This window comes from Pristiophorus japonicus, chromosome 14 (assembly GCF_044704955.1).
Source record: "Pristiophorus japonicus isolate sPriJap1 chromosome 14, sPriJap1.hap1, whole genome shotgun sequence".
Classification (NCBI taxonomy): Eukaryota; Metazoa; Chordata; class Chondrichthyes; family Pristiophoridae; genus Pristiophorus; species Pristiophorus japonicus.
Window position 1 is genome coordinate 31,124,155 of NC_091990.1, and position 144,179 is coordinate 31,268,333.

Genomic DNA, 144,179 nt, shown 5'->3' on the forward strand with positions numbered 1-144,179 from the left:
CTGCCCACTGTAGCGCGCATGTGCAGAGGTCCCGGCACTGTTTTCGGTGCAGGGACCTGGCTCCGCCCCCTACAGCTCCTGCTGTGCTGCGCCAAGGGCCAGAGGACCTGCAGGGAGGTGGAGAATACGGAGGTTTTTTTTAGCCGCACTTTGTGGCGCGAAAAACGGGCGTCCAGGTCGGGACTGCGCCGTTCTAGGCGCGGCTCGAAACTTGGGCCCATAGCCTAGGTCAGTTTTGCTTTTCTCTTGAGATTAGCTGATCTACTATCATGAAACATCTGGCCTCATGGTCTAGGCGTGTGAGACTATCAAAGATAAGAATCTGATGGGCCTATGCATCTGAACCGTAAACTCAAGAATTTGAAAGGATTATCTTTATTTTTTTTTAGGATAGCAGAGAAGTACAGATTTAAAAGTTTCAAGTGGATCATATTGTTTAATAGTACCTGTAAAACACAAAAAAAGGTTTCAACTAACCATGGCTGAAAAAGAAGTGGGAATCTGCATTTAAACCCAGGTTGAGTGAGAGGTTGCCACTGAGTAGGGAAAGAGAGCAGAGATGAGAGAAATGATTTACTCTGGCAATTAAAATCTACGTAATTGTAAAAATAAAATAAGCTGCAGCCCATCCATTGTATGTAAAGTATGTGCGTGTGTGGGAACAATCTGGTCATGCTTGCAGAGAGGTGTTACTGACGATATCAAAATCTGACTGATACAGGAAGAAAAAATATTAGCAGTGTGCGGTTAAGTCTGTAGTAGATATGCCTCATTGAACACAGAGAAGTTCGTTGCCTCGTCTTCTCTGCACCTCAGAGAAAAGGAGGCTGAGTAATGGTCAGGGCTTGAGGCGAGGGGGTAAAGGTGAACAATTAAGAGGAAAAATGGCCAATAGCAGATTAGGAAAGTCAAAGATTCAAGGCAGTAAGATCATAAAGGAAATTTATGAAAAACAGAGCTCAAATGGTCTATGTACATTATGTTATTTGAGTCCAATATTATGTTTTGTTCTTTATTTTCCATTGAAGGATCATTGATTATTAATATTTCAAAATAATTTACTCCTTGCCCCCTTTCTTAAGTATTCCGCTCCTCTCTTAAAGATGTGAGTCATTCTGAGGTATGATTTAATGGATACCAGTAGTCCTCCAATACCTCATCCAAATAACTACTCTGCTTTAGCCTAGGACAGTGAGTCTTTGTGGGCTGTTTGACTATACAGGGCATCGCTGTTAAGCCTAACCCTGTTCACATCCTACATGCAAACACATGCATTCTCCAGCAGTGCCACTGGAAAGCAATCAGGAGCAAATGCCTTGACCGATCATATTGCTTCCTCCCACGCGCTTAGAATGCCGATAAGAACAACCGACGAGTGAGGCTGCTCGCCAGTCATGTGCATTCATAAAATAGGCCCTGTAGTGCAGCATCATCTTAGTACTACCTGACGGAGATCAGCGAACTCACTACAGGCCCAGTGTCAAACCAGGGACCCAGCACTACACCACACAGCGCAATAATCCCTTTATTAACAGAGGGCACAATTTTGACTTTGATTAGTGGAAGCAGCTCACTTCTGATGATGCTTTTTGATTCTTGCAGTTGCTTCATTTCCTTGGACAGTGAAATCCATGAGTTCATGTTACAGGCACACCAAGGTAGTCAGATAAGTGGCAGCAATCATGTAGCCATCGGAAAACTGCTACAGGAACTTTAGCAGTGAAATAGGATTTTTTTTTTCTATATATAAGAAGCAGAATCCTGGCAAGATCCAACTTAAGTACATTTTTATCCAAATCCAAGTTTATTCCAGACTCAGCTCTAGCCGTTCCTGTAAAATGGAATTCAAATTATAAACACCTCTGTCTCAGCCAAAACCCACCTCACATTATGGGATTCTCTCGAACGATTGCCCTCAAAAAATTTTGGGGTGGTCGGAGGGGGGAACAATGCAATCAACAGCAATTCAGACAACATCCGACATAGGGAACAATGTATTTTAATGCTCTTTTTTTGCAAAAACGATTTCAGAGGAAAATGATCTCTGTAGCATGTGGTTTGTGCTTTGAGGAGGAATGTTTTGAACAGCGTTCCATTCTAACCACAGTAAAAGAAAGATCGAGGTCTGGCTGTGCAAAGGGCAGCCACTCAGTTCTCTTCTCATGGAAACTAATTGTATCTGAAAAAGGCATTAGGCAATCCTTGATGTTTCATAAAACTCCGTTGGTCTTTCTAGAACACACACACATAGACATTGGGGCAAAGGCTTCAGGTCTGCGTGTGTTTGACATACTTTAGTAAGTGTTTCACTGACTGCCTGCTGGTTGAAATTAGAGATGTCGGAGATATGTGTCAGTGTGCCGTAGTTTGCAGATAGCAGTAAAATTGGAACCATAGTTCTGAGAGGCACAGGACTGAGCACCTCCAAAGAACTGTATTGCGTGGGATTTTTTAAAAAAACCATAGCTGTTTGATGTGTATTTTGTATATGCTAAACCTATATAAAACACTATTTCGACTCCAGCTGGAGTATTGTGTACAATTTTGGGCACCACACTTTCGGAAGGCCATGAAGGCTTTGCAGAGAGTTATTAGAATGGTCCCAGGGATGAGGAATATCAGTTACATGGATAGACTGGAGAAGCTGGGGTTGTTTTGGTTAGAGTAGAGAAGGCTAAGAGATTTGATAGAGGGGTTTAAAAGGGCTTAGATAGAGTAAATAAAGAAAAACTGTTTCCGATGGCTGAAGGGTCAATAACCAGAGGGCACAGATTGAAGGTGATTGGCAAAAGAACCAATCACAGCTTTCAAAAGGGAACAGGATAAATACTTGAAGGAGAAAGAATTGCAGGGACATGGGGAAACAATGGGAGAGCGGGACTAACTAAATTGCTCTTCAAAAGAGCTAGCGCAGACTCGATGGGCTGAATGGCCTCCTTTTGTGCTGTACTATTCTATGGGCCCAAACTTGGTCAATGCTAAGGCCCGCCCAGGTGCCGCCCAAAGGACCGCCGAGAGACCTGGCGGTACTTTGGCCGGGAGATTCCTCAAAAAGATCTGCAAAGACCGCCCAGCGGTAAGAAAACGACTTACGCCGTGAATCAGGGTGGCAGTGGGCGGGAGCTCCCAATCTCGGCGGCACATCCCTCAACATCCAAAAGGGTAATACTTTAAATTGTCACACTTTGCTCTACAGAAGTAAAATAATCTTCAACGAAATAGAGAAAGAAAATCATTTAATGCTGGGTTTCCCTGATCCAACGCCTAAAATTTACGAATAGCTACTATTGTCTTCTAATTGATTATAGAGCCCGGATTTCAGTTCTGCCTCACTTGATGAGAATAGTGCTTGCGGGGGGTTAAAATCGCAGCAGCATGCTACTCATCATCTTCTCGCCAACTTCACACCACGCACCATTTTAGCAGTCACATTTTGGGCAGCATATAAGGCTCTTCATGCTGTCGGGAGAGGACCTCATTGGGATGCAAATATCTTGATGACATGATTCAGACCTCAATGTTAATTTAATTCCGGGATGGGCGATTTGCGCACAGTGAAAATTGCGCCCGGAGAGGCTGCCGTGAGAAGGCTTCGGGGCCAGAGGAGGCCCAGGTAATTAAAAAGGTTTAATTTTATTGGACGGTTTCCTTGTAGGCCAGGCTAGAGCGGGAGTGCTCCTCTGGGTCCCACAAGGAATCCTTGGGCCTCCCCTGCTCCTGGCTTCCCTTCCCCTTCCTACGATTGGGATCGGCTCGGACACCCCAATCACTGATCTTATGTTGGGGACCGTTTCTTTGGGTCACTGCCAAGCAATTTCCCACTCCCGCCCGCCAGTCATTCCTGCTAGGTTATGGTAATGATGCCCGGGAGTTAAAAAGGCTCTGGCCTCTCATCAGCGAGTTGGGGCGAGCCTACCATTTGCCATGCCACTCCCACGCTGAACTCTCACCTTGAGTTAAGATCAGGGCTCAGGAGTTTGTAAGCAGTTTACAACAAGTGGATTTTCCTAGGGTGGAAAGTTCCCTACAGGATGTAATTGAGCAATGACTTCAACAAAATAGGGCTGGTTAAGCACAACTACATTTCAGCAACTAAACATCACAACTGTGTTGCAGATCCCTCAGCCAGCCATGGGCAATGCCATTGAAAATCAGCTAGTCACTCCATACAATATGTGCAGCATATATGATGTAATAGCAGACTCTCGTGCACATATGCACAAGCACTCATATCATATGGGTACACCTTCTGAAAATTGGATTCTTTGCAATAACATGATTGACAGTAGTCACACGCGTGTGGTCTGATCATCCGATCACACGGTGCTGTACCTAGTCAATTAGGTTCATACAGCCAGGATGGCTCTGGTGCTACCAGGCATGTGCATTCAGTGTACTGAAACAGATCCTATGACTGAGTAATTAGGGTAGAGTCATTTCCAGCCCTGTGATTACGATGGTTCAACATTTTAACAAAATAAAAGAGTTTGGAGAGAACTTAAAAAGTGAAATGTCATTATGGTTAGATAAGTAAACAAATCAAATAAGTCTTCAATGTAAGGATCACATCTGATTCACATTTCTGCCATCATCTTTTGATTTAAAAGCCCCTGTTAATTGTATCATTTGCACTCTCCCCGTCATAGTAACCTAACATGTCCATTACTGTAACATTTCTGACCGGGTAAAAGAGAAGTTGGGTAAGATGGCCATAAATAAATCTTTTGTTTTGTTTAGGGGACAACTCCCATGAGCTCTATTATATATGTGTGAAAGACGCATAGCTCACGGGCACTGTTCAACAATTATGAGTTGTTCTGTTCATTCTCTGTGCTTTTCTAAACATGCCCACCGTTTCCCTCCATTACCACAGCGCCTACGCTTCAAAAAGTACTTCATTGGCTGTAAAGTGCTTTGGGATGTCCTGAGGTCATGAAAGGCACTATATAAAATGCAAGTTCTTTCTACTTCTTTTTATAGCATCAGGTGGCACAATGGTAATGGAAAAATAGAGTCTGCACGTGGAAAATTATAACCTACACATATAAATTATTATTGTGTCACCATCAGGAGTGAATTGCAATTTAGGGAGAATTCTTACTTCATAATGTTAACTTTGAATAAGTTTCTAAAAATTAATCATTATTGCCATCAAAAAAAAGAATCGGACGGCAACTTTCAAACTTCAGTATCTTGCGAAATCAACAAAATTTAGTCCTGAGTGCTTTGTAATGGATGTTGCTTAGTCCTAGATCTCCTCTATTAACCCCAGTCTAAAGTGCATTACTTTCTATAGAGGCCAAGGGAAAGGCCTACATTTATGCAGTGCTGTCTCTGTAAGATGTCAATATCGGCTGAAATATATTCGAAAGACAAAAGAAAATAAAACAGACTCTAGGGTCACTGCCCTGCAGATTCTATCGTACCTTAAACGTGTTCCAAAATGTTGCTTCTTGTCTTTAAACTGAATTCAAAGAGCTGGTGGCTGGGTGATGTGCAGTCTGCCTGAGACCTGGGACAAAACATTGACTGTAACAGGGTGACCTTAATCAGCCACTGCATAGCAACTATGTAGGGCATGATGCATGCAATAGGTGCAAAATTTCAACTAGAAATATGACAAAATGTGTGAGGTTCTAAAAATGGGTCTTTGAAATTATCTGTGAGAAGGATATTACTTAATTTTTTTTGTTGCTTTAATTCTAAACACCCAAATTTTAGACATTTCACAACTAGAAAAGGTCAGCATATCTTCATCTAGCCAGACCGTAATGTCCTGTCACATGATTACAGACGAAAGATGAAACATAGTGACAATGCATGGATGGACGTAGTCCATTACATATCACTAAAATGAGCTTGAAATGTATTTTAAACAAAGGGGGAGCGGAGAGCCAGGTAATGGCTATTTGGAATGTACGAATAGTGTGAAACAATTGGTTTGTTTTAAAGAAACTGAATACTAAAATGTATTTACAAGCTCAAGAGTTTTCAAGAACAAAATAGCTCTAAAGAAAGAAATAGAGTAGTTTAGGTTTATGAAAGCATTCTTGTGGCTTATTTATATTGGGATGCTGTCTGGGCCTAGAAACTAATTATTGCAACTGTTTTTTTTTTTAATTGCTTAAGCCTCAAAAAGCACTTTTTGAAAATGTCTTCAAGTTCTGAATTTCTGTTTTTGAAATAGCTAATTACTTAAGAATACTTGCATATTTTTAAGGTCACTGGGTCAATTTCTACAGTGCATGGGTTCATTTAAATGCAATAATGAAATGAAACACATTGGTCCTTTTAGCCTGTCTTGCGGTATACCATATGTGCAGTGAAATGTTCAGATAATGAGGTGCACATGCGTAGGACAGCATACATATACTCTGGAGGATATCCCATCGGGCAATTATTAGTGTTCTTCCCTGAGTGTGAAAGCCCCAGAGCACTTGAGCACCACAGGCCGAAACATATTTTGGGATAGAGTTTTATGTTTACCGTCTCGGGCGTTAACCATCAATTAGGTGGAGCACAGAGAGGAAACTCAGGCTGGCAGGATTGCACACCAGTAATAGAACCCACCTGATTTTCTTTCATTTACTTTATTGGAATGAAAATCAGGCTGCTTACAACAGGCCCAGTTTTCCTCTCTGCCTCTCGGTCCAGGCAATCCTTATCGATCAGGTAGTGAAGTCAAAGATCTACTTAGAAATAGAAACATAGGAACAGGAGTAGACCAATTTGCCCCTCAAGTCTGTTCCATCATTCAATGAGATCATGGCTGATCTGTGACCTAACTCCATATACCCACTTTTGATCCATATCCCTTAATACCTTTGGTTAACAAAAATCTATCAATCTCAGATTTAAAATTAACAATTGATCTAGCATGAATTGCTGTTTACGGAAGAAAGTTCCAAACCTCTACCACTCCTGAAAGGTCTAGCTCTAATTTTTAGACTTCGCCCCCTAGTCCTGTATTCCTCAACCAGTGGAACTAGTTTCCCTCTATCTACTCTATCTGTTCCCCTTAAAATCTTGAAAGCTTCGATCAAATCACCCCTTACCCTTCTAAATTCTAGGGAATACAACCCTAATTTGTCTAATATCTCCTCATAATGTAACCCTTGGAGTCTGGGTATCATTCTGGTAAACCTATGCTCTACTCCCTCCAAGGCCAATATATTCTTCCTAAGGGGTGGTGCTCACAGTACTCCAGGTGTGGTCTAACCCAGCTTTGTGTAGCTGCAGTATAACTTCTACCCCTTTGTATTCTAGTCCTCTGGATATAAAGGCTAGCATTCCAGTACCCTTTCTGTACCTGTTCAGGACATTTTAATAGAAACATAGAAAATAGGTGCAGGGATAGGCCATTCGGCCCTTTGAGCCTGCACCACCATTCAGTATGATCATGGCTGATCATGCAACTTTAGTACCCCATTGCACCTGGACCTTCAGCCTCTTTGAACCTCCACTGTTTTTAGCCTTTCACCATTTAGAAAGTACCCTGTTCTATACTTTTTAGGTCCAAAGTCGATGACCTCACTTTTGCCTACATTGAAGTCCATTTGCCACAGTTTTGCCCATTCACTTAATCTATCAATATCCCTTTGTGATTTTATGCTTTCATCTGCACTGCCTACAATGCCGCCGATGTTTGTGTCATCGGCAAATTTGGATATATGGCTTTCCATCCCATCATCTAATTCGTTAATAAATACGGTGAATAGCTGAGGTCCCTGTGGGACACCACTAATCACATCCTGCCAATTAGAATACCTGGCCATTATCCCTACTCTCTGCCTCCTGCCACTCGGCCAATTTCCTAACCAGGTCAATAATTTCCCTTCAATTCCATGGGCTTCAGCTTTATTTAACAGTCTCTTATGGGGGAACTTTATCAAATGCCTTCTGGAAGTCCATATAAATAACATCCATAGTCATTCCATTGTCACTACTTTAGTCACCTCTTCAAAAATTCAATCAAGGTTGCCAGGCATGGCCTGCCTTTTACAAATCCATGCTGGCTCTCTCTGATCAGCTGAAAGTTTTCAAGGTGTTCAGTCACCCAATCCTTAATTATAGACTCTAGTAATTTCCCTACAACAGATGTTACGTTAACTGGTCTATAATTCCCAAGTTTCCCTCTCTCATCATGCTTAGATAGAAGAGTGAGATGCGCAATTTTCTAAACTAAAGGAATGGTTCCTGAATCGAGAGAACTTTGGAAGATTATAGTTAGGGCATCTGCAATGTGCTCATCTACTGCCTTAAAAACCCTGGGATGGAAATCATCTAGTCTTAGGATTTTGTCACTCTTCAGTGCCATTATTTCCTTCATAACTGTTATTTTGCTTATGTTAATTATGTTGAGTCCCTATCCCTGATTTAATATTAGTTTCTTTGGGATTTCCAGCATTGTATCCTCTTCCATTGTAAATACTGCCGCAAAGTAATGATTCAACATGTCCGCCATTTCCTTATTATCATTGACAATATCACTGATACCAGTTTTCAAGGTGCCAACATTGCTCCAGACCTTCCTCTTTTTCGTAATATAATTGTAAAAAATGTTTGTGTTCATTTTGATAGCCCTTCCAAGTTTCTTGTCATACTCCCCTTTTGTAGCTCTTATTATCTGTTTTGCCACTCTTTGTTGTTCTTTGTATCTTTCGCATTCGCCAGGATCTGTGCTATTTTTTGTATTTTTGTACGCTTTTTCTCTTAGTTTTATGTTGTCTCTTACCTCTTTAGTCATCCTTGGCTGTTTTTTTTGCAAGTAGAGTTCTTGTCCCTCAGGGGTATTCATCATCATCATAGGCGGTCCCTCATATCGAGGATGACTTGCTTCCACGCCAAAAAAGGGTGGAAGATGCCTGTGCGTGGATTTTTTTGACATGGGATGGTCGTTGCACACCAGCCACCACACAGGCTTGACAGAACTAGGTCTCGGTCCAGTGGCAAGGATTAACCAAGACGACTGGAGACCAGCTCTGCTGCACGGACCTAGTGCACACACATATCGCAGTGTTGGCTGGCCCGTGCTGTCCCTGGGCCCTCGCCTCTTCTGGGCCCCGATCTCACACCTCTCCTGGGCCCCGATCATGTCGCTCCATGATCTCTTGCTGCACCTTCGCCCCGACCTCGTCGCTCCTTCGCTCCAACCTTGCCAATCCTTCGTCCCAACCTCGCCGCTCCTGACGTACCTGCCCGCGTTCCAATCAGCGACCTGGATTTTGGTGATGTCCAATCCAGTCGCCCTCTTCACAGCCATTGCTCTCCTGCACCAGCCGCACTGCACCTTGAATTGCTCCATGCTGCTCCTCCTTTAAGACCCTGACCTGCTGCTGGGTCCTAGCAACTGTGTAACCATTGGCATAAATCGCAACTCCGCTGAAAATGCAAGATGCTGTCACTTCATTTTCTTGTTGAAGAGGAGCCTCTGATTTGAACTGCCTTTCCAGCTTGTCCACCTTTGCTGCCATGTACCCACCCCACTCTCATTAGCCATCCCCTTTGCTGACATGTTTCCTCCATCCTCCAGAGCTCATAGTAGGTTCTCTATCACGGCCTCGCACTCATCCTGACCTCGGTTACCGGCTGCCTCTGCCTCCCTGGTGTTGCTGCCGCCGCCGCTCGCTCTCAGTGACCAGCGGCCTCATTCTCTCACTCCGGCCCCTGGCTCTGCGCTCTCTCCATTTCCAGGCAGGGGTAGTAACTGATTCTGTATCACATTAAATTCTTTTTTGAACACTTCCTGTTGATCTTCTGTCATTTTACCCAGTAACAGATTTGTTCCGTTTACTTTGAACAGTCCCTCTCATCCCATTGAAGTTGGCCTTACCTAAATCTAGAGTCTTAGTAGCTGTGTCGCGTTTCTCCCTTTCAAACACTACGTTGAACGCAATCATATTATCTATCTAGAAGGATATGCTGAAAGGATTAGATGAAGAGGGGTGGGAGGATGCTCATGTGAAGTATAAACCAGTTGGGCCAAATAGCCTGTCTCTGTGTTGTAGACTCAATGGGCTAGAACCTCCATTATTTTGCCATGCATAACGCCCACTTAACGTCCAGTTTACCGCTGAAATGACGTATAACGCCTATATGTCATCCACTTTGGCACAAAATGGAAACTGACGGGCATTTTTTGAGAACATATCGCCAAGCATTACTTTCCCCAGGTGCTTAACGCCGGGAAAAAATAATACCGCCCGCCCACTTTTTGGGGGCGAAATCAACGCCCATAATATCGGCAAGCGTTAATTTCCACACTGAATTAACGCTGAGATTCAATAATACCGCCCGCCCACTTTTTTTTGTCATAAAGATCATATTTACCGAGACTAGCGGCCATGAGATCGCCCAGCGTCACTTTCACCACCTCGCACACATATCGCCCAAAATATCGCTCACCCAAAAAACTAATCACGGCGTTATGGACGCCATGTTCTACATCACATGTCGCATCCTTTAAAAGGCTGCTGTGCTTCAACCTTGGGGGAGTTTGGATATGCTCTGGAGGTCGTTGGAGTTGATACAAACATCTGTACAAACATCTTGACCATACTGTGACTGAGTGGAATATAATAGCTGTCTTCATCAGGGCATTCATTGTTTGTGACCAATCGGTGGAAAACAGAGAGCTATTGCAATGGGGCCTGTCCTTCCTCACCCTCTCTTGATGATCAATTACATGCTGCAGACTCCAGATGGCCGAAGGTATGCTCCACAGCATTACGTGCCCAATGTAAGATGTGCCAGACTGTTGAGGAGGACCAGACGTTACACACCCCCAAGCACAGGGAGAAGCAGTCTTACCTCAACTTGCCCGACACCACTTGCCTTCGGAGACTGCGCTGCCACAAAGAGTTTATCACTGAGGTATGCCAGCTCATAAGGGGAGATCTGCAGCCTGCCAGCACCATCAGTACTGCACAGTCCGTCGAGTTTAAAGTCACCGCGGCACTGTCGTTCTATGTGTCGGGTTCTTTTCAGGCTACATTTGTGGACTGTCTCAGCATACCACACATTGCTGCATTAGACAAGTCACTAAAGCCCTATACGCATGCAGGAGGGACTTTATCAGCTTCCCTATGACCAGGCAAGCACAGAGTGAGAGGGCTGTAGGTTTCTCCAGAAGTGCAAACTTCCCCAAGGTGCAGGGAGCAATAGACTGTACGCACATCACGATGCGGGCACCTTTTCAGGATGCTGAGGTTTTCAGGAACCGCAAGGGATTCCACTCCCTGAATGTCCAACTGGTTGTCGACCACCAGAAAATTATACTGGCAGTGAATGCTAAATTTCTGGGCAGCATCTATGATGCTCACATCCTGCGTGAGAGCACTGTATCCGACTTGTTTAACAGTCAGCCACAAGGTCAATGTTGGATGCTTGGTGACAGAGGATATGGCCTCGCCACCTGGCTGATGAACCCCCCTGCATGACACCAAGACTGCAGCCGAGGGGCGATACAATGAGAGCCACAGAGCCACTCGCAATATCGTGGAGAAAACCATTGGAGTGCTTAAGCAGCGCTTTAGATGCCTGGACCACTCAGGAGGAGAGTTCCAATATCACCCTGAGCAGATAGCTCAATTCGTGATGGTGTGCTCCATGCTGCACAACTTGGCTATCAGGAGGAGACAAGAATTGCCTGATGAATCTGACAGTCTAGATCGCCAGAGAGAGAAAGGGGAGGACGAGGAGGTGGACGCTGACATTGGCCCACACAATCAGGCTGATGCTGAAGCCATGCCCCCGCTACCCTGTAGACCGCATGCAAGGACCCATGGTGGCATGATAGCTGCAAGAGCCTTACGTCAGGAGCTCATCAATGAGTGCTTTTGCCTGAAAGAACTTTGGTGTTGTTTACAAGGCTGACATACTGCTGGGTGTGCAGGTCATACATCAATGGTGGGCATCATCTTGGTGACAGTTAAAGTTTAAGTTGATTGAAGTTAAGTGTCATTATACCATTTGATGTTAAGCAATCACCAGCATGTAACGGTGCAGCTATCTCAGCTAATGCGCAACAAGGTTTTATTAAATAAAAAACATTTAAACCGAACAGTTGTCTGAAATCATAAGTATTTCTGTAAAAACCAACCCTAACCGCATCCCCCCCTCCCCCCACTTCTCCTCCACACCTCTACCCCTTCTCCTTCTCCTCCTGACTCCAAGCCTCCTGGCCGAGGAGCTCCTCAGGCGATGATTCATTGGTGAGGGGGGAGGGGGGATGACGGCTGAACCGCTGCTTGGACGGATATGGGAGAGGACGGTCCTGAGGTGGGAACGTGCTTTAAGCCAGAAGCAAGATGTTGCTCCTGGCTCTCATGTGTGGTTGGCAATGGGGGTGCAGCACCTTGGGGTGCAGTACCGCACTCCGGGACCACAGGGAGCCCTCTGCCACCAGTGTTCCTGGCTACCAGCTCCAGGGCCTCCACCATCCCTTCCATGTTATCTCTTAATTATTGGACAAAAACTCGGTGCCAACTATGTTCTTGGTGCTTAGTAGGCTTTTTGCTGCTGGTGAATCTCCTTCGTGCCTCCCACAACAGCCAGACAAGCACACACCACAGCCACACACGCCTTCAGTCCCTCTGAGCTCCCTCTCTCTCCGTCTCCTCTTCTGCGCATGTCATGATGACCCTTGACCTCCTGAATCGCGGTACTCGAGCGTTGCCATGCTGTTGCTAAGGATGGCGACACTTTACCACAGAAGATCAGCGAGATTTAAAGCTACCGCCCATTTCATATCGCTCGCAGTAACGCCCATTTTCAAAAATAGAGACTAGGTGCTTTGAGAATGGGCGAGAAGCCGGCAATCTGAAAACCCTGTTTTAGCACCCACGCCGGAAATAACGCCCATTTTTGGACGATAAGCACAAAAGTGGAAAATCTAGTCCCTAGTGCTTTGAGAATGGGCGAGAAGCTGGCGATCTGAAAATCCATTTTTACCGCCCACACCGGAAATAACTCTCATTTTTGGCGATATCACAAAAGTGTAAAATCTAGCTCTATGTACCTATTTACCCCATTGTATAAAGATCTTTCTCACAGAGAATGTTTTTTGATATCTCACATTCATTCTAGTAATTCTGGTCTAAGTGAAACCTATACAGGAGTACAGAGCAGTGATTCTTTGCACGTATGTATTGTCCTGTTTTTATTTTCATTGTTGTCAATGATCATGTTGAGAGTAGTGAAAACCGCAGTTACACATTAAAAGAATAGGTGAAAATGTAACAAGAGGGTGAGAAAATTGGATCTCAAACCAGCATACCAAGCTTAAATAAAGGAGACTATGAAGGTAACCTTCCGGAAATACAAGGGGACCGAGGGTCTAGTGAGAAGGAGGAATTGAAGGATATCCTTATAAAGTGAGAAATTGTGTTCGGGAAATTGATGGGATTGAAGGCCAATAAATTCCCGGGGCCGGATAGTCTGCATCCCAGAGTACTTAAGGAAGTGGCCATAGAAATAGTGGATGCATTGGTGATCATTTTCCAACAGTCTATCGACTCTGGATCAGTTCCTATGGACTGGAGGGTAGCTAATGTAACACTACCGTTTAAAAAAGGAGGGAGAGAGAAAATGGGTAATTATAGACCGGTTAGCCTGACATCAGTAGTGGGGAAACCGCTGGAATCAATTATTAAAGATGAATTAGCAGCTCATTTGGAAAGCAGTGACAGGATCGGTCCAAGTCAGCATGAATTTATGAAAGGGAAATCATGTTTGACAAATATTCTGGAATTTTTTGAGGATGTAACTAGTAGAGTGGACAAGGGAGAACCAGTGGATATGGTGTTTTTGGACTTTCAAAAGGCTTTTGACAAGGTCCCACACAAGAGATTGGTTTGCAAAATCAAAGCATCTATGATTATAATCGCTCAACCATTGTGCCTTCTGTTTGCACACAAGAAATTAGTGTGCAAAATTAAAGCCCATGGTATTGGGGGTAATGTACTGACGTGGATAGAGAACTGGTTGGCAGACAGGAAGCAGAGAGTCGGGATAAACGGGTCTTTTTCAGAATGGCAGGCAGTGACTAATGGAGTACCGCAGGGCTTAGTGCTGGGACCCCAGCTCTTTTCAATATACATTAATGATTTAGATGAAGGAATTAAGTGTAATATCTCCAAGTTTGCAGATGACACTAAACTGGGTGGCAGTGTGAGCTGTGAGGAGGACGCTAAAAGGCTGCAAGGTGACTTGGACAGATTAGGTGACTGGGCAAATGCATGGCAGATGCAGTATAATGTGGATAAATGTGAGGTTATCCACTTTGGGGGCAAAAACACGAAGACAGAATATTATCTGAATGGCGGCAGATTAGGAAAGGGGGAGGTGCAACAACATCTGGGGTTCATGGTTCATCAGTCATTGAAAGTTGGCATGCAGGTATAGCAGGCGGTGAAGAAGGCAAATAGTATGTTGGCCTTCATAGCTAGGGGATTTGAGTATAGAAGCAGGGAGGTCTTACTGCAGTTGTACAGGGCCTTGGTGAAGCCTCACCTGGAATATTGTGTTCAGTTTTGGTCTCCTAATCTGAGGAAGGATGTTCTTGCTATTGAGGGAGTGCAGCAAAGGTTCACCAGACTGATTCCTGGAATGGCAACACTGACATATGAGGAGAGACTGGATCAACTGGGTCTTTATACACTGGAGTTTAGAAGGCTGAGAGGGGATCTCATAGAAACTTACAAGATTCTGACGGGACTGGACAGGTTAGATGCGGGAAGAATGTTCCAGATGATGGGGAAGTCCAGAACCAGGCAACGCAGTCTTAGGATAAGGGGTAGGCCATTTAGGACTGAGATGAGGAGAAACTTCTTCACTCAGAGAGTTGTTAACCTGTGGAATTCCCTACCGCAGAGAGTTGTTGATGCCAGTTCATTGGATATATTCAAGAGGGAGTTAGATATGGCCCTTACGGCAAATGGGATCAAGGAGTATGGAGAGAAAGCGGGAAAGGGGTACTGAGGGAATGATTAGCCATGATCTTATTGAATGGTGATGCAGGCTCAAAGGGCCGAATGGCCTACTCCTGCACCTATTTTCTATGTTTCTATGAAGGCAGAATTGGCTAAAGAGGACTGGGAAAAGAGATTAAAGTGTAAGACGGTTGATGAACAGTGGTGTACATTGAAGGAGATATTTCACAATTCTCAAGAAAAATATATTCAAGTGAGGAGGAAAGGGTGTAAAAGAAAAGATAGCCATCCGTGGCTAACTAAAGAAATAAAGGACGGTATTCAATTAAAAGCAAGTGCATACAAAGTGTCCAAAACTAGTGGGAGGGCAGAAGATTGGGAAGCTTTTAAAAGCCAGCAAAGAATGACTAAAAAAATGATTACAAAAGAAAAGATTGACTATGAAAGTAACTAGCACGAAATATAAAAACAGATAGTAAGAGTTTCTACAGGCACATAAAAAGGAAAAGAGTATCTAAAGTAAATGTTGGTCCATTAGAGGACAAGACCAGGGAATTATTAATGGGGAACATGGGGAGATGGCTGAAATTCTGAATAAAAATATTTTGTATCAGTCTTTATGGTAGAGGACACAAACAATATCCCAATAGTATATAGTCAAGGGGCTATAGCGGAGGGAGGAACTTAACACAATTACAATCACTAAGGAGGTGGTACTCAGTAAGATAATGAGACTAAAGGCAGATAAATCCCCTGGACCTGATGACTTGCATCCTAGGGTCTTAAGAGAAGTAGCGGCAGGGATAGTGGATGCATTTGTTGTAATTTATCAATATTCCCTGGATTCTGGGGCAGTCCCAGCAGATTGGAAAACTGCAAATGTAACGACCCTATTTAAAAAGGAGGCAGACAAAAAGCAAGAAACTATAGACCAGTTAGCCTAGCATCTGTCGTTGGGAAAATGTTGGAGTCCATTATTAAAGAGGCAGTAGCAGGACATTTGGAAAAGCAAAATTCGGTCAGGCAGAGTCAGCATGGATTTATGAAGGGGAAGTCATGTTTGACAAATTTGCTGGAATTCTTTGAGGAAGTAACGAACAGGGTGGATAAAGGGGAACCAGTGGATGTGGTGAATTTGAACTTCCAGAAGGCATTTGACAAGGTGCCACATAAAAAGTTACTGCACAAGATAAAAGTTCACGGGGTTGGGGGTAATATATCAGCATGGATAGAGGATTGGCTAACTAACAGAAAACAGAGAGACGGGATAAATGGTTCATTCTCTGGTTGGCAATCAGTAACTAGTGGGGTGCCACAGGGATCAATGCTGGTACCCCAACTATTTACAATCTATATCAACAACTTAGCTTCCATAGTTCTCTGAAAGAACCGAGTGTAATGTAGCCAAGTTTGCTGACGATACAAAGATGGGAGGAAAAGCAATGTGTGAGGAGGATACAAAAAATCTGCAAAAGGACAGAGACAGGCTAAGTGAGTATATTGGCAGATGGAGTATAATGTTGGAAAGTGTGAGATCATGCACTTCGGCAGAAAAAACTGAAAGAGCAAGTTATTATTTAAATGGAGAAAGATTGCAAAGTGCCGCAGTTCGGCGGGACCTGGGAGTACTTGTGCATGAAACACAAAAGGTTAGTATGCAGCTACAGCAAGTGATCAGGAAATCCAATGGAATCTTGGCCTTTATTGCAAAGGAGATGGAGTATAAAAGCAGGGAAGTCTTGTTACAGTTATACAGGGTATTGTGAGGCCACACCTGGAATACTGCGTGCAGTTTTGGTTTCCCTATTTACGAAAGAATATACTTGCTTTGGTGGCAGTTCAGAGAAGGTTCACTAGGTTGATTCCAGAGATGAGGGGGTTGACTTATGAAGAAAGGTTGAGTAGGTTGGGCCTCTACTCATTGGAATTCAGAAGAATAAGAGGTGATCTTATTGAAACGTATAAGATTAAGAGGGGGCTTGACAAGGTGGATGCAGAGAGGATGTTTCCACTGATAGGGGAGGCTAGAACTAGAGGGCATGATCTTAGAATAAGGGGCTGTCCATTTAAAACAGAGATGAAGAGAAATTTCTTCTCTCAGAGAGTTGTAAATCTGTGGAATTCGCTGCCTCAGAGAGCTGTGGATGCCAGGACATTGAATAAATTTAAGGCAGAGATAGACAGTTTCTTAACCAATAAGGGATTAATGGATTATGGGGACCTGAGTCCATGATCAGATCAGCCATGATCGTATTAAATGGCGGAGCAGGCTCGTGGGGTCATTTGGCCTACTCCTGCTCCTATTTCTTATGTTCTTATGTTCTTCCTTGTTAAATTAATAATTACACAGGTTTAATAACACTAATCAATAATTACTTTGATGATAATGCAAAAAACACTACCTGTACCTCATGCCCATAATCTTATCCTGCAATTCATAATTCTGTCAAGAAGTTTTCAGATGTTTGTTTTAATTACTATGTTAGCAATCATTTATGTATTTTGTTGTTTGGCAAACAGTTTTGGGTCTTTAATGTTCAGAGACTGGCACATATACTGGTACTTCAAATGCATTTCATTCACAAACACAGAACATTTCCTGCCATTAATTAATTTGTTTTTCCACAAGTACTGCCAATACTGCCAAGCCAAATCCTGTTATAAACTTCCCATTCCACCAAATAATTTTTTTTAAACTTTGTTTGCAGTGCTTCCTTTGGTACTCTTTTTTTTTGTATGAACCACGAAGGAAAAATGCAATACCAAGTATTTTTATTGTTCTGGAAAAGTAGCTCATTAAAGATATTCATAGCACCCACCCAAATGTTGCACCTGCATTGAACACAATGGAGCCAGACAGTGGGTAATAAATTGCTGGACGCAGCATAACCACTGCGCACATACACACACACACACAGAAATCTTTGACTGTTTTCCTGGGGATTTAGTCCAGATGTTTATGAGTGAAATTAGCACAGGGCACAGGGCGAGATGTGATACACGTACAACAAAATGATCTAGTCCAAAGGGTAGGCACACGGTCTGGTTATGTTTGCTGGGTGGAATTGGTGTTAGTTTGGTTCTGTCATTGGGAACTCTGAGATTGCCTTTTTTGGAGCCAAGAGGTGAAACGCTTGCTATGGTGAAAAGAACATGGCTGAAGAGGTCTGGAAATTATGGCTGGAGTGTGCCAGTGAGTGGGGTGAGCAGCATGAGCTTTCCGGCTGGTGCAACTTGTAACTTTTTTAGTTGGAGGCCCGGTTTGTCTACTGCACCTCATGTTTTATATATACTGCTCATACTGTGTTTTGTGTGCTTCAGTATTAAGCCAAAGTAAAGTAAACTCTAAGCCAAAGTAACACAGTATGCTTCATATTTTAGCTCAGATCACACACACTGATATTTGAAACCGGATTTGGACAACTGGCTCTTATTTTTAAAGTGGTAAAAGGCTCTGGAAATGTCCCTCTTTTCTGTGTACCAAATACTGTTGGGAGTCACACCACCAGAATGAATGCAAGAAATAAAACACCTGCGTGTTTAGGACACACCATTGGGTCCAAGGCAACATTCAGCAATGCTTGGCATTATATATTTGCTATTATTTTTGATGTTTTTTTAAAACAGGGTAACAAAAAGGTGTGTTTATCTCAGAAAATAAAAGGGTTATTTCAGGACGGGCTATTAAGATTTTATCTCTGAATTAATTGCCGATCTGGAAACTAGGATTCATCAGAAAAATACAGTTAGCCTAACATCTGTGGTTGGGAAAATGTTGGAGTCCATTATTAAAGGAGCAGTAGCAGGATATTTGGAAAAGCAAAATTCAGTCAGGCAGAGTCAGCATGGATTTATGAAGGGAAAATCATGTTTGACAAATTTGCTGGAGTTCTTTGAGGATGTAACAAACAGGGTGGATAAAGGGGAACCAGTGGATGTGGTGTATTTGGACTTCCAGAAGGCATTTGACACGGTGCCACATAAAAGGTTACTGCACAAGATAAAAGTTAATGGGGTTGGGGGTAATATATTAGCATGGATAGAGGATTGACTAACTAACAGAGAACAGAGAGTCAGGATAAATGGTTCATTCTCTGGTTGGCAACCAGTAACTTGTGGGGTGCCTCAGCGATCAGTGCTGGAACCCCAACTATTTACAATCCATATTAATGACTTGGAAGAAGGGACTGAGTGTAACGTAGCCAAGTTTGCTGATGATACAAAGATGGGAGGAAAAGCAATGTGTGAGGAGGACACACAAAATCTGCAAAAGGACATAGACAGGCTAAGTTGTCAGATGGAGTAAAATTTGGCAGATGGAGTATAATGTTGGAAAGTGTGAGGTCATGCACTTTGACAGAAAAAATGAAAGAGCAAGTTATTGTTTAAATGGAGAAAGATTGCAAAGTGCCGCAGTTCGGCAGGACCTGGGTGTACTTGTGCATGAAACACAAAAGGTTAGTGTGCAGGTTTAGCAAGTGATCAGGAAGGCCAATAGTATTTTGGCCTTTATTGCAAAGGAGATGGAGTATAAAAGCAGGGAAGTCTTGCTACAGCTATATAAGATATTGGTGAGGCCACACCTGGAATACTGCGTGCAGTTTTGGTTTTCCTATTTACGATAGGATATACTTGTTTTGGAGGCAGTTCAGAGAAGGTTCACGAGGTTGATTCTGGGGATGAGGGGGTTGACTTATGAGGAAAGGTTGAGTAGGTTGGGCCTCTACTCATTGGAATTCAGAAGAATAAGAGGTGATCTTATTGAAACGTATAAGATTAAGAGGGGGCTTGACAAGGTGGATGCAGAGAGGATGTTTCCACTGATAGGGGAGGCTAGAACTAGAAGGCATGATCTTAGAATAAGGGGCTGTCCATTTAAAACAGAGATGAAGAGAAATTTCTTCTCTCAGAGGGTTGTAAATCTGTGGAATTCGCTGCCTTAGAGAGCTGTGGTAGCTGGGACATTGAATAAATTTAAGACAGAAATAGACAGTTTCTTAAACGCTAAGGGGATAAGGGGTTATGGGGAGCGGGCGGGGAAGTGGAGCTGAGTCCATGATCAGATCAGCCATGATCTTATTGAATGGTGGAGCAGGCTCGGGGGACCGTATGGCCTACTCCTGTTCCTATTTCTTATGTTCTTATGTACCCCAAGACTGAGATCCTGCTCTCTGTGGTCACATCACCATTTCTGCCCAGCAGGGTCACAGGTCCCCTAGCTCGAAGAAGTCAGGATTTGCTAATAACATCCTATTAAACAATATGATAAAGTGAAGGCATTTGGTGTAATGTGGTTTATGTAAATAAACTAGACCTCAGACCTCACAACTGTTGATTCTAGTAGATCATTTTTGAAAATATACTGAGGGGAGTGAAGGACCCCTATGGTTCTACTGTGTAATCTGCACTGTTGATAGTCTTCCGTTAGCCACAGTAGATGATACTACATTGTGCTAGCTGATTGCGGGACTTGTATTTTTCCCTGAAGTAGATGTCAGATTTACATTTCAGTCTGTTGGCCATATTATAGACTGTTGTAAACTGGACTGAGGGACTCCTATTGTTTCCCTGCAGAATGTCCGTAACTTATCATTTCACCTTAACACTGTTGACCAATTATTTGCCAGGTTTAAAATCAAATCTTAATTTAATGTAACCTACTTCAGAATTATGCTCTTTGTAACAGGAAAGCATTGAAGTACGTATAATTTATCACATAGAAACGGGCCATTTGGTCCAACTGGTCAGTGCCTGTGTTTATGCTCCACTCAAGCCTCCTTCCACCCTACTTCATTTAACCCTATTCGTATATACATCTATTCATTTCTCCCTCACATATTAAATTGGTTTCCCCTTAAATGCATCTATGCTATTCACCTCAACAACTTCATGTGGTAGCAAGTTTCACATTCTAATCACACTCTGGATAACGAAGTTTCTTCTCAATTCTTTTTTTGATTTATTAGTGACTATCTTATATTTATGGCCCCCAGTTTTGGACTGCCCCACAAGTGGAAACATCTACTCTATCATACCCCTTCATAACTTTAAAGATCTCTATTAGGTCATCCCTCCAGCTTCTCTTTGCTAGAGAAAAAAGTCCAAGCATGTTCAGTCTTTCCTGATAGTTATAACCTCTCAATTCTGGTATCATCCTTGTAAATCACTTTTGCACCTTCTCCAGTGTTTCTATATCCTTTTTGTTAAATCAAGACCAAAGATCAAAATCAAAGAGCAAGTTATTATTTAAATGGAGAAAGATTGCAAAGTGCTGCAGTACAGCGGGACCTGGGGGTACTTGTGCATGAAACACAAAAGATTGGTATGCAGATACAGCAAGTCATCAGGAAGGCCAATGGAATCTTGGCCTTTATTGCAAAAGGGATGGAGTATAAAAGCAAGGAAGTCTTGCTACAGCTATATAGGTTATTGGTGAGGCCACGCCTGGAATACTGCGTGCAGTTTTGGTTTCCATATTTACGAAAGGATATACTTGCTTTGGAGGCAGTTCAGAAAAGGTTCACAAGGTTGATTCCGGGGATAAGAGGGTTGACTTATGAGGAAAGGTTGATTAGGTTGGGCCTCTACTCATTGGAATTCAGAAGAATGAGAGGTGATCTTATCGAAACATATAAGATTATGAGGGGGCTTGACAAGGTGGATGCAGAGAGGATGTTTCCACTGATAGGGGTGACTAGAACTAGAGGGCATGATCTTAGAATAAGGGGCCGCCCATTTAAAACAGAGATGAGGAGAAATTTCTTATCTCAGAGGGTTGTGGATCTGTGGAATTTGCTGCCTCAGAGAGCTGTGGAAGCTTAAAACAAAAATAGACAGTTTTTTAAACGATACAGGAATAAGGGGTTATGGAGAGTGGGCAGGGAAGTAGACTTGAGTCCACGTTCGGATCAGCCAGCCGGAACAGGCTCGAGGGGCTGTATGGCCTAATGCTACTCCTATTTCTTATGTTCTTATGTTCTTAAAGCTGTACACAGTACTTTAAGTGTGGTCTAACCAAGATTCCATACAAGTTTAACACATAACTCCTCTGCTTTTCAATTTTATTCCTCTAGAACTGAACCCCAATGCTTTGTTTGCATTGTTTTACAGCCTTATTAACTTGCGTTGCTAATTTTTAATGATTTGTGAACGTGCACCCCTGGATCCCTTTGCTCCCCAACCCCATTTAAACTCTTAATTTCCAAGCAGTATGTGGCCTCCTTATTCCTCCTGCCAAAATACGCTACCTCACACTTATCTGTATTAAAATTAATTTACCTTTTTACATGCCCATTCTGCAAGTTTCTGAACCTCATCCTGTATTGTGTTGTAGTCTTCCTCAGTGTTAACTATACAACTCCCCCCACCCCCCAATTTGGTGTTGTCCTCAAATTTTAAAATTATACTTCCAATTCCTGAGTCAAAATCATTTATATAAATTGTGAACAACAGTGGCCCCAGCACCGATCCCTGTGGAGCACCATTTCCCACCTATTGCCAGTCTATGTAGCTACCCTTCGCCCCTACTCTCTGTTTTGTTTTGTAGCCAGCTTGTATCCATTCTGGTACTTGCCCCCTGACTCCACTTGCACTGATCTTAGTCATAAGTCAGCTATGTGGCACCATATCAAATGCAGATTTCAAACCACTTTATATTTTGTTCCATGATACCCGCAGGAGCCATCTCAGTTGTTGCCCATTTAACGCTACTTCAATTTTTACTATTAACCAAGGCTGTCAGCAGTGTGATGATTTGAACATTTTCAATTGCTGCACTTTGGAGAGCGAGAACTCCCTTTGGATGCAATATAGATCAAACCTGAGAGCCTGGAAATGAAGTTCTAATGCAGAGTGTGAATTGATGGTTGAATGTTGCTTGTCCGACATCCAATATTGGATGAGCAGAAATATCCTCCAGTTAAATATTGGGAAGACCGAAGTCATTATCTTTGGTCCCCGTCATAAACTCTGTTCCCTAGCCACAGACTCCATTCCTCTCCCTGGCCACTTTCTGAGCCTCAATCACATTGTTTGCAACTTTGGCATCCTATTTGACCCTAAGCTGAGCTTCCGACCCCATATGCTCTCCATCACCTAAACCCCCTACTTCCACCTCCATAACATTGTACATCTCTGCCCCTGCCTCACCTGTTCTGCTGCTGAAACCCACATCCACATCTTTAACTCTAGACTCAAAATATTATAATGTTCTCCTGGCTGGCCACCCATCTTCCTCTCGCCATAGTCTTGAGCTAATCTAAAACTCTGCTGTCCATATCCTAACTCGCACCAAGTCCCGTCACCCATCACTCCTGTGCTCACTGACCTACACTGGCTCCCGGTCTGGCAACACCTCGATTTAAAAATTCTCATCTTTGTTTGCAAATCCCTCCATGACCTCATCCCTCTGTATCTTTGTAACCTCCTCCAGTCTTACAACCCTCTGAGATCTCAGCTTCTCCAATTCTGGCCTTTTGCGCTTCCGTGATTTTCATCGCTCCACCATTGGCGACTGTGCATTCAGCTGCCTAGGCTCAAAGCTCTTGGAACTCCCTTCTTAAATCTCTCCGCCTCGCTACCTCCCCTCCTCTAAGACACACCTTAAAACCTACCTTTTGACCAAGCTTTTCGTAATCTGCCTTAATATCTCCTCAGATATTAAAGAGGCACCTAGGGATATTTTACTACGTTAAAGGCGCTAAATAAATGCAAACTGTCGTCGTTGAAGTGTTGGCCAGCAACATGACAGGATGACTTTAAACTATTCGCTGATCATATAGTAATTATTAAAGATGTAAGGCAGCGCTTTTTGCAGACATTTTATACTGCAGTAGATTAACTTTTGTTAGCTGTATATGTGGAATCAATACAGAAAACATTATGGAACATGGTTATAGGCAAGTATAGAGCACTCCATGAGCGTTCCTATAACAAATCATTCCTAAAAAATGGCTCGATTCTGTTTCACCTTGGAGATATTTTATTAAACAGACTGTTTTGGGGTATCAGCACGTCTACTTTTTTTAAGAGACATAGTAATATCTGTATGGTGAAACAGTAACATTCTGCTTTTATTTTTGAGTAACTTATTCTGGTGAGAATTGTTGAATTTATATTCATAACATTTTCCTTTTGTAGCCTATGCACTTTATTTTATTCTTGGTTAATGCTTTTTTTTCTGTGAAAAGTCAACACGATCTAATCCAAGGCCTCCACCATTACTACCCTAAAGCCAGTCAACATGTGGAGGATGAGCATACATACCCTGAGCAGCTCCAATGTCCCAAAACTCTGAGTGAGGAATCACCTGCCTCAACAACACCATGGTTAATACTGGGAATTCAGCATATGGAGAGCTACAGACACAAACATGTCTTATATTCCACCACTTACTCCCATATTAAATTTAACTCCAAAATGCTTGTCCCACTGCTACCTGGATGTGGAGGCTGCATATTCTTTTGTCCTTTTATTTCTATTATCACTGTTATAAGTTCCAGGGAATCTTACATAATAGTTGATGCATGGCAACTCTTTAGTGTAAATAAACAATTTATAAAATCAAATTGCTACATTTAAAATTATTATGAGAAATGGTTTGATTTTTTCTGTACTATATTGAACACGATTCAATACCACACACTCGATAAGATATGACCATCAACCATCGCATAAAGATAAAGCCTTAAATGATAAGTGATGGAATGTGAGCCATTCTCATTCACTTGCTCTGACATACAGTTATTTCCAATCTTTCCACACTTGTGATCTAGCACATCGCATACATAAGATGGGGCCGCCGCAATGTTCATGAAGACTGAAATATTTCACACACACACACACAGGTAAAAAAAACTAAAATATACGAAATGTGTGAACCCCGCTGCATTTCAACTACATAAGCTCATTTAGGATTGCAATGCTCAAGAGTTATGGCGATTGTTTAAAAAAATGTTTTTACCCTAAGCATCGATAGTTACGTTTGTATCAAAGACAGGAATGTCAATTTCGGAGCGGTTGGAGTTGGGCGAGTTTATAAACTCACCTCTCAGGGCACTGTGCAGCTTTGCAGATTTCGCGCCTATCTGTACAACGAAGGCGCCAACTAGCGGCAACACTGTGTCATTAGAGGCCAACGATTCTGAAACCAAAGGGCAACATCCCATTTAGGAAAAAGTCTCCTGTACCGAGCCACGTCCTCCTGCAGACTAACTGACCCAACTGTATTATTCGGTTGAAAGTCATTTCAAATTGAATATGTCAAGGAGGGGGGGGGGGGGACATTTTGTTTATATAATTTAGGAATAATAAAAATACATTTATAATTTGAGACAATTTCAAAGAAGTGTTGCTTTACTTATTAAAATGTTAAAAGATTTCCGACTCTATGAATTAAAAAGAAACAAGTGTAAAATGCAAAAGATTGTTGTTGTGGGAGATGTATTTATTGTTGGTGTGAGCCCTAGTTTACCTGTCCTCAATCAGGGAGTTTCCATGAAACTGAGCGATGCTGGGTGAAAGCGACACCGTGATACACACTGCAGACCCTGGCGTTTATTTCACCCTACACCCGGGCACAGCGTTGCAAAAAATGGCAAAAGGAAGCAATATATCTCGCTTTCAGATTTAACTATTGACTGACCTGTGGCGATTTTATGCAGAACAGCGTGATTTTGTAAAGTCCTAATTGAGCGTCGAGCCTGAAACACAGATTTGTTAAATAGTAACGGGGGCGGATTTGTTATTCCTGACAACGTGATATGTTTGGATGGTTTGGGAAGAGGAAATAAAAGGGAGCTGCTGAAATATGTCGACCTTTCAGAAATCGACAAAGTCGAGTTGTACGGAATAACTCCCCATTCGATCATCTCTGTGACGATTTTAAAGGCATTTATTCTTAAACTCAATCACATTTCTGGACAAGAAAGATTTCGTGGACAAGCTGCATTAGCTGATGCATTGTGGGATGATCATAAATCGGCATCCAGTTCAGTCTCTTTAAAATCAAAGCGGGTGATAAGATTGGATTTGTAGGGACCTTTAGTAGAAGCTGCTGGAAATTGATTTGACAACTTTGAAATATTGACATACATCGGTGTCTGGGAATTCGGAAAGGAAAACTTGTTTTCGTTAAATAAATGTGCATCACTTTTTATTGTTGAATCAGGAGGTGTGTAATGGCTGTATGATGGTCCTGTGAAAATCCAACATGTATTCAACTAAAGACAGAGATAGTGAGACATGAAAGGGGCTCGTGTCCCGCGGGCTCACTGCAACTAGCTCACCAATAAAGCGCCCACTTTTAGATATTTCGTTGGCTAACTTGTATTGGAATTCTCCAATAAAGTGTAAATAGTTGATAAAAGGGAGGGAGGTCTGAGAAAACAGTGGACATAAATGTGTATTTGATGACAGAATGACGCTTCCGTTTGCCCCTGAAAACCGACAGTCCTACTGGAGAGGGAGAATTGCGCCCTTTGACAGTAACCGCCAGGAGCGGATTTTTTGTGGTGAATACTATTAGGGAAACCGAACAAATGAGGCATCTCTGATTTGAAAATTGTAATGAATAGTGTCTTAGATTGCATGTTTTGTAATCTTCAAAAAAGCTCTATTTAAAAACAAAATCCGTGTTGAAGCCAGTGCTTCCTGTAGTAACTCGCATTCCAATAAACAGATGAAAACAGTATCAGATCTCGGTACGGCGCAGTCGATGAAGAATTGACAACGGTCACCAGTTGCTTTATGGTCTCAGCGCCAGTAGCTCGACAGATTTCACTGCATTGCCCTACGCTGCTGTGGCTGAGAGAGAGAGAATCCTGACAAGAAGCGGCTTATGGCAAATTCTTGTGGGTATTTTATGGTGAGGATTATTGACAGGTCTTACACCGCACTTAACAAACAATCTGTCACCATTCTACAACCCTACCTGTCATTTCAAACAAGGAGCCACATACTTTGAAAACCCAATGTCGGTTTAAAGGGCCAGGATGTCCTTGTTAGATGGACTGAGCGGTACAGTGGGTATTCACTGCAGTCCGGTATTTGGAACTAGCTTATTAAACCGAATGAAATGTATTGCCTTCAAAGATTAATTCTAGCCTTACAGCATCACTGCATCCTGAAATCATGTAACTGAACAGCATCAATTTCACCCGCTTGATTGACCGACTATTCCACAGTCTATGAAAAAAATCGGAAGGAAAATATTTATTTTTCTTTTTGCTGGTCAGTTTCACCATTTAAATAACTGCAATTTAAAGTCTTCGTTTTACAACGAGAAAATGAGACGGGATATTTCAGTCGCCGTGCTTTCTAAATATATGTATAATCTAATTATAAAAAATCTTAAGTAAAAACAAACCCTTTGATTTCCTGATTACAATTTTGCTGAAATTGGACAGAATTCTCCTTTACTTGTCGAATTCTGAGCACTGTATGTCGATTGATCAGACTTGATGGGGGACGTATAATGCGGTATAAATGCTATGTTTTGTTGTCAAAGGAATCCCATGTATACACACTGATTCTGTAGGAGACCAAATAAAATTAAACCGCAAAAATTTTATTTAAACGGTGGGGGGGGGGGGGGGGGGATCTGATGGCTGTTCTTCTGCAGAAGCAAAGCACGAGTTTCTATCACACTTGCTTCCGAAATACATTAATGGCAGTGGATAATATGTGAGTTAACCAGTAAAGCGGCGCCCAGTTGCATAAGTTGCAATAGCTTTGTATGATATTAAGAAATCACAAAAGTATGGAATCTTATACATGCAAATAAATTCAGGGCGCCATGCACCGTGGTTGTTTCCTGAACAGATAAGTACAATGCTCTTGCTACCACATTCCTGGAAGGATGCTTGAGATTTTCTAACTCCTGATCCCCCCCTCCCCATGCATTAAATCCATGTAGTTTCGATTGTTGTCGCCTGGTTGTAAAGATGACACCTTAATGATCCCCTTCACTAATGGAGTGGGCGGTTGTGTCATTATTAAAAGTTACACCCATAATCATTTTCAATTATGCTAGAGAATAATATATAATGATGTGCATACAAAATATCCCCCCAGATGGGGAAAACCCCCAGACTTGGACGATTCTATCCAAAGGCGTCTATATTCACATTTATAATATATAAGCTGGGTTTATATATGCCGCGTATAAATGACATGACGACCGGTTTCTGCAACCACACATGTAGCACAAGTATAATCATAAACAATAGTTTTCTACCATTTATAATATTTATATAAAATATAAAAGAGGACTTATGTATGCATTCCATTTTATCTATATTCACAGAGGTCCACACATTGTGCAGATCATTCTAAGCAGATTGTGTGTTTCTTAGCCTCCCTGCCTGATCTGTCCCTATAGTTCTTGCTCCCCAAGCTGTAGCAGTCATATTGATGTTAGCTTTTCGTTATAAAACAAACAAATCCCGTTCTAAACAGTACTGGCTTGTCAGTTTTTACCCGAGTAAAGTACTGTTTGTAATTTTCTGTTGAGCTATGTCAGCTATGTAAACATATTAATAAAACGCAAAAAAATGTTCTAGCTTCTGAATGAGGTTGGGCTCAAACGTAAGGGAGGGGGCGGGACCCAAGAGCAGCTCAGCCTTCTGCGGGGCGAGACCTGCGCTCATTGGCTGCAAGAGTTTGGAGAGCAGCATTTCAAGAAGAGACTGGCTAAGAGCGCTGTCACTCACTGCCAGCTCCTTTCAGGTTAGGTGACGGGGGCTGTATATTGGCAGCTCAGTGCACTTCCCTGCTTTAATCAGCAAGCAAGCTAACTTTCTGAAAGAAACCCAAGGATTTCAGTAATTGATGTGGAGATTCGCCTAGCAGACTGCAACCTTTAGGAATACTGTAAACACATTTTCGTTGTTTTTTGCACTTGGTGTCTTGAAACGCTTGCACCGCTGCGCGTTTGGAGGTGGCTAGATCTGCTGAATGATAGACGCTGACGGGGCTGCAGTGATATTGAAAGTGATCGTCGCCTTTCTGGCTTAGCTCGGCGCGTGGAGTTAGAAGCGAAGGCTTCACGATATGATCACTGCGAGCTGCATGGGGGGAAATGGTGTTCAGGCGCTTTGAAGTGGCAGAACTCTTGGCTTGAAGAGCTAGCTGAATCTGAGGTCGACTGCAACAACAAAAAAGACTCTTGGCACCTAGCGCGGATCCTCATACTTCTGAGTGATCTATGGGCAGGAGGAATGGACTATTCAGTATCTCAATAACGAGGAAGGAAGCAAGTATCTGGAACTGAAAGGACATTGCGATTGACGATCTGAAACGCGACAAACAAAAAGTTGATAGTAGAACTTCAATTTTTTTAAAGTTGCCTTTTGAGAGAAAAGACTTTCCCCCCAATTTTTTTTTAAAGACGGAGGGTTATTTAACCGCAGCCACTATTTGAAGCGGCCGATTGCCGCTGTCTGAACCCTCCTTGTTGCTGTCCTCTAACCCGAGTGTTGTGATGCGTATTCCCGTAGATCCCAGCACTAGCAGGCGCTTCACTCCTCCCTCCACCACGCTGACGTCCAGCTCGGGGAAGATGAGCGAACCGGTGTCATTGGCTCAGCCCAACCCAGCAGGGCTGTCCCGAATCCGGCCCGAGACCCGCACGGTGGTCGATGTCCTGCAGGACCACGCTGGCGAACTGGTGCGGACTGACAGCCCCAACTTCCTCTGCTCAGTGCTGCCTTCACACTGGAGGTGCAACAAGACACTGCCTGTGGCGTTTAAGGTCAGTATCTTTTGTTTTTATTATGGCTGAAACTTTTTTGTGTCAAATTGGGAAAGTTTCTGGCCTGTTATAACCACAACCGCAATATTTATAAACAGATCGGAATACAATAATGACAAGATCGTAAGCGACAATGAGCAATTAAAACATGTGAGTTTAAAAAAAAGGACCTTGTAGTGCTACTATAAATGTAAAATAAGCATAAATTTACTTTATATGTTTACCATGTCCGTGCAATTAGATTGTACTCCTGACAATGAAAATGTAATTTTTGTTAAATTATTATTCTGTAATAAATAAATGATGTTACTAATCTAATGGAAAACGCAACCGTTTGGCAGTGCGATAGTATATAATTGGATTACAACACCTACACACAGTAAGGGAATAGAATGCACCTACTGCTTGTCTAGTACGAATATAATTTTTACATCAGTGCAAGAATGCAAGTGCAAGATCTGTACTGTTGCGGGATCATTAACAATCCTCTCCTGGTAACATCGTATAATCTGCACAGAATGCGCCCAAGTCCACAAATTGGCGGCAGCTTTTCATCATTTTAAGAAAGTACATGGTTGGATTTTTTTCCCTCTCTTTTTAGATTTAAGCAAACATTACAACTGATTGGAACATAATTTCTGCCCTGTCTCTAATCACCAGCCCCAGCACCGGGCAGGATGTCCTATCAACTCCTGCAGTCAGACAGTGGGCCCAGTCGCTCTCTACGGTGCTAAATACCATCGTGGGTGCAAAACTCAAACTATGGCAGAGAGAAAAAAAGTTTCATTTTGCCAGTGCGAATTACACCATGTGTACAACATACTTTGATGCACAAATTCGACTCAGCAGAATTTTCAGATATCCTACAAGACGTTAAGTAACTAAAAGAGGGAACAGTCGAATCGTTCTTTGCAATGTACAAGCGACAAATGGAAATGAATTTCACCTCCACATTGTGCAAAACGCCGAGCTGTAAGGAGTCAGCCGAGCTCAGATTATGCAGGTTTTTCAGCAATCATAATCATTCAGTTAAGTTCAAACTAAAAGACCGCTTATAGCAATGCCACCATGCACCTTTTAATAAAACAGCAGTGGCTGGTGAAAATCCCAGTGCGGGAACTGCACGGAAGGCGGAAAAATAATTATTTCGATGGAGCTTTCGCAAAATTCGAAGTGATAGACTGATTTGCATTCAAATATAAAGTAATTCACTAAAATCCAGTAGTGCCTCAAATACGTTTGAAATCCATGGACAAGATTTCAATTCTTTTCTTTGAAATTGATGTCCTTATTCAAACATAAAATGTCAAGTAAATTGTGTTTTACTGTTATTGAATGAAAGACACACACACCCACACACAGATATAAACTCTCATTAATACACCGATTATAAATTGATATCACTTTTTTTGTAATTCACTGCAAATACTATTAGGGGAGTAATAATGAAATCACCTATACTTGTAGCGATTCGGTGTTGGTTTTACTTCAGTGTAAAGCCATGAATTGTAGTGCATTGTCGTGTGGGCAGAGTTTCCGAGTTGTCAGCGCGGTGTGTGTGTGTGTGTGTGTGTGGAGGGGAGTACAGTTATTTTCGAAGTGTTTAACCCGAGCAATGATCCGGTTGTGCAGGTCGTGGCCCTTGGAGATGTTGCTGATGGGACCCTGGTCACTGTCATGGCTGGAAACGACGAAAACTATTCGGCAGAACTCCGCAACGCTTCGGCTGTCATGAAAAACACAGTCGCCCGATTTAATGACCTCAGATTTGTGGGAAGAAGCGGACGAGGTATTTGCAACGACAAGAAACAATCATTTGTGGTTTTTGGGGGTTCGGGGTTAACAGTGACCTCTTTTTCCTCAGCACCAGATCGCCGCACCAGGGAATTCTTTCTCGTTTCTTTTTGTTTTCTAATCAGTAGATATTTATTTTGCGCACTTCCCCCCGCCGATTTGAGGGTTTTAATCCATTTGTAATCATTTCATACCGCAATTCACAATTAATTTGATGGCATAGAATCCATTCTCGTGCGGAGGACTGTGACAACCCAAGGTTTAGCCAATCTCGCCTGTCCCCTCTCACACTTTTAACTCTTCCAGTCATTTTAAATGCTTCCATTTGTAGTTTTTAAATAACTTGAAATTAAAAATTAGAACCCTTTTGCACGAATTAAAGCAAATCATTTTTTCGTATCCAATTGCAAATGCCTCTCAAAACTCCAATTTGTAATGACTTTAAATAAATAAATATATATATATATATATCAATGTTCCCAGCCTCAAACAAAGCCCATTCGATTTGAAATCGATTGTTATTTGACTGCTTTGTCGATCTTTTTTTCTCTCCGCGAATTCAATTGATCAGAAAACAGTCAGGCAATTTCTGAACTTTGAGCTTTAATACCATCTCATTTTGAATGTAAACTCCGATTGCTTACACGGTCTTCGGGCAGTTTACCTTTTGCTCCTGATTTGCAGATTTTCTGAAATGTCTGGCCACTTGTCGGATGGGGAGGGTTTCCTTCTGCGACTTTGTGTCAATTTGCCTCGCCGAACTGAATGATAATCACAGAGAAAACCGATGATTCGTTTGTATAGTGCTGAGGGAGAAAATGAAGATTGGGCCGTTATTAATACGTATATTCTATTTTTAAATCCGCTTTCAGCTTTAAACAAAACCCATTCAACCCTGGGCTGATTTTTCCAAAATTTCATTTAAATGTCCTCCCCTTTGTTCGATCCGTAAGGTCCTTACCGCCTCTCCGTTCGAGGGCCCCTCGGTCTTCTGTACGCGGCCCCATTGCCGGTGGAGTTATATATTTTTCTCTCAACAACTATTCAACACAATGATACAAGAGCAACAAGACAAGGGACAATAGCAATGGCATTCCAACGTGCAGGGGAATAAGTACAGGCTAGGTGAAAACAGCAAGGTGTCTGCACAGCAACTGTGTGATGATAAAGACCAATTTGGGGGGAAAAACAACGCGTACACTCACCTTTAACATAATCGTCAGAAAATGCTACAATTTATTCACTCAGAAATCAATCTCTGGTTACATTTTGCACTATGTATTAATTTTTGCACTCAGACTGGTCAAGAAAGACCATTTATAATTGCCTCTGAGCAACCGTTTACAATAACACAGCGTTCACAACCAAAACAGATGCTCTTAAATAATATAAACTGCCGCCACTCGTAAAAGGAAGTACAAATATGTCATTCAAACTTTAAAGATCCAAAACCCTTAAGGCACATAACATTTTTGGGTGCCTTAAGGATATTATCTTCATTCTGCCTCCATGCACATCTATCTGCACTCGTGCAAGATTTGATCATTTGAGGCAAAGGCCGTTGAAGAAAGCAAGAACAGTTAGGATTATTACTAAAAAGACAATTGGCGTGTGATTTAAGTCGTGAATATAGTTTAGAAGATGATTAAGCTGGAATGTTTTATTTACGGCATGCCTCATTGTCAGGAGGCAGTATCCTTAGAGATACTTGGATTACACTATAACTGTGAACCCAAGCTTGGATGTTGCTTCTGCTTATCTATTGGTACATATTTTGGAATATTCCCGTTGAACTGCATCTGTTGTTTATCAGCATTTCATTCCCAAAGACCCACACAAGTTTAAAATGTTACCGATTGCACTACAGTCTTGCTGATGCAACCCCAAGTTAGATCCTGATGTTTATTTGCTGTAATTCCGGTTTTCAACGCTTCACGATTGCAGTTTAATTCTGAAAACAGGGAAGGATTTGGCCACAATAAGACGATTTTAAAATTTACTCGGATAGTTTAATGGTCTGATCATTCATTTAAAAAAATAAAGCCCTTACTGATCATTGAAAAATGCTTTAGATTCAGTTACCAGATACATTTTACAGCCAAAACACTGGGAAATAATTTCAACAGTCTTTCCATTTACACGGGGTATTGTAGAAGTGCACCTTTAAGGTAATTTTGTTCCAACTAAATGCAAGTTTGTGCACAAGAATAGGTCAGTGGCTGAGATCTATTGAAGTAGTCTGTGTAAATTAATTGTAGCTGATTATTTAAAAAGAAAATATAATGTAATGGAGGCAGTGGCCCTTTTGACTGTGTTTTGCTTATTCAGCTTTACAATTCCAAATCTCACAATTGTATTTGTAGAGAGTCGTTTTTTTAATTTATATATGTTGGAATCAAAAAGGAGATGCAGTTCAAATGATTTAGCAATAATTGGCAGGTGTAGTTCTTTTATTGGCTGCAATCATTTTTTGTTATTCCATTCCAAAACAGTAAAACAGATTTAGGCAAATGTGGAAAAATACTTGACTTACTTATATAATTGTAGTGTTTGAACATAACACGAAGCAACTAGTAGCTTGGAAAAACAAAATCTCCAGGTAAACACTGTATAAAATGCATCTAACCTGCAATTATATAGCATAAAATTATACGCAGTAGGACATTCTGAGCAATCAGTTGAGTTTGACATGGAACAGTTTCAGCAATTAAAATTATTTGTAAATATGGCACTTCATTTCTTGGCTCAAAAGTGGGTATTATTTTGGAAAGTTAGAAGTTAGAAGAAAAAACCTTCAGAAAGCTTTCAAATAGAAAATGTAGGGATTGTTTCTGGCAGTTTTGGCAGTTTTGACATTTAAAAAAAATATATTGTTTTTCCTGAACTTTGTTCTTTCAAAAGTAGTCTGTAAATGAAGCTGCTGTTGTACATTATTATTTTATATGTAAAAATTGCACCAGTATAAAATCTGTCCAGATGCCAATTATATTACATCCACCTAGTATTGTGGAACAGTTTTTAATATTGGGATTATTGTTGTTTGTTCAGTGGCCTTACTATTCTATTACTAATTCAATAGTCATCCTCAATAAGTTAATGTTCATAATAGACTTAACAAAAGCATCATCCTGCTAGAATGCAGTTATCTATAGTAAACACAGTATGCTAAGAGGCACTACAGCACATCCTGCTAAGTTAAGACTTACCCACTCTTGCAGTCATAAACTTAATGGCCCAGAAATTGCGGTTGGAGGCTTCCCGCGGGCGGTTGCCTCCAACCTGAAAAATTTCTATGAATCTACCTGGTGGTCTGGGAGGTTCAGAGACTTGCAATCCGAGGCTTCGATGCAAAGGCCTGCATAGAGGCCCATGTATCCCAAGGACGTAGGCACTTCACACGCGTCCCTGGGATCACGTGGGCCGGCCCAACCAATCCAAGTAGGGTATTCCCATTCATACTTCTGGTGATTTCGTACATACGGAACTCACCATAAGTATGAATGGGAATACCCCCACAAACACTTAAAATAAATGTAAAAATACATCACATATTTAAAATGAATCAACATGGAATTTAATTAATTATTTCAAACAAAATTTACATTTTTTGAATTTTTTTTTAACATATTTTAAAGGGCTTAACAATAAACTTACTTTATTTAACAGGATTTTAAATGTGTAAATTATTGAAAAAATGTCTTTTGCTGTCCTTTAAAAGTCTTACGCTGATAAAAACAGGCCTTATCCTTGCTTTTACCAGTCATAAGAATTTCACGGGCATTCGCTGGGCAGAAGTTGGGCAAATATCCCAACTCTCTGCTGCAGAGGCCCTTTATATCCGGATGCATGCGATCTGTCAAGAGTTCCGGGTTTAGGCGAATTAGAAGAACCTTTTCACAGCACCCACCAGAATACAACAAAGGTCACAGTAAAGTCTCACTGGGTGTTGTGCAGTTTATAGTTAATTGAGAAAGCTGGCAATAATTCAGGAGTACAAAGAATAATTCCTGTTAATGGAACATTTTCTCAGGCATCAATTTTATTGTCAATATTTTTACTTAAAAGGAACAATGTAACATACAGGACATTTTCACTTCAATCAGTTCAAACTGTACGAGGTTTACCTATAATTATACTCGTGCCCACTAATTGTCCTACTCACATCTGATACTGACGTCTGACGGGCTCTGTTCAAACATTGCCTTCTAACATCTGCTGCTGTTAATGTGAAAAAACTGGAATAAAGATAGCAACATTACAGAAATGTTGCAAAGGAATGCCCATACCAGTATTTCCCTCCCAATCTGGTTATATGCATATTCCTGATCAGTGAGTAGGAATTGAGTCGTTAAATCTGACTACAGAGGAATGGTTGTAGTAAATATAATACCATTAATAAAGTGAATGTCGACTTACAGCCAGTTTGATTCTACTTCTCACAGCCACAATGAACCACAAGAATGTCCCATAACAGTACAATGCAGTGAACCACATCACAGGACAGGGTTGAGCATCATGTCACCTCTATAAGAGTCAAGTACCCATACCAAAATTTAAATTTGAAAATTTTAACAAACAGTCCTTTAAGTATCATGAAAATGGGAATGCCTCTATCTATACTAACATTTTAATTCTTGCTTGTTATCTGGTAAATCTATAAGTTTGCATAATGTAGCGTTAAGTAGGGTGCAAAAACAAAAGAAAGAAAACCGGAATATGATTGAATAGTAGATAAGCTGGACTGGTATAAGGTCACTGAAAAACTGCAGCATTGCTGTGGCTTCACACTCTGCAGACTCAGGTTGGACGGTGAGATTTTACCTGCAGCGTGTACTCTCGTTTCCAGTAGCAACCATTTAAAAAATATATTTAATGTTGCCAGTGTGAAATTTTGATGGAATCAAAATTTGTGATGGTCTAACTGAAGTTGATTCGGTCCCAGTGGTTGAAGTATTGTGGTTACTGTTCTCAGCTGCAGTCACAACACGGCAATGAATGTTTCCGGGCTTTAAAATGTTTAGGTTTTGCGTTTCCAATTTCTGTTCTTCAGCAATTATTCACTTAACTTCTTGGCCTTTGGAGATTAGAGTTTAGCGGAAAATGAAACGAAGGAAGTTTCTCGGGGATAAGAAAAGTTTATCAACGGTAAGAGTTAACTGGGATTGAGGACTGCTCCATCACCTCCAGGTGCCCTATATAGGAAAGGTCAGCTGATTCATTCTCGTTCTATGGCACAAGAAGGGTTTAGGGTATTAAACCCTCTTATCCTCCAATTCATGGCTGTCAGCTTTCAATAGATTGCTTCTTTAGTTTAAAAAGATACAAAATGATTTTTATTGTTTCATGATATTCACTCTTTGAGTACTTAGATTTCCAGTGCAACTTGAAAAATACACACATGTAAAGTTTCAGCCTAGGGCGTAATTGCCGATTCCGACGCAAATTGTGTCCAAAATTGCAGCTGATTTGCAAAGTATCCCCCCCCCACCGAGTTTCTGCTCAAACTCATTTGCATATCACCAAACACAAAATCTGCCATGAAGCAATGTTTTAAATCATAATTTAAAAAAAAATTATTCTTAAAAAAGTTTTCCTTCATCTATTTAAAAATGGTAACTTGTTAAAGTTTGATTAAAATAGCTGAAACTAGGTTTATAACAAAAAATAAGCACTTTTAATCACAGTGTTAATCCACCACCTCTGAGTAAACCGATTTTAAATGACTCAAATTCATTTTTTAAAAATATGTTAAACTATTTTCTAGTTATATTGGGGTACCTTAGTCTGTTTCTTAGTAAATTAAAACAAAAATCACATTTAAGAGCTTTTAAAAATGCGCCCTAATAATCAAGCTTAATTTTTAAGCCTCCTTGACGGCCTGCAAACGAGTTCAATTAACGGAAACTCCCAATGGGGATAATCCACCCTGGGGGCGTGGTCTGTTTTGTGGCGTGGCTTGCCTGGAGTGCAGTGTTTTAAAAACTAGCGCAAAAGATCTTGGAAACTCAAGTTGCGCTGAAGGCAAATTGCGTTTAAAATTCCGCAATCTTTTATGCCGGTTATGCCAATTCCAGCCGAATTGTGCCGGAAAACCCACCGCAATCGAGCGGAAACTCCAAGCCATCCTTGCTGTGCTACAATACCGCAAGGGTCAATATTCAGTGAAGATGGAGTGCTGAGCTGTATGAAGAGGAATAAGATGAATTTATTGATGTGTTTTATCGATAATATTATCTTAGCAAATCAGAATTTTTGGATAAATTGGTGTAAAAGTAATGCACACAACCAAATTCCGCAGAAAAATATATTTGATTGAAGCCTTTCAGAATACTGGAGTTTGTATCATCCTATGATGGACTGTACAGTCCTGTTAAACTAATATGAATAGCAACTGTATGAGAAAACAGGGAATTGTCTCGTGCGGTGAACAAACACTCCAGCACAGCACTGACAAATGAACCCGATATAAATGGTAGTTGCAACCTCAACGTGGGCGACTGCTTGAGAAGATTTCACTTAATTCTTAAGCCTGCCTGCATTTCCCACTCAACACTCTCAGCTGGATGACTTCGTGCTTGTCACTGCTGAGGCAGTTGAGGCCCACTGTCCTACTGTGGGCATCGCCCTCATGGGAGCACTAAAATAATTCACACAATCAAAGTTGCCCTGCTTGAATTCCACCTCCAACTGAAGGATCGTGGAGTAGTAGCGAATGGCAGCCATGAGACAATGCTGCCCAGAAGGAGTTTGGAGTTCACCTTACTGATAGGGGACAACCCTGGGCGGGGGGGGGGGGGCAGACAGTGCAGAGGAAGTGAGGGAAAATGTATTTGACAAAAACAAGCTTCGTAGTTATTCCTTTTTATTCCATTGCTTTCCCTCTTTAAAAAAAAACGAACGCAACTTCACTTCTGCAAATTGTGCTTGAGCTGAGGATATTGGGGAGTTTTGGAAACAAAGATCTCGAAGACCCTTGCTAGTGCCAAGGCATGAGTAGCCAAGAGGTATTTTTGGAGCAAATTGAGATAAGGCGAGTTCATTAGTTCCTCGCTCGCAAACGATACTCCCACAGAGGTGTAGCCTGGAACTAATGGAATCCATCCCTAACGTAACAGACCGATAACATCCATCATGGTTTATTTCATAATAAACCTTCATTTTCTGTGGGTTTTTTTAAAACCCAGCAGTGGGTGGCAAAGCCACTCTGCATCAACAGGCTAGAGAATGCTGCCCCCTTCCTGTTCTCGGTCCTTCCCCTGTCTGCAATGCTTGACGTGCCTGGCAGAAACATGGCAAAATAAACAATATTTTCTGTTTCTCCCCTTGTAGGTAAAAGCTTCACACTGACAATCACTGTATTCACCAGTCCTCCTCAAGTTGCCACCTACCACAGAGCCATTAAAGTCACTGTGGACGGACCCAGGGAGCCTCGCAGTAAGTCAGAACTCATTTTATAAATTTCAAACATAGAATACATTCATTCAGGATTAATTATCATCCAAGATCGGTGCTTTAATCAGTAGTAATTACTGCAAGTAAAGTGCTTATGAATAGGTTTATTCACCGCTTGAAATGGGATTACTGAGTTGTGCTATACAGTGATATCAATTATTATATATTTACACTGAAAACTTAAATACATGGCATAAAGATAACATGAAAAATGTTCATGCGGGATTAATAGTCATTTCAAATCAGAGGTTATAATCAGCATTAATTAATTACAGTATTTAACCCATGAATGGGCAGATTCAGTACTAAAAACGCAACTGATCCCTCAAGTATTATTCAGTATGGGGGATCTGAAGCTATGGATATTTAATAGTTGATGAAGAATTACATTTGGGACCAACATGCTGTACAACTTGTATTCTTGGTTATGGAATTGATGTTAAGTCATGATTGTAATGAGAACAAGTGTAACATTGAATGATTGATTTGCTCCTTGACAGTAGTATGAACATTTTAAATATTCAACTTCTTGAGTTGAATAATTTGCTTGTTGTTGTTCCCATATTATCAATAAGCAAATAGCAGCAGATTTTTTATTTATTCATGGGATGTGGACATCCCTGGCAAGGCCAGTATTTATTGCCCATTGCTAGTTGCCCTCGAGTAGGTGGTGGTGAGTCGCCTTCTTGAACCGCCCCAGTTTGTTGCGGACAACTGAGTAATGTGCTAGGCCATTTCAAAGTCAACCACATTGCCTTGGGTCTGGAGTCACATATAGGCCAGACCGGGTAAAGGCAGCAGATTTCCTGCCCTAAAGGACATTACTGAACCAGATGGATTTTTAACAACAATCCAGCAGCTTCATGTTCACCATTACTGATACTGTACTAGCTTTTTTATTCCAGATTTATTTAATTAACTGAATTTAAATTCCCCTGCTGCCGTGGTGAGATTTGAACTCATGTCTCCAGATCATTAGTTCAGGCTTCTGGATTACTGGTCTAACCACTATGCTACCGTACCCATTACAATAGAAGATTCTCCTGGGCTTAGCCAGCTTGGATCCATGCAGGCTATTGTCCTGACTGTTGCAGTGCTGCTGAAACTTTATGTTCAGACATGTAAAGCTGTTGTGCGTTTCAGCCAGAGTTTCGGATCTAAAGATGGAATAAAAACATTTTTAAAAAATCACATTTCCGATATGCTGGGTCACAGGAATGTTGTACTTCTCGAGCAACAGAGACTGACCTGTGGAACCATGCCGTTTATTTGCTAACTGGGCTCAGCTCCCCTTTCAATGGTAGTTCCCACTGATCAAAGAATCAGGAACTGACAACCAAGAGCCGAGGTCAGCACCATTAGTGACCAAGCTAGGAGTACAATCTCCAATACAAACAAAAATTAGGAATTTTTTAATTGATCGCATTCAAAATATGATTTTTTTTTCTGAAGTTAAGTACCCAAATTTAAACATTGAAAAAACAACTTTGCGGTTGGCCATTCTGCCTTTCATGATCATTATTTTTAAACATTTTGCACAGCCTGATTTGATTTTTTTTCCGCGGCAAAAGAAAGCCCAGTAGCAAACATCTGGGATTGGTCACATGTCACCCGCTCAGTGAGCTAGGTGCAGGATGGCTTTAAATAAATAGAATAGGGCAGCGTGGATATGCTGCATCATTTCAACTTTGTACGTATCACCCACGAGGAAGACTGCGAGTAAAATATTAAAATATCCCGTCCATAATTTAAAAAAAATCAACTCTGAATATGTAGTCATTTAGGAATGGATGAGAAGCGAGGTTAGGAAAAGCATATTTCCTTACCAGCACGGAGGGAATTCTGAAGATGCTTTTTCCGTGAGTGCCAGTGCTATGTGAGATTTATGATATGCCTCACTTTTCACATGGATGGAAGAATGCTTGGAGCAGGCAACCATAGATGAGAAATTCTGTTTAATCCATGGTTTTCAGTTGTGGTGGGAGTGTAGCACCTAGACAGTGTTCAGTGCTGTTTGTGGCTGGAAACTGTGATGTGATAATTTGATGGAAGGGACTTGATTAACCCAAGTGAACTACTGCTTGGCTACCCAGTGAAAATAATATTTAATCCCTTAGGATTTTTTTAAAAAGTGAAATTTCCTCTGTTCTGTTGTGGAATATTTGAGAAATACTGAATGACTTGTTGAGTTGTCCAGGCAGCACAACACTTTTTCACATATGATATTAAATAAACGACATTGTAACTATATGGCAGGTGTTCATTCCTAACTAATTGCCACTGAAGATCAATTCCGCAATTAGCATTAATTATTTAACGCAAGGTTCCTATGAATGGGCATATTCAAGTAAGAAGATGCCGTCTGAGTGACTAAATTCCAGCTGCAGAAAAGAAACACAAGAAAACTATCAGACAGAAGGATAAGAATGTTTCAGAGTAGGACCAACTCCATCTGGGAGCTGCGCTTCACTCTCTCAAATTATCCCCAAGTCTGAATGACTGGCAACGCAAAGCTGCTTAAAAGATGAAAGCGAACCAGTCATCCAAAGGGCCAATGACATTTGTTCAAAGGGTATGTTATGGCTGCAGTGGGGAACGTTGGGATGGGCTTGGCTCCTACAATAGCCAAGCACAAGACAAGAATGCCATTTAAATGTCCATTATCTAGCTTTGTTAATGCACTAACTCTTTTAGTTATTGCTTCAGAGTACAGATAGCTTTTGATAAGAACATAAGAACATAAGAAATAGGAGCAGGAGTGGGTCATTTGGCCACTCGAGCCTGCTCCGCCATTCAATAAGATCATGGCTGATCTGATCTTAGCCTCAACTCCACTCCCCCGCCCGCTCCCCATAACCCTTGACTCCCTTATCCTTCAAAAATCTGTCTATCTCCACCTTTAATATGCTCAATGACAAAGCCTCCATAGTTCTCTGGGGTAGAGAATTCCAAAAATTCATGACCCTCTGAGAGAAGAAATTCCTCCTTATTAAATGGGCCACCCCTTATTCTGATAATTCTAACGTAAAAAGCGAGAAATTCTTCTCGGGCAGCAGCACAAAGAGGGCGGTATCGAATCGGCCGCCCGTTATACGCAGCGCCTGGTATTCAGTTCCATTGACTTCATTTCCATTTCTAGGCCCAAGCCTGCTTATTGAGCTTTACCTTTAATTGAGAAACCTCAGGTGAAAGTCCAAGGTCCGTCGATCAGGAACCCACCAGACATGGAAAGAGTAGGAGAGAGAAGATAAAGTAAAATGAAAAGTAGTGATTCAGGGTACCAACCTTGGGTTTCAAATGCCTGCAGGTTGTAAGGGGAAGGGGACACTGAGGAAGGTAAGAAATTCCACACTTCTGCAGCATCGAGGTCTGAGCTAGAGTAGGAGATTGTGCAACAACTCTCGGCGGAGATTGTGAGGCCACCTGTTGGGTGAAAGTGGGGTGGTAGTGCCCCTAAAATGGTGGGGAATGATGTGGCGACCCATTCCTGCTGATGATGTGGCAGACGCCATCTTCCTGTTGCTGGGCAACCAGAGCGCTCACCCGAGTTAGGTGGTAGGCCCTATTAAGATGCAAACTGGAGTCCTGTGACATACATCGGACCATGATTGCTATTTTAGGACTCAAATAGAATGTGCATGTGCGACATGCACATTCCACGTAGATTCAGCCGGAAGTCTGGCGGAAGAGGAGCCCAAACGGTTAAGACTTAAATCATTTTTGTGGGGCTGGGTGGTGATGGTAAGCTCCCCCGAGCTCCACAGAGCAACAACCTGAACTACTGCTGCAATGGGGATAGTAATCGGGACAGTAATCGGGAACGGGAGCATGGTGGTTATGTTACTGGATTAATGATCTGGAGACCCTAGTTCAAATCCCACCACAGTAGCTGGGGAATTTAAATTCAGTTAATAAGAATTAATCTGGAATAAAAAGTTAGTAATGGTGAGCATGAAACTACTGGATTGTTGTAAAAACCCATCTGGTTCACCAATGTCTGTTCGGGAAGGAAATCTGCCGTCCTTACCCGGTCAGCTGTCTGAGGGAAGGAATTGTTAGCATCAATAATTTACTTCCCTTTAATGGACTTTAAAAAAATGCTGACTTCTTTTTATGATGGAAGTACATTTATTTGCAATAATTTCTAACTTAAAATATTTGCACGGTGAAGTAAATGCTTCCACAAACTAAATGAATTAAAAGTAATTGCACTGCCCTGTTAAACCCTGAGGAAAGCGATAACATTTTAGCCAATAAATGCTATGCTTGGATTAGACTTTTCCAGAAAGCTGAAGATAAAAAGTGCTCCCATGATGGCTCAGTGAACAATCACGGAGTACCTGAGCCATTCACTCAAATGACACGCACCATCCTGACTTGGACATATGTATATATATATATATATAGGTTCCTTCGTGGAGGAACAGACATATATATGTCCAAGTAAGGATGATTTTTTCCTTGGACAACTGACCAATTGAGGATATTCCTGTACATAATCTTAATGGGAGTTTTTGTTTAGTAAAGATTTTGTGATCAGGGTCATACCGCCGAGGGAGCTCTCCATGCATGTTGTCCTTGCTCTCTGCATAGGCTGAAATGAGAGTGCAAGCAAATAGGGTGGCACTGATTTCAGGCCGGATTTGTGAGATGGTTGCAAAACACCAGCTCGTTACAAGTGTGCAGGGCAATAGTGAATTCGAAGCAATTGTTGCCGTTTTAAGCAATGAAATTGATAACATCACCCACTTCCACTATTGTAATACCCACTAAGCTCGCCAATCTGTCTCACTGCCCTGTCTTTTGGCAGACCTGAAGTTCACTTTTCTTTGGCGCAGTTTATTATCCATTTCACATTTGTAGATAAACTGCACGACAATTAGAAATAAGGTACTCAAGGGAGCACTGAAAATTATAAACGGAGGGAGGAAGAAATCCCGCAGAGGCTGACCGTAATAGTGATAATGGCTTTAAGCTTAAATAAAGGAGAAAAAAAGACTTACATTTATATAGCGCCTTTCACGACCACCGGACATCTCAAAGCGCTTTACAACCAATGCAGTACTTTTGGAGTGTAGTCACTGTTGTAATGTGGGAAACATGGCAGCCAAATTGCGCACAGCAAACTCCCACAGATAGCAATGTACTTAGGCATGAAGGTAGTTGTCAGCCTGAGAGATTCATTTCAGAACTATTCCTGATAATGCTGTTGCAAACCATGTTATAGGTATGTTCCATCGCCCATTCATTTGTAGAATGTTACATACTTTTGAAATTGTACTGTTTTCAAAATGGTTACTAGTAGGAGAGATTGCCAGTGAGTTTAATATGTTGGTTATGCGGTAAAATTATAATCAGTCAATCTAGCACACGTGGCGAGCTGCACCAGTCTTTCATGAAACATTCCAAGACAAATAATGCATTTAATTTTTCCCCATCAACGAAGCCAATAACTGAATATTCTACCCAGGTTTGCTTGGATTCGGTTCTTGATATTAGACCGCTGAGGGAGTTCTCAATGAGTGGCAGTCAACAAGTTTTAAACACTGTGCTAAACCCAACAAAATAGAGGTATTGGTGCTGAGAACTGTGAACTGGCAAACACAAGGATAACATCATTTTCCTTAAATGTTGAGGCCAGCAGCAGTTCTGGGTCAATAATGACCACCTTAGGCTCAGTAATGACTACATTGTCTGAGCAAAATGATGCTTTTGCTGCATTGTGTCATTTGGTGGGACCCACAAGACCAATCCTTATCCTACAAGGCATGAATTAAAATTCAAAGATCTTTCTGTACTGTCAATTGCACAAGCTCGTTCACTGACGCAAGTGTATATTTTTAAAACAGGAAAAAATAAATGTCCCCTTGCTGATAAAGCATATGATGCAAGATAATGCTCAACTTCAGGTTTCAGAAGAGTCTTAAAAAAATTGAAGAGCACAGTAGTGCAGCTGCAGAATGTAAAACACACTTACTTTTTCTTCCAGTTTATTGTGGCTAAGTAATATATTGTGTTTTTAAAAAATTTTGTCAGTTCTATCAATTCTTAAAACTGTATATTTAAAAGTAGAACACTGCTCAAGCGTGTGACAGAGCAAAGCATGAGAGTATTTTTGAAAGTTGCCTATCACACTTCATAGTAAAAGGGTTAAGCACGCAACACACAGATATAAAGAAATGTTACCCTGAATGTGACACATCGCTTTCAGGCGATGATTATCATCTATGTTTTTCCGTTAAGAAACCGCACCTATTAGTTTTTTTTTTAACATTGAAGTACAAAGTTGTGGTGGAAAGCTATTTAACCCTTTGAGCACTGTAGTAACTTTTGCACACCTAAATACACACTACACAATTGCAGTGTGGCTTGTTAATGAGATGGCAGTGTACAAGGAAAGCATTCTCCACTTGTGTAAACTCCTGTTCTCTGGTGTTAAAATATTATTCTCAGCTGTTATACAAGAGACACTGTCAGTGGTTGCACGCTGCACAAGATTTTACACTCACAGGCCTGAACCTAGTCTTGGAGATTAAGCACTTCCTGGCGACCTCTCACTGTTGCAACATTGATGAAATTGGATATGAACCAAAAATAAAAATAGAAATTAAAGTTAAATGAAAATGAATCATTTGAGGTCTTCATGGTATTTCTGCACCAGCTAGCTATTATCGAAGCAGCTGGTTGAGTTGACAATAAAGGTTGGTTATAGTCAAACTGCAGTAACTCAAGAATGGCCAGACCATCACTGTCCCTTGACGATAGAAGATTAAAGGGGTAATCAATGATTTAGATGAAGGAATTGAGTATAATATCTCCAGTTTGCAGATGACACTAAACTGGGTGGTGGTGTGAGCTGTGAGGAGGACGCTAAAAGGCTGCAGGGTGACTTGGACAGGTTAGGTGAGTGGGCAAATGCATGGCAGATGCAGTAAAATGTGGATAAATGTGAGGTTATCCACTTTGGGGGCAAAAACATGAAGGCAGAATATTATCTGAATGGTGGCAGATTAGAAAAACGGGAGGTGCAACGAGACCTGGGTGTCATGGTACATCAGCCATTGAAGGTTGGCATGCAGGTGCAGCAGGCGCTGAAGAAGGCAAATGGCATGTTGGCCTTCATAGCGAGGGGATTTGAGTATAGGAGCAGGGAGGTCTTACTGCAGCTGTACAGGACCTTGGTGAGGCCTCACCTGGAGTATTGTGTTCAGTTTTGGTCTCCTAATCTGAGGAAGGACGTTCTTGCTATTGAAGGAATGCAGCGAAGGTTCAGCAGACTGATGCCCGGGATGGCAGGACTGACATATGAGGAGAGACTGGATCGACTGGGCCTGTATTCACTGGATTTTAGAAGAATGAGAGGGAATCTCATCGAAACATATAAAATTCTAACGGGACTGGACAGGTTAGATGCGGGAAGAACGTTCCCGATGTTGGAGGAGTCCAGAACCAGGGGTCACAATCTAAGGATAAGGGGTAAGCCATTTAGGACCGACCGAGATGAGGAGAAACTTCTTCACTCAGAGAGTTGTTAACCTATGGAATTCTCTTCCGCAGAGAGTTGTTGATGCCAGTTCGTTAGATATATTCAAGAGGGAGTTAGATATGGCCCTTACGGCTAAAGGGATCAAAGGGGTATGGAGAGAAAGTAGGAACGGGGTACTGAGATGAATGATCAGCCATGATCTTATCGAATGGTGGTGCCGGCTTGAAGGGCCGAATGGTCTACTCCTGCACCTATTTTCTATGTTTCTATGTTTCTATGAAGTGTTTAAGATGATTAAAGAATTTGATAGAGTAGCTAGAGAGAAACTATTTTCTCTGGTGAGAGAGTCCAGAACAAGGGAGCAAAACCTTAAAATTAAGCCGTTCAGGAGTGATGTCAGAAAGAACATCTTCACGCACAAGGTCGTGGAAATCTGGAACTCTCGTCCCCAAAAAGCTGTTGAGTCAATTGAAAATTTCAAAACTGAGGTTCTTAGATTTTTGTTAGGCAAGAGTATTGAGGGTTACGGAACCAAGGCGGGTAGTTGGAGTTAAGATACAGAGCAGCCATGATCTAACTGAATAGCGGATCAGGTTCGAGGAGCTGAATGGCTGACTCCTGTTCCTGTGTCCAAAGGAAGAAACAAATTGGGACTGAACGATGATATGTTTAAGTATGATTTGCATATGTATCTACTCTGATTCATTACACATCTATATGCAAATAGAGATCCCAATAAACCTGCCGTCTCCCCGTACTTAAAAGATCACCTGATCAAAGACTATGCTTAAGGCAGTAAAACAGTTGTCATCAAACCCACTCCAACACCAAACCTGCTTTGACAGTTTCTTTAAAAGTTTATTTGCTGATTATTTTTGGCGGTTAATTCACGTCTATAACTTTTGCTGTACAATGCATACACATATATAACACACAGTCCTAACACATTTGTAAAATAAGTACTCTTGCCACAGACATCTGGGTTTTGTATCAATTTTCCAATAATGCATGATATGTAAAAAAAATAATCACTGGCAGGTCCAATTTATTCAATGTTTTTATACATAATATGCACCAATGTTACCTACTCATTTTTCAATTAATTTATTTTTGGAATGTGAGTTCATTCTCTAATGAGGACCATGGTGAAATGTGTGGTAATTAGGGGTGAAAATGTGGATAAATTTGAACTTTATATTCAAAGTGACAATTGAGTATGTGGGGCGACATTTGGATTCTTTCAATCTGACGTTTCAACAAGAAACCAGTGGTGAGACCAAGGGATTTGATCACAGACCATCAGGGACTCACATACATCACCTACAGTTCTAAGATGTGGATGCATCTTCCTCAGTAGGATTTTGGGGAAAATAGATGCATTTCTGTACCCCAACCATGTGTTAGCACAAATATGGACACATACCCAACTATCAGACAAATGAACACAAAGCCAACTAAACCACATAAACAGAACCTCAACTCGCCATCGTTAACACAAACAGAAACCCAACTAAACCATCAATTAAACAATCAGAACTACAACTTAACTATTACCAAAACAGAAAACCAACCAAACCATTTCTTAAGCACTAATCAAACTGAACTCCAGTTATACTGCCACTTTCGTGGTAATGCAAAACAGTTTATGGCGCAAATTGATGTGAAATTTTCAGTATAGCTAAGAAATCCAGTCCCAGTCTGACTCTGTCCTGAGTATACTAAAGTGAAATTATATGACACCCCCTCCAAAAGGCCTCTCGTACTACTTGGGCTTCTTGTAAAATTGCAAACAGCTCTAAATTGATGTGAAGCCAGAACTAAAAACTGTAGTAACAAATCTGTTGGATCTCTGGGCATTTTATAAACATAGAATTGAGTCTATTTGAAGAAGAGCCAGAAGTCTTCCTATTGTCCTGTCTAATATTTCTCCTCAAATCAACAGTACTAAAATCCAACTATTAGTTATCCATGGCATTACTGTTTGTGGAATCTTGCTGTGAATAAGATGGCTGCCCCATCTGCCCACATAAGGAAGATTGTTGCACTTTAAAGTAATTCATTGGCCCCAAGTTTCCACACGATAAAAAACGGGCGCCCCTCCGAGCTGGGCGCCCGTTTTCCACGCCGAAAACGGCGCCGGAAAAAAAACGCGCGATTCTGGAGCGCCCTGCAGCTCCATGTCTGCATGGCGCGGCGCCCAGGGGGGCGGAGCCTACCACTCGTGCCGATTTTGTAAGTGGGAGGGGGCGGGTACCATTTAAATTAGTTTTTTTCCTGCTGGCAACCCTGCGCGTGCGCGTTGGAGCGTTCGCGCACGCGCAGTGTGAAGGAAACATTGGCACTCGGCCATTTTTGTAGTTCTTTGTAGCTGTTTAATTTTTGAACATTTTTTAATAAAAGTACATTGCCATCAGCACATCAGCACTGAGGCTTCTTGCAGCAGTGAGAAGGCTGCAGGAAGCCTCAGAAAGTTGAGGCAGTCGTTTCCCGACGGCCTCCCCCCCCCCACTGCCGTCGGGAAATGGCTGCTGAACTTGTGAGGCTTCCTGCAGCCTTCTCACTGCCCCCTCCCCCCCCCCCCCCGCGGGAACGAACGGCTGCCTCCTCCCCCCCCCGCGGGAACGAACGGCTGCCTCCTTCCCCCCCCCCCCGCGGGAACGAACGGCTTCCTCCTCCCCCCCCCCCCCGCGGGAACGAACGGCTGCCTCCTCCCCCCCCCCCCCCCCCGCGGGAACGAACGGCTGCCTCCTTCCCCCCCCCCCCGCGGGAACTTACGGCTGCCTCCTTCCCCCCCCCCCCCGCGGGAACGAACGGCTGCCTCCTCCCCCCCTCCCCCGCGGGAACGAACGGCTGCCTCCTTCCCCCCCCCCCCCGCGGGAACGAACGGCTGCCTCCTCCCCCCCTCCCCCGCGGGAACGAACGGCTGCCTCCTCCCCCCCTCCCCCGCGGGAACGAACGGCTGCCTCCTTCCCCCCCCCCCCGCGGGAACGAACGGCTGCCTCCTTCCCCCCCCCCCCCGCGGGAACGAACGGCTGCCTCCTTCCCCCCCCCCCCCCCCGCGGGAACGAAAACGAACGGCTGCCTCCTTCCCTCCCCCCCCCGCGGGAACGAAAACGAACGGCTGCCTCCTTCCCTCCCCCCCCCCGCGGGAACGAACGGCTGCCTCAACTTGTGAGGCTTCCTGCAGCATTCTCCCTGCCTGAAGCACTTTCACACAGGTAGGAAGATGGTTTATTTAATCTTTTCTTGGCTTATAAATTTTTATTCAGGTTGGATTTATTTGTATAATATTTGTAGAAGTATAAATAAGGATTTATTATAGAATTTAATGACTTCCCCCCCCCCCCCCCAACCTCGTTCTGGACGCCTAATTTGTAACCTGCGCCTGATTTTTTAATGTGTAGACAAGGTTTTTTCAGTTCTACAAAAATCTTCACTTGCTCCATTCTAAGTTAGTTTGGAGTACGTTGTCACTGTGGAAACTTTCAAATCAGGCGTCAGTGGCCGGACACGCCCCCTTTTGAAGAAAAAATTCTGTTCCAAAGTGGAACTGTTCTACCTGACTAGAACTGCAGAAAAAAAAATGTGGAGAATTGCGATTTCTAAGATAGTCCGTTCTCCACCAGTTGCTCCTAAAAATCAGGCTCAAATCATGTGTGGTGGTTTGAGACTTTTATAAAATGTGGTAAGGTGCTATATAAATGCAGGTCTTTGGACAGAAGCAGAAATTACCAGCCACACTTTCCTGTCATTAAATAGAACAGTCACAGGGGTACAGCAGCTCTGTGCATAGATGTAAATATGTATGTGTGCACTGCTCTCTTCTAATGGATAAAGTGGGAAGCACAGCCCACATTATATATAATGTGAGTCTCGTCAACTGTGCTCTGCACTTGACAGCTATCAGCATCAGATTGTTAGTGTTTTAATAAGGATGGACTAAAATACATGCAGAACCAATTAAATCACAACTACTGAAAACCCAACAAAGATAGTACATACCGTCCAAACAACAATAACAGCATGGACTTATGGCATTAAAACACCCGCGAATAAAACACTGAGTATCTTTTAAACAGTCACTTCTCATTAACTGCTAACATCTAACCTGGTGCAAGAAATAAAATCATATTTGAGAGAGAAAAACATACCAGTACACTGTGCGCATGCAGGTTGCCATTTTGTAAAGTGCCAGTCACATCCAAATGTGAAGTGGCCTCAATTAGTCCGTATTTGAATTCATCAGAATAAACCACTTCAGATTTGCATTGCCTGTCCGAGCAGTATACTATCACCTCAGAGAGCTGGGGTAAAATCCAATCAGAATGGGATGGAGAGATGAGCGAGAACCTTGTCTCTTCAATGGAGGAGAGGGTATTACAGTGTTGTTTTTTCAGAATATGAAGAGTAAGTCTCCACTACATCTATTATTCTGTCTCACTGATCAAAGTTTCAGTGCTCACAGAGGTATTCTTCCACTTAATCATAGAATCATAGAAGTGTACAGCACAGAAAGAGGCCATTTCGCCCACCGTGTCCATGCCGGCCAACAAGAGGGTATCCAGCCTAGTCCCACTTTCCAGCTCTAGGTCCGTAGCCCTGCAGGTTACAGCACTTCAGATTCACATCCAAGTACTTTTTAAATGTGGTGAGGGTTTCTGCCTCTACCACCCTTTCAAGCAGTGAGTTCCAGACCCCCACAACCCTCTGCGTGAAGACATTTCCCCTCAAATCCCCTCTAAACCTTCTACCAATTACTTTAAATTTATGCCCCCTGGTTGTTGACTCCTCTGCTAAAGGAAATAATGACCTTTCTATCCACTATATCCAGGCTTCTCATAATTTTATACATCGCAATGTCTCCCCTTAGCCTCCTCTGTTCCAATGAAAACAAACCCAGCCTATCTAATCTGTCCTCATAGCTTAGATTCTTCATTCTCGACAACATCCTCGTAAATCTCTTCCATACCCTCTCCAGTACAATCACGTCCTTCATGTAATGCGGTGACCAGAACTGCACGCAGTACTCCAGCTGTGGCCTAACCAGTATTTTATACAGTTTAAGCATAATGCCCCTGCTCTTGTATTCTATGCCTTGGCTAATAAAGGCAAGTATTTCATATGCCTTCTTAACCACCTTATCTACCTGGCCTGCTACTTTCAGGGATCTGTGGACATGCACTCCAAGGTCCCTTTGTTCATCTACAGGTCTCAGTATCCTACCATTTAATGTATATTCCCTTTCCTTGTCAGCCCTCCCAAAATGCATTACCTCACACTTCTCTGGATTAAATTCCATTTGCCACTGTTCTGCCCACCTGACCAGTTGATTGATATCTTCCTGCAGTCCGCAGCTTTCTTCTTCATTGTCAACCACACAGCTGATTTTAGTATCATCTGCAAACTTCTTAATCATACCTCCAACATTCAAGTCTAGATCATTGATGTATATCACAAAAAGCAAGGGACCTAGTGCGGAACCCCACTTCCAGTTGCAAAAACACCCATCAACCATTACCCTTTGCTTCCTGCCTGTGAGCCAATTTTGGATCCAACTTGCCACTTTGCCATGGAACCCATGGGCTTTTACTTTTGTGACCAGTCTGCCATGTGGGACCTTACAAAAACTTTGCTAAAATCCATATACACTATTTCATAAGCTTTGTCGTCATCGGCCCTCCTGGTTACCTCCTCAAAAAATTCAACCAAGTTAGTCAGACACTACCTTCCCTTAACAAATATGTGCTGACTGTCCTTGATTAATCCGTGTCTTTCTAAGTGAAAATTTTTTGCAATAATTTTACCACCACTGAGATTAGGCTGACTGGCCTGTAATTACTCGGTCTATCCCCTTCTCCCTTCTTAAATAAAGGTACAACATTTGCAGTCCTCCAGTCCTCTGGTACCACATCTGAAGCCAGAGAAGATTGGAAAATGATGGTCAAAGCCTCTGCAATTTCCTCTTTTGCTTCACTTAACAGCCAGGGATACATTTCATCTGAGCCTAGGGACTTATCCACTTTCAAAGCTGCTAAACCCCTAATACCTCTTCTCTCACTATGTTTATTTCATCTAATATTTCACACTCCTCCTCCTCCTCAATAGTGTGTACCTATATTTCCAAAGAGCACTGTATAGGCATTCCATTCAACAGGAAATATCTGGGATCGTACCGTTATTCACCTCATGCTGCATTCTTGATCTTAGCTGTGCTTTTGTAGGAATCTGCAAGTAGATACCAAATGTTCCACGAGTGTGAGAGAGAGAGAAGGAGAAAGTCAGAGGTAAACTCACTACGTGACCACTTTGATCATCACTTAGTGGGTTTGAGCATTCATTTTTTATGATCATTTAGTTGGGTTTGAGCATGTTTTCAAGATGATTTACGTGGGTCTGCTTTTTGTGATGGGAAGTATTTTTTTTTGAAAAAAATACATTTGTATCTTAATTTATTATTTACACCAACCCAGCCAATCTCACTTCCTGTCACCCTGTCTTCAAGTAGAATGGCAGATGTGTGAGGGAGCCTGTCACCTCTGTTCCTGAACTGCACTGCCTGAAAAGCATATAATAAATACACACTTGATTGACAGGTTAATGGTAAATTTAGTCTGAGCAATCATATCAATGAAAGAAACATCCCTGGTGAAATGTTGCAGATACTGTATTAATGGAGTCTATGAGCCCAGAAAACTGTGGTTACTAATTCTATTTCATTACTCAATCCAGATTTTTAAAATTTACATTTCACAATCAACTTGGCGCAAGGAATAAGAAGTAAATGGGGAAATTATGTCACTGTGGACTAAACTTGGAGATTGGGTAATGGAATGTTCCCTCTCTCCCATCCCATCTGACCTTGTGGTTTGGAGGCAGATGCTCCAATTCTTTGGACCAACTTTATAGAATCTCTGTACTCACAGCAGGCCGACTGGGGTTTATAATCTCTTTTTTTATGAGTCTTAACCAGCGCGCATCAATCACAATCCAGATGTCACACTTTGTTACACATGCACACCAACCTTAAAAAAGGAGAGAAGGAAAACCAACTCGTTTCATGTTGAGTTCTTCTAACCTGGAGCCAGACATTTACAGGATCTGACAATTACAATGATCCCAGGAGTTTACCAACAGCTCCAACTAGCTGACTTTGTCTATTTACACACTGTATTTGAACAGTGATCGTAATGGGGCAGACCAGGATAGAAGCTAAATATCACAACCATGATCAAGACCTCAGGATTCCCTAACCACAAGTAGTACCAAAGAAATCTGCGATTATAGGATTAAATGCATCACAATGTTTGGCTAAGTTTATCTTATTTCTCCATATTATTTATCTGTTTGTTTTGACCTTAAAAAATAAAGCTGAGGAACCTGTTTGCCTTCTGATCTAATTTCTTTGCATCGTACTTACATGCAATTCAAAGAACTAAATTTGTATTTGATGGTGTATGGAGGCAAGACTGGAAGCATGATTGAGGCTTTGAGGGCTTCTTATTTGACCAAGCAAAATCCACCTTTAAGTAAATGGTATCAACTTCAGATGTGTGCAGCTGTGGGCAATAACAGATTTTACTGGTTACAATACATAATGAAATGCATATGGGGAAATAAACTAAACAAGTGCTACCCAATCACGAATGACAAAATTGGGTGCATTTGCGTCTCTCTTTGGCACCCCCAGGGGGCGCTAGCGGGGCGCAAATGACTTTGCGACAGGGCGCGGCGCCGCTAACGACTCCCGCTAAATTCAGCGAGAGTTTAGCGACGGCACTACGACGTTGCGCCGCGACCTCCTGCGCCCATAGATCGTGACGTCATCGCCGTGCGCATTACTCAGTTAACGCCCTGGACCCTAAATTGGATTTTGTCCCCTGAAGCTGTGCCGGGCGTCCGGCCGCTACTGGGACGGAATTTAAAGGGGAGGTGGCCGGCTGCTGCTGGAAACAAACTCCAGGTGCTGCTTTGGTCGCGGGGTCAGTGCCGTGATCGCTCAGCCCGACACTCTGCCCAAGAGCTGGGCTGATCGTGTGGCACCCCCCGCTCCCCGGTGGTCCAGGTGGGGGTTTCCAATATGCAGAGTATGCAGCTTGGGCCCTTCCCTTTAATTCAGGGTCGAGTCCCTCGTACGCGGCAGTGCGACGCGGCCCAGTGCGTAGCGCTGCTGAGCCGTGCGCCTCGCTCCCGCCCCAGGCAGGACGTGCAGCGTTTGATTCAGTGCTCCACTTCCAATCGGGGGCGGTAACCCCAATTTATCGTGAGGGGCGAGACTTCTGCGCCTGGTGCAAAGTCTCGCGCCTGGCAAGTGTTACTGCTCCCTGCCCACTAGTTTAAATGAAATATTGGCCCACTGAATGAGATACTTTATCTTAGTTCTTCCAGTGTAAAACATGTTTATAATATGTTAACAAAAAAAAGGACATTTTTGCATGAATAATTCTGTGCAAAATGTTGCATTAAAGTAGTTTGCCACTACCCTTGGTGATGCTTGGTACAATAATACAAATTATACTTCAGTGATCCATTCCATGGTTTGTGCTGTGGAGTGCTGTTCATCATCATCATCATCATAGGCAGTCCCTCAAAATCAAGGAAGACTTGCTTCCACTCTAAAAGTGAGTTCTCAGGTGACTGAACAGTCCAATACGGGAATTACAGTCTCTGTCACAGGTGGGACAGACAGTCGTTGAAGGAAAGGGTGAGTGGGGAGTCTGGTTTGCCGCACGCTCCTTCCGCTGCCTGCGCTTGCTTTCTGCATGCTCTCGGTGACAAGACTCGAGGTGCTCAGCGCCCTCCCGGATACTCTTCTTCCACTTAGGGCGGTCTTTGGCCAGGGACTCCCGGGTGTCGGTGGGGATGTTGCATTTTATCAAGGAGGCTTTGATAAGCTTTATAATGGCAGATGCTGAAAAAAGTTCTCTTTGGTCTGCTTGTGCTGCCTCTAACAATGTTATTTCTTTGTCGAAAGGCAGCACTGAAGTTTTGCCTAGTGATGTATAGGATGCATTCGCACTCCACAAGTTTAGTGCTCATGCAAAGCGGAAGGTACATGGTGTGTAGATCAGGTAGCCAGGCCTGAAGAGTCTCCTCCAACAGGTCTCACTCAGACTCTTTCGACATTTACATTGCAAACTGCAGCATTAGTGTAAAAGCCAAACTCCTTCGCTGCAGCCTACAGTTGGAGTGTGACTGCATCAAAAACATCCAGTAAGTGCCCATGGTATTAATCTACATTGTTACATGGCAAGACTTCTGTTGCACTTGTTGCAATGCCATCAGCCCATCCATTGCTGCCCTGCTGCAGTTCAACAACAGTGCAGCAGCAAGCATTAGCACCAGTCATTTGCGCCATGCCAACATTTCCCAAAGCCACACTTTGGAGAGGCTATTACCAGCAAAAATCTGGCCTACCTCTGCTCCTAAGTCTATTGTGCATTTATTAAAACTAAATAAAGAGGGTTTGTTTGGCATTATTCCTGAACTCCTCCATCAAATTGAAAGTTCAGCAAAGACTTAAAAGCTTTACAGCCAAGAATTTGTAAAAAATATAAATAGAACACATGCTGAGGTCAATTTCCATTACATTCCAGGTTATAAGACTTAACCATATAGAGGTCACATCTACCCTTTTTATAATAGTTACTGCTGTAAAAATGTGAAACAATGTATCAGTGTACAAGCTACTGCCTGATACTGAGGACATGAACCATGTTATATGGTGCAGCAGATGTTATGGGGCTTATGCTTCAGACGGATATTCCTCCCCAGCACAATGGCTACTTTGCCAGGGAAATGTCACAGAATTCTGATTTAAAGAAAGAATTGCGCCTCATCATATCCGTAGGAAGCAGCAAAGTGCTTTACAACCAGCAGTTTTTTTTCAAGTGGAGCACTGCTGTTGTGCAGACAGAGGTAGTAGCCGATTTACGCTCAGCAAAGTCCGATAAGCAGTGAATGAATGAATGAACAGATAATCTGATTGGGTGGTGATGGATGAGGGAGGAATGTTGGCTGGCACCCCAGGAGAACTCCCCACCCTCCAAATAGTGCCATGGGATCCTTACATGTACACTTCAAGGGGCACATCGGGCCTCGGTTTAACTCCTCATCTCCGACAGAGCTCCCTCAGTACCGCACTGGGGTGTTGGCCCAGATTATGCACTCAGTTCCTGGAGTGAGGCTTGAGCCCACAATCTTCAGGCTCAGAGCCAAGCTGACCAAGCTGATTAAAACCTTCATTGAGATTTTTCTAATGTTTTACACATCTCTGTTGTGCAAAGCAATGAAAAGTCTAACATCACGCCCCTACAAGAAGCAGGGCTATTCAAATTGTGCAAGCACTAACCCAGATCCTCAATATAAAATCAACTTTTACTGGTAAAGTTGAAAGACGTGCCTGGAGGCAAAAGCCTCTACAGTCATGCCGGTAAAGCTTGTTTTTCCCAACAAAACAGATGATGTCACTGTGAATGGGAGTTGTTTTGCTGAAACATTCCCTCGCTCACACGTTGTGGCGAAAGAAATGTTTTAGATGGGGGGGGGGGGGGGGGGGGGGGGTGGTTAGGAGGCAGGGTTTATTTTCAAATCTTGTGTTCATTGAAAGAAAATGCAAAAGAAGACCTGTACATAGATTTGTCCATTTCTTCTCATCATACTTTGAAATACTTTGCTTTCCAAAATAGTACCTGTTTATTTTTGCCAATCTGAAAGGGCCCACCAGCCTCCAATGAATCAATCAATCAGATAATAATAGTTAACTGTGAAGAAATAAAGAATTTAAAAAAAAATGTTTTTTTAACATTTTCTCCTACATTGTGCAACTTGTTTCATTCCTGACTCCATATACTTCCTCTGACTGGCACAGGCCTTTCATACGGATTGAGCCAGGACACACACAGCTCACACAGAAAAAGCCACCCACCTGGTCACATAGCCTTTATACGGAGAGTGTCGCACAGGGCAGTTACAGTGCTTATAGACAGTCAACTATCCAGGGCACGCAGCTTTTGTATGGAGAGAGCCACATAGGGCAGTTAGGTGCTTAATGAGAGCCGCCTACCCAGGGCACAAGGCTGACTGACTGCCACCTAGTAGGGCTGTACTTTCTACTGAGAGCTCTGTAAGCACACGTACTGTTCAGGAGAGATTGCTCAGGCAACTGCATTGCTACCCTTAAACCTTCTGCTAGTAGCTATGTCAGAGTGATGCGGATTTGACTTGCCATCCCATTCTCCCCCACCCCCTCCTCAGCGGAAGACGCTTTGCCACCTGAGCTGAGGTACTCGGTACAGGGAATCACTGCCCAATCATTCAGTAGAGCGATGCAATGTGCAGATATTTTGATGTCATTGCCACTTTTACAGTTCACTAAAATCAATCGGGGGGGGGGGGGGGGGAAGGAAGAAAAGTGAAAGACACAAAGTTTCTGTGAAATCTTAATTTCAGAAGATTCATCTTCATTCTGAGTGTTAACATCAAATCCTCTAGCACGAAGAAGCCGACTTTGAGATGAGAGTCAATGTGCCCTCACCTTTACTTCAGAACCCAGGTTGAACTCTGGCACTCCCCTTTAATTCAAAGTACTGTCTCCAGCCCTCAATTTCTTCTTTGAATTCAGATTACAGTTTGAGCTCTGACACTCCTCTTTTAATTCTGAGTACATCCAACTCCTGCATTCACTAGTCAGTGCATGCTTTTATTTTCACTGCATGCTTCTGTGCTCTGCATGTCGACAAAGTAAACAATTCGTAGACGCGAGGAACCAGTTTTATTGTTGTACTTTCTTTTAATGCAAATACCAGGGTAGCTAGTCAACTTAGGGAGTCTTCATTACAAGAGGCCTGACACACATAAATCATGTCTAGACTGTAGGCGTCAAGTCAAATTCTGTTTACAGCCAAGAGCAGGTTACGTCGTGGTGCTGGTCTTTTGAATGTTCTTAACTGTGGATAAAAGACAAGCTTGTACATCACTAGCTATTTGCTGCTATACTTTGTGTGTGTGTGTGTAACTGGTCAGTTGCACAATGGAAAGAAGCATTTCTTTGGTATTTAGTTATTAGAGCAAATTGATTATCCGCCGCCTTTCAGCCCTGATTAACTTGGTTAATGGGATTCCATTGTTTAACCTATTTGATTCCTTAACACTGACGAGAAACTAATCAAAGGCTCCACAACCTTAACCCTTTAGCTGCTGAACGCTTTGCAAATACACAGCTGCTTCATGTGCGCATGTTATAAGTAGAATCAGAGCAACATCCAGAATATCCCCACTCGGTTAGTGCGGAGTAATAGAACACCCTCCATTTCAGGCAGCCGGTGTCAGCTGTGGTACAGATACAGGGTAAAGTTCCCTCTGCTTTGCCAGAATCCCGGAAGAGCACCCTCTGCTGCACCAGTGTGGCACTTTCTCCACTTCACACACCAACCATCTTTATGCCCGTCTGAGTGACATAGCCGATTAATTGCAAATTAGTACCGTTTAGTGCTGTCGACCCAAAACTGACTGAGACTGTCCGAACCCATTTCACACACGGATCTTACAGCCAGCATACAAAGGAGACTATCATCCCACCAGCCTGGGTTTAATTCGAAGCCATGTCCCAGAGGTGAAAATCCATTGTCCACCCCACACAGTTCCCTTATTTTTAATTTTATTTTAGTGCATGAATGCTACTGACATCCAGCAAGTTAAAGTACAGATCAGCCATGATCTAATTGAATGGCAGAACAGGCTCGAAGGGCTGAATGGCTGACTCCTGTTGCTATTGTCCTAAAGGATTAGCCTGGTAAATCTCCCCCACTATTTATCTGTAAACATGACTGGAAGCAGTGACTTTTAGGTGGTGGTGATAGATTTGTTATTAATTTGATAGTTTGCAGCACTTACATCACTTACAGGCAGGGGAGCTCAGGCATATATTTGTATAGCGAGAGATTGGGGGTGAGGGTTGGGGTGCAGGAAATGCGAGTAAAATGTGATTTTTCCCTTCTCCACCCTTTACTTCCACTTCAGAAACCATTCAGTTCCAGACCGCCTTCCTCAACCAAGAGAGTTATTACCACAATCAAAGATACAACATGACCATTCAGCAAGGTGAACACTATAGAAGAAGGTCACAGGACCTAGGCTCAAGTATTTATATTATGTTCATGTGTCCCAGATCTTATCAGACCAGACTTTACACAGCACATGTAAATGTATGAATGGCTAAGCAATGGCTGTAATCACATTGGGTATAATTTTTTATTGATATATATATATTTATCTATATAAACAATAACAGTGAGATTGGAAATTATTATTATCTCTATGGCTGTAGCAGTTTGCTTTTTCAGATATCAGTGTTTGCACAGCCAGACTTTCCAAATACGCATCAGATTAGCAAAACTGCTTTATCGGCCAATATAACCAAGTATTGCTGATACTTTAGCTTGTGCTGTTTGAAGATGTGTCCAAAAGACTCTCGATGTAATCAGAGACATTATCGCTCAGTTACATGCAAGAATGCCAGTGTATTTTTGTAGTGGGCCTGGTTGTATGGTACTACTGAAAATAGATTGGATCACAGGTAGGCTTCTAGGGCTGTGTACCTAGCCTAGGTGTGCCATGAAACTGCAACTGCGAGCAGGACCGTATATCTGCCTTGACCATGACATTGAGCTCCATCCAATAGCTTGGCTAAAGCTCAATGAAATGTGCTCTCAAATGCAGCAAGGGAGATACAGTGATCGAATTCGAACTGCCCGGTTGGGGCAACGTGTTCTGCTGCTGTGCTATACAACCAGTTGGAGGATGGGGGAAGAATGGGTCATCAGAATAGGAAGAAGCGTGGCCAAAATTAACGACATTTTACAATCTCTTTCCAGGCCCGCAGGGATAAAAAAGAAACATGCCCCATCTCTACATTTCACGTATCTTTTCAAATTTTAAGCAACAGTTTACATTTACAATGAAAGCCATAACTAGTTTGTCATGAAGGGATTTGATAGGGCAGACGTAGAGAGGATGCTTCCACTTGTGGGGGAGTCCAAAACTAGGGGCCATATGTACAAGATAGTCGCTAATAAATCCAATAAGGAATTCAGGAGAAACTTCTCCTCAGAAAGCAGTGAGAATGTGCAACATGTTACCGTGTGGAGTGGTTGAGGCGAATAGCATTGATATATTTAAAGGGCAGCTGAGGGAGAAAGGAAACAAAGAAACATAGAAAATAGGAGCAATAGTCGGCTATTCGGCCCTTCATGTCTGCACCGCCATTCAATATGATCATGGCTGATCCTCTATCTCAACACCATATTCCTGCTTTTTCCCCATTCAGGAACAGAAGGATATGTTGATAGAGTGAGATAAAGTCACTTGGGAGGAGGTTTGCATGGAGCATAAGCATCTGACATAGATCTGTTGGGCCGAATGGTCTGTTTCTGTGTTGTAAATTTTACGCACTGCAACATGTTGGGGATTTAAATTATTTTAACTCTTTCCAAGTCTAGCTATGCTTTATCACCTCCACAAATAAACCTGCACTGTTTACCGGCCAAGGCAGTCGGCTGTGGCACGTCAATTGGCTGCAGGCCAGAGACTAGTTGAAAAAGAAACCTCATTCCTGCATTCCTTGCTAACTTGTTTGCTCTGCTCACGGACAAACAACAGGAAGAAAACCATCAGCTGGAATTTTATTTTACAGGTGTATCCTTGGTCAACTTTATTTACACTGCAGCCTTCATTAGTGTCTTTGGATATACAGTAGTGAATCTAAACAGAAGGATTTGTATCATGGGAGATTCATCAATCATACCTAGTTGCCTATAGTGAAGAGCCTTCATTACCTCAGAGTGAATAAATTCGCTGCTGTTCACATGAGCTGGCAGAAAGCCGTCAAATAGATGCCCTGATGGTTCCCTGAGGCAAGAATACTATGGGATGTGCAATCAATTCTTACTCATTTTCTTTTCTGTCCTGCTGATCCCGCTTTTCAAAGGTTCTCCACTGCTGCCTTCCATTCCCAACACTTCTTGACTCGGAACTCTTTTTATTGATCGACCTCGGAGGAAAAGCCAAGGTTCATAGTACAGAGCATCAACATGGTTGAAATAGATCGAGGCTGAGGTAAATCAAGAACTCGTGATTAGCTGATGCCAAACTTGAGTTTTAAAAGTCTGAAGACTGCAGGGAGAAGGACAGGCTGAGGGCGGTAAGGGAGTTCCACAATTTGCATCCAAGCAATAAGTCAGAGCAGCACACAGAGCAGCGAGTCTGATTCAACAGTGACGCAGAACGCAGAGGAAGAGCTTGTTGGTACTTGTAGCTTGATGGGAAGAGAGGAAATTTCAGAGGGGCACTGAGCATACTCATATTGATAAAATAGACATAAGGGAGTCTGTGCCATGGAATCTTTCCTGGTCGATCATCGTAGTGATCTGTGGCTAGCCAGTAGGAAGCGCACTTTTGCAGGACGGGATTGGTCTTGCATGATGCTGCATTTCAACAAGTGGTTTGACCATGACCATCATAATTTTCCCAAGGGTGGCAGAAGAGCTTAAATGTTATCCTAGACTTGCATCCAGACACATCCCTATGGAAGGGCATTTTTATATTTGATTTTAGAATGAGTTTGGCATCAGACACTGTACGTTGGTAATTGAATCATATTACAATTGATGGCTGGTTGAGCTAGTGGCATTAGAGTGCAGCCAGCAAGCATATGTTTCCAATAGATTCCTGTCTCCTATTCACATAGGATAGGTAGATTACAGATGACTGGATGAATTCTTATCATTATTAATGGACCAGAAATTGCTGGCAAAATAACTCTCTGTCTCTTAATCCAAGCTTTCTTTCCCTCTCCTTATTTCTCTTTCTGCACCTGAGTTTAATACGCATAATTCTTAAAAATGTGGTAACTCCAGCGATTACTTTACAGATCACTTTTTTTTCTTGCGAAATGCAGCTGAAGTGCAAGGATAGGACACATCCAAAGTGGAGAAGACAGATGAACAATAAAAACTGAATGGTGTAACAAAAAAAAAGTTTTTAAAAACTGAAATAAATAGAAAACACTTGAATTGGAGAACAGGAGAGTCAGCATCAGGGGAAAGGCATGATGTTTCAGATATTAGTGTGCAAATCGCCCAGCTATTTGTGGCGAGGAAGAGATACCTTGTGCATTGCGAATCACCACAAGTTGCTGGACAATTTGTGCTGCTCTAATGTTAGCATTCGAGAAGAGCAGCTTGCCCTCAACCTCCCTGTTAGTTTCATAAATTGCTGCATTTGTCCATTAATTGCCCACTTAACTCGCCGCAGAAAGTTAAGGCTGGTATTTAGCAGCGAAGTACCCTTTTTAATGACGGGATTTATGTTCCTGCAACGCCACTCAACATCCTCAGCCCAGAAAGGGAACAATTCAAACTGTGGCATCTCACTCCTGCAGGTAGTAAATTGATCATGAGATTTTTAAAATTTTAATTTTTTTTCATGTTTTTCTTACTTTTCCTTTCTGTTTCTTTTTTTTTCTCGCTCACTCTCTTAATCCAAACTTTCTTTCCCTCTCTTTATTTCTCTTTCTGTACCTGATTTGATTCTTAAATCACCCAATTTCCGTCATTCCTTGGTTTCTTTCTCAATCCTTAACTCTCAGTGGTTGAGGAGATAGACTGTTGGTGCCATCGTTCACTGAGGTCCCAGATGCCCCGTTGCCCACGTTGCGCTGTTATCAGCTCGCACATTCAGCAATTGGCAGCGCAAACTTCTTTGGGCTGAAGGGTGAGGGGGGAAAGTCTAACTAATGGGGCACACCATGAGATGTCCCTCACCAGCACATTCTGGGCCAATGGTTCAAATGCTCTTTCTAACATATGTGTGTGTGTGTGTGTGTCAATGCATTCAATTTTTATGATCTAATAAAAGTATTTTTGGCACATTGTTTCATTGACACACTATAAAATTCAAAATTCAAGTTCAAAATTCTCATCCTTATTTTCAAATCCCTCTATGGCCTCGCCCCCTTCCTATCTTTGTCATCTCCACCAGTCCCACAACCCCCCGAGATGTCTGCATTCCTCTAATTCTGCCCTCTTGAGCATTCCTGATTATAATCGCTCAACCATTGGTGGCCATGCCTTCTGTTGCCAAGGCCCCAAGCTCTGGAACTCCCTGCCTAAACCTCTCCGCCTCTTGACCTCTCTTTCCTCCTTCAAGACATTCCTTAAAGCATACCTCTTTGACCAAGCTTTTGGTCACCTGTGCTAATTTCTACTTATGTGGCTCGGTGTTAAATTTTTAATCTCAAAACACTCCTGTGAAGTGCCTTGGGACGTTTCACTACGTTAAAAGCGCTATATAAATACAAGTTGTTGTTGTTGTTATAAAGGATACCAGGTTAGAAATCATCTCACATAAATCTTTAAAAGATACAAAGACCTTATTTCCCCAATGGGTTAGGGAGTTTATCCAGTGAGTACTTAAACCATAGCGATCAGATCAATCCCAGGTCTGTGCTGAATTCACAGATCTCAGTGAGGTTGGTGATAGGGGTGATTTAGTTGCCCATAGTACCCCTTGGTTAGGGAGGAAAGACTTGCATTTATATAGCACCTTTCATGACCTCTGGACATGTCAAAGCGCTTTCCAACCAATGGAGTGCGTTTGGAGTGTAGTCACTGTTGTAATGTGGGAAACACGGCATCCAATTTATGCACAAGCAAGCTCCCACAAACAGCAATGTGATAATGACCAGATAATCTGTTTTTTTATGTTGATTGAGGGATAAATATTGGCCAAGACACCGGGGATAACTCCCCTGCTCTTCTTCGAAATAGAGCCATGGGATCTTTTACGTCCACTTGAGAGAGCAGACGGCACCTCTGACAGTGCAGCACTCCCTCAGTACTGCACTGGAGTGTCAGCCTAGATTTATTTGTGCTCAAGTCCTTGGAGTGGGACTTGAACCCACAACCTTCTGACTCAGAGGTGAGATTGATACCCACTGAGCCACAGCTGACACAGCTAGCTAGATTTAAAACAGATGATTTTTAGATTTCACAAACACTGGAGTGCTACAAATGAAAATATCACTAAGCTCTGGAATTCCCTCTCCACCTCTCTACCACTACTTTCCCGCTTAAAATCTGTCTTTGACCAAACTTTGATCTGCCCTCATATCTCCTTATGTGGCTCAGTATCAAATTTTGTTTTATAATGCTCCTGTGAAACGCCTTGGGATGTTTTACTACATTAAAGGCACTATATAAATCTAAGTTGTTGTTGCTGATTGCAGTTCTTGCTCTCAGATCGAGAAAGGTTTAGGAAATGTTGTTGGTAGGAGATACCTTACAATCTGAAACCAGTCAATTATCTATTGTGATAAGAAGTTTGCTCTCTGAGTCCCAGTCCGACAATCTCATTTAATATCAGCCGGAGAGCAGTAGACTTTTTTTTTGTTCTGGCACATCTCGGTTGGATTCAATATTGGGTAGGAGAGAGACTTGGAGAGACATCAAGCACATCCTGCATCCCAGGTCCCTCCGACATGCTGCAGGTGCCCAGTGTGTCGACATCTGCTAAATGTCTAGCCCTCATTATTAATAGTTCCCCTGCTCAGCACATGCTTCTGTTGTTGACAGTATGAGAAAGAGAGTAATGGGTGTTTCCTCAACTATTTGGCTGCTTGGCACATGCTAATTCCACTTACAGAAAGAGTGTAAGGTGTTTTGTAAAAACACAATGGAACGGGTACGCTGTAAACTGCCCAGCTCATGGTTGTGTTACTCACAATGAGAACGTGCTACAAATGTGTTATCAGGATGTAATTGTGTGCGTTATAAACAGTACTTGTTCAGCTGCAGAGTGCGCATTCCTCTTAGCTGCGATGAGAGAGTATTACAAGTATGTTATAACAGCACGGGGAGAGTGTGATGGATCTGTTATAACTGTTCAGGTGTTCATCTCATGTTGCTCAGATGTGTTTCAAGTGGAACATGCATTTTCTAAATAGTTCACCTGGTCAACGTTTATTCCTGTTTCTTGCAGTGAGACAGGCTACAGGTGTGTTATAACTGTGAGACATGTGGTTTATAAACAGTTAAGTAGCTCAGTGCATGTTCATATTGCTTGCAGTGACAGTATTAAGGGGAAGCGTGTAATGGGTAGGTTATAAGAGCATAACAGTGTGTTATTAACAATTCAGCTCCTCAATACAGGTTCCTTTTTCCTCGGCATGGGACAAAGCATTATGCCTATGTTATAAATAGTTCATCTGGCCGCCACAGACTTTCATTACGTTCAACAGAACAGAATGTAATCGGTGCATTATAAAACTGACTATTATGCTTCCGACTGCCTTTGCCTTCTGTGTAGTTCTGGACTTCTGGAAACTTTACCTCCACATAATCAACATCAGGCCTTTAATGAACATTTCTCCCACTGTTCTGACTAAAGTCAGTCCAAATCTCTCAGACTTCAGCAGCTGACATCCTTCTGCCAACTGGATGCCAGCCAGCCTATTTCCCTTTAAATGGATATTTTCTTTGCGCCTTTAGAGGCAGCCAATTCATCACAAGTGTAATAGAACCTTAAGAAATATGAATTATTGTAGTGTTGGAACGATTCTATTTTTTCTTGCCCTATATTTGTTAAAGCTGGTTTAAAAAAAAAATCTCTGAGTGAAGCACAGACACTTTGGCTTTGGGCGGGTTTCTTTTTTAAAAGTTGACATTTGGAACGTTGTGGGGAGTAGACAGTAGCTGCAGTGTTTAAGCAGCACAGAGTACAGCCAAGGCAAAGACTTGGCGTGACTGGATCCCTTTCCAAATGGCGCAAGCAAGCCAACTTCAAACATGTGAATAATAATCTATCTGTGACTGCCTCTGTTAGTCGCTAGAAGAGTCTGTTCCCTCCTAAATATTTCTCTGGCTGTTTATGCTGGGTCTTGTGGCTTTTGCGTGTGTTCAATTATAAGACGGGCATCTGTGTTTGGAGTTTTTTTTTTAAACTGAGTTTTAACTGAAAAATGTCCTGATTTAAAATAAAAACCAAACCATTAATGGTGCAGAGGTATGAAAACAGCCAAATGCAAGGGTGTAACTGTTAACATATCAGTTAAATTCTGGCAATAGGAATCAGAAAACACCTTTGTCTACTTTTTCTGACTGATGAATATATACAGCATATTGCTGCTTTACAAATATTACCTCATTCCTATTTTAGGTGAAGTTACTCCTCTTCAGCCCTGGATATGCAGGCATGTGTCAGAACTTCTATTTCAGTTTGGGGAACCAACAGTTAGTTCAATGTTTGCTTTTTATCATGGGGGAGGAGGTTCTGCTCACTGGAATATAAGATAAATTCCTCCTTGTCAGGCAATTCAGTGGAAAGAAATGCAAATTTCTACCAATAGTGGACCAAGTAGCAACTGTCGCTGGATCTTCAGATGGTTCATAATTTTGTTCAAACCACGGCGTGTCTGGAGCAGGGAGACATGCTGACAATGTAATGGGTATTTGATTGGTGACACAGTATCATGGCCTGGAGCGCTGCAATTTTCCACATGGTGATGATGTCCCAATCTCAGCTAGACCATTAGGTGGGGAAATATAATAGAGGCAAGGCACTTCCCCACCAGACGGAGGGAGTGAAAGTTGGAGGGTGGTGTCACCCTATGTCGCTCTCCTGGGAGAGCAGCATTAGTATATCCCTACCAAGTGGAACCATTTCCCTTTCTTATCCGTATCTCAGGTGTTGCTGTGTTTGAGTTGCCCACATTGCCTTACTGCCACTCCACCTCCGCACTGGAAGGTCAGACAGTTGGTGTCAATGCTCGGTTGCTCAAGCTGCAGGAGGTGCCCTTTAGAATGATTTGTTCTGCTCGTTGTATTTCTCCGTAGAGTTTTCCAGGATTACAGCCCAAGTGAAGAGCCAAGCAGCGTTGTCCAGTGACGTCGAATGAGATCAAATGATGGTCAAGGCTGTAGATTTGATGTTGTGTTTAGTCCAACACATTCCCATGGTCCATGACTTCAGTGTGCATTTTCAATGGTGAACTGTGTTTTTGTTGTTGTTTTAAAGGTCATTATATATAAATATAATTGTTACTTACCCTGCTGAAGCCTAATTTTTCCAGAATAAAATAAATATTGAATATAAAAACCCAAATATGACCTTTTGACTACATTGTAACACAGTTATTTGTCAATGGGTTAATTTGGGGATTGGACTGATTTCCATTGCATGGTTCTGTGTTAAATGGTTCCTGTCAAAGACTGAGCGACCCGTGTCTGTAGTGCTAAATTGTCATCCGCTCAAAATAAGCAAAAAAGCACCAACTTTCTCAAAGCAGACACTGCTGTGGAGTTGCCCTCCCTGTCCATTCTGGCCACCAGAGAACCTGTCGCTTGGTGGGAGAAAATTAAGTACAAGTTAGATTTCAAAAATACGGTTCAAGCTAACGAGAAGTGTGCACACTAGGACATCAAAAGATAAATAAAAAACAGAGACTCTATTCAGGAAATCGAATGCTGCCGGCTTCTCACCATATGATTATTAATAATACTTGCATTTATATAGTATCTTGTCACGTTGAAAAATTTCAAAGCACTTCACACAATGAATTACTTTGAAGTGCCGTGACTGTTATGTGAGCAAATGCTGCAATCACATCCCACAAATAGTCGATGATGAATTAAACTATTTAATCAGTGCATTTAGCTATAAACTTTAGGAACCCTTGATTTACGCAACTTGGTTGTCTCCAACAAGGACTATTTTCCTTTAAATTGATAGGAGTATTTTAAATCATTACTAACTGAGCCAATTCAGAATTGAAACTATGTCTTAATTGCCAATTTATTTAGCATTTCGTTAGGATTAGTTGTAAGCACTTAATTTCATCTCATGCCCAAACGGATCCCTCTGCACATTAATTAGCAATTAACACATTCCTTCAGTTGCTCTGTTGCTTAATCTCATAACCAGTAGGATGGGCAGGAAAGCACAGAGACATTCAAGTCGGTTGCTTAAAGGCTGTTGGTGAGACTTTTTATTGCAGCAACTGGGCACATTTACAGTATAAGAATTTTCAAAGAGATTTTTGTCGCTTTTCATCTCTCAGCTGCGTACAGATAAGACCTGGCTCCTGTCAGCTCTGATCCTGCTCTAAATGCTTGTCTACTTCTAAAATGTCTTCAAAACTAGACAGCTTTGCACACTGGGTCCAAAATAAAAATTGAATGACAACTTACTGTATGCAGTGGTATCGCAACAAGATAACAATAACTAAAATGGTCTAGCCCTTTACGATTCAGTTTATTTACGAAGCTCAAAGAAATGTTGAATAATACGACAGGTGCTGCTTTAAGAGTTGTACCTGCTTTGAGCAGTACGTAGCCAACAAGCCAAAGTTATATTGCCCAACTCCATATTGCTCTGAGCAGGCATGGAAAAATGGCGAGCTTGCTGCTGAATCTGAGGGCGTTGTTCATGAAATAGGGAGGTTATCATAGTGCACGGTGTTTAATGTTATCGCTCTATGGACTTATGGGTTGTTGAAGAATGTGCTGACACAGGAGAAGCAGACTGAAAAGGTTTACAATGAACTCAAAGACATTGAAAGCACACTTGACTTTGAAACCCTTCTGCAACATTTCCATCAAAATCAGGGGGAGAAAAGGATGGTTGTGGCATATTCAATTGAGCTCAAGTGGCTGTCTGCATACTATTCTTGGGTATCTTGCAAGACACACGTTCGAGAGATTATTTATTGAGCTGAGAGGTGTGGTCAGACAGGCGAGGCTGTGGTCACAGACAGAGACAAACAATGAAGCTTTGGATATGGGGGCTCATTTTCCGAGCCTGGGCTGCTGGTGGGGAGCCTGGCCCGCTGGCCATGCACAGCAATGAATCCTGGGCAGCATACCGACGACTTCCCAGCATGCACAGTCGGAAAGTGAGGCTCCACCTCCCCTCCACCAACACCACAAGCTGAGAAAATCAGCCCCAGCGTCCCAGTGTTGTAAATGACTTGATAGAAATCTTCGATCATCAGCTCAGAAACTGGAGATTAGGTAAAAAGTTGGTAGCGTAGTGGTTCTGCATCCTAGACAGGCATCCCAGAGGGCGTCAGTTCAAATCTCCTCGCGGCACGTTGTGAAATTGAATTCACACTGCCGACTAGGTAAGCTCCAAAGTGTGCAAATCTCATTTGTATGTCTGGTCACTTGAGCTGCCGTGCCAACTTACACTGGGGCCTAATGGGGTAGGCTTTGTGGGCAGCTTTCAAAGCTGGAGAACCAGTGCTAAACCACCACAGCCACCTGCGGCTTGTTAGCCAGTATGGGGGAGGTCCCCGGAGTTGTTCTCCTGCTCGAGCTCTGTTACTTCAGAAGGAAAGCGATGGAAACCCGGGAAATAAAGAAGAGAAATGTTTAGAATTATACGTGTCGCTAGATCAAGGTTTGCTGAAAATCTTAGCAATGGGATTTAACAGCAGCTTGTGTTTCTATTATCACGGCGCGAGAGATAGTGCAGAATGTCATTATCTGGAATTAGAGCGAAATAAAAATCAAATTGACCCCTTCCATCACTGGCCTGTTGCATAATCTTTCCCTTCACTTAACATCTGTACAGATGACAGTGTATTTGTGTTGGTAACAGCTATAAAGTAGAACAAAAAACATTGCTTAATTCATAGTGTTTAAGAAATTGTCTTTTGGTGCAGAAATAAAGCTCGTAGTGCTGATTCAGCTTTGAAACGGAATGGGTGGATCAAATGATTTTTCGGAGGATATCTAGATCGCGATTATGCCGATTGACTTTATCAAGTTCAATGCATTTTACTTTTAAGAGGTCAGCGATATTCAGTAGGGCTCATCAGATATAGACAGGCAGTGTCAGTCTCACTGCCTGCCTGAGTCAGGATTTGTGGCAGAGTGCAGCATAATAAGCATGCCACTCGTGAAGCACTCAAACACAACAAGGTTACGAAATGTCAATCAGTTCAAAACAAGGAAGGAGGTTCTGGCAGCACCCGTTTCACAGATGGCCATGGGTTTTGTCAGCCTCAATTGCATACGTTTTGTAATTCTGCTACTGGACCAGCAGGTGGAGTTATTTGTTAATGCTGCACTAGACTGGTTCTCCATCCGACCACAGACAGTGCTATAGAAAAGGACGGGTATGGCGAAGTAGCCATTTTAAATGAAAAGACTAGGCAGACAACCCTTATCTCGCATTGCAATAGGAAGCCAGTCCCCTTCCAAAAGGCATGAGATACAATGCAAGGTGGGTGTATTCTGTTCGAATTTGGACACCAAAATGTCTGCCTTGCATCTGTCTTTAATTTCTACTGCACTGTGGGATGGGTCAGGACCCAGATTTGCCTTCCTCCCTCCAACTCCCCGCCTCAGGCCAATTATAAAGGTAGCTACTTCCCTTTGCAGAAATTTGTATAGCAACGGGTTCGGTGGTAGAGGCAAACAGCAGTGTGGAAGAAGTGAAGAGACTAAAAGATTTTAACTCAATGTATTATCTTTTATTGCAGGGCACAGACAAAAGCTTGAAGACCAGGCCAAACCTGGCACGCTTTTCTCGGACCGCCTGAGCGAGTTGGAACGGTACCGCCAGACAGCAATGCGGGTTGGTCCATCAACGCCCAGCCCTCGGACCCTGGGCGTGCCCTCCCACTTCAGCCCACAAACCCAAACACAGATTCAGGGTGAGTGGAACATGAAAGCACTTTAGGGATCAACTCTGGGAAATCCTCACAAGCAGTTGAATATTTCCATACAATGCTTCATCATAAAATCAGTAGCATTAGTATAGGGAGGGGCATGGTCACAAGCTATAAGAAACACTTCATATTTGTTGTGGTCATGTGAAATTCTTGACAGTCATGTACTGACGCTACTGGTGCCTCGAGTTCAAGCTTTCTTCCTTTAACCAAGTCCATTGTTGTTTTCAGCGTAACTTGGATTCACATTGCCCTCTTGTGACAGCATTTCATCCACTTTTGTGGAGTCTGTGTAAAAAAAAAACACTTTAGCTAAGTCCAGAACTGAACTCAGTGTGGTAGTTGTAAAACGCTCCATTTAGGTACAGCAGGTGTTGAATGTAATGTTGAGCACCCTACAGTACATTGTCCTTATACTTCAGAACAGTAGTTACTGAACTGAACAACGGCACACGGCATCATTGAAACTATGCACAGTAAACCCATTGTTCTGGTTCTCTCCGATATATATCAGCACTATATTGCACATTATTGATGACTCCCTGGTAGAAAAACAACCTTATTATAACACAGCTATGTTGTCAGTTCTGGTATAGCATATATTATTTATGGTTCTCTGATTATTGAAGAAAGATCACAAAACCACTTCAGTATATTGCACCATCTACTATAACCCTGCATTCATATTACATAGAGGGACCTACTGCATTACAGTGCCAATTCAAAATGTATTTGTTCAGAGGTATGTAGCCAGCACTTGAATAATACCTCGGTGTCACAAAGCTGGGGGTTTTCTCCTTGGAGCAGAGAAGGTTGAGAGGAGGTTTGATCAAGGTGTTCAAAATCATGAGGGGTCTGGACAGAGTAGATAGAGAGAAACTGTTCCCATTGGCGGAATCAGAAGACACAGATTTAAGGTGATTGGCAGAAGGTCCAAAGATGACATGAGGAAAAACTTTTTTAGTGGTTAGGATCTGGAATGCACTGCCTGAAAGGGTGGTGGAGGCAGAATCAATCGTGGCTTTCAAAAGGGAATTGGATAAATAACTGAGGGAAAACATTTTGCAGGGGTACGGGGAAAGGGCGGGGGACTGGGACTGGCTGAAGTGCCTTTGCAGAGAGCTGGCATGGGCTCGACGGGCCGAATGGCCTCCTGTGCTGTAACCATTCTGTGATTTTGCAACTCAAAACTCACCACATTATTGATTTTTTCTGTTATATCGAGGCATAATCATTTGTGCGCACTGCAGAAAGCTGCATTTTAACACATTGAAACAAAGCACTTTAGGAATTAAAGTCTTTTATTTTTCCTTTTTGTACTCAGATCGACTTTTCATTAAAATGAATCAACAGAAGGAATTTAACCTCCTTTTTTAATTGGAATTTCCATCGAGAAATTAGCAAAATATTTTCATAAGTGTCTTTGTGAAAATGACAAATCGTATAAAAAGTGAAGTGAAAACTGAGACATAGGTTGAGTCAGCTGTGGCTCAGTGGGTAGCACTCTGGCCTCTGAGACAGTCCCACTCCAGAGACTTGAGCACAAAACTCCAGGCTGACACTCCAGTGCAGTGCTGAGGGAGTGCTGCACTGTCAGAGGGGCCGTCCTTCATATGGGACGTTAAACCTCAGATGGATGTTAAAGATCCCATGGCAGTATTTTGAAGAAGAGCAGGGGAGTTATCCCCGGAGTCCTGGGCCAATATTTATCCCTGAATCAACATCACTGAAACAGATTATCTGGTCATTATCATATTGCTATTTGTGGGAGCTTGCTGTGTGCAGATTGGGTTGCAACGTTTCTGACATTACAGCAGTGCCTACAGTTCAAAAAGCAATTCATTGGCTATAAAGCACTTTAGGAAGTCCAGTAGTCGTCAAAGACGCTATATAAATTCAAGTCTTTCCTTTTTAAACCGAGGGTGTATGACCCAGGCAGTCTCGATAAACAGGTGCCTCATCCAATCAGAGTTCCATTTAGTTTAGTAATCTAGAAATCAAGGTAGGAGCATTTTGTTTACCTCCTCCTAATCCAAGCATACAACTTGGAATCTGCAGTCTCCCAAATAATAAACCACTCCTCACTAATGTTCTTGCTAAGCTGTGTGTCCGTGCAGTGGTCTGGAGGTCCCGGGCAGGCTGCCCTCCGGCTTGTAAAAGGCAAAAACCGCGCTGCGCGATAATTTGAATGGGTTGCGCAGCCCGTTAAAGGGGCCGTGCACCCCCAAAAAATTAGCGGGAACAATGCTTCTGACCTGACTATTTTACAACCCACTTATACAGCTGCGTTGCACACAGCTTAAAGATGATTTTGGACCTGACAGAATAAATTCTTGGATTTGGCATATTTCTGGACAAATTTCTTTGCCACTTTTTCTGCATATTTATGACGTCATTTTCAAGTGCTGTGATGTTTTAATGACACAAATGACACAAATGTGCATGCATCATATCACTGCATATTTCGAACTAAGCTGAAAAGTAGTCGTAATGTATGAGACCTAACGACTACTGGTGGTTAGGTAATATATAATCCCCGCCTTTAGCCTGTTTCATGTATAGGCTCTTATGAAGGCTCAGTACACATGATACAAATACCCATTCACAATTATAAAATACAACATTTCCTGAAGGGATAAGCTAAGCAGCATTAATGGACTTAATGGGACAGTGTGACTGTCAGTCTCGAGCTATATTTATAATGGAATGCTTGCTTGACTACTAATGCCCTGTCTCTGTTGCTGTTCTCATGCTGCCAGTAATGTACTCCCACGCATGCATTTTTACCTAACGACAAACATACTCACTTTAGTGTGCTTCCAGTCAAAACAATTAGAATAGAAGGTAGAGATCAGACCAGCTCCTTTTTACATAAAAAAACAAACACGCAGCATTCCTTCAGTGGAGCAACGCAAGCCCAAAATAGAAAAAGGAAAAATCTTCTCAAATAAACCAAAGAAAAGAGACGGAGGCACACCTTTGTGAGGAGGCAGAGTGCTGCCACATTCATCCCAAACAATCTTTTTTTTGTAACATTATGAACATAATAATCACAAAGTACTGTAACGTGGCTTCTAATTTCATGGAGATAGGAACAAAGAAAATCAAATAAATGTCCTCTGATGGTGTCCTTAACACAATATATTTAAGGCGGAGATAGACAGACTTTTGAGTGATAAGGAAGTAAAGGGTTATGGGGAGCGGGCAGGGAAGTGGAGCTGAGCCCATGATCAGATCAGCCATGATCTTATTGAATGGCGGAGCAGGCTCGAGGGGCCAAATGGCCTACTCCTGCTCCTATTTCTTATGTTCTAGAACTGGATGTTGTTATTTTAATCTCTCTGCCACTGTTGATAGATAGAACAGATCCTAAGAGGGAGATGAAAATTGACAAAGTTTCTTGTCAACTGATCACAGAGCAGTGGTCATGGAGAAGTGAGCTGTATATCATACCATTCACTGTCCTGACAGCAAGTAGCTCCAATAGGAAATAAAGGAAACAACATGTGAGGTGGAGGGCGGGGGGTGGGGGGGGGAGAGGGGGAAGAACACACATTAAAGTCTCACAATAAAATCTGCTAAAGAGAGAGGACCAAGTAGTCTGTTTTCCTTGTCTGTACTGCTAGCCTAGCCTGAATGGCCTACTCCTGCACCTATTTTCTATGTTTCTATGTTTCTATGATCCGTCTCCAAACAACAACAAAGTTTGCTGGAACTGTACAGTGCTCTGCTCAGATCACACCTTCCATATTGCATACAGTTCTGGTCACCGAAACAGGGAGACAACTAAATGCGAGATGAAGTACAGAGAAAAGCCCTGAGACTGATCTCCAATGTCACAGGACTGAGTCATGAGGAATGACAGGAAAAACTTGGGCATTTTAGACTGGAAAGGAAGTGAATTTAAAGGTATACAAGATAATAAATGGTATGGAAACAGGTATTTCAAACTAAAGCATGACATTAAGACAAGAGGACACAAATTCAAACCAGTTAGGAACATAAGAAATAGGAGCAGGAGTAGACCATTCAGCCCTTCGAACCTGCACCGCCATTCAGTAAGTTCATGACTGATCTTCAAACTCAACTTGACCTTGCCGCACTATCCCCATATCCCTTGATTCCATTAGGAGGTTTCTTTTCCTGCAAACAGTGGTCAACACATTGAACGGACTTCTGTGTCGGGCAGTGAAGTGAAATCTTTTAAGAAGCAGTTAGACACTATGAAAGGGAGTCTTTCTGGATAGATGTGCTTTGATGGGTCAAATGGCCTTTCTCATCTTTGTGTATCTTGTGACTTTGTGCTTTGGTTTGAAAAAGGTGAAAGCTAGAAATAATTGTTACCAATCTTAGTGGACAAACAATTAAAGATGTGGCATTTCTCTGTTCATTATTTTAAGAGATGTAAACCTGCTTGTTTTAAACAGGTCAACAGATGCTTTAAGATGGCAGATATCATGCACTGTCTGCTAATACTACCAAAAGTCATTTCTAGTCTGTGTTGATTACATTTTAACTGGGGGAGAGAAGTTTTAGATATTGTCCCCAAAGCAAAAGCATGTAGTTATGGAAATTCAAAGGACAGCCAGGGTGTTTTGGCAAGGACTGTGGTCTTATTATGAAATAGGCCAAAAGCCACATACCTTGCAACTCATAATAGTGATTACATTACATTCTACTCCTATCGAGGCAGGAATTGAAGCGTTGCACCATTTGAGCTATATTCTACAAATCCAGTTTCGGGATTCCTTCTCCGATATTTTGATTAGATCCAGTTGCTGCTATTCCTGTGCTTTCTTCTCACCCTGGAGTAATGCGCTACCTCCAAAGGCACATGCACCCTTTATCAGGGCCCTTTACATATTTGAGGTCTGAACGTGGCTACAAGGCAGTTAAACATCATGAGCTGAGCATATCTTCATATCATCAGAGCTAGTTTCAGCAAGTCAACAATGCTGAAAGTCAATAGCACCAATAGTTGGGATCTGATTTCATTGCTTGACCTCATGCAACGGTGCTCTGCCTCAATACTGTTAATATCCCTCACAAATAAATGTAAATAGATAGATAGGTATAACAAACTAACTAACTTGCAATTATATAGTGCCTTTCATGACTTCAGGAGATCTCAAAGCGCTTTGCATCCAGTGAAGTACTATTGAAGTGTAATGTAGGAATCGCCAACTAGCGCACAGCAAGCTCCAACAAACAGCAGTGAGATAATGACCGCATAATCTGTTTTAGTGATGTTGCTTGATAAATGTTGGCCAGGATGCTGAGAGAATGCCCCTGCTCATCTTTGAAAAAGTGCACTGGGATATTTTACATCCACCGTAGAGAGGGCAGACGGGGCCTCGATTTAACGACGCATCCAAAAGACGGTATCTCTGACAGTGCAGCACTCCCTCAGCACTGCACTGGAGTGTCAGCCTAGATTTATGTGCTCAATCCCTGGAGTGGGCCTTGACTCAGAGGCCAGAGTGCTGCCACTATGGTAAACAGGCTGATATTTGAGCTTGTACCAGGAACATACCTTTATAAAAAAAATACTCACTGCAAAGGATGTAAATGTGTGCGGCCAAAGTCAGACTATCGTGGTTTTGTACCACGAACTGGGAAGTGGGCAGTTTTATTCTGGGTTGCTCCAGATTTACAATATCCCAGAAAATTGATTCTCTAACTCTGAACATTGGTTAATATCTGATTTCACAACTTTATTCCAATTGTATCCGAAAGGCTGCCTGGACCAAAATCAAATAAAATGAAACCCATCAGAAAATAAAAATGAAAGTCAGCGTGGGCTGAAGGTGGGGCGAGCTCCTGCCCGCATTACTTACTTTGTGTGGTTACTCAGAATAATGACTGCAGATGGTGTTGATAAGACTACAGTTCCATTAAATTACTTACTTTGCCAAAAAAAGTACATACTTCCTGTCAACTGAACATGTGGAGAGGTTTTCTTTTGCTATTGCATAGAAATGTGTACCACTGCCTGTTTTGAACGAGAAGTGATCTCATTGAAACCTATAAAATTCTTAAGGGGCTTGACAGGGTAGATGCTGGGAGGATGTTTCCCCTGGCTGGGGGGGTCTAGGAGTCACAGTCTTAGAATAAGAAGGAAAGACTTGGATTTATATAGCGCCTTTCACAACCACCGGATGTCTCAAAGCACTTTACAGCCAATGAAGTACAGAATAGTGCCATGGGATCTTCCACTTGAGAGAACAGACGGGGCCTCGATTTAATGTCTCATCCGAATGACGGCACCTCCGTCAGTGCAGCACTCCCTCAGCACTGCACTGGTGTGTCACCCTAGATTTTTGTGCTCAAGTCCCTGGAGTGGGACTTGAACCCACAACCTTCTGGCAAGAGTGCTACCCACTGAGCCTAAAGGGATCGGCCATTCAGGACTGAGATGAGGTGAAATTTCTCCACTCATAGGGCCCAAGTTTCCACATGATTCGCGCCTGATTTTTAGGAGCAACTGGTGGAGAACGGACTATCTTAGAAATCGCAATTCTCCACATTTTTTTTTCTGCAGTTCTAGTCAGGTAGAACAGTTCTAGTTTAGAACAGAATTTTTTCTTCAAAAGGGGGCGTGTCCGGCCATTGATGCCTGATTTGAAAGTTTCCACAGTGAAAATGTACTCCAAACTAAAGTAGAATGGAGCCAGTGAAGATTTTTGTAGAACTGAAAAAACCTGTTCTACACATTAAAAAATCAGGCGCAGGTTACAAATCAGGTGTCCAGAACGAGGTGGGGGGAGGGGAGGGGGGGAGGGGGGGAGGGGGGGAGGAGGAAGGGAACTCATTAAATTCGACAATAAATCCTTATTTATACTTCTACAAATATTATACAAATAAATCCAACCTGAATAAACATTTATAAGCCAAGAAAAGATTAAATAAACCATCTTCCTACCTGTGTGAAAGTGCTTCAGCCAGGGAGAATTCTGCAGCCGTTCGTGCCGCTGAGCGGGAGGGGGAGAGAGAGAGAGAGAGAGAGGGAGGGAGAGAGAGAGGGGGGGAGGGAGGGAGAGAGAGCGGGGGGGAGGGAGGGGGAGAGAGAGAGAGAGAGGGAGGGAGAGAGAGAGGGGGAGGGAGGGAGAGAGAGAGAGGGGGAGGGAGGGAGAGAGAGAGAGGGGGAGGGAGGGAGAGAGAGAGAGGGGGAGGGAGGGAGAGAGAGAGAGAGAGGGGGAGGGAGGGAGAGAGAGAGAGGGGGAGGGAGGGAGAGAGAGGGGGAGGGAGGGAGAGATAGAGAGAGAGGGGGAGGGAGGGAGAGAGAGAGAGAGAGGGGGAGGGAGGGAGAGAGAGAGAGAGGGGGAGGGAGGGAGAGAGAGAGAGGGGGAGGGAGGGAGAGAGAGAGAGGGGGAGGGAGGGAGAGAGAGGGGGAGGGAGGGAGAGAGAGAGAGAGAGGGGGAGGGAGGGAGAGAGAGAGAGGGGGAGGGAGGGAGAGAGAGAGAGGGGGAGGGAGAGAGAGAGAGGGGGAGGGAGGGAGAGAGAGAGAGGGGAGGGAGGGAGAGAGAGAGGGGAGGGAGGGAGAGAGAGAGAGAGCAGGGGGGGGGGAGAGGGGGGAGAGGGGGGTGGGGTGGGGAAGGGAGAGGTCAGGTCGGATCGGATCCAGTCCAGGAGTCGGGAGTCGGGTCCAGTGGGGAGGGGGGGTCGGGTCGGGGAACAGGAGCGTGGGTCGGGTCGGGTCAGTCAAGGGGGGGGTGGAGCGGGTGTCGGGTCTGGTCGGCGGGGGGGGGGGGGAGCGAGTGTTGGGTCTGGTCGGCTGGGGGGGGGGGGGGGGAGCGAGTGTCGGGTCAGGTCTGGTCGGCGGGGGTGGGTGGGGAGCGTGCCGGGTCGGGTCTGGTCGGCTGGGGGGGGGGGGGGGAGAGCGGGTGTCGGGTCAGGTCTGGTCGGCGGGGGGAGCGTGTCGGGTTGGGTCTGGTCGGCTGGGGGGGGGGGGGGGGAGAGCGGGTGTCGGGTCAGGTCTGGTCGGCGGGGGGGGGGGAGCGAGTGTCGGGTCAGGTCTGGTCGGCTGGGGGGGGGGGGGGGAGAGCGGGTGTCGGGTCAGGTCTGGTCGGCGGGGGGAGCGTGTCGGGTTGGGTCTGGTCGGCTGGGGGGGGGGGGGGGAGAGCGGGTGTCGGGTCAGGTCTGGTCGGCGGGGGGGGGGGAGCGAGTGTCGGGTCAGGTCTGGTCGGCTGGGGGGGGCGGGGGGAGAGCGGGTGTCGGGTCAGGTCTGGTCGGCGGGGGGAGCGTGTCGGGTCGGGTCTGGTCGGCTGGGGGGGGGGGGGAGAGCGGGTGTCGGGTCAGGTCTGGTCGGCGGGGGGAGCGTGTCGGGTCGGGTCTGGTCGGCGGGGGGGGGGTGGGGAGCGGGTGTCGGGTCTGGTCGGCGGGGGGAGCGTGCTGGGTCGGGTCTGGTCGACTGGGGGGGGGGAGAGCGGGTGTCGGGTCTGGTCAGCGGGGGGGGGGGGGGGGGGGGGAGCGGGTGTCGGGTCTGGTCGGCAGGGGGGGGGGGGGAGCGTGTCGGGTCGGGTCTGGTCGACTGGGGGGGGGGGAGAGCGGGTGTCGGGTCGGGTCTGGTCGGCGGGGGGAGCGTGCCGGGTCGGGTCTGGTCGGCGGTGGGGGGGGGGTGGGGAGCGGGTGTCGGGTCAGGTCGGCGGGGGGGGGGGGGGGGGTGGGGGGAGCGTGTCGGGTCGGGTCTGGTCGGCGGGGGGGGGGGGGGGTGGGGGGAGCGTGTCGGGTCGGGTCTGGTCGGCGGCGGGGGGGGGGGGGGAGCGGGTGTCGGGTCTGGTCGGCGGGGGGGGGGGGGGGGGGAAGCGTGTCGGGTCGGGTCTGGTCGGCTGGGGGGGGGGGGGGGGAAGCGGGTGTCGGGTCGGGTCTGGTCGGCGGGGGGGGGGGGGGGGGAAGCGGGTGTCGGGTCGGGTCTGGTCGGCGGGGGGAGCGTGCCGGGTCGGGTCTGGTCGGCGGTGGGGGGGGGTGGGGAGCGGGTGTCGGGTCTGGTCGGCGGGGGGGGGGAGCGTGTCGGGTCGGGTCTGGTCGGCGGCGGGGGGGGGGGGGGGGGAGCGGGTGTCGGGTCTTGTCGGCGGGGGGGGGGGCGGGGAGCAGGAGCTGGCCGTGGGAGGAGCCTCATTCACACAGCCCCAGTGAGGCCATTGGGCCAGGGCTAGGGGCTGCGTGCTTCGGGCCCCTCCCACACAGTTCGGCGCCTGGAGCTACTGCACTTGCGTGCCGGCTGTAGCGCGCATGTGCAGAGGTCCCGGCACTGTTTTCAGCGCAGGGACCTGGCTCCGCCACCCCCCCCCCCCCCCCACAGCTCGTGCTGGCTGCGCCGAGGGCCAGAGGACCTGTAAGTAGGTGGAGAATACCGAGGATTTTTTTAGGCGCAGTTTTAGGCGCGAAAAACAGGCGCCCAGCTCGGAGGGGCGCCCGTTTTTTTTCTTGTGGAACTTGGGCCCATAGGGTTGTAAGTCTTTGGAATCTCTACCCCAGAGGGCTGTGGATGCTCAGTTGTTGAGTATATTCAATGCAGAGATCAATATATTTTTGGATACTAAGGGAATCAAGGGATTATGGGGATAGGAGTGGAGGTTCAGGATCAGCCATGATCTTATTGAATGGCGGAGCAGGCTCGAGGGGCTCTCACAGAATGGAAAATTCTGCAAGTCAGACACATCTACACCACAATCACTCACTTAACCATTTGTGCCTGCACCCGCTCCTATTTCTTAATTTCTTATCTGCTCAGCTGAAGGAGAACAGGGTCAAGAGGCTGAGTGGTGGTAGGCGACTTGTTTGGTCAGGGGGAGGAGCGAGGGGCTAAGTGGCAATGGAGAAGAAAGCAGCTGTTTGAAAATGAGTGGCAATAGAAGAACAAGCAGGTGTGAGGACAAGAGTGAGTGTCAGACTGAGGGATCGTGCAGAGGTTGTGATCAGTGAATGCTGACACCCTGCTGCCCACACTGCCATTTCCAGTTACATCAATACAAATCATAGAGTTCAACGGTGGAACTCCGGGAATGTGCTAACACTCGACCCTCAACTGTCATCGCAAACAGATGTGACGTCCCATTTGGAAAAGTGAGCATCCAGCCTGCTATAACTCTAGGGTTTATATTCCGTGTGTTACATCAGCACGTTAAGTGCAGAATGGAATCCTGTGCCAGAGTTAAAAATGTGCAGTGTTAGGGGGAGCCTTGTTCAGGCCGAACTGGTTAAGTGACTGATTCTGGTGTAGATGTGTCTGACTTTCAGAGTTTTCCATTCTGTGAGAGCCTGCTGCAAATCCATCGAGCAACAGCTGAGGTTGGTTAAATTGGTACCCAGTAAGTGCTCAGTCGTAGGCACGTGCCGAATACATCTCCAGCGAGGCCACCCACACTAACGGCACGGTTGGAATAAACAGTACTGTACCTGCTGTGCACATGTAAAGTTAAGTGCACGCAGACTCAATCTTTAAGCAGGCACAGTGCAGAGACTAGAGGGAGAATTTCCCCTCCCTTCACCCAGCATAAACCAGGAGGAACTGGAGTTACAATGGAATGGGTCAATTTCTCGCTCCATTTCCGAGCAGTTGCAATTTCACCTCCGCTGTTTCCTCCGAGGCCAAGGCACCCGCCTAAACCAGTTGGATTCTGCATGCCTTTATGCAAATCAGGGTCCTACAGCGTATACAGGACCACGATGGCTGTTTAACTACAGACTGAGCAGGGCTCCCACCGTGGCTGCCCTGCCCAGTCAAACCTGGCCTGAATGAAGGCGAGATTCTGCAAGGTCAGTTTGAAACTTTCCTTTGTGGGGCCAGGGGGAGCAGGAGTGTGCTCCTCCGGGTCTGACGAGAATAGTCTGGGCCTCTACTGCCTAGGTTGCCTTCCCACCCACCCGCCCACTCAGTGACTTACCTGAGTGCCAGTTCCATCTTCAACTGCTAGCGGCTGGCCAGCTGCCTCTTTGCACCCGTTTTTGTTTGGGCCAGGCCTGGTTGTTAAAATCGACTGGGCCTCCCTCTCGCCTCTCCCGGCCGAGCCTCTCGCTGGCCTCTGCTGTACGGGCCTCCCTCTCACCTCTGCTGTACGGGCCTCCCGCTCGCCTCTCCCGGCCCGGCCTCCCGTTTGCCTCTCCCAGCCCGGCCTCCCTCTCACCTCTCCTGGCCCGGCCTCTCGCTGGCCTCTGCTGTACGGGCCTCCCTCTCATCTCTGCTGTACGGGCTTCCCGCTAGCCTCTCCCAGCCCGGCCTCTCTCACCTCTCCTGGCCCAGCCTCCCGCCTGGAAATTAAAATCTTCCCATATACTTGTGCTGTTCATTTCATCCTACCAATGAAGGAAATATTACCCTTTGTTTTGGTGAATATACCCAGTTACTAGAGGGGTTACAGAACAATGACATGTACTTTAAAGGGGCAGAACCTTAATTGAAATTTGTTTGTTAAACAATTTCCTGTCTTGATGCAGTGAGGCAAGTTGTGTTGAACCCTATCGTAAAAGTGGATAGACAATTGAAGCAGAGGAAGGTTCAGAGCAGTGGGATTACTTTTGGATAGTGCCAGTAGAGAGCTGACCCATACATGATGGACTGAATGCTGTCAAATGCAATGGGCTTTTTATTCTGCAGTGCCTATCAGAGCGATCTCCCCTTTACAGGTCTGTTTGCAACTTGTTCATTTTTAAAATCACACAGAGGGTCAAAACTTATCTTCGAATCAGTGAAGTTTAACACAAGAAATTCCCAGACGTTGTATTATTAGAGAACTGTCTTCACACAAATCGTTAATCACACTTATGTATGTGGTGTCAGGAATTATTTTCCTTCTTTACGACATACCTGGTGATTGATGAATGTTCCTGCCATTCTGCGAAGCAGCCATGTTTAGTGTTTGCTCATTCTAATAAAATGGAAGAATAGAGAAGTTTGGTCCATAACTCAGGAGAAAGAGGTATATCTTTCACAGCCAGTGCATATTGGAGACCCCACAGCAGCACCTTTCAACCAAAAGCAGACCCGTTAAAAAAATCTCAGAGCTTTTTCAAAGCAGACTAATAAAATGTTACCAGCCATTCCTGCACACCCCCCTGCCTCTCCATCCTCACTCTCCTGTTCAAACATTTACTGCACACTTCCAGTTACACTCACTTAAAAATGGGATGGAAATGAAGCTCTTTTTCCTTCTCAGGATAGTTTTTCTTCTGTCTCATGCCAGAAAAACAGTGGGTTAAAACACTAGTCATCTCTGGAGCCTTAGTTTGAATTCAGCCCGAACAGAGGGTATAAGGGTCACCGCTCTCTGACTGGATAGCTTACTAAGCCCTGTCTGCTCACTCCTGGGACCTCAGTTTGAATGTATTCTCAAAACTAGGCCAATGTTAAACTGGGTAGCTTCCCAAATACTGTTTGTTCACCTCTGGGACCTTGGAAAGAAGGGACGAAGGTCTTTTCTCTCCTAAGTAAACTGAGCCTGCAGGTATTTACAGTATTGGAGTGATAGATCTGGGAGGCCAGAGTTCAAAATCCTATTCTTGACTGGCATCTGGCCTCAGGTTTACCAGGGGATGAATTTGTCAATTCTGGCTGGTCAGCCCAGGCGATAAAAAGAAAACTATCTTGGTGGAAAAACAACTCCATTCATACCCTATGATCTAACGTATTGTCTGCGGACCACAAGTAACAGAATGAATGGAAATTCTGTGGCCTGTAATTGTATTTTCCTTTCTTCTGAATATAGTGTGTATGTCTCTATGTGTGGGTGTGTGTGTATGTCTGTGTGGGTATGTGGGTGTGTGAATGTATGTGTGCGTGTGTGTGTATGTGGGTGTGTATGTGTGTGTGGGTGTGTGTGTATGTGGGTGTGTATGTGTGTGTGGGGGGCTGGTGGGTGTGTGTGTGCAAGTGTGGGTGCGAGCGGGGTGTCTGTGGGGTGGGGGTGTGTGGGTATGTGTTTGTGTGTCTGGTGTGTGTGTGTGTGTGTGTGTGTGTGGGGCAGGGGGTGTGGATATGTGTGGGGGTGAGGGTGTGTGTCTGGGGGTGTGTGGATGTGTATGTGTGCAGGTGTGGGTGTCTGTGGAGTGGGTGTGTGTGTGTGTGTGTGTTTGTGTGGCGGGGATGTGGATGTGTGGGGATGGGGGTGTGTGTGTGTGGGTGTGTGTGCCTGGAGTGTGTGTGTGTGTGTGGATATGTGTGTGTGGGGGGGTGGGTATGTGTGGGGATGTGTGTGTGGGTGTGTGTGTCTGGGGGGTGTGGATGGGTGTGTGTGTGTGTGGGGATGGGTGTGTATGTATGGGGGTGGATGTGTGTGTGTGTGTGTGTGGGGTGGGGGAGTGTGTGGGTGTGTGTGTGTGTGTCTGGGGGTTGTGGGCGGGTGTGTGGGGATGGGTGTGTATGTATGGGGGTGGATGTGTGTGTGTGTGTGTGTGTGGGGTGGGGGAGTGTGTGGGTGTGTGTGTCTGGGGGGGTGTGGGTGGGCGTGTGGGGGTGGATGTGTATGTGTGTGTGTCTGGGGGTTTGTATGTCTGGCGGTGGGGGGGGGGGGTTGGGTGGGTGTGTGTGTAAAAGTGAATGACCAAAAACTCATTTCCGTTCTCATTGCACAAATAGTTCCTCCAATTAAACATTTACTGGGATCAAAGTAACATACGAAGATTCAAACTAAAAATGAAAACTTGTTGACTGTTTGACTGGGTGAGAGCCAAAACAGTGGAATGAGTTGCCTGACTAAATACAACTCAAAAGGTTATTTCCCAAAAAAGGTGCTACTGACCAATGTGGTTAGGTTACAGTTACCATGATGTTAACAAGGCTAGGTGAGGTATTTATCTCTTGGGTTGTGGGCAGCTGATGTGTGTGGTGTGATCTGGTCGGTTACGTAACACCTTTACTCTGCCAGTGCTAGGATCCGAATCACTCCATTCATTTTACCTTTTCTTGTGTTCAAACTTCTGTAATCTCATATTAATCACCCTCTCACCTAAGCTACACTGAAAAATATATTTTTTTATTGACGTTTAAAGAAGAGCTTTGTAATCATACAAGATCAGTGGAACTGACAGTTCTATTTTTCTAAAGATATCTCCGAATGTAAATTTGAATCGAGCCGATTTCAGAAACTCGTAAGCCAGTTTGGCAAAGCTACAGCAAAGCTCACTGAGCTGCCACGTGTTGATAACGTGATTTATTTATAAATTGGCTTTGCAATTCTGTTCGTGCTGGTAATTTCCAAAGTTGCTTACAGCTGAATGAATGGCTCCCTTTGGAATGACCGTTTGTGTGCTTGCATCACTGCAGAATAGAACCAGTGAATACTGGAAATGTACAAGATTGTCAGGATTCCTGTAAGCTATGAAACATGGAAAAGGTATGGTGAATACTAAACATGGAAGAAAGAAAGACTTGCATTTCTATAGCGCCTTTCACGACCGCCAGATGTCTCAAAGCGCTTTACAGCCAATTAAGTACTTTTGGAGTGTAGTCACTGTGGTAATGTGGGAAACGCGGCAGCCAATTTGTGCACAGCAAGCTCCCACACAAACAGCAATGTACTAATGACCAGGTAATCTGCTTTTGTTATGTTGATTGAGGGATTAACATTGACCAGGACACCGGCGATAACTCCCCTGCTCTTCTTTGAAATAGTGCCATGAAATATTTTATGTCCACTTGAGAGGGCAGACAGGGCCTCGATTTAACGTCTCATCTGAAAGACGGTAACTCCGACAGTACAGCACTCCTACAGTACTGCACTGGAGTGTCAGCTTGGATTTATGTGCTCAAGTCCCTGCAAAGTGATACTGTGGCATGAAAAGTTATCAATTCCGTGTTATGGAACTCAGAAAAGTGATTCATCCAGACCAACACGTAACAAATCAATTTGGTTTGTAGACAACATCTAACATTCTAATAGAATAAGCTGCATTTTAGCATTTACCTGTAACCTACATTCTCCAGTAATTAAAAGACATATCAGACCTAAAAGAAACTATCACCTACAGTGTGATTAGGCAGAGCCATCTCATACTGGAATATCAGCACCAGGCAATACGGTTTCAAACATATTCTGGTAATGTTTGTGCTGCTTGCGCGCCAACCCTTCAATTATATGTAAATAGGGGATGGAGCAAAATCTGCCCTTTGCCTGGAGAACTTGTTGTAGTGACTATGGCAACAATTGTGACCTGTTTAACTAACACATCCTGCCCGCAGTGGAGGAATCTAATGGAGATGCATTCCCACAGGGTGGGGAAATTGGTGAGTGAGTCATCCCAGGCACGCTCTCGCTCAGACACTGTATGTACAGCCCCCGGGAATGGCTCATAACACATAATCGCTGAACGAAAATATAAAGTTGGGAAGGGAGAGGTAAATTCATTAAAAAATAAATAACCCTGTTGGTTTTGTAAAGCGCAGTGCCCGCACGTGGCTGTTTAATCAGAGATGAAAGGGTCGCCTGCAATTCATTGTTTTTTGCAGCTTAGTCTTTGCTTATTCAGAGCAGTAATTTTCTTTAAATGACTGTCTCACACCTACAGTCCACCCAAAAACTCAGACTTGATATCATCATTTAATTATACTGTTGTAAACCATCTCAAGTGCGCTGATTAACAGTCTTCCCCTGTGGCATGTTGTGTGCGTGCCAGAAGAGGCAGACAGAGATGGTGACATACCTGCCAGGAATTATGGCTTTATCCGAGCACGGCACCTCAGGATCTCTGCCTCTTACAGTATACAAACAGCCGACCTGATCTTGTTCTCACTCAGCAGGAGGAGTTGCTGCTCCTTTAAAAAACAAAGTTGCCCTGTATAGGAACATAAGAAATAGGAACAGGAGTAGGCCATACGGCCCCTCGAGCCTGCTCCGCCATTCAATAAGATCATGGCTGATCTGATCATGGACTCAGCTCCACTTCCCCGCCCACTCCCCATAACCCCTTATCCCCTTATCGTTTAAGAAACTGACTATTTCTGTCTTAAATTTATTCAATGTCCCAGCTTCCACAGCTCTCTGAGGCAGCGAATTCCACAGATTCATAACCCTCTGAGAGAAGAAATTTCTCCTCATCTCTGTTTTAAATGGGCGGCCCCCTATTCTAAGATCATGCCTTGTAGTTCTAGCCTCCCCCGTCAGTGGAAACATCCTCTCTGCATCCACCTTGTCAAGCCCCCTCATAATCTTATATGTTTCGATAAGATCACCTCTCATTCGTCTGGACTCCAATGAGTAGAGATCCAACCTACTCAACCTTTCCTCATAAGTCAACCCCCTCGCCCCAGAGAAGTGAACCTTCTCTGAACTGTCTCCAAAGCAAGTATATCCTTTCGTAAATATGGAAAACAAAACTGCACGCAGTATTCCAGGTGTGCCCCTCACCAAAACCTTGGTGTAGCAAGACTTCCCTGCTTTTATACTCCATCCCCTTTGCAATATACTCCATCCCCATACTGTAGAAATATTGCTAAAATCTGATCTAAGTTCATCAGTTGAGCCGTTGTTTCTGACTGTGTTTTATATTCATTCTAAAAAGTCTGTGTTGTCAGTTGAAAACTTCTCTTTACAAAAATGCTTCAGCACTGGATTATTTCCACTGACATTATTTCACAATACCCGACGCGCAGACTTGTCTTTCTGCATAGATCTGCTGGATCCATGGCAACTAACCCTATTCCAATCTTGTTGACCAATTATACCCTCCCACCCTCCCCTCTACAGGTGCGATGGCGGCACCAGTAATAAATAAAAGACTTGCATTTATATAGCACCTTTCGCAACCTCCCGACGTCCCAAAACGCTTTACAGCCAATGAAGTACTTTTGAAATGTAGTCACTGTTGTAATGTAGCAGCCAATTTGTGCACAAACAGCTGGTTGACCATGACCAGATTATCTGTTTTAGTGATGTTGGTTGAAAGATAAATATTGGCCAGGACACCGGGGTAACTCCCCTGCTCTTCTTCGAATTATTGCCATGGGATCTTTTACGTCCACCTGAGAGAGCAGACGGGGCCTCATTTAATGCTATTGTGAAAACCACTACTGAAAATTCAGTGAAGTTGCAGAGATATTGGCTGCAACACTGTAGCCCCAATTCACTCCCTGTAAATATGGCTACCTGCCTGGAGCTTGGGAGCATGGAATTTACTCTAGTGGTTTTACTAGTCGGGGGTGATCCCTCACCAGACTTATTTTATGTGGAACCATTGGCTTGGTTCTAGTGTTTTGTGAGCAAAACTAATCTATGCCTGCTGTATATAACGTAAATAGTAATACAGTTAACAGTTTGTGGCAGTACCTTCAAGTGTTATCAGAGTTCCTGAATGGGGCCAAAATTGCCTCTTCAGAAAGACCCGTTAGGCGTTGACGGGACGCTAAAGGGTTTTCGCCCAAGCGCGGCGGCCAGAGCGCCCCCCAACCCGGGATTGCCCCCGGGGTTCCACTGGCGAAAAGTGGTTTGCGCCGCGCCCCTGCGATTAGCGCACCGGGGGCATTGCAAGCAACGGCGATGATGTCATGTGCGCAGATCCCTTATCACCCCGTGCCAACCGCTTTGTGCCCCGCGGGGCGAGTAGCTGTTGTGGCTGGAGCGCCCCGGCCACCCTTAAAGGGGAGGTGTTAGCGCGGCGGCCACCATCTTTTTTCTGTCGGCCCAGTGGCAGCCGCTGGCGCAGGCCGGCCGCCAACAGGCAGCGCGGCACCCGCTCTTAGGTGCCAGGCCGCTGGCCTGGCCAACACCCTCCCTGGCGGCCCAGTGGGTGCCACTAAAGTGGCTGCAGTGTTCGCAGCGGCCCTCCCCTTTAAATGAAGGGGAGGGATGTTGTGTCGCGTTAGTGTGATGCAGTACGTCTGCATCGCGCTGACATCATTACCACAGCGTTGAGAGTCATACCCCATGAGTGCCGTGCGAATGCTCCAATACCGCAACCAACATTTCTTTTATTCAAAGGGGCCAATCCTGCACCGGCCGGCGCAGAAAAATCAGATAATTCGCATTGACCATCCCAAACCCAGCCGCGGGGCACTTTCGGCCCCGCAGTCTTCTGTAATTCAAACTGCATTCTTCTTCTACTTATCTTGTATATTAACCAGATTTCTTCCATATTATGTAAGTACACATGGTGTACAGAGGCAAATACTTCGGGGGTTCTTTAACCTAACGCACCGAGGGGTAAACCCACGGGATCGGGTGGAACGTTGCTTAACACGCTGCCATTGGCTTCAATGGAGAATAAAATCGGGCGGGCTGTAAAACCAGTGTTGCGCCCGATCAGTTTCCCAATGGGTGGCTTAGGTTCAAATTAGCCCCTTCACCTCTAAACCAGAACATTAATGGACACAGAACTTACTCCAAAATCCAGTTATGGGAAAGTTTGCCTATTTGCATCTATACATTTACAGTTCAGTGTCAATCTGGGGATGCAATCACCTAAGAACCAGGTGGGGTTTGAGTGTTGTAATCTGTGATTTGGTTTTCCATGTAACCCAGGTGATGAAAGTTGAATACTTCAGATTTCTGAGGATCTGAAGTTGATGCAATCACAGAGCACTCCTTCTCCTCCTGGCCCCACAGAAATCATTTTAAACGGACCGGTTTTGGTCCTCTAATCGACTGCACCGCCAGGTAAAATGCCACAATACCAGTTGTCGCTCACAGTGGCAAATGTCACCCTGATTGACATTAAAAAGGCCCATCCAGAAAATGGTAGCATAGTGGTTATATGGGGCCCAAGTTTCGAGCCGCGCCTAGAACGGCACAGTCCCAACCTGGATGCCCGTTTTTCACGCCACAAAGTGCGCCTTAAAAAAACCCTCCAGATTCTCCACCTCCCTGCAGGTCGTTTGCCGCTCGACGCGGCGCAGCACGAGCTGTCGGAGGCGGAGCCAGGTCCCTGCACTGAAAACAGTGCCGGGACCTCTGCACATGCGCGCTACAGTGGGCGCGTAAGTGCAGTAGCTCCAGGCGCCTGAAACTGTGTGGGAGGGGCCCGAAGCATGCAGCCCCTAGCCCTGGCCGAATGGCCTCACTGGGGCTGCGTGAATAAGGCTCCTCCCACGGCCAGCTCCTGCTTCCTCCCGACCCGACTCCCGCTTCCCGCCTCCAGACCGGACCCGACATCCGCTCCGCCCCCGGACCGGACCCGACACCCGCTCCCCCCCCCCCCCCCCCGCCCCCGGACCCGACACCCGCTCCCCTCCCCCGCCCCCGGACCGGACCCGACACCCGCTCCCCCCCCCCCCCCCGCCCCCGGACCCGACACCCGCCCCCCCTGCCCCCGGACTGGATCCGACCTGACCTCCCTCTCCCTCCCTCCCCCTGACCCGAACCGAACCGACCTCCCTCCCACCACCCTCCCGACCCGACCCAACGCCACCTACCTGTAAATCTGGTGCTGGGGACGGGCCCATTCAGCCTCCCTCCCCCTTCTCCTTGCCCCCCACCCCCCCCAATCTCCTTCCCCCCCACCCCCCCCAATCTTCTTCCCCCCCCAATCTCCTTCCCCCCCCATCTCCTTCCCCCCCCAATCTCCTTCTCCCCCCAATCTCCTTCTCCCCCCCAATCTCCTTCTCCCCCCCAATCTCCTTTCCCCATCTCCTTTCTCCCCCTTCTCCCCTTTATCCCCTTCTCCCCATCCCCCCTTCTCCCCTCCCCCCTTCTCCCCCATCCCTCCCCCTTCTCTCCCTTCTCTCCCTCTGCTCCCCCCCTCTACCCCCCTCCTCTCCCTCCCCTCGCTGTCAGAAACACAGACACTGACAGACAGAGAATGAGACACACACAGACAGACAGAGAGATAGAGACACTGACAGAGACACACTGAGGGGGGCATCCCAGCACGCTGTTGGAGGGCTCCCGGTGCTGCAGTCGGTAAGTAGAAAATGTTTTAATTATTGATTTAAAAAAAAATATATTTCTTATTAATTTGTTTTGAATGATTTATTGGTTGATTTATTGATGTATTTATCATTTACTATTGATGATGGCTCTTTATTTGTAAAACTGAAGTGTTTAATGTTTGTAAACTTCCCTTTAAACACCCCCCCCACCCCCCCACCCCCCCATTCCCTACGCCTGATTTTCTAAAGTGTAGACAAGGTTTTTTCGAGCGTACAAAAATCTTCACTTACTCCATTCTAAGTTAGTTTGGAGTAAGTTTTCACTCACGAAACTTTGAAATCAGGTGTAAGTGGCTGGACACGCCCCCTTTTGAAAAAAAAATTCTGTTCCAAAGTGAAACTGTTCTAACTGACTAGAACTGGAGCAAACTAAATGACGAGAATTCCGATTTCTAAGATACTCCGTTCTACACCAGTTGCTCCTAAAAATCAGGAGCAAATCATGTGGAAACTTGGGGCCGTTACTTGTCCAGTAATCCAGAGACCTGGACTAATGATCTGTGGACATGAGTTCAAATCTCACCACGGCAGCTGGAGAATTTCATTTCAGTTAATTTAATAAATCTGGAATTAAAAAAAGCTTGTATCAGTAATGGTGACCATGATTGTTGTAAAAACAAATCTGGTTCACTAATGTTCTTTCGGGAAGGAAATCTGCTGTCCTTACCCAGTTTGACCTGTGTGTGACTCCAGACCCACAGCATTGTGGTTGACTCTTAACTGCTTCAAAACACCACAAGAAGGCAGCTCACCACCACCTTCTTAAGGGCAATTAGGGATGGGCAATAAATGCTGGTCTCGCCAATGACACTCACATCCCAGGAACGAATAAGTATATAAAAAAAAGAATCACCTGAAATAGCCAGGCGTTCTATCCTCCTGGCGCTAGGCGCCTCTCAGGGTGGTGCCAACCGGATTGGGAGCAGTAATGGGCCGCTAAGTTTCTCGCCACAATGTCCGAGGGGGAGGGGGGTCCTGTCCCGTTTCCGCCGGGCGCAACCAGTGGAAAATCTCCACCCAGATTTATCATTCGGATTTGCTACACGCACTCGATGATAGGGAAGTTTCTGCAAAAGATGCACGCTTGTTAATATAAGGGCTGCCCACGAGGTTTGAAACTTGGAAACTGTTAGGAAATCAAACCTGTTTATGGCAAAAAATGAGACAAAGATATGGGAACTGTTTTGGTGCTTTGGAAAAATAAAGAAATAAGCAAAATTGCGTTATAAAATAGTATGATATAATAAATAATCACTAGTTTGAAAAACAATCACAGTAATAAGTCGATGTATTTTGATTCGTTGTTGTGGCCTACTTGGAATCATTCTGAAGTGATCACATAAAAGGTTAAAAAAAAATGCATTTATATAGCGCCTTTCACGACCACCGGAAGTCCCAAAGCGCTTTACAGCCAGTGAAGTACTTTTTGAAGTGTAGTCACTGTTGTAATGTAATACACAGATCCTGCAGAATGACGGCTCTGTTGTAGTTGTGTAAGCTATTCCACATGGAAAATCATTGCAGTCATGGAGTTTCCAGCAGTACACAGTCTGTTGCCTGGCTTTGTGACTCAGCGCTTTGGCTGGGCACTTTCCTGTTTGGGTTTAGCGGTCCCACATTGACCAGTAGCATTGCTCAACATTGAAGCGGTTTCTGATTGTTTATGCAGAGCTCTGTACTCACAAGGCTTTTATTCAGCAGCAGGTTATAATATAATACGAGCGTGTTTATATATTTTTGGAATGATGCAGCTGGATTTCACAATCACTTCCAAATGGTGCTGAACACAAACAATTCCAGATTTTAAAAAAATAAAGGAGCCTGAGCACATTCACAGTTCAGTGAATTAATCTTTTTGCCCCTTTATTTATCCCTGCTTTGAGTTCATATTGTTCTGATTTAACCCTTTAATGATCATAAATTAGTCAAAATGCCTCTGCGACAGCACTCACCATTTAAAAAATGTCTTTTTGCGATGCAGTCAGTGTCATCAGGCAATGCGATAGCCAAGTTACACGCAGCAAGGTCCCATAAACAACAATGTGACAAATGACCAGTGATAGAGGGATAAATGTTGACCCGGTCACTGGGAGAGCTTCCCTGTCCTTCTTCAAATGGCACCATGGGACCTTTTACATTCAGCCCCGAGACATTAATCAACGTAAAGTGCAGCTTCTCGAAAAATATTAGGAGAACGCTCAACTTGAAATGCGAGTGTCATACAATGACCTGTCGTGTATTTACCTTCATTTGCTTTTCTCCGTAGGCACCTCTGACATCGGGCCATTCGCAGACCCTCGCCAGTTTGAGCGTCAGTTTCCTGGACTGTCTTCGCTTACAGAATCCCGTTTTTCAGATCCTCGCATGCACTATCCTGGCGCCATGTCTGCTGCTGCCTTCACCTACTCCACCACTCCATCCACAGCTGGCATTGGGGGCATCAGCATGACAGGCATGGCAGCCACAGCTCGGTACCACACCTACCTGCCACCACCTTATCCTGGATCAGCCCAGAACCAAAGTGGACCCTTTCAGACCAGTCCCTCACCATATCATCTCTACTATGGCACCTCTGCTGGATCCTACCAATTCTCCATGGTTGCCGGAGAACGCTCGCCTACCAGAATGCTGCCTTCTTGCACCAGCGCATCGAGTGGAAGCACACTCATGAATCCCAATTTGGCTAATCAGAGTGAGGTAGTGGATGCTGATGGTAGCCAAAGCAATTCTCCGACAGCAATGACCACCACAGGACGAATGGATGAATCAGTCTGGAGGCCTTATTAGACAACCAAAGATGTATGAATAACAGTAATTGTTCAAAAATCAAGAATACCTTCTCTCTGTGTACATTCATTAATTCTAGCTGTAGTTGAGAGAATAGTGGAACGAAAATATCCTAATATGTCCATGTACAGCATATGATTTTTGGCTAAAGATACCGATTGTATATACATATGGTGAGCCATGGTGGAAAATAATCAACTCACCTTATAGTGGCCAAACACCCAGCAAGTCAAAATGGCTTCCAACCAAAGATGATGACCATCATATTTCACAAATAACAAATGGGTTGGCATAGGTTGGATATAATTAACATTTTGGCCTCTTGCAACTATCATTTGTTGGTCAATTGTAATTATATAGTTGCCATTGGCCATGTGGATACTGGATTGTTTTCTGCTATGGTGGGACCACAGTGTTTTGGCACTTGCGTTTTTAAACTGAACTAAAGAGACAGTACTTTCTCTTAACCTGCACAGAATTGCCGCAGCTATCAAAAATAAGATAGGCCTCGCTCAATAGACTACTGTGTAAAGATTAGAAGAATCTTGTAGTCTTACCTCCATTCTTGCCTTTAGAACATGCACAGAACTTGTGTATTTTATCAGAGGTATGCTAAAGTTCTCATGAAGACCAAAAACAGAAAATAAGGGCCACAAGACATTATCTGTTGACTGTTGAGCAAACTTTGGAAAATTGTGTTTTGATGTTATTCTCTGTTTATTTCCCCCAAATGAGGCAGTGGCGCATGAGCCAATTGATTTATCAAAGCATTAGGCATTCATGTTCTGAAGTCATCCAAGCCTATATACTTCAGTTTACAGTCTCTGCATAATGGATGAGAACCAAATCAGAAACTGAGGTCCCCACCGAAGAAGACGTTTGGAAATGTTCCTGAAAACTGGTATATTGTATTATATTAGTGTAAGAAATATTTTGGAGCAGTAATTTGGCATACTTAAAGATAACTACTTACATTTTTTGTTCCCTCAGTGGGCAAGGCTATATTCGTGAAATAACTGGATTTCGGTTTTACTGCGTTCCTTAGTGCAAGCTGTGAAGGTTGATTTAGGACACTGTCTTTTTAGCTAAAGTACTGCATACTATACTGGCAGAAACAGTTATTTTTAACGTTTGAGTTATTCGTCACCAATGAGCTGCACATGTCTTTATGTCCATATTACGTTTATAAATAGCAGAATATTTCTTCATGTTTACCACTGAATCGCCGAAAACTAGATAACATGCTCAGATGGAGCCAGGAGTAGATTAAATCAGTGTCCAAACTGATTATTTCTCTCACTGTGGACTGCAACATAAAACACACTGAGACACACAGTGCGACTGATCAGCCAGTGAAATTCTTTAAATAGTTGGTGGATTTGTAATAAGTATGTGCTCTTGTGGATATAGCAGGGTGACAATTTAATGGCACATTAGTAGAGATTGCCTCTGTCCTATGCAAGCCCTTGCTTGGCTGATGTGCATGTGTAGTATGTATTCCAAAAGCAATGCTACAATGAAGCTTTCGGTTGGCCATCCATACTTTACATCAGTAGCCAGTGAGTTGTTGCACCTTTCTAAAAAAAAATGAATTGACTAAAATGTAAGTACTTCTTTTTCAAATAATAATAGTGTAGCTTTGAGGTCATTTCATCAGATTTTTGATTGTTTACATAAAAGTGTAGAGCAAAGTATTACTATTCATTTAAGAAAAAGCAATACTTCTGGTTAAGATGATTAAAAAAAAAGATACAATACAGGTTGGTTATCCAGAATAATCCTTATTGAACAGACCAGTAAATGACACAGTCTAAAGAAGTCTTCTTGAGGGCTATCTTTAAATTTCCTTTTTCATAGTTTTCTTCTATCCTAGCTGTATCCTATCCAGTCCCATGGTTCCACCATCTCCTCTTTGCACTCGGTATACGATATGGTAGGACGAGCCAAGTTTTTCTTTCTCTCTTACACTTACCACACCACTCACATAACCCGAGAGGAAACCTTCCGAATTCCTCATATAAGCGAGTCATTTTCTTTACCATTCTGAAGATGTCTGTTCATCTGACAAGGAATTACGGATGGGGTTGTCAAATGAATAATTTGACATGTAGTGGTTACCCTAAAAGTCCCCTGTAAAGCATCCCCGCATATTGCTGTTGTTTAATTGGAAATTATCTGTAGATAGCTGCTGGCAGTCTACAAAATATAATTTTAACTTTGGTGTACCTCTAGGCCCTTTGCCATCAATAACTTACCTGTGGGGCTGTTCTATCAGGGATTATTTGGATAATTAATGTGAGAAATTGGAAGTTTTGTTGCATCTGTATTTTGAAATCATCCAGTCACAGTTGGGGAATTAAAATCTAACAAAAACTTAACTTCATTCTAGCTGTGTGAATCTGTTTCATAATGAGGCTTGCACACTATCAATGAGTAAGATTTTCTTTATGAATGTCCAACTTAAAATCCAAGTTTATTAAATCAATATTTCTATGCCTTTGAAAACAATTTTTAAGATTAGTTATAATTTGCCAACCCCTTTTCTCAGTACAATTTCTTACAAAGGGACTGTAGTGTTTTGTTTTTTTAAATCTTCAGTTAGGTACGTTTTAATGTCGCCAGGTATAAAACGTGCGACTTGCATGATCGCAGTAGCTCCCTTCAACATTCAAAGGTTGTCTTAGGAATTCAGTAAGGTACAGTTCATGATGAGCATTCAGATAGGACACAGATGCCACTACAAAGTCTTTCTACCTGTTGCATGCTATGGATATTGCTGCTTAATGGCAAAACAGCCTAAGCTGGGATACTTAGTCATATGTGGAGAGCGGGGAAGACCTCAGTTAAGTGCAAGTAGGTTTTAAAGGTTTTACAGACTGAACAGTACTCAGTATAGCATTGTTCCTTTTTCCATAGGCATGGATCTAGGCTGGGACTGCATTTACTAAAAGGTACATTTCAACCATGTAAAAGCAATTCTGACATCCAAGATGTTATTACAAGTAATATGTTCACCCACAGATGTTATTTGGTTGACATAAAGCAATACGTTTTTAGCCAATGGTTTGTATTACATACCTTTGGTATAAATATATTTATTTTCCAAAAAAGAGAAGCAAAATATAATCTTATTGATTACAGTCTTGTAGCTTCAGTCGGTCCATAGACGACCTGTCTCTTTTTTTTTTAAAAACAGTGCCAGCTTCACTTTTTCCAGCTTATCTCTGTTTAAGCGTAAAGCCTCCTTTGTAATTTATTTATTAAGAGTGGGAGCTGGAAGCTGTCCACAGAGAAACGTTTATATTTCTGTACAGATGTATCTTATTTGGATTAAGCAGTAGCACTTATACAAGGGTGTCGGGTTACACGCTTTTAAGTTTGTGTCAGTGCAAATTCCATCCTATTTAATAATTGAATATATTTGTTCTCAAAAGATTAATTATCTGCCAAGCTGGGCTTTTTTAAAAGATTGGAATATTATTTTTTTTTCTTACTAGATAAGTGACAATTCTATTCTAAGCTGTGAGTTTGGGCTGCAGGCGGCAATCTAGAAAGCAAAGTACAATATCAATTTGTTCCGATGTATCGGATGTTGCGAACTTCATCCTCACAAGGGTTTTCCAGTTAGTTCAATACAGCGAGTCACAGTGGGGGCATGGGTTAGGAAATCCCGTATTTTGTGACAGCCCACTGAGCCAAAAAAAAACCCTGCTTGCCAAAGACGTGGCCAATTAACAACCAATCTCAAGCAAGTGTAAAGCAGTTGCCCATTTTGGCCACTTTCTGTTATCCTGATTTGGAAACCAGTATTTAAAGGTTGCTAATAGCTGCCTGGCTACAGTTTCTTCTACCCCACACCCCATCCCTCCCTCCCACTGTGACTGGAAATGTATATTTAGTCAGCCACAGATCAGCAGACATATTTAGATTAGAAGACACAGGACAGGTGTTCAGATAATGTCACAGGTCATTTGTATCTGACCCATCTGGTGACCGTTACAGTGTGTATGGGGGTGGGCTGAGAGGGGGGGACGTTTTCTTCAGGGGTTCAATTCCACCTGAACAAGATGGACAATCTCATCGAACCCAGCATCAGAATCAAGCCAAGAAAGCAGCACCGTATATACATCCAGCAGAAAATGTCATATGCACTTATCCATTTTTTGGATCCTAATTTGAGTTTGTAATTTTTTGATATCCCTGAATATATTTGCTTAGAACTTGCGATTACCTCGAGCCAAAATTATAGATCTCATCCAAAACAGCCATGTCGAGTTTGGCTTGCTTCTTCGGCCTGGTTCCCATGTGTACCCCTACCGAGATTCAGATCAATGAAGCGCAATTAATTGGTATCTTGTTTTCTGGTGGAGGAGAGGTAATGTAGTGTAATTCTGTGATTCTTTTTTTTTAAATCTTTATTTTTGGCCTCAGCTTCCATCCTCAAAGATAACAGCCTAAAAAATTTAAAAATTATCTGAGGAGAATTCAATTCTGTAAGATAAACATTTTTCGTGCATAAATATACAAACATAGCAAAATAATGAAATGCTTGCGATATATTACTGTGTACAACTAAACTGCTGCCTGTTTTATTTTAAAAGTATACTTCCTCAAGCCATTTCTGTCACTGCTATATGCTTTGGCTGTATCAAATAGTTGCTTTCTTCTACCATTAATAAAATAAAAAGAATTCTGCCTTTAAAACCGCTTTTGATGGTTTGATATTGTAAAATAACTTAAATAAATAATATTGTTGAAATGGAATTACTGTACTTAGAACTCCTGTACAACATAGATTATATTCTATTGTCAAGATATTTTTCATTTTGTTCTCTTGATTAATCACTGGAGTTAAATCTTGTGCTTCAATAAAAATGGCCCTTTTCTGATGTAATGTCAGTGTAAGTGTTTGAATTGATACCCTTGTCTTTGAGAACATTGTGTACTGTTTTGCTTTGGTTCCCTAGTGCTGCTTTCTCAGCTAGCCAGATGGGCCAATTTCTGGCACAGCTGTGATGGGCTGAATGGCTGCATGATTCTGTGACTCTGGGTAACACATTTTTTTCACAGGCTCCAACAATGGCATTTCATTTCAGTTGCAGGAGGTTTGTTTCGGGGGGTGCCTGGGTCCGGTTTTTATCCATTTCTCCTTCACCTCCTTGAACGCTTTATCTCAAAACCTTTTACTGTTGAGTAGTAATGTGCCAAATGTCCCAGTCATAAACAGAGGATGCTTGCTCAAGGAGAGCGGGTATGCTGAGACTGGGACCAATCAATATCCTTCATAGAAAGCCAGTGCTGTGTGGCAGTGTCAGCTGTGGCCCAGTGGGTAGCACACTTGCCTCTGAGTTAGAAGGTTGTGGGGTCAAGTCCCACTCCAGGGACTTGCAGCACATAAATCTAGGCTGACACTCTAGTGCACTGCTGAGGGAGTGCTGCACTGTCAGAGGTGATGTCTTTTGGATGAGACGTTAAACCAAAGCCCTGCCTGTTCTCAGGTGACATAAATGATTCCACGGCACTATTTCTTTCTATTGCTGCAATTAATGAGCTGTGCTGAAGTTTGGTACTTCAAGGACCAAAAGATTTTTTTCTCCTAAAAATATTATCCCCAAAACATTGCCAAATATTATAAGACATTTAAACAAAGTAAAAGTAACAGTGACATTTTTTAAATCTGGATCTTTACAACTGGTATTGGTCTCAATAATCAAAGGGCACCTGTTATAAAGACCTGCCAACCAACAGGTTCCAATGTAGTTGGTTGCTACAAGCAAGTTCCTCTTTTCAGTCAAGAGTTACATTGAGTCTACAACATTGAAACTAGGCATTCGGCCCAACTGGTCTGCCGCCGTTTATGCTCCCCACGTGCCTCCTCCTACCCCTCTTCATCTCTATCAGTTCTATCAACTCTATCAGCATATCCTTCTATTCCTTTCTGCCTTATGTACTTATCTAGCTTCCCCTTAAATGCAGGTATGGTATTCACCTCAACTATTCCTTGTGGTAGCCTGTTTCACATTCTTACCACTCTTTGGGCAAAGAAGTTTCTCCTGAATTTCCCATTGGGTTTATTTGTGACTATCTTATATTTATGACTTCTAGTTTTGGACTCTCCCACAAGTGGAAACATTTTCTCTACATCTACACTATCAAACCCTTTCATTATCTTAAAGACCACCCCTAAGCCTTCTCTTTTCCAGAGAAAAGAACCCCAGTCTGTTCATCCTTTCCTGATAAGTATATCATCTCAGTTCTGGAATCATCCTTGTGAATCTTTTTTGCACCTTGTCCAATGGCCGTGGATTCACCGAATGAGGTGGATCCAGGGCAACCAAGGTCTGCAGCGAGGCCCCGGCCCGCTGTTGGCTGCAGCCCGCTCTCTCCAAATGATTTTACCTTGATGGGGCTTGGTAAGCCCGCCCAGTGAGATTCCCGGCCAATTAAGATGAAGTGGGTCTGATGACATAATTTAATGATGCGTTAGCAGCCGGTTTCCTTAAAGGGACCATGCCCACATTCATTTTGAAAGTTGTGCTGTCAGTGTTCTACAGCATTGAAGTGCTGCAAACACAGACAAGCACTGCACACGGGTGCATGGTTGCACTCAGGCTCTCCCATGACTTCCTCCACATACTTATGGAGGGAGTCACAGCATGCAGAGAGGTTTTCTTCCCTTCCAATGGCCGGAAGAGACCTCCCCAGGAGATCAACGCAGCGTGGTTGCGCATTGCACAGGAGGGCACAAGCAGGGATGTTGACGGAAGGAGCTGGCTGCAGTGGCACAAACCTTTCAATGATCTCAGTAGATCACGGTTACTAGTGGGGTGCCACAGGGATCAATGCTGGGGCCTCAACTATTTACAATCTAAATTAATGACTTGGATGAAGGGACCGAGTGTAAGGTAGCCAAATTTGCTGATGATGTAAAGATAGGTGGGAAAGCAAGTTGTGAGGTGGACGCAATGAATCTGCAAAGGGATATAGATAGCCTAAGTGAGTGGGCAAAAATTTGGCAGACAGGGCTTAATGTGGGAAAATGAGATTATCCACTTTGGTAGGAAAAATAACAAAGCTAATTATTATTAAAATGGACAGAGATTACAAAATGCTGCGGTACGGAGGGGCCTGGGATTCCTTGTACATGGAACACAAAAAATTAGCATGCAGGTGCAGCAAATAATTAGGAAGGCAAATGGAATGCTGGCCTTTATTGCAAGGAGGTGGAGTATAAAAGTAGGGAAGTCCTGCTACAACTGTACAGGGCATTGGTGAGACCACACCTGGAGTACTGCGCACAGTTTTGGTCTCCTTATCTAAAGAAGGATATAATTGCATTGGAGGCAGTTCAGAGAAGGTTCACGAGGTTGATTCCTGAGATGAAGGGGTTGTCATATGACGAAAGATTGAGCAGGTTGGGCCTATACTCATTGGAGTTTAGAAGACTGAGAGGTGATCATATAAGATTCTGAGGAGGCTTGACAGGGTAGATGCAGAGAGGATGTTTCCCCTCATGGGAGAATCTGGAACTAGGGGGCCATAGTTTCAGAATAAGGGGTCGCCCATTTAAAACAGAAATGAGGAAGAATTTCTTCTCTCAGAAGGTCGTGAATCTTTGGAATTCTCTACCCTAGAGAGCTGTGGAGGCTGGGACATTGAATATATTTAAGGTGGAGATAGACGGATTTTTGAACGAAAAGGGAGTCAAGGGTTATGGGGTGGAGATGAGGCCAAGATCAGATCAGCCATGATCTTATTGAATGGCGGAGCAGGCATGAAGGGCCAGGTGGCCTACTGCTGCTCCTTTTTCTTATGTTCTTATGATCACGAAACGTTAATGCAAAGCCGCACTCAACCTCATCCTGTTGTGCAACTCATCACATCCCCATTGCTCTGCCTTCCCTACCTTACTCTGCACATCCTTATACCAACTTACCTTGCACCTCCACCCATACCTCCCTATCTACATTATCACATCCCCATCTCACTAGCCACCCCTCACACTCACACTTATCCTAGTCCAATCATACCAACTAACACTTGGGTATTATCACCAATTTCATGTAACGTTTCTGTTAATGTATTGTCCAACATTTAAATCATTATTTTCAACACTTTGCCTTCTTGGACAAATTTGTGTGCATCTTTGAAAGTGGCTTAGTGAGTTGCACTGAAGTGTGAGACATAACGATTCTCCCCACGATGATGATGAGCATGAAATAAATGGCTTGGGCATTGTAGAGATGCTTTATGGTGCTGGCATGGGATGGTGCCAACCTGGCACATCGTGTGGCAGCCAGGGCGTACAGCGCCAAGTGAAGTAAAGCTGACCATAGTGAGACCATCCCTGGCCTCCAAGGCAGCAATGTGGCCTGGTGCTGATGCCCGGTGTCCTGTGCAACATCAGTTGATTGTGGAAAAGATTGGTATTGTTGTTGATGCTGCTGGTGTGCCTGGTGATGCTGGTGTGCCTGGTGATGTTGGTGTTGGAGCTGATCGTGTGGGAATCTGAGGACCAAGGTGAGATGCTGATGGAATACATGGCAGGTTTGGTTGAGATTACAGAAGCGATCTGTCAATGGTGAGAGAGGTTATTCCAAGGAGGTGACACTGGATAGAGAGTTTACTCCAAACACTTCAAAGCTGCATAAAGATCCTGAAGGCTCCAGCTTCTGAGATTGGAAAGTGAACAGCTGTGAAATGGTAGCTGTTATATCACATTGGCAGCTGTCAGCTATTCAGAAGAATGGATACTGATGGAGAACTCAGCCTACTTATCGGACATGATTCCTGAGCGCTGTGAATCTCGTGAAAAAACTGGAAAAATGTTAAGTACAGGGCAAAATGATTTTTAATTTGCTTTTAATTACCTCTTAAGGATCTAAATTGCCTCCCCCGCCACTTAGTGCCGGGTCTGTTAAGCGCTGACAGATCCGAACCATGGGAGACTAGCGTGGAGGCAGGTTGACAGCGAGCTCCCAACCCTCTGACAATCATTTCTATTTTGATAGCTGACCTGCCTCCAATCCCGCCCTCTCAGCCCCGGTAAAATTCCGACCGATGTCTCTATATCCTTTTCATAATAACGAGACCAGAACTGTGCACAGTACTCCAAGTGTGGTCTAACCAAGGGTGGAAGGAACTGAAAGATCTGAATCGAAGAGTACAGTATGACTGAGCATCTGGACCAGTTTGCACTAAGGACCACCCAAAATTCAGAAAGGTCAGAATCTGAAGTTCGAATAAAGCAGGCAGTTGTAAAAGGAAAAACCTTCCTTAAACTACCGAGGAAATTGCACGTATACCCCCACGAGATCGTCATAAATATCAGACTTCCCTCCCCTTCACCTTCTCAGACCACCAGGGAACTTGAAAGGAGATTTTTTTTTTAAATGCTAACAGTGGCTTCATCCCAGCCACCATAATCTGCCCAGCAAATATAGAGGCACTCGCTATTTGGCTCCATTTAAAAGATAACGCTGAATATGTGTGAAAGGAACAGGGAAAGAACAGCATGCCCACTATACAAACTACACATTATTCTCTTAAAGGCACAGAGATAACCAAATCCAAGCAATCTGAAATGATCCAAAATCCTATTTTTGTTTTCCTTTCAATATCCAAGTTTTGGCCCAGTTCAGAATATTTCAAAATCCGTCGCACCACTTGTCACATTAACTTTGCAGAATTCCTGTTTTTACAAAAGACTAAGCTGTTAAATGTGCCAGGGGATAACAATCGTGGTGTAACACTATGTAGTTCATGTTTATGCAGCAAGATAAGAGTTACCGTACTAACCACGGCATGTGCTTTACTAATGGAGTATCTGTACATTTAGCAGAATGAAAGGATTAACTGTTTAATGTCCTACTAGTAGTAGCAATGGTTGTGTTCAGCACATGAGGTCCGTGGAGCACAGTAAGGGTTAGCACAAAGATGACGTTACAAAGTGGCAGTTCAGTTACTTGCCAATCCATATGATGACATTTAAAGACAAGGCTCAGCCTATTTAGCCTGCATGCACTGACTGCCACGTCGCCCTATGTTTTCTGCATATTTCCTGTTCAAGGATATTGAACACAGTTAGCTCGAGTACCACATGTCTACCAGGGAGCAGCAGCCTGTTTGTGTTTTGAAGTATTAATCAGTTACAGTGCTCTTAAAAAGTACTGTACTCAGTGATGTGCAGTGACTTCAATCCCAACTACCGCAAAAATGCTTCTTTAATAGAGAAAAGTAACATGACAATATTAAATTAACCCACTACCACCCAAAAAAGTTTCCAGCAAGATTTTTTTTCCCTGTCTGTCAGAAAATGCAATGAGCTCAGTGTGGTCAATGCCAACATTCAGTAAAACTGACTCGGTTTAACTTTAATAAGCACTAACAAAGCTTTACTTAACAATAATGTGGAGTTGAAACAGCTAGATAATTGGGTATTAAAATTAGAAACTATAATTTGCATAAATACACCGTGTGCCTACTTTGAGAGGTTGTGTGGTGATTGTGATTATTCTGGACTGGGGGAGAGGGGGGGAAGGGAAAGAAAAAAGTAAATCGCAATTTTTTGTCAAAACATAAACAGCTGAAAATATGCAGCAGATCAGAAATACGTGAAAGAGTAACACAACTCAATGTATTTAACAGGCCAAGTGCCAACTTTTTCAACTCTGCATATAACCCAGTCAACAGCAGTCAGCAGAGCTTCCGACAGGGAAAATCCTAACTGATCAGCCTCCTCAACTTCATTTCAAGAACACTGTGGAAAACCCAAATGTGGTGTCCCTAAATTTACAAAACCAAAAACCAAAAATCTCTTTTAGGCCCAAGGGTCAAGAATGCTGAAACCTGACAGGAAATCATAGCCTAATTTCCCTGCGCAGGCACTAGGAGTGAGGAATCCTGTTGGCTGCAAGCGTGCATCAGAGAACTGTGGGATACGCTGTTTGTGATTTTCCATTCATGGACGCAAAATCGCAGCGACATGCCAGTGATTTTCCAACATGTGCTGGCAGCTGGGCAAGGTCATTGCCAGCATATCATTGGCATATTTCCCCACCTCCTTGTGTCTCATTTTCAGTCAGTAACATCAGTGTTGCCTGATTCTTTTTGTGACAGCATTATCTGCCTCACAGGCACCCAGAGAAGTGGTACTGCATCACTGACCATGGAATACTGCTCTGTATACAAGCATGATAATACGTCTTGCAACGCACTTTAACATAGCCACAGTACTCAATTCACAAAAATCTCTATTTTTGCATTGCATAAAATAATGAAAAAGTGCTCTTCCAACATCATTACCCAAGCTCTGTCTAGATCATGAGGGGTCTAGACAGAGTAGATAGAGAGAAACTGTTCTTATTGGCAGAAGGGTCGAGAAGCAGACGAAACAGATTTAAGGTGATTGGCAGAAGAAGCAAAATCGACATGAGGAAAAACTTTTTTACGCAGCGAGTGGTTAGGATTTGGAATTCACTGTCTGAAAGGGTGGTGGGAGGTAGATTCAATTGTGGCTTTCAAAAGGGAACTGAATAAGTACCTGAAGGAGAAAAATGTGCAGGGCTATGGGGAAAGGGCGGGGAGTGGGACTAGCTGAAGTGCTCTTGCAGAGAGCTGGCATGGGGCTCGACGGGCTGAATGACCTCCTTCTGTGCTGTAACCATTCTATGATTCTAGCTAGAGCTTAGCACAGTATCACTGAAGTGATTACTAGGGACAAGAATTATATCGGGCCGCACAGCCAAAATCCACTCAAACCTGATTAAAACAATCAAGTCACACCCACAACCAAGTTTTAATCATCTCATTTCAGATTTAATTTTAAAAGTCAGATTACTCTGTTCTTCAAGAAATTCAAATCCACATCTCAGACACCTTGGACCTGAGCCATTTTCTAGTTTAATGATTTAGCTTCAATGAAGCAGAGTCAGTTCTGGGTGAAACCAGTCTGAGAGTTTAAACTTGACTCCTATTTACTCATCCTCAGCAAACAATGTCCCGACAGTCTGAATGCAAATGTTCGGTGTCTGTGCAGGAGCTTAGTTTTTAAAATCGGTTTACATTATGGATTAACAAATGCTTAACACTGAATCTGAACCAAGCCCAATCTACTAAAATTGCCATTCTCTAATGTTACACAAAGACAAGGGAACTTAGCTCATCAAGTTTCTATTTTGACAACAGAGGAAAGTGAATTTAAATAACGAGTCCTTTACTTAATAACTGTCTGTTAGAGATTTTTTTTTTAACTGAAACTAGCAATTCAAAGAATCCAGCATTTCAGATCTGTATCTTCATTTTTTTCCTGGTTGAAATGTCCGTTTAGCATCTTGGCATGTTATTGTTACATGAATTGTATCGGGCAGGATGGTTTGTTGACATAGTGTAACAGGATCAAGGCTCATGCCCGCAAACTTCCATACACTGAGAGTTAGTCTCAGCCATGCCACGTTGAGATCCCACCAAGCAGAGGCCAGACATCTCCCTGCTGGGTGAAAGGTTTTCAGAGTGTTCTTAGCTTGTCACTCAGTGCCCCGACCAAGAATGGTATGTGGCACTTGGAGAGCCAGGCAAAAGGAAGGGGAATAAATACCTTTAAAAAACAACATTCGTAACTGTGCTGCTCATACCAGAAAGTGAGAAACGATCAGTCAATTGCACATTACAAATAACTACATTAATACAGCAATCGATAATATTGTCAATCTCATCACAAACATATATATTTAATCACATTTGTATTCCAACAGCCTGTAATTATTTCTATTCTCAAAGAAAAACTGGGATTAGTAATCGGAACCCTTGCACTTGGAGAACCATCCTGGCCGGGCTGGTGGCGGTGCTGTGGAGGGGGAGTTCTTGGAGTGTGTGGGGGTTGGTTTTCTCGACCAATGTGTCGGCTTGGGGGCTGGCCATCCTGGGCTGGGTCTTGTGTGGCGAGGGGATTGGTTGGCAGTCTGGTCGTGCGTGGCCCCTTGGGGAGGAGTGGCCGTGGTGTGGTGGAGTTCTTCGTTGACATGGTGAGCGGCGCGGTTGATTCAGAGACTGGGTTCCTGAACTTAAAGAAAGGAAATTTCGATGGTATGAGACGTGATTTGGCTAGGATAAACTGCCGAATTATACTTAAAGGGTTGATGGTGGATAAGCAATGACAGACATTTAAAGATCACATGGATGAATTATTACTATTGTACATCCCTGTCTGGCGTAAAAATAAAATGGGAAAGGTGGCTCAACTGTGGCTAACAAGGGAAATTAGGGATAGTGTTAAATCCAAGGAAGAGGCATATAAATTGGCCAGAAAAAGCAGCAAACCTGAGGACTGGGAGAAATTTAGAATTCAGCAGAGAAGGACTAAGGTTTTAATTAGGAGGGGGAAAATAGAGTATGAGAGTAAGCTTGCAGGGAACATAAAAACTGACTGCAAATCTTCTATAGATATGTGAAGAAAAAAAGATTAGTGAAGACGAATGTAGGTCCCTTGCAGTCAGAATCAGGTGAATTCATAATGGGGAACAAGGAAATGGCAGACTAATTGAACAAATACTTTGGTTCTGTCTTCACTAAGGAAGACACGAATAACCTCCCGAAAATACTAGCCGACTGAGGGTCTAGCGGAAAGGAGGAACTGAGGAAAATCCTTATTAGTCAGGAAATGGTGTTAGGGAAACTGATGGGACTGTAGGCCGATAAATCCCCAGGGCCTGATAGTCTGCATCCCAGAGTACTTAGGAAGTGGCCCTAGAAGTAGTAGATGCATTGGTGGTCATTTTCCAATGAGAGAGAAAACAGGGAATTATAGACCGGTTAGCCTGACATCAGTGGTGTGGAAAATGCTGGAATCAATTATTAAAGATGTAATAGCAGCGCATTTGGAAAGCAGTGACAGGATCGGTCCAAGTCAGCACAAATTTATGAAAGGGAAATCATGCTTGACAAATCTTCTAGAGTTTTTTGAAGATGTAACTAGCAGAGTGGAGATAAGGAAGAACCAGTGGATGTTGTGTATTTGGACTTTCAAAAGGCTTTATACACGGTCCCACACAAGAGATTAGTGTACAAAATTAAGGCACATGGTATTGGGGGTAATGTATTGACGTGGATAGAGAACTGGTTGGCAGACAGGATGCAAAGAGTGGGAATAAACAAGTCCTTTTCAGAATGGCAGGCAGTGACTTGTGGGGTGCTGCAAGGTTCAGTGCTGGGACCTCAGCTATTTACAATATACATTAATGATTTGGACGAAGGAATTGAATGTAATATCTCCAAGATTGCAGGTGACACTAAGCTGGGTGGCTATGTGAGCTGTGAGGGGGATGCTAAGAGGCTGCAGGGTGACTTGGCTAGGTTAGGTGGATGAGCAAATGCATGGCAGATGCAGTATAATGTGGATAAATGTGACGTTATCAACTTTGGTGGCAAAAACAGGAAGGCAGATTATTATCTGAATGGTGACAAATTAGTAAAAGGGGAGGTGCAACGAGACCTGGGTGTCATGGAACTATATCAGTCACTGAAGGTAGGCAGGCAGTAAAAGAAAGGCAGTAAAGAAAGCAAATGGCATGCTGGCTTTCATAGCGAGAGGATATGAGTATAGGAGCAGGGAGGTTTTACTGCAGTTGTGCAGGGCCTTGGTGGGGCCACACCTTGAGTATTGTGTACAGTTTTGTTCTCCTAATCTGAGGAAGGACGTGCTTGCGAATGAGGGAGTGCAGCGAAGGTTCACCAGACTAATTCCTGGGGTGGCAGGACTGACATATGAAGAAAGACTGGATCGACTAGGGTTATACTCAGTGGAATTTAGAAGAATGAGAGGGGTGAGAGGGGATCTCATAGAAGCATATAAAATTATGACAGGACTGGAAAGGTAAGATGCAGGATGAATGTTCCCGATGTTGGGAAGTCCATTACCAGGAGTCATAGTCCAAGGCTAAGGGGTAAGCCATATAGGACCGAAATGAGGAGAAGCTTTTTCGCCCAGAGAATTGTGAACCTGTGGAATTCTCTACCACAGAAAGTTGTTGAGTCCAGTTCGTTGGATATATTCAAAAGGGAGTTAGATGTGGCCCTTATGGGTAAGGAGGTCAGGGGGTATGGAGAGAAGGCGGGAGTGGGGTACTGAAGTTGCATGATCAGCCATGATCATATTGAATGGCGGTACAGGCTCGAAGGGCTGAATGGCCTGCTCCTGCATCTATTTTCTATGTTTCTATGTTTCTATCCTATGAATTTTGGGTTTGTCTTTATCCTTGGCTGAAATTGATAGCCATACATCAGGAAAAAAATCAAGAAAGAGAAAGGGCCATCGAATGACCCTCTTGGTTATCATGGAACATGAGTACAACTCCCACATTCAATAGGCCACAAAGGATCAGGTGGTTACTCAGCAGCAGATTTGCAGAAACCTTTGGGCTCCCCCATGGATCAGTGAGTTTGTTCAAAGAGTAGCTGAGCCATATCGAAGAAGTAATTCCCCAATGCAATTCCTGGCCTGACTTAGTTGATTTCAGCTGCACCAACAGTAGGGCCATTACAATTAGTCTTGGCATTCCTGCGTTAGGGCTGGAAAGGTTCCTGCTCATGATTGCTATCCAGAAAACGTGGGGCAATTTTAACCTAACCCGCCCTTCGAGAAACTGCTGGGACCGAGTGCAATGCTGGTTTTACACCCAGCCCGATTTTACTCTCCATTAAAGTCACCTTTCTCAGAATGGGCCCGAGCATCAATCCCTTGGTCACTCCATTAAGTACTCCCTCCATATTGACAAGTACTGTTTCCTTTCCTATCCACATTCAGGTCTTATCTTGAATTCTCATTGCTTTCAGTTTTGGTAGTTTTTCATGAGGAACTTAAGCAAGGGTGTTCTGGAAATCTAGGTATGCCAAGATATATGGTTGTCCACTTGGCATGTGCCTGAAGAGGTTTGGCCAGGAACGGTCTTAACCTTCTGAGGCCATCTTGAATGCTGTTCACTGGGCTGTCATGAGGAAGTCATCCAGTTCTGTCTTGATAATCAATTTGATTATTTTATCAATTATCGATGTAGCATTGATAGTCTTATCCTCTTATTTGAAAATGGGGGATGTGTTAGCTTGCTTCTAATATATTGGCATTGTGGCGTCACAAATGTCATCTTTAGTCTCACTGACAGATGGCCTTCATCCCTGAGAGTTTGCTTGTTTTGAGCCCTTGGGGAGTTGGAGGTCCCCTAACCCAAGGAGGGTTTCCCTTTCTGATGGAGTTCTGATGAAAGAGCATCGACCTGATACGTTAACTCCACTTGTCTCTCCACAGATGCTGCCTGACCTTCTGATTGTTTCCAGCATGTTCTGGTTTTATTTCAGATTTCCAGCATTTTGCTTTTGTTTGAGGGTTCCCCTTTAAGTGACTTCACTTCTAAGACAAGTGATAACTCTTGGACCTAAAACACTGGAAAGTTTATATTTGGTAAGCAGAGTGAGCTCATCAAAACCCATATGTTAAAGGCTCTTAAAGCTCAGCCCGAGGTGCTTCATCCTGTTGTAAAACCTGTTCCAACTTCATAATGGAAGTCTAGAAACAAAATGCCAGAAATTGATGTGTAAATGCTTCATTCTTATTAAACTTATTGTACTGTGTGCAAACAGATTACGGTTTTGTCTTTTAGCCTCTTATAGAGGTGATTATTAACAATTGGTTTCTGTCATCCATCCAGCATCAAATTGAATATTTTAGTCAGGAGATAATCAGCTATACAGTAATTTAATTAATGTATTTAAAATATATACAAAGAATAACTGGAGGGTGGAGGAGGGGATTGTCAGAAAAATGTGGACCCCCTGTACAGTGCGATTGAAGGGCTGTAGGTATGAAAGAAAGACTTGCATTTATATAGCACCTTTCATGATCACCGGAAGTCTCAAAGTGCTTTGCAGCCAATGAAGTACTTTTGGAGTGTAGTCACTGTTGTAATGTGGGAAACGCAGCAGCCAATTTGCGCACAGCAAGCTCCCACAAACAGCAATGTGATAATGACCAGATAATCTGTTTTTGTTATGTTGGCTGTGTTATGTATGCATGCTTGTATTGTTATATAATGTCTGTAACACTGAATGTACCTTTACACTGTACACACCTTACCTGTACACCAGAGGGTGCTGCTGCTGGAGACCTAAGGGTTACCTGCACACTGCAGGTAACCCAGTATAAAAGGATGCTCACAGCCTGCTGTCCTCACTCAAGGAGCTGCAAATAAAGGACTACAGTCTACACAGCTTAAGTACCATACCCTGCCTCGTGGAGTCATTACCAAAGGTGCCTACATACACAATAACTGGCAACGAGGTCACGAACTACACGTTCAGCATGTCGAATCTCAGCAACTTTCAGCAATTCACCGATGGGGAAGATTGGGATGCTTTTGTAGAAAGAGTGGAACATTTCTTCATAGCCAATGACCTAGATGGGGACACACCGACTACACAACTGAAAAAGTGCAGGGCCATCCTGCTCAGCAGTTGTGGGCCCACTATCCACTGTCTCGTCAGGGACTTGCTAGCCCCGGAGAAGACAACCACCAAGAGCTATGAGGAACTTGTAACACTTATACAGGAGCAACTAAAACCAAAAGCATCCTCACAGCCAGGCACCGGTTCTACACTTATCGGCGACCCCGAAAGCCAAGAAATTGCTAAGTATGCCGCGTATTTAAGAAGACTGGCTGCACCGTGTGACTTTGGCAACCACCTAAATGAAGCACTAAGGGACATGTATGTCATCGGAATCGGCCACGAAGGCCTCCTACACAAATCGATCTCTGCAGATATCACATTCACCCTGCAGAAAGCAATTCAAATGAGCCAGGCCTACATGGTTTCGGCCAGCGACTCCAGGTGAATACTGACCCAGGACTCTAAACTGGTGAACGCAGTGCACCGCATGGCTACTTCTAAAGGCAAAAATGCTGCCCCGAGTCCCGCAACCCTGAGTCCGCCACATGGGGCAAATCGGATGGCCCCATGCTGGTGCTGTGGAGGAAACCACAGAGCCCACCAGTGCCACTGCAAAGACTTTACATGCAAAGGCTGCAAAAAGAAAGGGCTTCAAAGAATGTGCAGAAAAAGCTTTACTCACCGCGTCTCTGAAGAGTTGGCTGATCACCGGGGCTCCAACACAGATGAAAATGAAGCTGCTCAAACCCTGCAAGAAGAGTATCGAATTTATATCTGCTCCACCGAAACTTCTCTATGGACGATGGAAGTAGACATCGATGGGAGTAGACATCGATGGGAGTAGACATCGATGGGAGTAGACATCGATGGGAGTAGACATCGATGGGAGTAGACATCGATGGGAGTAGACATCGATGGGAGTAGACATCGATGGGGTCCCAGTTTCTATGGAGATTGACACAGGGGCAAGCCAGTCTGTGATGAGTCAAATGACCTTTGAAAAAATTTGGATAAATCCCTCCAATCGACCAAAACTGCATCCTGTCCCAGCGAAGCTGCTCACCTACACCAAAGGTAAAATCCCAGTCGTTGGCAGCGTGGACGTCCAGGTCTCCCAGGGCAGCGTGTTGAACTAATTCCCCCTGTGGATCGTAGCCGGTGATGGTCCCACGCTGCTGGGAAGGAATTGGGTGAACCCGGTCCAAGTCGGTCGAAGTGGCGATGGCCTCCGGGCTCCAGCAATCGACAGCAAACATGGATCCATCGCTGCATCCAGAGATCCCACCGTCCAGCTCGACTGCGCGGTGACGACTCCACAACATCGCGGCGAAATCTCCAGGACCGAAAACCCAAACTCCACCTTCCGGGCCGGGGCAGGACTCCAAGAGGCGAACATCGGCGAAAGAAGTGGATTCCCGACGTCCATGGCCAAAGCTGAGGAAGAAAAGACCACCACAGCCGACCTGGAGGAGAGCCAGAAGATGGCGGCTGCACCACGCAGCAATCAAAATGGCTGCGGCCAGACCACGAGGGGCAGCGACGGAGGAGCAACACGTGGCACTGAGCGGCCAATCGGATTGGAAGGCTCCCTTAAAGGAGACCGGTAACCAAAATAATTTAAAGGGACAGTTTCAACTTAATGATGACAGGGACTTTAAAGCTAAAAATGCAGTGAAAGGGTGCAAGTATGATAATGTAACCATGAATTGTGATGCTGGTGTAATTAATGTGACAAATGAAATGAATGCTTGTGTAAGTAAGGTTAAGAACAAGCTTGTTATGTTTGATGATTATGACAGAGAGCTTGAAATGCCTAATGTAACCATGTCTGGTGAGACCATGACACCAAAAAGTGATGCAAATGATGTAATTAATAATGTAAAGGCAGTCAATAATGGAGGCTCGACTATGTGTGATCAGAGCCAAGGTGTCATGTATACAGGTAGGATACTGCTAAAGGACACTGGGTTCTACAGGGACCATGCAAATACAAGAGGAATCCCCCTATGAAAGATCCCCAGGTCCAGCTGGCTACCAGACCATGTAGCCTGAACCTTTGGAACAAATGTGAGGCCCCAGGAAGGGCCCACACACATCCAGTGGGAGCAGACCCACTACAGGGACACTGGTCAATGGGCAGCACAAGCCACCACCACTGGCAACCTGCCCCAGACCAGCCCTACAGCCCTTGGCCACCAGGGCCAACACCAGGAGCGAGAGGCCAATACCCTCCAGCTTTCCTGGCAAACCCTGGGATGGCCAGACTCTCATCCCAATTGAAGGAGAAGGAGCCCACCCAGTCCCGTGGCCCTACCCACCACCACACAACGACCCACATCACAGAGTATGCACCCTACCCACTGCTGCAATGGCTACCCCCCTGAGGAATCCCACAACAGTGACACGCACATGGTCTGTGTGTGAGGGAGGGAAATGTATGAGGCCAGCCTCAAGTACAGGGATCACACCCAGCACCCACACAACCCTCACCACAACCTCCCACAGCCCACTACTGATCACCTCCCCAGGTCATGACAATAAGGACTTGAAAAATGCTTAGGGGGGAGTATTTTTATGTATGCATGCTTGTATTGGTGTATGATGTCTGTAACACAGAATGTTCCTTTACACTGTACACACATTACCTGTACACCAGAGGGTGCTGCTGCTGGAGACCTAAGGGTTACCTAAAAGGAAGCTCACACTCAAGGAGCTGCAAATAAAGGACTACAGTCTACACAGTTTAACTACCATACGCTGCCGCGTGGAGTCATTACCAAAGGTGCTTACATACACAATAGGTTTAGGGATAAATATTGGCCAGGTCACCAGGGATAACTCCCCTGCTCTTCTTTGAAATAGTGTCACGAGATCATTTACATTCACCTGATAGGACAGACAGGGACTCGGTTTAACATCTCATATGAAAGATGACACCTTCAACAGTGCAGCACACCCTCAGCACTGCATTTGAGTGTCAGCCTAGATTTATGTCCTCAAGTTCCTGGAGTGGGATTTGGACTTTTTATGGCCCAGACGCAAGTGTGCTACCCACTGAGCCACAGCTGACACCCTTGCAAATCTGATTGCAAATCTTTGAAAGGAGAGACTTTTTATTTGACATGGATACAAACTGCTGTCTGGCTCCCACTCCTTGGTAGTTAGGAATGGCCAATGCCTTAGGTCCAACAAATTGAGGATACGTAAAGTTTAGCGGGATGATGGGAAGGGGTGTTTCTGTAAAACAATCCCTTGTGTGATGTTGTGTGAGAGGACTGCTCCCAACCCTGTCACCTGAAATGAAACCATAAAACCCTCACTCAATGTTATTTCAATAATCAATTAGCATACAATGTGTTTATTAGCTCAATGTTTACATAGAATTTACGGGATCAAGTTTCGGGCTGCGCCTAAAACGGTGCAACCCTGACATGGACACCCGTTTTTTGCGCCTAAAAGTGCGACAAAAATCTACCTTGTAATTCTCGGGCTCCTCGCTGGTCTCTGGGAGCTCGGCGTGACGCGCAGACAGCAGCGGGGGGGGCAGAGCCACAGAGGTGCGCCGATTCTGCAAGTGGAGGGGGGCGGGACTAAGGCAAATGAGGGAACGTCGTGCCGGCAGCCATGCGCGTGCGTGTTGGAGCGCGTGTGCACACGCAGTAGTCCAGAAACATTGGCACTCGGCCATTTTTAAAGGAACTTAAAGAAAAGTACTGATTTGTCGCATGGACCTCTGGAAAGGCTTGGGATTGAATTTTGGTGATTTTTGTGTGTCTGAAGGAGTGCTTTTAGCAGCACTGTTGAATAAATCACCTGCTGAAATCAGTGAGTGCTGCTTTTCACAGCTAAACTTCCAGAACAGGTGCTGCATAGGTGCATGCAAATTAAGGACTGTGTGTTTTGAAAAATAAGAGTGTCAATTCAGTACAGCAATGGAACAAGGTCCACCAAGAACAAAGAATTTCTTGCATGAGGAAGTGGAGATATTAGTCAACGTCATTGAGCAGAGATGGTAGGAGCTAGATACCAGCAACAGAGGTCGCATAAAGGTGCCACCTAAAGAAATGAAGAAACGTTGGAACCAAGTTGCAGAAGATTACTGCGCAGTGTAAAAAGAAATGGCACAACCTTGGTCAAGTAGTTAGTGTAAGTAATATTTTCATTTTTTAATGTAATCGTAATTGTAATGTGACTATCTGTATGTCCCATCCTGCAGAAAGACATACTCTGTAAAAAGTTATATTTTACTCTTTGCAGAATAAATTGGCCCACACCAAAAGGGAAGCAACTCGGACAGGAGGAGGCACGCCCAATCTACATCCACTGACACCCTTGGAACAGAGGGTAGCTGCTATGATGAGTCGGACATGGAGTAAAGCAATCAGTACAGCACAAGATGGGCCCGCACGCGAGGAAGAGGGTAAGTCCTGAAAATGCATCGTGGCCCTTCAAATCAACCTGCTGCCTGGCCTGCTATGTGTGAGAGTACTCATGCCACCCATCCTGCCCCCTCACTTGCTGTTAAACATTTGACTGTTCTGATGTATTTTGCAGAACATGATGATGATGATGATGATGATGATGCTGCCAACCCTGTGGATCCTGAAGATGCACAACAAGAACCAGTACAACTAGATGCTGACGATCCAGACTGGATGATGGCGGCGATGACTGAAATGTCTACAGGGGAGAGCTTCCAAATTAATGTTTATGAGCCCCCATTAAGGGGCATCAGAGTTTCAACCCCTTGCATAGGTTCTGGTTCCACCTTCCATGGTTTTGATTCCGACGTTGCGGGTCCCAGTGGTGCTGGTGATATAATGGAGCAGTTTACACCCACTGACCCACCATCCCAGCCCATGGCTCGCACTCTAGTGCTGTCGTCTGGAACACCGAGCGCCCCACCGTCCCAGCCCACGTCTCTCTCTCTAGTACTGCCATCTGGAACACAGAGGGTCCCACCATCCCAGCCCGTGCCTCTCTCTCTAGTACTGCCGCTTGGAACACCGAGTGCCCCACCATCCCAGCCCGCGCCTCTCTCTCTAGTACTGCCATCTGCAACACCGAGCGCCCCACTGTCCCAGCCCGCGCCTCCTTGTGTAGTGGTGCCGTTTGGGACACCGAGCATCCCACCGTCCCTGCCCGCGCCTCCCAGTGCAGTGGTGCCACGAGGCATACCCAGGCAGAGGAGAAGGTAACTGGAGACACACTCTCCTAAGATGCAGCGTGCAACAGATGCTCTCACATTTTGTAACTTATTTAATTTTGCACCTAAAAAGTGATCCTGAAGTCTAAGTGATCTTAAGAGTGTAAGATTTTTCACATTGAAATTGTTTTGTAAGTTTTGTAACTTTACAACTTATAAGTGATCTTGGGGTTTTTAAGTGATCTTATAGTGTAAATGCTCTCATGTTTTGTAACTTATTTAATTTTGCATCTAAAATTGATCTTGAAGTTTAAGTGATCTTAAGAGTGTAAGATTTTTCACTTTGAAATTGTTCTGTAACTTTACAAGTTTATAAGTGATATTAAAGTTTTTAAGTGATCTTCAAGAGTCATATTAAAAAGTGAAGTTTGATACAATAAATATTTTATTACAGTGACGTTAACTTTTCAATAAAATATTTTTTCATTAAAACTGATTCATCTTCCATTAACATAACACAACGTAGGAACAACTCCAAAGAATAAACATGTCCATGCGTAACAGTGGTTGCAGAGCCCTCAGGCATCAGTAATTGAAGCGTTCATGGATGAGCTGCTGGTGCAGGGCTCGATCAATCGTTAAAGGAGCACGATTGACGGCCCTCCTCCGACCTCGTGCTCCGGCATCAGGCACTTGCATGCTTTCCTGCGTTGTCATCGTCCTTATCCTGCTCTTCTAAAATACTATCATCAGGCACTGGACCCTCACTTGGGTCTTCTGGTTCCACTACCAGCTCCTGCTGCCTCATGATGGCTAAATTATGGAGCATGCAGCACACAACAGTGAAGTGACCGACAATCTGAGGAGAGTATTGCAAGTGGCCTCCGGAATGGTCCGGACATCGGAAACGCTGTTTCAATATGCCAATGGTCCTCTCAATGATGCTGCACGTCGCAATGTGCGCCATGTTGTATTTAAGGTCAGCTTCTGTCCGTGTCATGAGTAGAGGCGTCATGAGCCAGGTGGTCAGGCCGTACCCCTTGTCTCCCAGTAGCCAGCTCTGCCTTTCTGGCTGCTGCTCAAACATGTCAGATATAACGCTGTTGCGTAGGATGAACGCATCATGGGTGCTGCCAGGGTATCTCGCATCGACTGACATGATGCGCTGCTTGTCGTCACACATGAGCTGCACATTGATGGAGTGGAAACCTTTTCTATTCCTGTACTGCTCGGAATCCTCCACAGGTGCTCGCAAGGCGATGTGGGTATAATCAATGCAGCCCTGTACCTTTGGGAAGCCAGCAATCCTGAAGAAGCCCACAGCCCTCTCATGGATCGCTTGTGCAGTCATTGGGAAATTGATGAAGTCATTCCTCTGCGCAAACAGGGCAGCCATGACCTGGTGAACGCAGGCATGTATTGCACATTGAGAGATGGCGCACACATCTCCAGTTGTAGCCTGAAACAATCGCGAGGCATAGAAGGAAAGTGCAGCTGTTACCTTCACTCCAACAGACAAGGCAGTTGCCATTCTGCTTCTGGGCTGCAAATCTGCTCTCAGCATCTCACAGATCTCAACGACAACTTCTCTGCAGAAACGCAGCCTTTTGACACAATCAGCCTCGCTCATGTCCAGGTACGAGCGCCTGGCTCGATATTGCCGACATGGGTAAGGTCTCCTGCCCATCAGCCTACGGGCTATGACGTTCCTGGTGCAGTGAGCTCTAATCAATTCTCTCCTATGCAGTGACTTGCTGGCGAACCATTGCATAATCCGTGGTGTTGACAATGCAGCACCCATTCTGCAATTACAAATTTAAGTTTCAAACTGGCTATCTGGCTGCCTCTCCCTGTTCCTGGCTGAATGGCCTCAGTTACCCTCGCAGCTCTAAGGCTGATTCCTGTGACTTCAGCCACCATCAGCCACTGCCGCCGCCCCTATCCCATGGCCGAATGGCCTCAGCTTCCCTCACAGCTCGAAGGCTGTTTGCTGTTTCTTCGGCTGCCGTCGAGCCACTGACGCCGCCCCTGTATCTTACATGGAAGGAAGGCCAGCCTGAAGCACCGCAGCTCGAAGGCTGCTGCTGCTTCACACAGGTAGGAATATTCAATATTTTGTATTTGCTTTGTTTATAATTTTTTATTCAGGATGGCTCTTTATTTGTATAAGACTGTTGAATGCTTGTAACATTTAATTACTTCCCCCCCCCCCCCACAACTCGTTCCCTACGCCTGATTTGTAACCTACACCTGATTTGTAAAGTATAGGCAAGGTTTTTCTGAGCGTACAAAAATCTAGACTTACTCCATTCTAAGTTAGTTTGGAGTAAGTTTTCACTGCCTAAACTTTCAAAACAGGCATAAGTGGCCGGACACGCCCCCTTTTGAAAAAAAAATCTGTTCCAAAATGAAACTGTTCTAACTGACTAGAACTAGAGCAAACTAAATGCCGAAGATTGCAATTTCTAAGATACTCCATTCTAAAACAGTTGCTCCAAAAAAATTGGAGCAACTCAGGCCGAAACTTGACCCCTACAACACAGAAACAAAGCCATTCAGCCCAACTGGTCTATGCCCGGTGTTTATGTTTCACGCAAACCTCTTCACACTCCTCTTCATATAACCCTATCTGCATATCCTTCTATTCTTTCCTCCCTTGTGTATTTATCTGGCTTCCCCTTAAATGCATCAATGTTATTCACCTCAAATACTCCTTGTGATAGCAAGTTCTACATTCTAACTACTCTCTGGGTAAAGATTAATGGGAACACCAACATTTGCCATCTCCTTATGCCATTCTCTCCTATACTCTCAACCTTTTCTATAATATGCATGTTTTTTTCACTTCTGTCTGTCTAATCATTGATTCCTCTGATACAAAACTCAATATTTCGTGAAAATGTGGTGGTAAGCTGACTTCTGCGCACGAGCATCCATTGATCTGTTGAGCAAGGATATTGACTAAACACTTTAAACCCCAAAGCACAAAAAGTACAACCAGGAACTAAATGTTTGAAAGGGGTTGTTCTCATAATATCAGCAAAAAAGGATGTGTAGCGAGAGTATTGTCTACAATCACATAATAAATAGGATACAGGTATAAGAATACCTCATCGCGGTCAGAAAGGAAATACAAATATCTGTGTTAGTTGACCGCCTCTTTTTTAGAAAGGCCAGAAGGTTTTGAATCCTTATTTCCCCTTATTGCGACAATATCTTTGTCTGCCACCAAAGACCATGATTTGGAGAACAAAAATAGCAGTTAGAGTGTGACTGACACACAGAGTTGGCAGAAGAAAATGTTCCTAACTTTGCTGCTCAGCACAATTGCAGGCAGAAAAACTGCAAGCTCCAATGGCTTTTAATTGTTCATTTGTTCAGTCTGATCACTGTAGACATTAAAACCCCAAGAGTTCCTTGGTCAACGCTACGTAGGCACAGTATGGAAAAGGATACCCTTCCAGACAGTTTCCCTTCTCTCCAATAAGTAACTGAGCTAAGACTGGCAAAAGATAAAAGCATTAAGTGCAAATGCCAATCTAGACTGGCACTCAAATACAAATCTTCTAGTTAGGCATCTCACATTCAAGCATTGTGGCTGCCTGGACCCTACAGTCATTCATCTGACCTCAGGTGTTTGTGAGTGATTTCAGTAACATTAAGTTATTGTTTTTACGGGGCTTTGTTCTAGATTCTATTTGATTCAGGGAGAATTTTGCAACATGAACTAATTTAATCTTCAACTAGCAACACACTAACATGCCAAATAAGTAACTGATCCATTTTATGACAGAGTACTGAGGGAAATTTTGTAGCTCTAATGGAGTCTGTCTATTTCTCATGCAGTACATCAAACTTTTGTACATCTGCCTAACTTTGCATTTTGGCCAATTCCCAAACACTTCATTGTAGGCAACAAAAAAAGCATCATTTATAACCCAGAGATAGTCTGCAAATCTTCACTGTTGGCAGGACATTTTGCAAGGCATTAAAATGATTGAAATGATATATTCTTGGCAGGATGCTGTACTTCACCAGAGTACATTCATGGTGGAGAAAAAGGACCGAAATGTAAGGCTTGGAATCATACGGCTCAGCGCGAGATCAAAGACGGGTATAGGATATTATTGCAAACATTCGGTCCTTCAGACACTTTCGAAATTTTAGTAAAAATGATGCAAACAACATACAATAAGCTCGCAGTCAATCAATGCATGCCTTCCAGAAATCTTAATCGCAGGGTGCCACTGAACCGACAAATACAGCTTCTATCAGTGGCTATCACGCAAAGGCTTAAAGAATAATCATCTCTTTCAGACTCAGCAACTGAACCTGTTGTAGTGCTGTGTGCTGCCAAATAAGATTTAACTTGTCAACTGGCACAAGCCTAGATTTGCACTTTAAGCAAAACATTTATAGAATGACATTAACTGTTCACCAGCAAAAAGGTTATTTTGCTTTCCTTCACAAGATCCTTTTGCAGCAGTACCATTATGGAATGACATGCAAGGCTTTGTCACTGTGGGCTGGTTGCAGTTGAACCCTGCTTAAGGTAGCTATATTCTTACAAGCTGTTTATTGGTGCTTATAGCTAACCTATTTTCTACAAAAAAACACTTCATCCCATTTGAAAATCAGATTCAACAAAATAATGTGGGAACAATATTCCTCTTGCCTCCTAAAACCACCTTGTTTGTAATAGGGTTAGAGTTATAGGATTACATAGGATTACATAGGACAGAAACAGGCCATTCGGCCCAACCAGTCCATGCCGGCGTTTATGCTCCACTCGAGCCTCCTCCCGTCTTTCCTCATCTAACTCTATCAGCATAACCCTCTAGTCCCTTCTCGCTCATATGCTTCTTCTTAGGCAGTCCCCCTGGAGTTGAGGATGACTTGCTTCCACACTAAAATGAATTCTAAAGTGACTGATGCGGGATCTACAGTCTCCTGTCACAGGTGGGCAGATGGTGGTTGGAGGGATGGATGGGTGGGGTACTTGATTTGTTGTACACTCCTTCCGCTGTTTGTACTTGGCTTCCGCATGCACCCGGTGAAGAGACTCAAAGTGTTCAGCAACTCCTCAGATGCTTATCTCGCCTCTCCTTCAATGTATCTATACTATCCACTTCAACCACTCCCTGTGGTAGCGAGTTCCACATTCTCAGCACTCTCTGGGTAAAGAAGTTCCTTCAGAATTCCCTATTGGATTTCTTGATGACTATCCTGGTCTCCCGATAGATAAGGATTCTTGTACCAGTGTTCCCACACCTGTCTGACCCATTGTGCTGTAAAACATTCGTCATGCTTGTACATGCAGAATTTGATTTTCTTCTTTTCTTCAGATTTCATCTGCAAGTCTCCCTTCAATGGTCAGGCCAACATCCCCGGCATTGAAGCACTGACCACACTCGATCAGCTCTGCTGAGCAGGCCACATCATTCACATGCCAGACACGAGGCTCCCTCTAAATGATTTGCTTGGCCCGCTGAACACAGATATATCCAAAATATCATTTATTTTTCCGAATTTATATGAAAAATCTAATCAATTGTGAAGTAAAAAGTGTTTTAAAATGATCTGGAATGCATCATTGTAATGTAGAAAGTCAAACTTCCTCTAGGAAGCATGACCCAGGTCCCTTAGAAGTGCATCTGCCAGTGGCCGCAAGAGCTGGAGGTAGGAACCACATTAGGAAGTCATGTGTACAATTCTAAATTTACAACCAAGACAGAAGAAGAAACAATTTACATTTATATAGTGCTTTTCATGACCTCAGGACGTCCCAAAGTGTTTCACAGTCAATGAAGTACTTTTGAAGTGTAGTCATGGTTGTAATATATTGAAATATAGCAGCCAATTTATGATCAGCAAGGTCCCACAAACAGCAATGAGATAAATGACCACTGTTTCTTTTAAGTAATGTTGTCTGAGGGATAAATCTCGGTCAGAACAACGGGAGAACTCCCTGCTCCTCTTTGAAGAATGCCACAGGATCCTTTATGTTCACCTGAGAGGGCAGATGGGGCCTAGGTTTAACATCAGATGTGAACGAAAGCACTTACGACAGTGCATGCTGCCTTGTTACTACAATGAAGTATCAGCCTAGATGATATTCTCAAATCCCTGGAGTATGGCTTAAACCTATGACTCTCTGGCTCAGAAGCGAGAGTGGAACGACAGAGCCAAGGCTGACTCCATGCTATAGCAAGGCCACGCAGCTCCAGGAAGGGCAGTGTAGCCATTTATTTCTCGACATGTAAACCTCAGGTGTCAAGCGCACATACGAGTTTTCCCTTCAGAAATCCAAGCCAGATCAAGAGACGCATCCGGACCATTTGGATTTTGCGAGTTTGCCACTTTTAGTTTAGAAAACAAACAGGAAATGGGATTAAAGTAGACAGCCCCAGTTAATAAATGAGCACTGGTATAGACATGATGGGCTTAATAACTTCCTTCTGTGCTATAAATTCTGTGATGTGTCTTAATCAACATGTGAGTCCAATGTCCTTTTTGTACACTAAAGAAAGTGTTATAGGCAAGCTGTAAGGGAGCGTTTTCCTGTAGGCTACATGTTTACCATCTTGTCCCAAACAAAGGATGTGAAGGGAGAGCCCGCCTCATAGAATCATAGAATGATACAGCACACAAGGAGGTTATTCAGCCCATCATGCCTTGCTGGCTCTTTGGTAGCACTACTCAATTAGAACCGCTCCCCTTGGACAAATAGTCTAAGGCTAGGATGCTACACTGGCTCAGAAAGGGCTCCTTCCAACAGCACCAAACTGCACCCTTTTAGGAAAACAATTATACACAGGGACTTGCTTATCTCCTCAACAGAGGGTGGCAGTGGAGATACAAGATGCTAACTTGGAAGGGGAAATAAAGTATGCCACACAAAGTGAATTTTGGTGAACTGTACAAAAGGAAGTAGGCCTTAATGTGTGAATATTCCATCCTAAAGCCATGGAGGGAGGGGGGGGGGTGGCAAAATTGGCCTGTGCCCCGATTGGGGGTGGTAACCTGCTGGGGCCGGGACTTCCTGGCCACAGAAATCCCGCCCCGGCCGCTGAATTCGGCTTACTGCACAATCTCGCACACTCCACTTCCTTTAGGGAACGGCGCTAACAGGGTGAGTAGTGCGACGCTATGTGGATGCTCCGCGTAGCGCTGACGCGCTTCAACTCCCCTCCCCTTCGCTTAAAGTGGAGGGTCACTGTGCACTCTGCAAGGCCTCTGATGGCCTCCACTATATCACCAGGGCAGCGTCCGGACTGCACGATGGCGGCCCGCACCACATTGTGGGAGCCGACCAGAGAGTCGGTGAAAGTTTAAAGATAGCGGAGTGGGGCACTGGCGTCCTCCCCTTTAACTTCCGCCGCAAGCGGATGTCGGCCAGCTCATGCCAGCCTCACGGGGCATGGGCCAATATTACTCCGCGGGGCGCAAAGGGGTTGACGTGCGGCGCTGAGACATCATCGCCGATGTGGCGGCGACCCGGGGCGTTACTCCAGGGAGTGGCACTGCCATGACAGCGCCTCCTCATACTCCTGGACAATTTCCAGGGAGTCGGTAATGCCCCTCCCCCACCCCGTGTGAAAAGTGTCTTGCTAACGGGCCTCTGATAAAGGTGCAATTTCGCCCCCATGGTTTCCAACTGTAAATATGCTTATGTTAATGAACAGCTCAGCCTAAATTAGCTATACACTGGTCTCATCTCAAATTTCACAAGTTGCATCAGAAGAACACATGGTGAGTTCTAGCCACTGTTGGTGCTCTAAATGATAAACTTTGTAGCGATGTTGCCTATTTCCTTCTACTGGGATTAATCGCATACATTATGAGATATTTGATTTATGCATTTGTCACTTAACATTATGCTTAACTGTTAGCGGCAAAAGTTGCTCAGTGTTGCTCGCTTCTCTTGTTTATAGCTATTTTTCCACGTTATGTGGTATAAAAGGAAAGAAGTTTCTACAAGGGAGTCCCTTTGTGCCTGTTGAGGTTGCAGGCTATTCATTAATCCAATGTTATTAATGACCAGTAAAATCAGTCAGAAACTGAACCTTGCACTTAACTTTTCAGGATCCATTTTTATAGAAGTGTTTGATTACAAACTCTCGATGCGATGACATAAAAATAATCACATCACTCATGTATTATATTACTCTGACAAAAGTGATACTCAGCCTTGCCTCTCTCCCTTAACAAAATTTGGTTTGCCAAGCCAATTATGGTGAAGACTTTTTTAACTGCTGTTTTATATAGGGAAAACCTAAGTTGGGGCATTTTATGAAACAAGAGAGGAGTGTAGTGTGTTTCTTATAATAGTGAACCATGTGGTCTCAAAATGAAGCGTTCAAACAGACAGTGAAAGGATTGGCATTTTCAGAAGGGTATGTCAACAGTTAGTTAACCTGGTGCTTAAACCATGCATTGCTTGTGAGTTTTGTAAAGTACTTCCCTGTTCTGTCCTTAACAAAACAGGCTTTAAACTAATGAACAGAAGGACATTGTTTTTTTAAAATGTTGATATACATTGAATCACTATCAGATGAATGCAGCACTAAGAAATAACTATCCAGCCCATCCAGCTTGCCCTACAGGTCTTTTTAACCCAACCAGCTGATGCCCTTTTTTGCACGATTTAGAACCCAACCATCGTGAATCCACCCCAGTATTTCCCATTGCACTGCATATTGAAATGTCTGATAGACCCTGAAGGAATTATCAGAGAAATGCACCACATTTGTGAGCATCGTTGTTACCAAGGAATGTTTCTCCACCCCCTTCAGACTTTCCTGGGGGTCTATGAAAGAGATGAAAATGCTATGATTGATGTTGATGTGCAGTTGAAGGAAACTATTAGCTAAATACCGATCCTGAGTATATGAAATGGAGGAATATTGCCCCATAGTTTTCTGTCAGAGAAACGGTGAATACATTAGCTATGGGCAGATGCGAGGTTAAATGTGGAAATCCAAAAGTTGCTGTCTGGGATGTCCTGCTTTGCCATTAGCTTTGCAATAAGGGCATTTTGCGGTCTGGCTCAACATTGAAATGCATTGAACGGCAGGACATTGCCATATTTGTGCGGTACATAGAAACTAAATGCAGCACAGGAAGCTAAATCTTATCCATTTCAGTCTAGAGTGCCGTTTTAACAAAGTGATAAGTGTCAATTACTGCCAGTCAACCTCTCTGGCACTGAAAATTAATTATTACAAGTGTGGAGTCTCATTCCTTCAGGTTTTAATTGTTGTTGGAGATTCAAAATATTTTTTTCGTTTCCTTTCAGTCTCTTTTTTTCTCTCTCTTAATCCAATCTTTCTTTCCCGCTATGTATTCCTCTTTCTGTACCTGATGTGACATTGAATTCACCCACTCTAATTTACACTTCCTTCTCAGTCCTTGCACTGTTCATTGCACAATCCTTCAGTCTGATTGGTTAAAGAGATTCACAGTTGCTTGTCCTGCTCACTCATGCTCCAGATGCCCTGTTTCCTTCGCTGCGCCATTATCAGCTCTCTCTTTCAATAACTTGCCACGCAAAAAATGTAAAAAATTAAACGTGCAAAGGGCAATTCTAATTAACTACAAAAGGTTCGATACCCTGCCACAGCAGATCATAGCCCAGTGACATCGAATTCTTGCCTTGACAAACACAAAAAAAAGACCAGGAAGAAACTGAAATAATGAGTGTGTTCCTGTTGGGAAGGCTGCAGGTTCCCAAGAAAGTCAACTTTATAGCTGTTGGGATAGTACCTGCTCATAAATATCTGATCTCAATCGCTCAATGGGATTTTCAAGCCAACAGGAAAAAAGATTCTGGACAGAGTTAAAAGCCATTTAATGAGAATAAATGGGAAATATTAAAGCACAATTTGCATTCACAATTGCCCAGATTAAAATAAGCAAGAATATATCAGATGTTGTGTAAAGCTATAAATGTCGAACTTGGGTCTGTCTTGAGGCGGTAATACACAGCTCACTTATGCTTATAATGTTGAGTTATGCAGTTCCCTTCCACCAAGTGATCATTTATATATGAAACAGCTGGCCATCAAGTAACATCCATTTCACAATACAGACTAAAATTTCTGTCCAAATGTAATTATTCCAGCAACAACCGCATTGATTTTCATCAGTTCTCAGCCAACCTTTCAAACTGAGGTTATTCACTATGACTCAGTATGCCATTGGGGTGAAATAACTTTGGTCATCTCCCCCTCCATCAATCATGACTCCTCCTGTAGCAAACAAGTAGTAAGCAAGTAGAAGGCAGCTTAGGTCCGAGTCTTGAGATCCCTAGCAGTGGGACCCCTTTTTGAACGGTCAGAAAAGTAACTGCTATCTCATCCAATCCCGTTCACCCAAATGTAAATTAAACAACTGCTGCATAGGCTCCAGTCATATGTACTATAGATTTACCTGCACTTGTTGACAGCCAGAGCGCATGGCAGCAGTGAGGAAAGTGGGACTCCTCAATTGTAATGGGCAATCAGGGCTTTTGCCAAATTCTGTTTCAGGACAAACTCCAGTAGAACAAACACTCCTGCACTATTGCGAATTTAAATGCAGGACATTGTTCAATTGACCCAGAGGTCTTACTCTGACAACATGGTGCTGATATATTTTCATGTGGTCATAGCAAATGTATTCTGTGAGTAACGAGGAGTAAAGTATTTGGCATTCAAATAGAGCCCTGGTGTGTAAGGCTGCGAGTCCGGGGTGGCCGGGGTAGATGACAGGTTGCAACCCCACTCCTGGCTCCATCCCGCACTGTGAAGATAATTTTACCCTGATTAGGCTTGTTAAGGTTCCCGGCAAATTAAAAGGAAGCGGGTCTGATGACATCATTTGATGATGCATCATCAGCTGGTTTCCTGTCCACATGTCCACATTGATTTTGATAGTTGTGCTGTCAGTGTTCTACAGCATTGAGTTGCTGCAAACACTGACAATGACTGCACAGATGTGCACGGTTGCACCCAGGCTCTCCCATGACTCCCTCCATATGCTTATGGAAGGAGTCACAGCATGCATGGAGGTTCTCTTCCCTTCCAATGGGCAGAAGAGACCCCCCCCCCCCCCAGGAGACCAATGTAGCCTGATTACACATTGCACAGGAGGGCACACGCAGGGATGTTGTCAGAGGAGCTGGATGCAATGGCGCAAACCTTTCAATGATTACAGTAGATCACAAAACGTTACTGCAAAGCTACACTCAATCTCGTCCTGCTGTGCCACTCATCACATCCCCATCACTCTGCCTTCCCTACCCTACTCCTGAACATCCTTACACACCAACTTACCTTGCACCTCCACCCAGCCCTCGCTCTGTCTACATTATCACATCCCCATCTCACGAGCCACCCCATCACACTCACCATCATCCTTGTCCAATCATGCCAACTAACAACACACAAAGATAGAGACTTGGGTCTTTTAGCCAATGTTCATGTAAAGTTTATGCTAATGTGTTGTCAAACATTGGAATCTTTATTTGAACACTTTGCCTTCTTGGACAGATTTGTGTGCACCTTTGGAAGTGGTTTAGTGAGTTGTAGTGAATGGTGAGACATAAGGGTACTCCACGCAATGGTGATGAGTGTGAAAGAAATGGTTTGGATGCTTTATGGTGTTGGTGTGGGGTGGTGCCAACCTGACGCACATGTGGCAGCCAGGGTGTACAGCGTCAAGTGAAGTAAATCTGGCAATGGTGAGGCTATCCCTGGCCTCCCCAACAGCAATGTGGCCAGGTGCTGATGCCCTGTGTCCTGTGCAGCATCAGTTGATTGCACAGAAGGTTGGTGGTGTGGTTGGTGCTGCTGGCATTGACTGGTGATGCTGGGATGCCTGGTGATGTTGGTGCTGAACATGGTGGGATTTTGAGGACCAAGGTGAGATTTTTTCAAGGTCAGCTGAACTTGAGATATTGGAAGCGATCTGTCAATGGTGAGATAGATTGTTCCAAGGATGTAACAGTGGATAGAGAGTTCACTCCAAACACTTCCAACCTCCATAAAGCTGAAAAGTGTATTCCAAATCCTGAAGGCTCAAGCTGAAAATGGTAGCTTTTTTTTTATCACTTTTGCAGCTGTCAACTATTCAGAGGAACGGATAGTCATTGAAAACCCGACCTACTTACCTGATATGATTCCCGAGCACCATGAACCTCGTGTGAAAGCTGGGAAAATGGTAAGTACATAGTAAAATGCTGTTAAAGATCCTTTTAACTATGTTAATTGGCTCCCCTGACGCTTGGTGTCGAGCCTGTAAAGCGCAGACAACTTGGGAAACTGACATGGAGGCGGGTTCACAGCGGGTTCCTGAACCGCTGTCAAGCTTTTCGATTCTGACAGCGGACCCGCCTTCTGAGCGCCGGCAAAATTTCAGGCCTGAGATTGGGAGGGGAACTAAACATTGCTTTGCCAGAAACGGCATGTCAAGGCAGTTTTTGAATTTATGCGTGATGTGATCCAGCTCTGCAAAACAAACAATCCAATATTTTAATGCTCCTTTTTCCACATGGATTAAAATGGAGGTGTCAGTAAGTTCACGCAGCTGCACCAAGCGTACAATGTTTTTTTTAAGTGGTAGGTGGTGGTTGAGATCTCATTACATTTGTGGTTTACAGTGTATTGAACCGCAACACAAATATCTGAAAAATGCAGCAGAAGCAGCATAATGGAAGGCTCGGATAAATTAGAATGTTTTCAATATTTAATATGTGCATAATGATGTCGTTGAACATATTTCAATCATTGCAAAATGGAAGCTGTAAAATACAAGCTGATTCTGCTTTATTTGCACATATCTGCATAGAACCTCCTTGATGGTGCAGTACGCAAAGCCACCACCTAGAATAGTGCAATCCCACATGGCCAAGTAGGCCTGTGGTCTGCCGCTGTTAGCTGATTTCAGTTGGCAAGCAGTTGGGTGATATAATTGAGTCTGGAGGTAGGGGGGCAACAGCTGCTAAAAAGTGTGCATATGTGGAAGCCTGCTGAGGATAGGAGTGGGCTGTCAAGTTCTTAAATATGAAATAGCCTGATGCTCACTGGCTCACACATGAAGAGCGATTCTGGCTGTATTGCATTATACACTACAACAATAAAGTGCCTTCAAAAGGAAAAAGGGGCTTACTCTGGACTAGAGCCATTGTTTAAAAAAACATTGATTTGCCCGAATTACATTGGCTCAGATTTTGCTGTCAAAATGGTGAGGCTAATGGCGCTCTCCTTTATTTAAGCGTAAATGGTACAGCAACTTCAGGCGAGGGGCAGATGTGTGGTTGAATGCTATTAGCTAAAAGTTGCTGGCCGAGAGGCGCCGCTCCACCAATAGCGTTGTGGAAATGGCATCTTGCTGTCTGCCTCATCATTGAAATATGGAGTTTCTGTATTTGTGTGGTGAACTCGCCACCAAAAGTTAAGGCTTGTCATTACAAACGCAAGTACCCTTTTAATGACGTACTAATTGTTAATTACTGCCAAGCAACCCCTCTGGCACTGAAAATTAACTATTAAAAGTGTGGAGTTTCATTCCTTCAGGTTTTGATTGTTGTTGGAGATTTTATAAATGTTAAATTTAAAAATATATATTTTGCTTTTCCTTTCTGTCTCTTTTTTCTCTCTCTTAATCCAATCGTTCTTTCCCTCTATTTATTCCTCTTTCTGTACCTGATTTGACATTGAATGCACCCGCTCTAATTTACACTTCCTGCTCTGTCGTTGCTCTGTATATTTCTCAATACTTTAATCTGATTGGCTGAGGAGAAATATAATTGCTTACTCTGTTCACTCATGTCCCAGATGCCTTGTTTCTCTCGCTAGCAACTTGCACTTTCAGCTCGCACTTTCAGCTACTTGCCACGCAAATAAATTAAAATCTGAATGTGCAAGGGCAAGTCTAACTAATGTCAGATGGCGTTAGATGCCCTGCTACAGCACAATCTGGGTCATTATCACTAAACAGCTTCTGCACCTGACTCAGCAATATTTTCAGATGATGACAAAGAAATTCAAAGTTATACTTAATATTTTTCTATGGGTGATTAAATCTGATAAGAAAGAACCTGCATTTATATAGCATCTTTCATGATATCAGGAAGTCTCACAAAAATACTCTCTGCCGCCCCCCCACCCCAAAAAATAAACACCAGAATGATCCCAGGATAGAAAAGTAACAGTTATAAGAACATAAGAAATAGGAGCAGGAGAAGGCCATTTGGCCCCTCGAGCCTGATCTGCCATTCTTAAAGATCATGGCTGATCTGATATTGGTCTCAACTCCACTTTCCTGCCTGCTCTCCATAACCCTTGACTCCCCTATAGTTCAAAAATCTGTCTATCTCCACCTTAAATATATTCAATGACCTAGCCTCCACAGCTCTCTGCGGTAGAGCATTCAAAAGATTCACGACCCTCTGAGAGAAGGAATTTATCCTCATTTCCATTTTAAATGGATCTTATTCTGAAACTTTGCCCTCTAGTTCTAGATTCCCCCACGAGGGGAAACATCGGGGCCAAGTTTCGGCCTGAGTTGCTCCTGTTTTTTTGGAGCAACTGGTTTAAATGGAGTATCTTAGAAATTGCAATTCTCGGCATTTAGTTTGCTCCAGTTGTAGTCAGTTAGAACAGTTTCAGTTTGGAACAGATTTGTACGCCCGTTTTGAAAGTTTAGGCAGTGAAAACATACTCCAAACTAACTTAGAATGGAGTAAGTGTAGATTTTTGTATGCTCAGAAAAACCTTGTCTACATTTAGAAAATCAGGCATAGGTTACAAATCAGGTGTAGGGAATGGGGGGGGGGGGGTGGGGGGGTGGTTTAATGGAAGTTTACAAACATTAAACACTTCAGTTTTACAAATAAAGAGCCATCATCAATAATAAATGAAAATACATCAATAAATCAACCAATAAATCAATCAAAAAAAATTTATAAATAATTTTTTTTTTAAATCAATAAATAAAACATTTTCTACTTACCGACTGCAGCACCGGGAGTCCTCCAACAGCTGCTGGGACGGCCCCCACCGTGTGTCTCTGTCAGTGTCTCTATCTCTCTGTCTGTCTGTGTGTGTGTGTGTCTCTCACTCTGTCTGTCAGTGTCTGTGTTTCTGACAGCGAGGAGAGGAGGAGGAGGAGGGGGGTGGAGGAGGGGGTGAAGAGGAGGGGGGGTGGGGGTGGGGAGGAGGAGGCAGGGTTGGGGGGAGGAGGAGGGGGGGCAGAGGGGGGGCAGGGGGAGGGGAGGGGAGGGGGGCAGGAAGAAGGGAGGGGAGGGGTGGGGGGACAGGTAGAAGGGAGGGGAGAGGGGGAGAGAAGGGAGGGGACGGAGGGGGGAGAGAAGGGAGGGGGAGAGAGAGAAGGGGGGAAAGAGAGAGAGAGAGAGAGAAAGAAAGAAAGGAGAGGGAGGCTGAACAGGCTGGGCCCGGCCGGGCCCAAGACTTCGGGTTTGGATTTACCGGATTGACAGGTAGGTGGCATCAGGTCCGGGGTCCGGGTGGTCGGGAGCGCGGGTCGGGAGCGGAGGTCGGTGGGGGGGGGGGGGGGGTCGGGAGCGGAGGTCGGGGTGGGGGGGGAGCGGAGGTCATGTGGGGGTCGGGAGCGGAGGTCGGGGGGATCGGGAGCGGAGGTCGGGGTGGAGGGAAGCGGAGGTCAGGTCGGTGGGGGGAACCGTCAGGAGGAAGCAGGAGCTGGTCATGGGAGGCAGCCTTATCCACGCAGCCCCTGTGAGGCCATTCGGCCAGGGCTAGGGGCTGTGTGCTTCGGGCCCCTCCCACACAGTTTTGGGCACCTGGAGCTACTGCACATGCGCGCCCGCTGTAGCGCTCCTGTGCAGAGGTCCCGGCACTGTTTTCAGCGCAGGGACCTGGCTCCGCCCCCCCACAGCTCCAGAGGGCCTGCAGGGAGCCAGAGAATAGGTAAGTTTTTTTTAGGCGCACTTTGTGGCGCGAAAAACGGTCATCCAGGTTGGGGCTGCACCGTTCTAGGCACGGCCCGAAACTTGGGCCCATTCTCTCAGCATCTACCTGTCAAGTCCCCTCGCAATCTTATATGTTTCAATAAGATCACCTCTCATTATTCTAAACTGATGAAGAAAAGCTTAAAAAATTGGGGCTTTATTCACTTTAACGGAGAAAGTTTGAAGCTAAGGCAGAGATGCCCGCCTCTGCCATTGCCTTAGCTCAGCTGCTACTTACGCCCTCAGCTATGCCTTTCTCCCCATCAGACTTGACTATTCCAATACTGTCCAGGCAGTTATCCATCCTCCACTCTCCATAAACTTCAGCTCATCCAAAACTGCTGCCCATATCCTAACCCTGCTCCCTCATCATTCCTGTCCTCATTGGGCCCGAAATTCATTGACATACCGCCCACTAACCGCCCAAAAATGCAATTTTGGTGAAAAAAACACCTACATACCACCGACATACCAGTGGAAAATTCATCAGTGACATACCGCTGGGTGGTATGCACACCGCCTGTCCATGCAGACCACCGACATATCGCCCAAAAGTGCGAAATTCATGACATACCACCGACATCATCATCATCATAGGTAGTCCCTCGGAATCGAGGAACACTTGCCTCCACTCTTAAAATGAATCTTAGGTGGCTGAACAGTCCAATACAACTCTTTTGGGGGAACAAAATAAACATTAGATCAAGTGCCCCCCGATCTGGGGGACACTCCAGACACTTTTAACGGCCCCTTTATTTTTTTTTAATGTTTTTTGTTTTTTTTGTGGGTTTTTTTGTGATTTTTTTTTGGGGCATTAAAACCATATATTTTACAAGTGCCCCCTATAAAAGGGTAGGGGGACACTAAAACCGTCAATTAAAACAAATTAAACTTTAAACCATATAAAATCAAATTAAAATTTGGTTGCCGGGGGTAACGATGCACTCCAGTCCCTCCGGCGCCCACCTCTCGCGGAAGGCCGCGAGCATACCGGTGGACACCGCGTGCTCCATCTCTAAGGACACTCTGGCCGGATGTAGGCGCAGAAGAGAGGCAGGCAGTCAGGCTGAACGACCCCCTCGACCGTCCGCTGCCTGGACCGGCTGATGGCACCCTTGGCTGTGCCCAGGAGCAGTCCTACGAGGAGGCCTTCGGACCTACCCATTCCCCTCCGCGCAGGGTGCCCAAAAATCAGGAGTGTGGGACTGAAGTGCAGCCAGAATTTCAGGAGCAGCCCCTTTAAATAATGGAACAGGGGCTGCAACCTCGCACATTCAGTAAAAACGTGGAACACGGACTCTTCCAGACCGCAGAAATTGCAGGCGGCCTGGGAGCCCGTGAATCGCTTTAATAATTTATTGCACGGGACTGCTCCGTGCACCACCCTCCAGGCCAAGTCCCCGATAAATAGTGGGAGGACTCCCACGTAGAGTGCACTCCATCGGGGACCCCCGCCTCCTCCGGACGGCAAGATGGTACGCCATGGCGTGTCCGGACGGCAGATGAGGATGGCAAAGTTGAGAGTGTGCAGGAGCAGCCCGTACAGGAAATCCCTCCGCGCAGAACTGAAAGGCATGGAGGGGATTTCCCCGAGGCGGCTCAAGTTGTGAGGCGCCGGCTCCCGAGGGAGGTTCTGGGGTTTGACGCCGATGAGGAATTCCGTCCGGACGGGGGTCTGTTCGGACGGGATCTCACCACGTGCTTGAGCCTCCTTGACACACCTAACGGAGTCAGGGCCCAGCGCTGTTTTTAGCGACTCGATGGCATCAGCCGCGCGGCGGACATCAGCCAAATTTAGGCGCTGTGCCAGCATGTCTGGCGCCATCCAGCCCGCTCCTCCGCCATCGAGCAGGTCCCTGACCCTGGTCTCCCCTGGGGACTGGGAAAAATTTAGAACTCAGCAGAGGAGGACAAAGGGTTTGATTAGGGCAGGGAAAATGGAGTATGAGAAGAAGCTTGCAGGGAACATTAAGACGGATTGCAAAAGTTTCTATAGATATGTAAAGAGAAAAAGGTTAGTAAAGACAAACGTAGGTCCTCTGCAGTCAGAATCAGGGGAAGTCATAACGGGGAACAAAGAAATGGCGGACCAATTGAACAAGTACTTTGGTTCGGTATTCACGAAGGAGGACACGAACAACCTTCCGATTATAAAAGGGATCGGGGGGTCTAGTAAGGAGGAGGAACTGAGGGAAATCCTTATTAGCCAGGAAATTGTGTTGGGGAAATTGATGGGATTGAAGGCCGATAAATCCCCAGGGCCTGATGGACTGCATCCCAGAGTACTTAAGGAGGTGGCCTTGGAAATAGCGGATGCATTGACAGTCATTTTCCAACATTCCATTGACTCTGGATCAGTTCCTATGGAGTGGAGGGTAGCCAATGTAACCCCACTTTTTAAAAAAGGAGGGAGAGAGAAAACAGGGAATTATAGACCGGTCAGCCTGACATCGGTAGTGGGTAAAATGATGGAATCAATTATTAAGGATGTCATAGCAGTGCATTTGGAAAGAGGTGACATGATAGGTCCAAGTCAGCATGGATTTGTGAAAGGGAAATCATGCTTGACAAATCTTCTGGAATTTTTTGAGGATGTTTCCAGTAGAGTGGATAAGGGAGAACCAGTTGATGTGGTATATTTGGACTTTCAGAAGGCATTCGACAAGGTCCCACACAAGAGATTGATGTGCAAAGTTAGAGCACATGGGATTGGGGGTAGTGTACTGACATGGATTGAGAACTGGTTGTCAGACAGGAAGCAAAGAGTAGGAGTAAATGGGTACTTTTCAGAATGGCAGGCAGTGACTAGTGGGGTACCGCAAGGTTCTGTGCTGGGGCCCCAGCTGTTTACACTGTACATTAATGATTTAGATGAGGGGATTAAATGTAGTATCTCCAAATTTGCGGATGACACTAAGTTGGGTGGCAGTGTGAGCTGCGAGGAGGATGCTGTGAGGCTGCAGAGCGACTTGGATAGGTTAGGTGAGTGGGCAAATGCATGGCAGATGAAGTATAATGTGGATAAATGTGAGGTTATCCACTTTGGTGGTAAAAACAGAGAGACAGACTATTATCTGAATGGTGACAGATTAGGAAAAGGGGAGGTGCAAAGAGACCTGGGTGTCATGGTACATCAGTCATTGAAGGTTGGCATGCAGGTGCAGCAGGCGGTTAAGAAAGCAAATGGCATGTTGGCCTTCATAGCAAGGGGATTTGAGTACAGGGGCAGGGAGGTGTTGCTACAGTTGTACAGGGCATTGGTGAGGCCACACCTGGAGTATTGTGTACAGTTTTGGTCTCCTAACCTGAGGAAGGACATTCTTGCTATTGAGGGAGTGCAGCGAAGGTTCACCAGACTGATTCCCGGGATGGCGGGACTGACCTATCAAGAAAGACTGGATCAACTGGGCTTGTATTCACTGGAGTTCAGAAGAATGAGAGGGGACCTCATAGAAACATATAAAATTCTGACGGGGTTAGACAGGTTAGATGCAGGAAGAATGTTCCCAATGTTGGGGAAGTCCAGAACCAGAGGTCACAGTCTAAGGATAAGGGGTAAGCCATTTAGGACCGAGATGCGGAGGAACTTCTTCACCCAGAGAGTGGTGAACCTGTGGAATTCTCTACCACAGAAAGTTGTTGAGGCCAATTCACTAAATATATTCAAGAAGGAGTTAGATGAGGTCCTTACTACTAGGGGAATCAAGGGGTATGGCGAGAAAGCAGGAATGGGGTACTGAAGTTGAATGTTCAGCCATGAACTCATTGAATGGCGGTGCAGGCTAGAAGGGCCGAATGGCCTACTCCTGCACCTATTTTCTATGTTTCTATGTTTCTATGTTTCCTCGCCAGCCACAGCCCTCTCGTCCGACTGCCACCTGAAACCTCGGTCGTGGAGATATGGATTCCTGAGCAGTGGCTCCTGCAGGACAGCCGCCACTCCAGACGGTGGAGAGCTGCGCTTGGTGGAGACTTTGTTCCAGACCCTGATGAGTTCCTGGTAAAAGACAGGCAGCCCCTGGACGGCGGTCCTGACGCCCCCCAGGCTCACAAACAGGAGCTGCGTGTCGTAGTTGAGGCTGTGCTGCTGGCGGAAGAAATACGTCGCCAACGCACGCCACCTAGAAGGGGGCTCAACGTAAAGGTATCTCTGCAGGGTCTGAAGACGGAAAGTCGCGAGCTGGGTGCTGACGCACACCAACGACTGACCGCCTTCCCTAAGCCAGTCCAATACAAGAACCACAGTCACTGTCACAGGTAGGACAGTCGTTGAGGGTAAGAGAGGGTGGGACTGGTTTGCCGCATGCTCTTTCCGCTGTCAGTGCTTGTTTTCTGCATGCTCTCAGCGATGAGACTCGAGGTGCTCAGTGTCCTCCCGATGCACTTCCTCCACTTAGGGCGGTCTTTGGCCAAGGACTCCCAGGTGTCAGTGGGGGTGTTGCACTTTATCAGGGAGGCTTTGAGGGTGTCCTTGTAACTTTTCCTCTGCTCACCTTTGGCTCGTTTGCCATGAAGGAGTTCCGAGTAGAGCGCTTGCTTTGGGAGTTTTGTGTCTGGCATGCGGACAATGTGGCCCGCCCTGCGGAGCTGATCAACTGACATGCCGCCGGAAATGCATACTGTCCTGGAGAAGGTGCTTTTAAGTGAATCTTAAGTGGGCGGTATGTACACAGAGCTGACAGGTTTGTTTGATATTACACAGATTTTATAGTTCTCCACAGTTTGATGTATTTTTAAATGGACTGTAGTATTTTCTAGTGTTAGGCAATAACATAAATGGCCTAATAAAGCCTTATTTGATCCATTATTAATGAACAATAATAAAAATGTAATTAGTCTCTCTCACCTCCCAGTCTCTCTCACTCCCCATTCTCTCTCACCACCCAGTCTCTCTCTCTCCCACCCTACAGTCTCTCTCTCTCTCTCTCTTTCTTACCCCCCCCCCACCCCAATCTCTTCCCCCCCCCCCCACAGCGATCTCTTCCCCTCTGCCATGTATTGATGCTTGGGGTCACTAGACACTAGGGGGTGCCACTGTCAGAGGTCATCAGGCTCTACGTGCATGTGCGCAGGCCCTGGTATATAACTGCTGGTACCATGTTTTGTGGTCACTTTGGGCGTGAATAAAGTGGACCAGGTTTGCACCTGAGTGAGTTTACAGTAACAAGTCTTTTGAATCATTATATACTTAATATTTGGCGACGAGGTAACTCAGGAACCTTCGCATGCACAATGGACACTATTAGAATGCTGGAGAGATTCGTGGATGGTGAGGATTGAGCGGATTTTATCGACCGCCTGGATCAGTATTTTGTGGCCAACAACATGGTGGGAGACAATGACGCAGTTAGGCGCCGGGCGATTTTCCTCACTGTTTTTGGGTTCAAGAATATACGGCCTCATGAAGAATCTGCTCTCGCCTGCACGTCCAACGGACAAAGAATACAAGGATTTGTGTGCTTTGGCACTTGATCATCTCAAGCCAAACGAGGGGATCATCATATCACGCTATCGCTTCTACACACATGTTCATGCTGAGGGCCAGGATGTGTCGGGATTTGTTGCCGAGCTGCGATGTTTTGCTGAGCCGTGGAAGTTCGGGACCGCGTTGGAAGACATGCTGTGAGATTTCTTCGTGATATACATCAACCATGATGTGATTCTCCGGAATTGGCTGCAAAGACGTTGCATTTGAGCAAGGCCATCGCGACTGCCCAGGCATGCATGACGACTAATGATAATTTGAGGCAGATATCATCGAAAAGTCGGAGCTCCACGGCAAGTACTGTAAACAAGATTCTGTCATCGTCTGGCAGAGCTGCTTGTGGCAGGACCTACTCGACTGCTTATGGGAAACCTGTAGCTGCTCAAAGTCTGCCAACTGGTACGAATCCTATTTCACCCTGTTAGCTTTGTGTGGGCAATCATCAGCCTCATCAGTGTCGGTTTAGGCAGTACATCTGTAACGGCTGTTCCAAAGTGGGGCACCTTGAGAGAATGTGCCCCAACTGAGCATCATTAGTGCTGGCCTGGATGCACAACCTGAGGAGGAAGTGTATGGTCTGTATTCGTTCTTGGGAAAGAGCCAGCTGATAATGGTTAATGTGATACTGAATGGCGTGCCGGTATCAATGGTGCTGGACAAGGGTGCGAGTCAGTCGATAATGAGCCAAAGGACATTCGACAAGCTGTGGGACACTGAGGCGGTGAAGTCTAAGCTAAGTCCAGTCAATGCCAAGTTGCGTACTTACACTAAGGAACTCATACCGGTGATTGGCAGTGCAGTCGTCAAGGTGTCATATGATGGTGTGGTTCATGACCTTCCGTTATGGATTGTCCCAGGCAATGGTCCAACGCTGGTCGGCAGGAATTGGCTTGAGAAAATCAAGTGGAATTGGAACGATATCAAAGCGTTGTCATCGGTGGCTGACACTTCGTGTGCTCAAGTGTTGAAGAAGTTTCCTTCTTTGTTTGAACCGGGCATTGGAAATTTTACGGGAGCCAAGGTGCAGATTCATCTGGATTCTGATGCAAGGCCTGTATCATAAAACTCGGTCTGTTCCCTATATGATGAGGGAGAAGGTTGAAATTGAGCTTGACAGACTCCAGCGTGAAGGGGTCATATCACCGGCCGAGTTTAATGAGTGGGCCAGTCCTATTGTTCCTGTGTTGAAGAGTGATGGCACTGTCAGCATTTGTGGGGGCTACAAGGTTATGATTAACCAATTTTCGAAACAGGATCAGTGTCCATTACTGAGAGCTGATGACCTGTTCACCATGCTAGCTGGTGGAAAGTAATTCACTAAATTGGATCTGATGTTGGCCTATATGACCAATGTCAGATCCAGTTTAGTGAGCTTGTCGACACGTCGAAGAAACTTACCTGCATGAACACCCATAAAGGACTGTTTGTCTACAACAGGTGCCCTTTTGGAATTCGTTCGGCTGCAGCCATATTTCAGAGGAATATGGAAAGTCTACTAAAGTCCGTCCTAGAACTGTCGTGTTTCAAGATGACATTCTGGTCACAGGTTGCGACACTGCTGAACATCTGAACAACCTTGAAGAAGTTCTACATCGACTGGACAAAGTAGGACTCAGGCTGAAACATTCAAAGTGTGTCTTCATGGCACCTGAAGTTGAATTACTGAGGAGGAAGATTGCTGCTGATGACATCAGGCCTACGGATTCAAAAACCAATGCCATCAAAAATGCACCCAGGCCTCAGAATGTGATGGAGCTGCGTTCAGTCCTTGGGCTACACAACTACTTTGGTAATTTTTTAACTCTGATTGCGCACTTTATTAGAGCCACTGCACATGCTGCTCAGAAAAGGCGACAACTGGGTTTGGGGTGTATCTCAAGATAGAGCTTTTGAGAAAGCTAAGAATCTGCTCTGTTTAAACAAGCTGCTGGTTCACTATGATCCGTGTAAGCATCTTGTATTGGCCTGTGATGCTTCATCATATGGGGTTGGCTGTGTACTCCAACAAACAAATGAGTCGGATAAACTACCACCTGTTGCGTATGCTTCGAAAAGTTTGTCAAAAGCGGAAAGAGCTTACAGCATGGGAGAAAAAGAAGCTTTGGCCTGTGTGTATGGGATAAAAAAAATGCATCAGTACCTCTTTGGTCTTCGCTTTGAACATGAAATGGATCACAAGCCACTCATTTCATTGTTTTCGGAAAACAAAGGTATTAATACCAATGCATCGTCCCGCATTTAAAGGTGAGCGTTGATGCTGTCTGCCTATGATTATGTTATTCGTCATAGACCTGGCACTGAGAATCGTGCCAATGCACTGAGTTGTCTGCCTTTGCCCACATCAGATATGGAGACACCTCAACCTACAGATCTACTGTTAGTAATGGAGACGTTTGAGAGTGAAGGTACCCCTGTCACTGCTTAACAAGTTCGGCTCTGGACCAGCCATGACCCTATTTTATTGGTTGTAAAACATTGTGTCCTCAGTGGTATACCCATGGAGATGTGTGATGAGACCAAACCTTACAACTGTCACAAAGATGAACTGTCCATTCAGTCAGATTGTCTACTGTGGGGCAATCGTGATGCCATGCCCAAGAAAGGCAGAGAAAAATTTGTACGTGAACTACATAGCACTCATCCTGGCATTGCCAGGGCTCATGTTTGATGGTCTGGAATTGACTCTGATCTGGAATCATGTGTGCATCAGTGCAATACTTGCATGCAGCTAAGTAAAGTACCAGCGGAATCTCTGCTGAGTCTGTGGTCGTGGCCATCTAAACCATGGTCGAGGATCCACATCAATTTTGCAGGCCCTTTCCTGGGAAAGAAGTTTTTTTGTTGTGGTGGATGCATATTCAAAGTGGATAGAGTATTATTATGTCATCCAGTACGTCCACAGCTATCACTGAGAGCCTTCGTGTCATGTTTGCTACTCATGGTTTGCCTGACATTGTTGTGAGCGACAACGGATTTTGCTTCACAAGTCTGGAGTTTCAAGAGTTCTCAATGTGAGGTCAGCCCCATTCAAACCTGCTTCTAATGGTCAAGCAGAGCATGCTGTCCAAATGATCAAGCAGAGCATGAAACGTGTAACTCAGCATTCACTGCAGACTCATTTGTCTTAGTTACAGGACAAGACCTCACACGCTTACCGGGGTCTCTCCTGCTGAACTACTGATGAAGAGAAGTCTCAAGACCAAGCTCTCTCTGTTCATCCCGATTTGAATGATCGTGTTGAAAACAGATGTCAAAGTCAGCAATTGTATCATGATTGTGCTGCTGTGTCACATGACATTTCTGTCAATGATCCAGTTTATGTATTGAACAATGGCCAAGGTCCAAAGTGGATCACCAGTACTGTCACAGCCAAGGAGGGTAACAGAGTGTTTATTATCATGCTCAAGAATGGGCGAACATGCAGGAAACATGTTGATCAAGTGAAACTGCGGCACACGGATGAACCGGAACTGCTTGAGGAAGATGCCGTCAGTGACCAACCAACCAATGGTCATTCATCAGAAGACTTTGCTGTCATTACCGAACCTGGACTTTCAGTCTCTGACATGGTGATTACCACTCCCATCAGATCAGCTACTCAGCCTCTAGTCATAACTGACTCAGAACGCTCGCCCAGAACTGGAGTTGAACTGAGACGATCAACTCGTGAGCGGAATGTCCCAGACCATCTTAATTTGTAAAGAGACTGATACTAAGATCTTGAAGGGGGATGTTGTCATGTATTGATGCCTGGATCACTAGACACCAGGGGGCGCCACTGTCGGAGGTCATCGGGCTGTACACGCTTGTGTGCGGGCCCTGGTATATAAGAGCGAGTACCACTTTGGTCACTTTGGGCGTGAATAAAGTGGACCAGGTTTGCACCTGAGTGAGTTTACAGTAACAAGTCTTTTGAGTCATTATATACCTAACACCGCACCCCCCCCTCCTCCCCCCCCCCGGATCTCTTCCCCGCCCCACAGGGATCTCTTCCCGCCCCCCCCCCCCACCCCACAGCGATCTCAGGCCTCCCCCCACAGTGATCTCAGGCCCCCCCCCAGCGATCTCAGGCTCCCCTCACAGCGATCTCTCCCCCTCCCCCACAGTGATCTCTCCACCCCGCCCCCTCCCCCACAGTGACCTCAGGCACACCCCCCCCGCCCCCCCACACAGCGATCTCTCCACCCTCCCTCACAGTGATCTTTAAAACCTGCCCCCACCCCCACAGTGATCTCAGGCACCCCCCCCCCAAACCCCACAGCGATCCCTCCCCCCCCCCACACAGCGATCTCTCCACCCTCCCTCACAGTGATCTTTAAAACCTGCCCCCACCCCCACAGTGATCTCAGGCACCCCCCCCCCCCAAACCCCACAGCGATCCCTCCCCCCCCCCACACAGTGATCTCTCCCCCACCCCCCCTCACACAGCGCTCTCAGGCAGGCAGTCTCTGGCCTCTCATCGGTGCCTCTCGGGAGGCGGAGCTCGAGAGCTGCACGCGCATGCGCACAACTCAGGAGCTGAAGAATCCCGCGTCAAAAGGTCCCACACCGCCCGCCGCACTCCGCTCGGCTTACCGCTGAGAAAAGTGGGATAAAATTCCCGTCCACTCTGCCCCAGCGGTAACGGCCGATAAAAAATGATGCACCGCCCTGGGATCGCCGAAAAACAGGCGGAACGTGTGTTTCACCAATTCCGGCCCCATTGGTTTCATCCCCAATTACCCAAATTTAAAATTCTCATCCTCGTGTCCATTCATACAAGTAAAAAAAAACCCTTCATGGTCTCGACTCTCCCTAACTCTCTAACCTCCTCTATCCCCATGACCCTACCCAAACTCTCCTTTCCTCCGATTCCGACCTCTTATGCATCCCTCCTTCCTTCCGATTCACCATTGGCGGTTGTGCCTCCATTCACCTAGGGCCCATGTTCTGGAAATCCCTTCCTAAATCCTCTGCCTCTCCACTTCTCTCTCCTTCTTTTAGGCCCTCCTTAAAACCAAGTCTTTGACCAAGCTTTTGGTCGGCCCCTCCTAATATCTCCTTTTTTGGCTCAGTGGCCATGTTTTGATTATGTCTCTGTGAATCACATTTAAAGGTGCTGCATAAATGCAAGTTTTTGTTGTTGTAGCATCTAATCCCATTCTCAGATATACGCTCAGCTCTTTTCTAAAGGAGTTCAAATGAACAGCATAATTACTTTTTCCACACAATCATTACTCTGTGTTGTACCCCTTCTTGATGCTAGTTAATTTTAAATTAGTGTTCTCAGAGTCCAAGTGAAATAGCCTCCATCATGTCTACTTCTCAGCATTTTCAAGGACCTGGGTCATGCCTGCCCTCACAGGCAGGACTGATGGAGGTAGATTACTTTGCAGTTATTTCACAAGTGTACTCAGTGAATAATGTAAAAGCACTGCTGGTGCTCTTAAAAGCAGGCACACCTGACTTTTAATATCCTGTCCTTGTTCTTTATCGTCTAGACAAATAATTATAGCTATATATCCTCATCCGTAGCAGTACTGTGAGGAACTGCAAAAGAACTGCACTAAAATGATGGCCACTACATCAGGACAGGCAGAATGGAGTCTGCTAGTGTGACAGGCAGTCACATGGGACAAAGTGTAACACTGTCACATGGTATTTTCACAGTGGTTACTTCCCTATTACACATGAGAATGGAAAAGAATGAACCCTGAGGCTCACTCCCTCATGCTTATTGCACAGTGATTATTATATTCTCTGCGATTGTGTGTTGTGTGTGTGGGTGAGGGGGGAGGGGGGGCTCCCTGCAAATAATTAAAATGCTAACGCTTGAATGGCTGTGTCAGTGACAGACAGGAAACTGGGACTGCCACTGAAGAGATTTTTTTTAACATGGTGGCGATTGTTATCATTGTTGGCACCACTTCGTGTACAAGGAAGTTGTTGTCTCAGTGGCTTGTTGTACATTGATTCCCGACCGCTCTGCCCACCACTGGCAATGTATTGGATTCCACCCTAAAACCAGGATGATGTATCCTAGCGGCCATAAACCTGCAATACTCAGATCACAGGTACAGCGTAAAACAAACTAGCCACCAACCACATGTTCTGGTTGTTAAACGGGAAGAAAACAGCTCCTGGCTGTAAACAGTGTACCCTTCAGGTAAGATCATTGGTTTCCTTCAGTAGCCCATAACGTGTGCACAGGGATGCCAAAAAAAATGTGGCTGTGGCTTCTTATCACCTTCCAATCTAGACATTGCTATTTTTAATTTGCATACTGTGTCTGAACAACAGCTTGCCAAATTCTCATGAGTCAGTGCCGATATGTCCTGGAGGTTATTTTTCTCTTACTCACAGTTGTGTCTGACAGTTGAGCCAAATCT

The 144,179-nt window shown here is 44.3% G+C and overlaps 1 protein-coding gene across 1 annotated transcript; it reads left to right on the forward strand.

Moving 5' to 3' along the window:
- The first annotated feature begins 29,280 nt into the window (after positions 1-29,280).
- On the forward strand, positions 29,281-94,289 carry runx3 (RUNX family transcription factor 3). The gene is made up of 5 exons (XM_070898460.1): positions 29,281-29,679; positions 31,312-31,468; positions 38,803-38,907; positions 70,947-71,120; positions 93,257-94,289. Exons 1-5 carry the CDS (start codon positions 29,410-29,412, stop codon positions 93,775-93,777), a joined length of 1,227 nt encoding a protein of 408 aa, XP_070754561.1. The 5' UTR covers positions 29,281-29,409; the 3' UTR covers positions 93,778-94,289.
- The last annotated feature ends 49,890 nt before the right edge of the window (positions 94,290-144,179 follow it).

Excerpts from the sequence above, each read along its gene's own strand:
- runx3 (XM_070898460.1), top strand. The coding sequence starts at position 29,410 with ATGCGTATTCCCGTAGATCCCAGCACTAGCAGGCGCTTCACTCCTCCC. Across the intron at positions 31,469-38,802 it reads TGTGGGAAGAAGCGGACGAG|GTAAAAGCTTCACACTGACA; the intron begins GTATTTGCAACG and ends CTCCCCTTGTAG. Across the intron at positions 71,121-93,256 it reads AACCCAAACACAGATTCAGG|GCACCTCTGACATCGGGCCA; the intron begins GTGAGTGGAACA and ends TTTTCTCCGTAG.